General features: G+C 38.6%; 3 protein-coding genes and 2 pseudogenes across 4 annotated transcripts in view; 2 read left to right on the top strand and 3 right to left on the bottom strand.

Annotated features, from left to right (window-relative positions):
- The window catches only part of LOC140522589 (prorelaxin-like), a 12,229-nt gene extending 4,416 nt beyond the window's left edge, over positions 1-7,813 (bottom strand). Inside the window, exon 1 of the mRNA XM_072637969.1 lies at positions 7,328-7,813. Coding sequence (XP_072494070.1) covers positions 7,328-7,793 — 466 coding nt within the window. The 5' untranslated portion in view covers positions 7,794-7,813. The remainder of the gene's footprint in view (positions 1-7,327) is intronic.
- Positions 7,814-33,327: 25,514 nt separating this feature from the next.
- On the bottom strand, positions 33,328-46,205 carry LOC140496895 (prorelaxin-like). The gene is made up of 2 exons (XM_072597266.1): positions 45,798-46,205; positions 33,328-33,956 (listed from the first exon to the last, which is right to left on the bottom strand). Exons 1-2 carry the CDS (start codon positions 46,033-46,035, stop codon positions 33,616-33,618), a joined length of 579 nt encoding a protein of 192 aa, XP_072453367.1. The 5' UTR covers positions 46,036-46,205; the 3' UTR covers positions 33,328-33,615.
- On the top strand, positions 37,228-39,775 carry LOC140496897 (kinesin-like protein KIF2A; annotated as a pseudogene).
- An 11,563-nt stretch (positions 46,206-57,768) lies between the features above and the next one.
- On the top strand, positions 57,769-58,888 carry LOC140522578 (actin, cytoplasmic 1 pseudogene; annotated as a pseudogene).
- A 23,652-nt stretch (positions 58,889-82,540) lies between these two features.
- PLGRKT (plasminogen receptor with a C-terminal lysine) lies at positions 82,541-143,237 on the bottom strand. Of its 2 annotated transcripts, none has more exons than XM_072597250.1 (5): positions 143,101-143,237; positions 137,484-137,570; positions 87,516-87,646; positions 85,966-86,075; positions 82,541-83,643 (listed from the first exon to the last, which is right to left on the bottom strand). In XM_072597250.1, exons 2-5 carry the CDS (start codon positions 137,562-137,564, stop codon positions 83,522-83,524), a joined length of 444 nt encoding a protein of 147 aa, XP_072453351.1. In that variant the 5' UTR covers positions 137,565-137,570; positions 143,101-143,237; the 3' UTR covers positions 82,541-83,521. The 2 variants fall into 2 exon arrangements, with proteins under 2 accessions (XP_072453351.1, XP_072453342.1); XM_072597241.1 differs by lacking the exon at positions 143,101-143,237 and adding an exon at positions 138,207-138,776.
- Between the last annotated feature and the right edge of the window lie 942 nt (positions 143,238-144,179).

Here is a 144,179-nt window from a genome sequence, read left to right as displayed (position 1 = left end):
CCTCGCTTGCAAGCACTCTGGGTCTGAATAGCTTTGTGTAGTTACCTGAGTACCGCCTCAATCGTATGGATCCCATCCTCCTTACACCTCCAGGAAATCTGTATTTGCCTTAACTTTCTAATCTGCATCTCCCAGACTAGTGGCTAGCCCTCACTCACACTTGGGTATACTTTCTCCTTCTAATTTTTATTAAAACTCAATAACCGTTTTATCCCAGAAGATGCTGGCAGCTCTGCCCTGCCCCTCGGCCTCCTGCCTTAGCCCTGGAGGGTGTAGCCCGGGTCCGCCTTAGCATCCCCCGCTCCCCTTGCTCCCTCTGTCCTCCTCCTCCAGCACCCATTCCTTCCTCTCCCTCCCCAGCCTAGCTTTCGCCACCCCTGTCCTCATCATCCTCTCCGAAATTGGTGATGGCAGCTGCCAACTTGGGCAAGATTGAGGTCCAGATTTAGGTGGAGATCAAGTGCAGTGATGCAAAAAAAGCGGGAGTGGGTCAAGGGTGAGTCACAAAGAGACACAGAGACAGAAACACAGAGACAGAGACAGAAATGGAGACAGGGGAGACAAAGAGATACAGCACCTGGCAGAGAGAAGGAGAGGAGGAGGGAAGAGAGAGAGAGACAGACAGACAGACAGACAGAGAGACAGAGAGAGAAAGAGACAGAAACAGAGACAGAGAGAGAGGAGGAGGAGGAGGAGGAGGGTGAGGAGGAGGAGGAGGAGGACGAGGACGAGGACGAGGAGGACGAGGAGGACGAGGAGGAGGAGAAGGAGAAGAAGAAGAAGAAGAAGAAGAAGAAGAAGAAGAAGAAGAAGAAGAAGAAGAAGAAGAAGAAGAAGAAGAAGAAGAAACCAGCATCCACATCAATCCAAAGAGACCCTGAGTCCTTTGAAATGGGAACTTGCTGCTAAAGGATCCCTGGAACTCTATGGATTCTAGCATACGTTGCTTCAGCTACAAGGGCCATTTGAACATTAGAAAACTTTTAAAATGTCTGTGGAAGTGTCCTGTTCTTCATCTGAATTACCTTTCAATTTCTGTGAAGCACTCCTTTGTCTACAAAATGCTTTCTAGTCCTAGAAGCACAACCAAACAAGATAGGTATTTCTGAAGTATTGCTGTTTCATGTTTCATTTACTCAGATTGTTTTTTTTTATAGTGAAGTAAGACTGAACTTTTCTTTAAAGAAAAAAACCACACCATTTCATTTTAACTGTTCAATTTTTCTACAAAGACCAACTGAGCAGTTTTAAATTGTGTTTGCATGCATGCATACCTCAACAGTAATTGTACATTCCTTGTCCTAAAGACAGCTGTGCCCACTTCTTGCAGCTTTGTGCCTTAGGACTACCAACGCTAAATTTCCTCTTTATGATGCACAGTCTTAATACATAACATTCATTATTTGTCAGTGTAAATTATCTTTATGGTGTATATATTTTCAATGTGTTTGTGAATAGTTCACATTGGAGGATGTGCCATATCACTGAATGGAATTAAAATCTGTGGCAGTGGACAAAGTCACTGGACCAGTCCATCCTAAATGTGTAAAAAGAAAATAATCTGAAATTATGAATTTAAATAATGTATAGTGTGGTTTGAATTTTCTTAGCATTTTATTTGTAAATGGCAAATATATACGTGTGTGTATATATATATATATTAGCTGATGTAAAATAAGAGACAATGAAATACTGAAGAAAAAATAAATAACTACGTTAGCAAATAAAAGACAAGGGATAAAATCCTAACTAAAACCTTAAAATTCAAATTAGATCTTCTTCAGTTGAAAAAAATAAACTTCAATGAAATACCTTTTCTTTACCTCTCACTTTTCTTTCTGTGTACTTAGAAGCTTTTATAATCTCTTTTTTGGGGGGGGGGGAATTGTTTTTAAAATGATGACATGCTATAGGTCGCATCAAGCCTCAGAATGCTGCAAAGCCTTCTGGAAGAGATCCATAATCACTCAAAAGAATTTGACCTAACCATCCAAAGAAGGGAAAACAAATGGATAATGATCAAAGAATCTCTAAAATCTGAATCAGGACATGCAGTTACATGTGACTCACCTGTCAAGACGTATGCATTGGTGAGATGCTAAAAACAGACAAATTGGGCACAGAATTAAAGAAGTGGAAAGACAGCAGGTTGGATTGCCTTTGGAAGAAATTTAAAAATTCCTTCAATGGCCCCCAAATTAAGGCCCATCAGTTAACCAAACCTACTGATTCAATTTCTACAATACTTCTTGTGTCTTTCCCACTTCTCTTTTCAAAGTGCCCATCTTAATACAGGCTTCCATTACAATTTGCCTGAATATTTCAAAAGGTGCATAAAATATCTTCCTGTCGCCATTCTGTCTCATTTTCAAGCCATCTTTCATAAAACTACATGCCAAATATTATTTATACAAAAATCTACACGTGACACCTCTAGTAAAAAATTCTTGGGTTCCCTACTTGATCACGTTTAAACATCTGAGACCCTGAAGGAGAGGGCAATGCCTTACACCACTGATTTCTGTGCTGTTTACTTCTATGAGCTTTGGACTGGTGATGCCACTGCTTAGACTGCCCCCAGTGGCTTAATAGCTTGTATCTTTACCTGTAATGTATTCCCTATTCATCTAGCTTACACAGTTTCTACAATAATCTTTCTCCTACTCCATTTTCATCATGACATTCTGCTTCTTCAGAATTTACCACTTATAACTTATCAGTTCAAACCCTAACTCTGCAGTCCAGTGTTTAAGGGTTTTTAATAACGTTATCTACCTATTTCACACTCCTGCTAAGCAAATCTTTTTTTCTTTGCTTTTTTAAAATTTGTTTTCTGTGTTTTACAATCACTTCCATATGTCTTAGATTTTTCCCCTCCCCCCCTTCCCCATACATCCCCAAACCCTCCCTGAGATGGCATATAGTTTTATATAGATTCTACACATGCATTTCTATTAAATACATTTTCACTTTAGTCATGTTGCATAGAAGAATTAAAAGGAATAGGAGAAATCATAAAACAAATCAAAACATAACACAAAAGAAAATGATCTGCTTCACTCTATGGTCCAGTTCCATAGTTCTTTCCCTGGATGTGGAAGGCATTTTGCCTTAAGAGACCATTGGGAATTATTTAAGTCCTTGCATTGCAATGAAGTACTAAGTCTACCAGAAAAATTCTTCACACACTGTGGTTGTTGCTCTAAACAAAGTTCTCCTGATTCTACTCCTTTCACTCAGCATCAGTTCATATAAGTGTTTCCAGGCCTCTCTGAAGTCTTCCTGTTCATTTCTTATAGCACAACAGTATTCCATTACATTCATATACAACAATTTATTCAGTCATTGTCCAAATGATGGGCATCCCCTTAATTTCCAGTTTTTGGCCATCACAAAGAGAACTGCTATAAATATTTTTGTACATATGGGACCCTTTCCCATTTTTATGATCTCTTGGGTATACAGTTCTAGAAGCAGTATTGCTAGGTCAAAGGGTAAGCATATCTTTTTGCAAATTTGCTCACTTCAACCTCAATGCTTTTACTCATACCATCCCCATCTGCTTGAAAAGCTCTCTCCCACCCTTTCAGTTAATTCATGCATCTCACCCCCTTTCAAACTGGCAGATATCTCCAATTCCTTCCCCTTAGCCACCCAACATTTCTCATCAGTTGCCAAATCTTGTCAATTCTCCTTCCATCTTCATCTCACATACCTTCCCTCCTCACCATCCACACTGTCACCACTTTAGTTTAGGTGTTCATTCTTTCTCACCTAGACTAGAGCCATAGCCTCCTATTGGATCTTCCTAACCTCAGACCTCTCCTCAATCCAATATATCTTCCACAAAGCCACCAAAATGAATTTCTGACAGTACAGGTCTGACTTTATCACCACCCCTTCACTCAACAAACTTCACTGACTCCCTACGTACTTATAGAATCAAACAGAAACTCCTCTATTTAGTATTTAAATCTCTTCACACCCTGACCTTTTCCTACAGTTACAATCTTCTTAAAATATTACTTCCCTCTATACACTCTGTGACTCAGCCCTACTGGCTTACTTGCTTTTCTTTGTATATGATCTTCCATCTCCAATCTCCATGCCTTTGCATGGGCTATCCCTCTTTCCTGGAATCCATTTCTATTCCAGTTTGGCTTCTTGGCATCCCTGTTTTCCTTCAAAACTTAGCTTGAGCTTACTGTATACATATGTATACATGAAGACTTCCCTGGCTTTATCTATTTGGCTTTTTTTCACCTGCTTCTTCCCCCAGCTGTTAGTGCATGCACTTCCAAAATTACCTTAGATTATTTTCAGTATATATTTAATATAAGTGCATATGCAAGGACTGCTTCACTTTCACTTTTTTTTTTTTACTGCCCAGGGCTTAACATAGTGTACATAGCACATAGTAGGTATTTAAATGCTTGTTCCTCTCCCCTTGTTCCTTTGATGATTCATTAATTCAAAATCTCATTGTTTCAAAACCTGGCTCAAAATTCATCTTCTTAGGTAAATCTTCTAAAAATAAATTCTGTTTATCTACTCAGTACTTACATATTCAGTTCATACTATGTTAATTTGTATATATTAATATTAATCTGTAAAGATGTTTTTCCAAAGTTTTCTGCTGTGTGTAATGCTTCCTTCCAACTACAGTGTCTTCTAAGCATTAGAAAATTTATTTTTATGATTAATATCAATTGCATATGGAAATAAAGCTAAAAGGAGTTTCTTTCCAGGTTCCCTCTTTTCCCTGTTTTTTTATAACTACACAGACTTCTTCAAAATTTCAGGAATGATGACTATCTTTAAAAGCTGTTGGATTCTTTAAGTGTCTTAGAATAGGAATCACAAGAGAAACTAGGTGGTTCAATGCATGGAGTTCTGGACCTGTAGTCAGGAGGACCTGAGTTTCAATCTTGGTTCAATCACTGACTGTGGAAAGTCCTCCTCAGTTTTCTCATCTGCAAAATGTGGACTACTACTTATGTCACATTATTGTGAGGACCAAGGGAGATAATTTCAAAATGATGAAAGTGAGAGAACTTGTTGTTCCCTGTTTTAGTAATAACCAATGATTAAATTAGGATGAAGGCTTTTTCTATTTCCTCACTTATGAGACAGGCCCTGCAAGCCCATCAGCCTCTGAAGGACATTGTTGGTAGATGAGATTACCCAAATCCTATGGGAAGACTTTAGAGAGTAAATGATCTAACCTAGATACATTTCTGCCCAAAAGCAGTAAATCCATGCTCTTGTACAGCCCCCTCCAAGTTGGAGTTTAGGGTGACCCAACGCATGAAAGAGAAAACCAAACAGAGTGGTCTGGGTAGAGATAGATTCCTTTACCCAGATTGTGGAGGTGACTGAGCTTCACGATCTAGTCATATTCTCAGCAGGAGTTCTCTAAAAGCTGAGAACTTTTAGCCCACCTCCTCATTTGAAAGTCTACCCCCTCATTAATTGTTCCAATCAGAATTGATTTTTTTTACCTGTCTAGGCATCTCCTTTTCCAAAAGTATACTAAGGCATGCAGTATCTCCACTGGATGTCTTTGACTACTGAGAGAAACCACTGATCATTAATTTATTGATTATCAGCTAGCCTAATTAATGAACTGATTATTAATTACCCAGAAATTCAGTTTCTCAGACTTTTCATTCATCTCAAAATTTAAGCTTTAAGCTTTTTTGAGTTGCCTCCTCTCTCCTACACTGTGGACAGGGGGCTATAGTAATACTGGCAAATGGAGGCAGAAAAACTTTTTACCAGTTTATCTGATTTAGAAAGTCTCATCCCCTCCTCACAAGGCTCTCCCCACACAAAGACCTAGCCATTCCTCAAACTCCTGCCCTTATTGAGGGGCTTTTCCTGAGGTTAGAAAGGGCTAAGCACAGCTTTAAGGATCCCACTGTAGTGCATCTTGTCAGGTCTCTCCCTCCAGTTTCCAGACTGCTGACACACTGGGAGTGGGGGTGGGGAGAGAGACAGAGAAAGAGGCAAAGGGTAAGTGACAGAGACAGAAATGGCGACAGAGGGAGACAGAGAGACAAAGAGACAGAGCACAAGAGAGAGCAAGACAGAGAGACAGAATGTACAGCTATCCCTCCACACCAGTGACATCACAAGTCCAGTCCTGTCCCTATCCCTGTCTCTTGATAGTCAGAAAGGATGACTTCCCACCAAATTAGTTGCAAATGGAAAGTATCATTTCCCCAGTGATGCCCAGTTTTAAGTGAAACACATTGTAGACAAACCAAAATACACTTTCCCAGGCCTTCTAATGGATATGGAATCTTCTCGCCCCAAAGTTTTTTTGTTTTGCATCTTTCTGGTGCAGTTGTAATGTATTATTTTACATGAGTGTGCATATATATTCATATAATTATGTATGTATATAAATGTGTATTTATATAAATATAATGATTTCCTTTCCAATCCAGTGCATTAATAGTTAACAACATTAGTCTCAGAGGGGACCCATTAGTTTCCCCAGACAGACAAAGGTGCCCAAGACTCAAAAAAAGTTTAAGAATCAGAGTCCAGACTCATAGTTTAAGAAGTGCTGATAGAGGTCCCCAGTGGAAAAAATTTAGGAAGTCCTAGACTAGATGACCTTTACAATTGTTTTCAGCTCTAGGCTATGACTCCAGTTTGAGTCTAAAGTCCAACACAGGTGTCAATCAGACAGCTCTGAAGGAGCTGAGAAATTGAGAGAAGGAGAAGAGCCTCCATGGTGTGTCATCCTCCTGTGGGAGCTCTGCCGAATATCTGTGCATGGTCACATAAGCAGTTTGAGAACAATGAAATTAGGGAAGGTGGTTCCTTCCCACTCTGTGAATTAAAGAAAGGATTTAGCTGGAGGTCAGGTATCAATGATAACCATAGCCCTGCTAACACAGTATTTCTGAAGGGAAAGTAACGGGGCAGGCTGAAGGAGAAGTTATTTCAGCTTTCCCTTAAGAGCCCCTCAAGTCAAAAGACAGTGGTTGGAATCCCAGCTCTGCTGCATACCTTGTGAACTTGGATGATTCTCTTCCCAATATGGTACAGGGGATGAAGCACCGAATTTGAACTCAGAGGACCTGCCTTCAATTCCCACCTCTGAACACTTTCTACCTGTCACTTAAATCTTCTAGGTCTTAGTTTCCTCATCTGTAAAATGAGGGAGCTGGACTAAATGACCCCTGAAGTCAATTACAACTCTAGATCCAGGATCTCCCTAAAAGAGAGCGCGGTCGAGGGGCCAGTCTAGGAATCACTGTTCCTAAGATCCCTTCCTGCTCTAAGTTCCCAGAACCCAGGCCTGGGCACTCACCATTGACACGGGAGACAAGCATCTGCTCCGGCTCCTGCTCTGGCTGTAGGGATCTCTGTATCATGAAAACCCTCTTCCAGCGGGACCTTCCGCAGACGGAGATCACCGCCCTGACGAACTCGCGGCCGCACAGCTTCATCGGTTTGTCGTCGATACTCTGGGCTCCGAGCTCTCCCGGGAAGAAACTCAGCAGCAGCCAGGCCCCCAACAGGTGGACAAACATCAGACGCGCTAGCATCCTCGCTCCGGCCACTGGCACGCTCCCAGCTCTGTCCTGCCTCCTGGTCCGCTTGGCTGGACAGCTCTGCCTGTCAGTCCTCGCTCCTCCACCGGCCCCTGAGCTTCTGGCAGGGCTGCGCTCCGTCCGTTGGTCTGTCAGTCCGCTTTCTGGGGCTGCCTGGTCCTGCCCTCTCTCTGCCCTGGACTCTCTCCTGCCCCTTTTTATAGCCTGCCCGCTCCCACTCATCTCCACAATCCACAGGTCTCTCTCCCCCTCCCCCTTTCCCTTCGTCCTCTCCCCTCCCCTCCCCTCCCTCCTCCCTCAGCCCACACCCCTATTCCCCAGCCCTTCCCCCACCCCACTCCCAGCTCAGACCCATCTAATTTCCCTGTTCTTTACACATCTTTCTCTTGCTGGACCCTCGTGTCACAAAAGGATGGACACACACACACACACACACACACACACACACACACGCATACAAGATTATCCTATTTCCCCTCAATTTTACAGAGGAGGAAAATGAGGCCCCCAGAGGCATCCATTGAACCCAATTCTTGGACTCTAGAACCAGCGTTCTTGCGCTGTACGGAGATAACTTCAGTCCCCCTTGCAGTCCTCCCGCTGAGCGGCTTGGTTTGGGAGGCTCGGTGATTTTTCTTTGGAACAAAGGGAAGGCAAAGTGACTTTGGTGGAGTCCGGTGAGGAATGCCGGAAAATGATTGCTTCTTACTTCTTATTTTCCTTCCACTCTTCATCTTTTAATTCTTTTTTTTGGGGGGGGGGGGTGGAGGTGGAATGTTTAGCGTAGGAAACTTCTGTTGTCGATACTCCCTCATTACTTTCTCAGAAAAGCTACCTTGGGGCTCCTCTTGTCAACTGATTATTGTGGACACTTTTCAGGGGCGTACTAAGGGGGTTGTGTATTTGTGCAGCATTGCGGTTTCTATGCCTAACATTTTTTTACTTGCTGGAGACAGGTAGGGAGCCCTGAGAAGTGAGTGGGATCCTAGAATCCTGGGCAGAAGAGGATGTGAGGAGTTTTCTGTATTGAGTATCGTTCTTTCTTAATGTCTTCCAGACAAGATTTATTTGTCCGACATACTAAGTCCGGCTTGGCCTTTCTGCTTCTCTCTCTCTCTCTCTCCTAACCCTAACCTGTCTCCTCTGTGTCTCTTTCTCTCTCTCTCTGTCTTTGTCTCACACACGATGTTCCCAAAATCTTCGTGCACACACGTATGTACATGTATGTAAGTGTATATAGTAATACTATGTATATAATATGTACTGTCATAAATATAGTGTGCATGGGTCTACATATAGGGTGTCTACAGAGCATGTACTAATAGTATATGTGTACGTATGTAGATATGTAATATATAATGTATTTGTTTGTATGAGGGTTAGCTTGGTGTAGTGAGTACAGAACTGGAATTCCCTATACTAATGAAATCACAGGTGAAGTACCTGTCTCTATGTATTGAATGTCTAGGTGACTGCTAATTTTTAAAAGTGTCCATTACTCTTAAATGTGGAATATATTAATTTTTATCTAAATGTATACATAAGTTTCCAGAGGGTGAGATGAAGTATTTTTATAAAATAAACTTCACCTGTGAAATGGAATTCTCTTCAAGCTTAATTAGGATCTGCCCCACCACAACCTCCCAGGTAGCTAAACCATGTATATATATATATTACTGTTAGAACTCTTACTCAAGCATTTTCTCAGATTGATGAAGTGGAAAATCTCCAGAATTTGTAGTCTGAGGATGGGGGTTTTAAGTCCAGCACTAATTTTTCTTTAACTTTTCTGTGTGTAATCTTGGGAAAGTCATTTCTCCTCTATAATCCATAGATGAGGACATCTCTAAAGCAAGGAATCAGACAAGATGATCTAAGGTTCCTTTCAGCTATAAACTTTTAGCATCTCTGTGTGTGTGTGTGTGTGTGTGTGTGTGTGTGTGTGTGTGTGTGTGTGTGTGTGTGTGTGTGTGTGTAAGACACCCTGAGAAAATTAGGGTAGATCTAAAAGGATGGGCAAGTAAACCTGTGTGTGACTCAAAGTACTAATACTCTTCCGTTCCCTTATTCAGAACCTACCATGCTGGACATATGAGTGACCTCAGTCACTGCTCGCTAACTGCTGCTGGGCATTCAGTTTTCATTGCTTTCCTGTGCATTCTCCTTTTGACATCAGGGAGTACTGTGGGAAGCTTTTGAAAAATCTGAAATATGGAGAAAAAGAAATTGATTTTCCAAACCTTTTTTAAGGGTATACTCTGCTGTAAATATCGTGTAATGGCCTCTTGTTAATAAAAGACACAAATATACTAACGTCTTTTTGTCGTGTAGCTAAAGAAATCAATATTCCTTCTCCCATTTGAAGAAAATAACTGAGAGAATGAGTAAATCTGAATGGAGAAGATATAGTATTTATACATGAGAAAGGGTACTAAAGTGAATTAAATCATTATTGTAAAGAAAAAAACACATGGTTCCAAACATCCTGGGACCACTATGTGTTGCCCAAATATCACCTAAAACTGGTTTAGTGGCAACAGTCCCAAACAGCCTGTTGCCTTCGTTAATTGTCCAGTCAGGCAGGATAATATCTGAATTGTCCACTAGGAGTTGTTGTTGTGTTTGTCCTTGGTTTTGGAAGAGGAACAAGATGTCAGGGAAATGATGACATGGCTTGGTCTTTGATTTGAGTGAGGGAGGGATGTGCAAGGTCACTAGCCTCACTTTCTCCTCCTCAGCCATCTGGATCCAGTGATGACTGGAGATGGCCCAGGATGCAATGGGAGACCCAGGCCCTTTTAGGCCAAGGCCTTTCCAGGTACTCAGAGTGAGACAATGCCCATTCAGGGAATAGGCCTTGCCTCTTTAAGAGGTGAGCTAAGGGTTGACCCCTTTAATTAAGAAGAAAACAAAACAAAAAAAACAAGCTGGCAGGTGAAGACCCTCAGGGTTGCTGTTCCAAAGACAAACTAGGAGCTGTACTCTTTGAGAGACACATTATTCAGTCTGTCCAACTCTTCATGAACGCATGTATCATAGCAAGCCAGACCCTTCTATTCTCCATTATCTCTCAAAGTCTGTCCAAGCTCATGTACCTCGCTTCCACGATTCTATCTATTCATCTCACCCTCTGCTGTACGCTTTTAATTTTACCTTCAATCTTTCCCAGAGTCCAATGAGTCCTGCCTTCTCCTTATGTGGCCAATATACTTAAGCTTCAGTATCTGTCCTCCCAATGGATAGTAGAAATTAACTTCTTTAAGTATTCACTGATTTGACCTCCTTGCTGTCCAAAGGATTTTCAAAAGTCCCCTCCAGCACCACAATTTGAAAGCATTCATTCTGGGGTTAGTCCTCTCTAAGGAGATGACTTAAGTAGTGACTGCCTCCACCAAAGTCTTCATTGTCCTCTTTAGTCACAAGAGGGTGCTCAGTCTACAACCATCTACGCTATTCTCCTGCACTGCCTTGAGGCAGGACTTCAGGAGAGTTTAAGTCCAAACTTACTTCTTGACCCCCGCTCTGGCCCCTTCTTCTGCCCCAGAATCTTAATGCCTGTGCAGGCTGGTCTCCAACAGCTACTGAGTCTCTGGCTCTAACCACCCCACCCCCTCAAGTCCTGCTGCCCTCTTTTAACTCATGGAAGTCCCACACTCAAGCAATCTAACAAATGCAGCAACTGTGTCTTATGAGCAAGACCAGCTCTAATAGAGCCATTGGTTGCTTCAAAAAAGGATCCCAGCTCTGTATTCCAGTGTACAGAGTTCCATCTCAGAGTTTCCTTCCTGGGACCGTCACAGAGAGGGTGTGTCTAAATTCTTTGTTCTGCCTCAAGAACTCTTATCACTTTTGACCTAGAAGCAAATAAAAATTTAAAGATAAGAAGCCATGATCACCTTGACAACAAAGGTCATATAGGCAAAGCTATATTTTTCCAGTAGCAACATATAGCTATGAAAATTGACTATAGGAAAAGCTGAATACCATAGAACTGACACATTCAAACCATGGCACTAGAGAAGACTTTTGAGAGTCTCTTGGACAATAAGGAGATCAAATCTAGTGATACTTAAATTAATTCAGACTTTTTACTGGAAAGTCAAATACTGAAACTAAAACAAATACTTTGGCCACATAATGAGAAGACAGGACTCATTGGAAAAGATCCTGATGTTGGGAAAGATTGAAGGCAAAAGGAAAAGGGGACAGAAGAGAATGGGATGGATAGATAGTGTCATGGAAACAACACATATAAGCTTGGACAAACTTTAAGAGATAGTGGAGCTTGGAAGAGGCTCTAGTGCTATGGTCCATGGGTTTGAATCATTACAAAACAAACAAACAACCCATGAAGAACTAACCTGGAAAACGGATTAAAGGAAGATGATTTTAGAATCACTGGTCTATCTGATGAACCACTCTCTACCATCCCGAAAAGAGCCTGGATAGTTCAAGAAATTATGAGGAAAATTGTCCAGATCTATTAGAATCAGAGGGCAAAGTAAAAGATAAAAAGAATCTCCCGGGGACCTCCTGGAAGAAACCCCAAATACAAACACCCAGGAACTTCCTGACAAAACCCGAAGTTCCCAGCTCAAATGAAAAATATTCCAAGCAACCAGAAAAAAAATCTAAGATGGAACGCCATGGCATAGCCATGGGTTTCAATCTTGAGTGTAAGAAATTCCTTGCTGCATGTTTAACTTTTAATTGAACCATCTTTTCTTGCTTCTCAACTTCACAGAAAAAATGTGCAAGAATTAAATATATCTTATCTTACTTTTAAATGTCAGAATGATATTTAAAAATTCAACTCAAAGATAAAAGGAACCAATAATTTTATATATTGATGTATTTCATTTGTTTGTCCAACAGTTTGTAAATGTCTCCTTTGTGTAAACCATTAGTCTAAATAAGAAATAGCTTCTGGCCCCAGGGAGCTCATAATCTAGAAAAATATACACAGATAACTAAAGTTTAAATCATTACATAACAAGTGCATTAAAAATGCAACACAGTACTAACGGGTAATTAAGACCAACAATTAGGAGCATAAAGAAGTCAGGGAAAGTTCTTTATGCAATAACGCAAACTGCAAAAAAAGCAAAACCAGAGGATTAATCACTCTGACTACAAACAATGAATTAGAAAGGAAAATGAATGGGGAACAATGGATAAATAAGAATCCTGGTGGAGACATGGAGTAGATGGACAGAAGAGTTCTTAGACTATTTCACAATTAATCGATTTAAATATAAATAGCTGCTTAATAAGCTTAATTAATTGTATCATTCAGTATTAACTTTACATAAATGATTTTAAAGCAATTATAAGTATATTAGGGTATCAAGTAAAGTTCTATAAATGACACGAAGGAGAAACTCAAAACTGCTTGGGACAAGAAGGCTGAAGACCAGGGAAGGTTTCATGGAGAAGAAGGAGACAATACTTGAGTTGAGGTTTAAAATAAAGCGAAAAGAGGGAGAGATGACACTATATGTATGTGGAACCGTGGTCTGTTTTGGCCAAAGAGTTAACGAAATGTTTTAAATGCTCATTGATTTTCTTCTAGTGGGACATGACAACTTTGAAGATAAAAGTAAAGACTTTATTTGGAGTCTTGTGAAATATGTCTTTTACGCGAGGACTGGGATTTAATCTTATAGCATTTGTTTCTTTCCACAGAGGGCAACAGAGGTAATAAACTTTACTGTCTTCACTCTCTTCTATTATAGGAAACAATTGTATGGAAGAATTCATTTGGGGCATAATACATCTGCGGAGATGGAGGTTAGGTTCCACAATGGATAGAATGCTGGCCTGGAGTCAGAGGACCTGAGTTCACTTCTGGCCTCAGAAATTTACTAGCTCTGTGACCCTGGGCAAGTCACTTAACTCTGTTTGCCTTGATTTTCTCATCTGTAAAATGAGCTACAGAAGGAAATGGCAAACTGCTCCAGTATCTTTGCCAAAGAAAACCCAGATGGGGTCATGAAGAGTCAGATAGACTGAATAATGACTGAACAACAAAAAAAGGCACAATATTAACTGGATGGTGAGATTACTGAATGATTAGATTATGTGATTAGATACTCTCAAAGGCCCCCGATAGTTCTAACTCCTATGAACCTATCTATATTGAACTTTTTATTGTGTATAGATGTATGATGATGGGCTTGCTCTGAACTAGCCACAGTCTCTCATATCATGCAAAAGATCAATATGAGAGTAACCATTTGGAAGATGTCTGGGATTAGGGCTCTGGATTGTGATTGGTTGGTTATTGTCCTTCATCTTTGAAGAGGACCAAAATGACATCACCTTTGTAAAGTGAAATTTCAGTGTGTCCCACTGTGGCTGATCAGACCAATATGAGCTTGGAATGCTCTACCACACGTTGGGCACAGATAGTATGTGTGAATATTTGGGGTGGATATCCCAAATTTGCGCATCCTGTGCTTCCTTTGTGCTGTCTCAATTCTGCTTTGCTCAAAGAGCACAGCACTCTTTCTGATGTGAGCACACCATGCTGAGCTGTCCTGTGCCAGTGTCTCCCATGTTACACAGTCAAATCCAAAGTTCTTGAGAGAGACCTTGAGAGTGTCCTTGTATTTTTCTTCTGGCCACCATGTGATCGCCTGCCCCATGCAAGTTCTCCATAAAATAGTCTTTTTGGTAAATGTACATTTGGCATTTGAACAACGTGACCAGCCCATTAGAGTTGCACACTCTGAAGCATAGTTTGAATGCTTGGCAGTTCAGCTCAAGCAAGGCCTTCAGTGTCTGGTACCTTATCCTGCCAGGTGATTCTCAGAATCTTCCTAAGACAATTCAAATGGAAACGATTCAATTTCCTGGCATGAGCTGGTAGACTGTCCATGTTTCACAGGCATACAACAATGAGGTCAGCACAATGACTCTGTAGACCTTCAATTTGGTAGTCAGTCTAATACCTCTTCTCTCCCAAACTTTTCTTCAGAGTGATTATAGAACAAATAAAAGCCAACTAGCCAGTTTGTGCCTGCAGCCATGACGTTGACCCCTTTATCATTTATTCTCTGCTCATATATCCTTTACCATCTTTTTATTTCCCACGCGTGTGCCCTCCTTGGACTTCTCCATTATGCTCCTGCACACATTCCCTTCCCTATATCCTCCCAGTCCCATTTTTTAGCTTCCTTTTATGAACTGTCCTCTTCCATTAGAGTGTGAGCTCCTTGAGGGCAGGGATCAATCTTTATTTCATATCTGTATCCCTACTGCTTAGTACAATGCCTGGCACACAATCGCTTCTTAATAAAATGTTTATTGACTTTACTATGAGTACCTATATTAATTTACACTTCCAAAGCAGATATATTTGATTTTTTTGAGAAATACCACTTTCCTCCACTACACCTGTGTCTCCCCTGAGGCTGCCACTGTCTGGCTCTTACCACTATCAGTCTTCTTCTCTTACCGCTGCTGCTACCACTACACTTTTCTTTCTTTTTGCCTGATACTCTTTTAAGGCACTTGACTTGTTTTGACTCCAGCCCCAGTCCCATTCCTGTCTTGGAAGAATGGTATATGGCTTAGAACTAGAAATTAGAGATTATTTAGGCCAAACTCCCTTACAAATGAGCAAACTAATGCTCAGAAAGGAGGTCCTTTGCTAACTTTACATGGCTAATGTGGTAAAACCAAGATCCAAACCTACATTCTTTGATCACTTCTTTTCCCAGTCCCATAACACAATGCTGAGTATTGGCCAGAAGTTCTAAATCTGTGGTCCATGAACTTGTTTTGTTTTTTTTTAAAAGATCTTGATAATTATTTTTTTAATATAATGAGTTTCTTTTGTAGTTCTATGTATTTTAGGCATTTAAAAACATTATTCCGAGCAGTTCATAGGCTTTATTGTTGTTGGTCAGTTGTTTTAGTCAAAACCAACTCTTCATAACCCCATTGGGATTTTCTTGGCAAAGATACTGAATTGGTTTGCCATTTATTCTCCAGTACATTTTACAGAAAAGGAAACTGAGGCAAACAGGGTTAAATGATTTGTCCAGGGTCGTAGAATAGATTTCAAATCAGGGAGATGAGTCTTCCTGACTCCAGTTCTGGTGCTCTACCCAATGCATCACCTCGCTGCCCAAGGCTTTACCAGATTGCCCAAGGGATCCAAGATGTAAATAAAATTAAGAATGCCTCTTGTAGCCCTTTTGCCAACAAAAATAAAAGGAGTTGACATTTTTCCTTTGCAAGGACTATATAATTTTAATCTTTGCAACTGGACCATATATATTTTAGATTTCCAGAAAGTTCTTTAATGTGGAAAACTTAAGTTATCATTACTTGAATCTGTTTAAATTTGGGGGGGGGGGACATGGGGGGGAAGAGGGATGCAAAAAACGTTCAGTGACTTGCCCAAGGTCGTATAGCTGGTAAGTGTTGAGGCTAGTTTTGAAGAAATAACTCTTCTTGACTCTAGGCTGGTACTCTATCCACTGGGCCACCTAGTTACCCCAGAATCTGTTTATCTTTGAAGAATGTACTTTTCAAAAGCAAATGAGGATTTCTTTGGCATTGCAGAATTCTAGAAATCAGGCTGTTTATCCTTAAGTTATTGCAATAGGATATCCTAGAATCACTGTTCTTTTTAGTAGTCCAGGTCCTCAAACACATGTAACAAAATCTTTGTACCATTAATTTATAGATCTTGATTTATGAAGTATTATGAACATATGCCCCAGATACCATGCAGCATTATTGTACTCACTGTGTCCTTTAGACCCATAATGGAACCTTTTCCTCCAGCCTTTCTGGTCCCCTAACAGCATCCTCCCTCCCCCTACAGATTCAGCAACAAGCTTTGTAAAGTACCTACTATATGCCAGGCAAAGGCAGTAGGCAGTGATGATATAAAAGCAAAAATGGCAGCCTCCACATTCAAGACTTACATTCTGTTGAGAAAAAAATGTATATATAGAAAATTAAATATTAAAATAGATGTAAAACAATTTCCAGAGTGGCATTTGCAACTGGGGAGCAGAGGAGACTTCTTGTATGGGAAGTAGTGCTTGAGTTGAACTTTGAAGGAAGCTAGAAGGAGGGAGGGAGGGAGGGAGGGAAGGAGTACACTCGAGGCATGGGGCCAGTCTGTATAAAGGCAGGGAACCACGACCTTGAAAGTAAGCCAGTGTGATCACAACATTGACTTGGTAAAGGAGATTATTGTGGAAGAGACACATTGTGAAGAGGTTTAAAGGCCAGAGAGCAACATTTGGGTTTGTCCTAGGAGCAGTGTCCAGGAGGGGGAGAATCCGGTGCTTTAGGAATAACAACTTGGCCATTGGAGAAAGAGAGACAGTTGAGGCTGTAGATCAATAAGGAAGCTACTAAAATAAATCAGGTGAGAGGTGCTAATGTGGTTGGTGGAGAGATGATCCATGTGGAATGTACTGTGGAAGATGTCAAGTTCTGAAATATATCAGTTATGAGTTGATGAACAAAGCATCTTTAACTGAAATAACAAGGTACCAAACCTGTCACTCTGGGGGATGTCCCATGTGTACAGAGTACAATAGATTTCCCAACCGAGAAACCCATGAAGGGAGGAAGAGAGAGAAAGAGGGGTGGTATGAGGTAGCAAGTCATGAGGTCATGAGACCCCAGCAGCCTTTGGCAATCCAGGAAAGGAAAACCACTTCTTTCTGGCTATTTTGCCCTTCAAGTCATGAATTCCAATGTAAGGGGGCAAGGACATTAAAAGCTGAGATACAGCTTAAGCTAGTTTCATTTACAAGGTAAAATCTCTGGTTGGTAGGGGCCAGGGGGAGAGAATTTAGGGTATGCATCAGCTCAACCTAATCAAGAGTAAAATATCTCAAGAATAGGAATGTAAAGACATTACTGAAATTCTAAGATTACTAGGATCATTAAGGAAGATAAGGAAGAGGCAAGTAACATTTGGTATTAACAATTTTCTGTCATGTTAACAATTGTATTAACAATTTCCTTTCAGAGAACTGACAAGACTCAATAATTGAACAACCCTGGGAAAGTCACTTAACTCTGTTTACCTCGGTTTCCTCATCTGTAAAATGAGCTGGAGAAAGAAATGGCAAACTACTCCAGTATCTTTGCCAAAGAAACCCCAAATGTGGTCACAAAGAGTCAGACATGCCTGAACAGCAACACATCTGGAGATAGATCTCTAGGCTACTGTTCATTCCTTAGGGCCAGATTGTAAATGACAAGGAGACAAGTCTTATTACGGGAGGACAGTATTGGAAGATGGGAAGATTGGTGTGATGACAGGCACTGAAATGCATGGTACAGTCAGGGGAAGATAACTCACTTAACATACAAAAAGGGAATATGGGAGGAGGGGAAAATTATGGATCTAGAAGCAAAGATGAGGCTAAAAATCCAGGACCTCAAACCTCACAGAAGAGATAGTCTCAGTGCCCAAGGGCTCAAGCACAAATGGAGGGAAAAAGACTGAGAAGTGATCCATCTATGTGGCTGGTTCCTTTTCTCTAAGAATTGACTTAATGAATCTTTCCTGTGAAAAGTTCCCCACAGATAATTGGGGAAACTTCTTCCTTTTGGTCATTAGGTTGCCAGCATCTAGCATGGTACCTAGCACATAATATGCATTTAATAAATACATTATGATTTTAAAATGCACTGATATCCATAAAACATGAAAAAATACAAGGATAAATATATATGCTTATATATGTAATATATGAATTATGTGCATATATGTATATATTTTGTAATAAGAGAGCAAGATATAGATAAGTCACAAAGTCACATAAGATGAAGATACACTGAATGCAGATCTAAGCACACTACTTGTCTTTTTTTGTTTTTTCTTTCTCATGGTTTTTTCCTTTTGTTCTGATTCTTCTTTTACAACATGACTAATGTGGAAATATGTTTAATATGATTTTATATGTATAAGGCTATATCAGATTGCATGCAATCTTGGTGAAGGGGAAGAGGAGGGAGGTAGAAAAAATTTGTAACTCAAAATCTTATAAAAGAGAATTTTAAAAACTATCTTTACCTGCAATTGGAAAAAATAAAATACTGTTAAGTGAGGAAAAAGGGAAACATGAAAATATATAACTCAATTGCAATCTCACCCATGGAGATAGCATACATGTTGATGGTTGTCAGAGCCACTGAATTCAACACTCGGTTTTACACACTTTTATTAAGCGCACATGACAATGTATCAAGCAATTTGCTACATGCAAGGCTACAAAGAAAAAATAAAACCATCCTTGCCCTCAAGGAGCTAGATAGATGAAGCATTTATTAAGTGCTTACTTTGTGTCAGATAGGAATACCGGTAGAAAAGGCACTTGTTGCCCCCCAAGGAGCTTACATGCTAACGGAGGAAGGCAAAGCATAGAGTCCAGATGGTGAGGAATGGATATGAGTGAAGTGGACACGGCCAGGGAAGCGCATACAATAGAGGCCAGGGACTCACCAATTAGAAGAAAGGACCATAGGATGGAGACATCTCAAGGGTGAGAAGGCTACTAAATTCTAATCAAGGGGATAAAGCATATATGTTCATAAGCTGAATCTCCAAGTTAGAAGGGGATTGGCTGGTTATTGAGTCCAACTGAACAAGAGTTCTCACTACCACCTTTCCAGCAAGTGGTCACACAATGCTTTTTTGAAGATTTGTGTTATGGGGTAAAACCATCCCACCTCTCACTCCAAGCAACCTATTCTACCCTTGATTAGCAATAATTTTTTGGCATCAAGTCTAAATCTGACTTCTTGTAACTTCTAGCCACCATTCTTGGTGCTGCCTTTCAGGACCCCAAAAAATGAATAAGTATAATCTTTCTTCCACAGAGTAGCCATTTAAGTACTTGAATACAATGATCACATTTCCTCTAAATTAAACATCCTCAATTCCTTCAGTTCCTCATTCTGGTTGCCTTCCTCTGGTTACTCCCGAGATTATGAATGTCCTCCCTGAAATGTGGCTCCCAGATGCCACACTCTCCAGCTGACTTTTCCCAGTTTCCAAAGCTGTTAGTGCCTTCTTTGGAGGCAGTTAAGTGGTGCAGCACGTAGAGGCCTGGACCTGGATTCAAGAATTTAAATTTGACTGCAGGTACTTTAGCTATGTGACCCTAGGCAAGTCACTTAACCTCTGTCTGCCTCAGTTTCCTCAATTGTAAATAATAATAACATCTACCTCCAGAGGTTATTGAGAAGATCAAATGAGACAATATTTCTAAGACACTTGGCACGGTGCCTGGCATATTGTAGATGCATAATAAACTGTTCTTCCCTTCCCTTCTAAGATTATCTTTCATCTACTCTGTATGTCTCTTGTATAGATTTCTTGATGTTCATGTTGCCTCCTCCATTAGAAGACACTCAGTCAACTTAACCTACTTTAGTTCAGAACTTCTGAGCTCAAGAGATCCTTCAACCTTAGCCTCAAGCAACAAGGATTATAGGTGTGTCTCACCACGCCCAGCTATACCTACTTGAATTATGCTCAAACCACCATATTTAAATGGCAGCAGATTTTAACTCTTATGTGATATAAGTACCACTAACAGGAAAATTAAGCACTGTGACCTAGTAGATAGAGATCTGACCTTGAAACCAGGAGGAGCTGGGAGATCTTGGGCAAATCATCTAACTTCTTAGAAAGCTTGGCCAGTTGTGTCAAGCTCTAATGGAAAAAAGGACCACTAATCCTTATGTAAGGATCCCTGTGGTCATATATTAATAGTTGTAAGTATAATGTTATCTATGTTTTATTGTATTTTTTTACTTATTTTGTTAAAATTTCCAAATTACATTTTAATATGGTTTGGGCTGCATGCAAGAGTGACACCATTTTCTTATCTGGAAGTTCCATATACTAAAGAAATCACAGAGCCCTCCCTAGTCCTAATAGAAAAATTAGATTCTTCATGGTTGTAATGAATGCTCCATCAAAATATTATTTGAGACAGAGGATATTGGAATCATGAGATTAAGAGATGAGCAGAATTTTAGTTCAACTTCTTCATTTAACAGAAGCATTGAAGAGGAGGATGTTTGTGCTTAAAATGGCATTGTTTTTGCTCAGTAACATGGTTAACCAAGAGTGATTCCAGTGTCCTGTTACTTATGTAAACTTTTTTCCAAAATAAAGTAAATTTGCATTATTTGCTATTCATAACATCCATACATATCACAAAATCCTCTGTTAACTAACTATTAGAAATACAATAGTTTTGTTCTAAAAAAAGAAGCAGAATTGGCCAAAGGAGGTACGCAAATTCAATTAAAAAAATAATTCTTTAAAAATCAGAACTGGGCAAGCAGAAGCTAATGATTCCTTCAAACATCAAGAAATAATAAAACAAAATCAAAAAAATGAAAAATAGAAGAAAATATGAAATATCTCACTGAGAAAACAACTGATGTGGAAAATAGTTCAAGGAAAGATACTTTAAGAATTGTTGGACAACTTGAAGGACATAATCAAAAAAGAGTCCAGACACCATTTTCAAGAAATAATCAAGGAAGCCTGCCCTGGTATTCTTGATCCATATGGTAAAATAGAAATTGAAAGAATCCACTGATCACGTCCTGAAAGAGATCCCCAAATGAAAACTCCCAGGAACATTATAGCCAAATTCCCAGGTCAAGGAGAAAATATTGCAAGCATCCAGAAGGCAACAATTCAAATGTCACGGAGCCACAATCAGGATAACACAAGACGTAGCAGCTTCTACATTAAAGGAGGGAGGACTTAGAATATGATATTCCAGAAGGCAAAGGAACTGGGATTACAACTAAGAATGACTATCCAGCAAAACTGAGTATAATCCGTCAGAAGAAAAAAAATGGACATTGAATCAAATACAGGACTTTTAAGCATTCTTGATGAAAAGTCCAGGGTTGGGTAGAAAATATGACTCTCAAATATAAGACTCAAGAACAGAATTGAAAAAGCAAACAAAAAAGAGAAATCATAAGGGATTCAAATAAGATTAAACTATTTACATTCATCCTTGGGAAGATAAAACTTATAACTTCTAATAACGTTATCATCATTGAGATAGTTAGAAGAGGGCACGAGTGTGAGCTGAATATGATGGGATATCTAAAAAAAATCAAGGAGTAAAATGAATGATTAAATTATTGTTCTATTTATGGACCTAGTGCAATGTATACCTAATTTTGTCAATGGCAAATTTAAAATGAACAATTAATCCTTTCCCTGGAGGTGTAATTGACCTAAATGTAAAATCATGCATCTTCCTTTTGGATTGTCCAAAGATGATTGACTGATTATTCAGGGAAAGTATCTAGAAGCTCACAAAGTGAAAGACCTGGCTCAGAATCTAGACAGGGCTCCTTCCTCAGTGACCTGGGCAACTCTCTCCCCTTTTCTAGGACTCAGTTTCCTTGTCTGTATTAAGGGAGGCCTGGGGCACCTGGTCTCTAAGGATCCCTCTCTGGTTCTGCCTAGGTCCTCTTCTGGCCACTTTGGGGGCAGGATTGGGAGCCTGGTTGGGGCAAAGTAAGGCTTTTGGACACCAGACTTCTGCTGTCTCACCTATGTCACCTGGGGGTCCCAGCTGGCAGGAGACAGCATATGAGGCACTATTGCATTGATGCTTGCCTGCAAGCCTTGAGCTCCCTAACTGCTTCCACTAGAGGGAAAATAAGTCAGGCTTTTTTCGAATAATTGTCTTCTTGACTTTTCTTCCTTAACTTTCTCCATGCTTCCTTATTAAGCTTACTTGAAAGTCTAAGTTATCAAAAATGCCTACATTCTCCTTATTAGCTATAATTAAATAAATACAATAAATGCTTAAAATATTCCTCAAACTAGCCCATTAAAGTCCATTTAATTCATATTGTAGTCAAAATAACTGTATCACTTCAGGAATAAAATAATAGAAAATAATTAGTGCAATACTAATTAAATTTAAAAAAACTACATCAGGAATCAGTAAGACCTGAGTTCATATCCAGCTTCAGACACTTATTAACTGGGTGACTATGGGAAATTCTGTTTGCCTCGACCTTATCTGTAAAATGAGCTGGAGAAGGAAATGGCAAATCATTCCTATATCTTTGTCAAGAAAATCCCAAATGGGATCGTGAAAAGTTGGACACAACTAAACAATAATAATTTAATAAAACAAAAATGAAGCTTATCTTTTATTTATTTCTTAAACTGGAATTGAGGGGAACGTAGACTTAATTAGAGATGGATAAGGCAAATAGATACTTGGAAAGAAAGTTTGAAAAGGGCTTTTGAGACTGATAATACATTCACATGTCCTAAAGTCATGGCTGGTTTTTTTTTAAGCAATGTTTTGTATTTCCAGTGCTTAGCTCACTGACTGGCACTTAGCTGCTAGCATTTATAAAGTGCTTCAAGGTTTGTGAAATGTGTTACCAATATTTTCTCATTTTATTCTCACAACAGTCCTGAGAGATATGCAGTTATCCCCATTTTATAAATGAGGAAACTGAGACAGACAGAAGTTAAATGACCTACCCAGGGTCACACTGCTGGTGAGTATCTGAGGCTGGATTTGAACTCAGATCACCATTCTATTCCCTGAATCACTTAGATGTCCCTGGGACTGGTACTGGTTCTGGATTGAGTCATTGAACTTCCCTTGATTATGGCTGAATTTGATTTAGAAATGTGCGACACTGTTTCGTTTACATGGATATATCCTTAACACTATTCTTGTACTAATCAGTCATAGCTTGGGTTATTTTGTGGTTCATAAATGAAAGAGAAAGGGGCAAGGAAATAAGATCTTTTCCTTTCCAAAATGAGATAAGAGTTAACTGATAAAATGAAAAGAGGAATAAGGGTAGGAAGGATTTTTTTTTACATTTGTAAGAAAGAGGTTACTTGACATAACATGACTGGACTCATAGCTAAGAAGGAGGGAAAGATGCATGCAGGGAGAGGGGAGGTCAAACAGTATCTGCACAGTCCAACACAGGAGGGAACAGAAAAGGTTTGAGGGAAGAGTAATCAAAATGAACATTCGTGTAGTATTTAATGATACGCCATGGTTTTACATCCATTTTCACTTTGCCTTCCAAACTACACTATGGTGGTTGGGGTGGGGGTCCAGGTATTATTATCCCCATTTTTCAAATAAAGTTCAGAGATATAGAGCTAGCAAGTTTAAGAGGGTGGGATTTGATTCCAAATGTCTCATAATTGCTAATTTTTGCACTCTAACTTCACTGTCATTATGGGTTATATGACTGCACCTATTCTACTTAGAAAGCCTCTATCCTCAACCTCTCTTGCCTGGACCATTTAATTGGTTACACCACTCCAATTCATCCTCCACAAAACTGCCAAATTGGTTTCCCTAAAGCTCTAAACTTGTCACTCCCCTTCTCAATAAACTCCAAATGTCTCCCTTTTATCTGTAAGATCAGATATAAATTTCCCTGAAAATCTTTCACAATCTGGCCCCAAACTGCCTTTCCAGTGAGATGAATGAAAAGGCCAAGTGATGGAGATTCTGGGTAATTAATAATCCATCAATTAGGCTGGATGATAATGAACAAATTAATGGTCAATGGTTCAGTAACCAAAGGCAAAACCATGCAGATCCCTGAATGCTTAAATACCTTAGGAAAAGGAGGTGCCCCTGACAGGTGAAAATCAACCTTGCCTGGTGAACAATTAATGAGGGGGTGGATAGATTAATGAGGAAGATAGATTAATGAGGCTAGAAGTCTTCAGCTCCTCCAGCTGAGAATGGGACTTGATCATAAGACTTAGAAATCTCCAGAGATCTGATCAAAGGAATCCATCTCTACCCAGATCACTCTGGTTGGTTTTCTGCTTCATGAGCTGGGTTATCCTGGAGGGGCAAAATAACATGGGCTTATTTCCTAAGGGCAAGAATTCACCTTGATTCATTTCTGTTTGTAAGGTCTCCAAGTTGGGTAGGGTTTTGCCCAAGATTGCAGAGGATTTGGGGCAATTTCATCTATCAGCAATGTCCTTCAGAGTATGACTTGACTGGCTTATAGGAGCTGGTCCCTAAAGGAGAAAATAAAGGATAAAAGTCTTAATACTAATTTAATGATTGGTTATTAATATAGAAAAGTAATCACTTCTTTCACCAGTTTATTGCTCATCGATCCCCTTCATGTGCACTATACAACAATAGGTCCCTGCCCAAATGCTACTTAATGCCTCTTTTGGGGACCCTCCTGGCTTTGGAGTGATCATCAGTAATAATTGTTACTCTTTCCCACCCAAGTGAATTTACTTATTTTTTTCTTTCGCTCATTAAAGGGATCATTCCCTGTTACTTCTTAAAGAGACTATTCGCTGAATGGGCATTCCCTCATTCTAAGTGAGTACCTGAATAGTCCAAGGTCTCCCAGTGCATTCTGGGTCATCTCCAGTCATCCAGCTGAATATCTGGTCATTGGATCCAGATGGTTCAGGAGGGGAAGGTGAGGCTAGTGACCTTGCACAGTCCTCCCTCACTCAAAACAAAGTCAAGCACAAGTTATGTCCTCATTTCTCTGGTGTCATGGTCTTCTTTGAAAACAAAGGACAAGGGGGCTGAGCCAAGATGGCGGAGCAGAAAGACACACATACGCTAGCTCCGAACCCACAGCCCATAAAATATCTGCAAAAAAGAACTCCCAACAAATTCTGGAGTAGCAGAAGCCACAGAACAATGGAGCAGACTAGATTTCTGTTCCAGAAAGCCCTGAAAACCTCTCCCAAAAGGTACATCGAGCTCCAGACCTGGAGCCGAGCCCAGCCCTGCCTTGGCTGCACGGCACCAAGAGGAGCAGATCCAAGCGGGCTTCAGGGACAGAATCTCCAGCAGCTGCGCAGGTCCCTCCACCCATGGGCCCCAAAGGTTGGTGAAGGGGTCTTCTCGGCTTGCCGAGAGGGGAGTGGGGTGCCCCCATAACTCAGGCCCCCTTGGGAGGCAGCAGCAGAGATGGGAACAGACCAGGGCTCCCCAAGCAGGCAGAAGCCTGGATCCATTGTTGAAGGTCTCTGCATAAACCCCCTGAGGGAACTGAGCGTGTGAGGTGGCCCTGCCCCCACCTGAGCACCTGAATTTAATCTCACACTGAATAGCAGCCCTGCCCCCACACAAAGCCCTGAGGCTGGGAAGCAGCATTTGAATCTCAGACCCCAAGCTCTGGCTGGGAGGATCTGGAGGCCAAGTGGGTGTGAGGAGAATATTCAGAAGTCAAGTCACTGGCTGGGAAAATGCCCAGAAAAGGGAAAAAAAAATAAGACTATAGAAGGTTACTTTCTTGGTAAACAGGTATTTCCTCCCTTCCTTTCTGATGAGGAAGAACAATGCTTACCATCAGGGAAAGACACAGAAGTCAAGGCTTCTGTATCCCAGCCCACTCAATGGGCTCAGGTCATGGAAGAGCTCAAAAAGGATTTTGAAAATCAAGTTAGAGAGGTGGAGGAAAAACTGGGAAGAGAAATGAGAGACATGCAAGTAAAGCATGAAAAGCAAGTAAACACCCTGCTAAAGGAGACCCAAACAAATGCTGAAGAAAATAATACCTTGAAAAATAGGCTAACTCAATTGGCAAAAGAGGTTCAAAAAGCCAATGAAGAGAACAATGCTTTCAAAAGCAGAATTAGCCAAATGGAAAAGGAGGTTCAAAAGCTCACTGAAGAAAATAGTTCTTTCAAAATTAGAATGGAACAGATGGAGGCCAATGACTTTATGGGAAACCAAGAAATCACAAAATAAAACCAAAAGAATGAGAAAATGGAAGATAATGTGAAATATCTCATTGGAAAAACAACTGACCTGGAAAATAGATCCAGGAGAAATAACTTAACATTTATGGATCTACCTGAAAGCCATGATCAAAAAAAAGAGCCTAGACATCATCTTTCATGAAATTATCAAAGAAAACTGCCCTGAGGTTCTAGAACCAGAGGGCAAAATAAATATTCAAGGAATCCACCCATCACCACTGGAAAGAGATCCAAAAAGAGAAACTCCTAGGAACATTGTGGCCAAATTCCAGAGTTCCCAGGTCAAGGAGAAAATATTGCAAGCAGCTAGAAAGAAACAATTCAAGTATTGTGGAAATACAATCAGGATAACACAAGATCTAGCAGCTTCTACATTAAGGGATCGAAGGGCATGGAATATCATATTCCAGAAGTCAAAGGAACTACGACTAAAACCAAGAATCACCTACCCAGCCAAACTGGGGGAAAATTTTCAGGGGAAAAATTGGTCTTTCAATGAAATAGAGGACTTTCAAGCATTCTTGATGAAAAGACCAGAGCTGAAAAGAAAATCTGACTTTCAAACACAAGAATGAAGAGAAGCATGAAAAGGTAAACAGCAAAGAGAAGTCATAAGGGACTTACTAAAGTTGAACTGTTTACATTCCTACATGGAAAGACAATATTTGTAACTCTTGAAACTATTCAGTATCTGGGTACTGGGTGGGATTACACACACACACACATGCACACATGCACACATACATAGAGACAGAGTGCACAGAGTGAATTGAAGAGGATGGGATCATATCTTAAAAAAATGAAATCAAGCAGTGAGAGAGAAATATATTGAGAGGAGAAAGGGAGAAATGGAATGGGGCAAAATATCTCTCATAAAAGAAGCAAGCAAAAGACTTTTTAGCCGAGGGAAAAAGAGGAGAAGAGAGAGAAAAACATGAAGTTTACTCTCATCACATTCCACTAAAGGAAGGAATAAAATGCACACTCATTTTGGTATGAAAACCTATCTTACAATACAGGAAAGTGGGGGATAAGGAGATAAGCAGGGTAGGCGGGATGATGGAAGGGAGGGCATGGGGAGGAGGGAGCAATTTGAGGTCAACACTCCTGGGGAAGGACAGGGTCAAAAGAGAGAATAGAAGAAATGGGGGCAGGATAGGATGGAGGGAAATACAGTTAGTCTTACACAACACCACTATTATGGAAGTCATTTGCAAAACTACACAGATTTGGCCTATATTGAATTGCTTGCCTTCCAAAGGGAAGGGGTGGGGAGGGAAGAAGAGAAGTTGGAACTCAAAGTTTTAGGAACAGCTGTTGAGTACTGTTCTTGCTACTAGGAAACAAGAAATACAGGTAAAGGGGTATAGAAAGTTATTTGGCCCTATAGGACAAAAGAGAAGATGGAGACAAGGGCAGAGAAGGATGATAGAAGAGAGGGCAGATTGGTGATAGGGGCAATTAGAATGCTAGGTGTTTTGGGGTGGGGGGAGGGTATAAAAGGGGAGAAAATTTGGAACCCAAAATTTTGTGAACATGAATGTTAAAAGTTAAATAAAAATAAATAAATAAAAAATAACATGCAAAAAGAAAACAAAGGATAAAACACAGACAGACATGGCCAGACAGAGGGTTCTTACTGTTCCTCATATGTAATACCCATCTCCCATTGCCTCATCCTTTCTCAGGCCATCCCCCTTCCCTGTAGTGCACAGTCTTCTCATTTCTACCTCCTAGAATCCTTATTTTCCTTCAAAACTTAGCTCAGCTGCCAGCATCAACATGAAGCCTTTTGCTCCCGTTTAATTCAAATTGCTTTCCAGAATAGTTTTGTTTTACTTGATGATGCATGTCATATTACAAAGAATTTGTTTTTCTTTTCTGCTTTATTTCACTGGGGTAAGGAGTGGAAAAGAGATTCACACTCCTGTTAAACTCTAAAAAACAGAGAGATGGAGACTCCAGGGAGGGACTATTGCTAGGATTTTCAGATGAAGCCTCTGTATTCTTTGTTTTGCTTAATCGTTTTCCTTAATTAGAAGAGAGACCTCATGGGACAGTGGTAATCTGGAAATGCTTGTGATGAAGAAACAAATACATCAAGAGAACTTACAGGAAGAATAAAAAAAGTAGGCATTACAATCCATCTATGAAAAATAATTTTCTGAACTAAGATGCCAACAACCAGAGTGATCACTTGCTGAAAGACAGACTAAATAAAAAATGGGAGTGATACTAATAATGATAATAGCTAACATTTTAGATTTCACATACTAGATGCCAGACACTGCTAAATTCTTCATAATTATTATCTCATTTGATCCTCACAAAAATCCTGGGAGGCAGGTGTTAGTATCATCCTCGGTTTACAAAAAGGGCAACTGAGGCAAACAGAAGTTATGAAATTTGCCCAAGGTCACACATATCTGAAGGTAGATTTGAAATCAGGATTTCTTGACTCTAGGCTGGGTGCCCTAGCCACATTCCTCTAGCCTGGTCTCATGACTCTCCTTCAGGAGATGTGTAAAAATGTATTAGCTTTCAAACAGAGATAGTAAAGTATGTTGGAAAGTGAACTGGATATAGAGTCAGAGGCCCTGGGTCAGGTTCTGCTAATTACTCCCAGGGTCACCTTAAGCAAGTCCCTTAATAATTCTGAAATCATAATTCTCTGTTTCTTCATCAGTAAAGGGAGGCAATTCGTTCTCTAAACTATCATGATCCTACAAAGTGATGGATGGAGCAGCCCTCTATAGCATAGTGATAGCAGGTCAGGGACTAACAGTTCCATCTTTTTTTGTGGAGCAGAAATTGAGATAACACTGATGGGTGCTTTTCTCTCTGAAAAGGAAAAAATGATTATTTATTGGTATTATATATAAACTTGTGCCGTAATTGGAAAGTAGTGGATTAGGAATGGAAAGAGTGGTGGGAAGAGTTTCTATTCTCCTTTGAGACAAAGGAATAGCGAGGAGATAAATGATTTGGTTCTAATTTGGAGCTGGAATACATTTTAAGACAGAATTTAATTTTTTAAAAAATTAAATGGAAAACTTCTGGAAAGATAGGAGAGGGAGAGAAGATAGGAAAGTACCCAGGTCTTTCAATGTTCTTTTCAAAACTAGCAAGAAGCAAGTCCCAGAAAGTCTCAAAAGAAACTGGATTTTCAGGAAAGGAACATTGACCAAATCCAAGAAAGATTCCACTAAAAGAAACATGCATTGTGATCTTCCCTGCAGTATCTCAGGTCATCTGGACTTCTCTGTGGGTGCCTATCCTGCTGACTCTTGCTCATGTCCTTGCTAACATTCCCCACAGGTATCTGCTCAATGTGATAGCAGCCTTTTTTGAGTTCTTTTCATTCCTAATGGAGGATGAAGGCTGTTTTCCCATTAACCTTTACTCTTACCATGTGATTACCATTCTTCTTTTTTTAAAACATACATTCCCTTGGTGACAATACTTCATATAACTTTTCCTTTGGAATTCCTTGTTTATACTATAATATATTACATTCCTCCCACTAGACCTCACTGGCCTCTAGGTTGCAGCATTATCTCTTAGCCCCTTCTCTCCTCTCCCATGCTCGCTTACCCTCGTTCACATCTGCTCATCTCTACCTCTTCATTGTACTTTAAGAGTTTCTCAGTTCAGACAAAGTAATCAAAGCTAATTATAGCCATATTTTAAAATGCTCTAAATAGCTATTGATTAAAGAATTGCAAATTAAAATAATTCTGAGGTACTACCTCATACGTATCAGATTGGTTTATATGTCAGAGAAGAAAAATGACAAATGTTGGAGGGGATGTTGGAAAAGTGAGACACTAATGAGCTATTGGTGGAGTTGTGAACTGATTCAATAATTCTGGAGAGCAATTTAGAACTGTCCCCAAAGGGGTATAAAACCATGCATACCCTTTGACCCAACAATGTCACTACTAGGTCTGTATAATAAAGCGATAAAACACACACACACACACACACACACACACACACACACACACACAAAAGAACTTGTATGTATAAAAAAAACTCTGTTTTTTTTCCAAAGAATGTCATCTCCTCATTATGTGCCCAACGTATTTCAGCTTCAACTTTAGTATTTGAGCTTTCAGTGAACAGCTTGAATTAATTTCTTTAAGTATTGACCAATAAAACCTCCTTGCTGTCCAATAGCCAAGATTAAAACTCAGGTACTCACACTCCAAATTTAATGACTTCACCACTCCTCAATATATTATTTTTTAAGACAATTCAATTGACTTATACAATGCCTGGAATGTAGTAGGTGCTTAATAAATGTTTGCTGTTTATCTGGGAAGGAAAACCGGGAGGGATATGGAACAGGAACATTCAGAACTATCAGTAAATTTTTCAGATTATTAATGAAGCTGAACTAAATTATAAATGTCAGACTTTAAAATTTCCCCCCTTGATTTTACTTGGCCCCAGACAGCAGAACTAGAAAGAAGTGGTGAAAATTATAAAGATACAAAATTCAGCTAGGTTTAAGGAAAAGCCTCTTGCCAACTTCCCCAAAGGGAAATGAGCTGCTGCCTTGGAAAACTATGGATTGCTTGTGACTAGAGGTTCTCAAGCAAAAGTTGTGCGATGGAATGAATACTTGAGGATAATTCTTGCTCAGGCATGAGCTGGGCTAGCTGATCTCTGAAATCACTTCTGAGTCTACAGTTCTATGAAAGTTTTCTTATTTCATGGGATAGTTATAAGAATTAACTACAGTGAGATAGAGACCATGGATAGACATATGACCTTAGAGTCAGGAAGAGCAGGCAGTTGGAGGCTCATCTCAAAGCATTCTTGCTGTGTGACCTGTACAAGTTCTTTAACCTCTCTGTGCCCAATCAAATCCTTAAGATTCTAAGTTGGAGAGAAGGTACTGATCAAGGTAGAGGGAGTTCCTCATAGTGACCATCCTCCACACAACACTAAGCAAGAAAAATTTCACTTCACCAATGAATGCTTTCCTAAAAAGCTGGCTATAAATCAAGCTTAAATAAATCAAATAATCTTTCAGTACAAGTAGCTTTCTATTTAAATTAATTCTGCACTGTCAATTTGAAAAGCAAAGAACCATTTCTTAGCTATGCTTAATTACTAATTTTTTTTTGCTGGGTTTTCTTATAGAGGGACACAATTATATAATTCATGGAATCCCAGACTGGGAAGGTACCTCAGTGGCTGGCTGTCTAGTGTGACTCTTCCCTTGGCAACATATCTGACAAATGGTCATTCAGCCTTTATCTGTAAATCTCTGATGAAGGGGAGCACACCTCCCAAAGTCTCTCAGTTTACATTTGGACAGCTCAAATTGTTGGGGGTTTTCTCTTTCACCAAATAGAAATTTGCTTCTTTGAAACTACCAACCATTACTTCTAGGTCTGCCCTCCAAATATTTGAAGACGGCATCATACAACTATTCTGCAGACTAATTTCCCTCCTCTCCTTGACAAATATATCCAGTCCCTTCAACTGACTCTCATGTGACATAAGCCTAAGGCTCCTCACCATTTTCATTGTACTCCTCCTGATAAACAATAGATTACCAACATCCATCCTAATGTGTGTCACTCAGAATTTAACCCATTTTCCAGACAGAGTCAGACAACATCAGAGGATGTCATCTCCCAAGGGTGTTTCTCTTTTCCTACAACCAGTATATGCCAGGGTACCAGGTGGAGGAGAAAAAAGTGCACTCTAGGCATGGGGGCATAGCCTGGGGAAAGGTAGGAGAGGTCACACTGAGTTTGAAGAACACAGTGAATGAAGTAAAAATTAAAAAGTCCAGAAAGGAAAAGTGGAGCCAGATTGTGATTGCTTTGAAACACCAAGCTGAGCAGTTTCTATTTTTTCCTAGAGGTAATGAGGAACTCCTGAAAGTTCTGAAGCAGGGGAGTGGCAAAGTCAGACTTGTGGTTTAGGAGGATTTTGGGAGCTGTATGAAGAATGGATGAGAGAGGGAGTTCGATCTGGAGGCTATCACAATAATCCAAATGAAAGCTCATGAAAGCCTGAGCTAGGGTGGTGATCCAATGATTGGAGGGAGGGAAATGAACACAGACAAGGCATGGCTACTCATTGAACATGAACACAGGTAAGAGAAGGTTAGTGACTAGACATGGGCGGGGGCTTGAGGGTGTTGATGGAGAGACTGAAGCCTTGAGGTTGATTCTGAAATTGTGAGTCAGAAGAAATGGAAGGATGATGGTGCCCTATACAAAAATTAAGAAGTTTGTATAGATTTAGAGGGAAAGATAATGAGTTCTGGTTTGACTATATTAAATTCACCTGCTCACTCAGTTGTTACAGTACTAGTCACTGCTCATGCTTGGTCAAGTCTGTGTACGGATTTTTTGCCCATTTGTACATCCCTGATTTTATGAGATGAAGGAAACAGGTGTGAAAAATTGTTCAACTAACAATGAATTTGTGTCCCAATTATTCCACATCCTCTCCAACATCTGTTGCTTTAACCTTCAATCATTTTAGCCAATCAGGTACGTGTAAAATGACATCTCAAGATTGTTTTAATTTGCATTTTTCTAACTAATAATGATTTAGAGTATTTTTTCATATGACTATAAATTGCTTTGGCTGCATTGGAAAACTTCCTATTCACATCCTTGGACCATTTATCAATTGAAAAATGGCTCATATTCTTATCAGTTTGACAAAGTTCTTAATATATTTGAGATATGAGACCTTTATTTGAGAAACTGAACTTGTGTTTGAGGTTATTTAATGTTTAATCTCCATAACGGATGAGATGGACTGTCCAGAAATATTTAATAACAACAATCACAAATACTTAACTAACTGAAAATAATCTCAAGTTGACTTATTCTATCTGGATGTGACCTATGAGGATTATGACAATAAAAGCCATTTATTGTTTATTAGTACATAGCATGAGATTAGGTTCTATGTGGAATAAGTTAACAAACTTGGTTGAAATCATAAATACTTTATTTACTGCAACAAAATATTAGCAATAAAATAAAAATGCAATTCATGTAGCTGTACTAGTAGCAGAAGAGAGAGGATAGTTTACCTTGAGAGATGAAGAACTAACAATTTTTTTTAAAAAGCCTCAGGCACAGAAACTACCATATTCTTGCAGATCACAGGGGAAAAACGGCAAAGTGATTTTTCACGTTAATCCAATATGTTGTGCCTGCCTGGAGTACCAGTGAACTTGAGAATACATTTAAAGTAGAGATACTCAATTTCTTCCTCTCAGCACAGTTTAGCAATATCATTCTTGGTGCAAGACACATGACAACAATAATCGACTATTGGAGAGGACCTGTCTCTCTTTTTCCTAGGATGTGTCATCAACATGAAATCATATTGTTCCAAAGGACTGGTGGCTTTGATTTCCTTTTTATTGTTCTCAACAGCTTCCTTGGATTCATCAGAAGTTAGCATGAACTCTTCCTTTGTGGGAGTGGAGTCTTCAGTGTGACCATGTAGATTAAGTATATTCATTAGCAAATCCCAGCCTCGGTTCAACAGAGGAATTTGCCCCTCCTTCCAACCACGAATGACCTCTGGATCTAACTTGCCTTCTTCCACGTCTGTGTGAATAAAGAATAAGAAAGATTCTGTTAGGTTAGAGAGAAAAAAGTCATGGATTGGGAAACATTTTTATATCAACCTAAATCAGTCAAAGGGCAGCTACATGGTGCAGAGGATAACGCAGTGGGCTTGAAACCAGAGACTCATCTTCCTGAGTTCAAATCTGGACTCAGACACTTCCTAGCTGTGTGACCTTGGGCAAGTCACTTAACCCTATCTGCCTCAGTTGCTCATCTGTAAAATGAGCTAGAGAAAGAAATAGCAACCTACTCTAGTAGCTCTACCAAGAAAACCCCAAATGACAAAGAGTTCAATACAAATGAAAAACAACTTAACAACAAATCAATCAAATTTTTAAAAACCTACATGGGTTGGAGTGGTGGAGGGGGTAAGGAAGCATTTTTTAGCTGGAATAATGAAACAGTAAAACAAGATGAGCAACAGAAGGTGTTAAATTTGCTTGAGTCAGAGAGAAACTTCGAAGAAAAAGTAATATGGATGACAGCTGATCCACATGTTGAATAATGTCCCCAACAGGGAACTGAATTAGCAGCTCTGAGTTTTCCTTCTAAAACACAATTTGGATTCTGAATACTATCTTAGGTTACTGTGACCTCACACAAAGTTCATGCAGACAGGATACAGTCCTATTTCCCTTAAATCTCTCCTCATGTAATTGCTACTACCTGACAGTCACTTCAAATATGCCTAGATGTTTGCATGTTGCCTCTGCCATTAAATTGTAAGCTCCTTCAGGGCAGGGATTGGTTTTGCTTTTTTCTGTATTCCTGTGGCTTGGAGAGTAGTAAATGCTTGCTAGACACTTGTGGACTTACTTGGACCTAGAAGGCTGTCTGCTACACAGAGGAGAGACTGAAGCACTCCACGCAAATAGCATGGTGGCTGGCCTGATTTCCAAGATGTTTTATGGCTGGATGTCTGGTCTGTCCTCCGTGACCACCTTCTTCTCCAAACAAAATCCAAAGTGGTTGACAGTAAGGCATAGAAGGATGGGGTTTTTAGGGCTGAGAGAGAAATGCCTTAGTTTGCTGCCTCAGACACCAGATCTTAAGCCATCTCTGACAAAGGGAAATCTATCTTGGTTTTTATTAGACTTCTAAAGAAAGATTCCCCAGTTCTTCTTCTCAATGCCCCATTCTAATGTTCAACTTCCATTGTCATAAAATTCTTCCTTAAATCCAACCTAAATCAGTCATGCTGTAGCGTTAGCTCATTACCCCTGGTTCCCGCCTAACAAAAAAGAAACATAACCATCTTCCACCCTTCCTAATATACTTTAAACCAATTGGACAAGCTCCCATACAACTTTGCTCTAAGCCAAATGGTTTTAATTTCTGAAGCTTTTACTTGTAGGCTTTCTTTTCCCACTCTTTCATCATATCCACTGTTTTCTTCTGAGCTCACTCCAAGAACATTCCCACAGGAATTCTGGTTTCTACAAGAGAACAAAATATTCCAGTGGGGTCCTATCTAGTCATGAATTCAAAGGATCATTTTGTAAAAGTTTTTAAAAATGTTTTTACCATAATAAGACCTTATTACTTTGAGGTCTACTAATTTGGAATATATAAGACTCATAATTAGGCTAAAGTTTGTACTGCTTTGATCAGTCATGTCCAACTCTTCATCACCACATTTGGTGTTTTCTTGACAAAGTCCTGGGGTGGTTTTTCATTTCCTTCTCCAGCTCATTTTTACAGATGAGGAAACTAAGACAAACAGGGTTCAGTGACTTGTTCAAGGTCACACAGCCAGTAAGTGTCTGAGGCCAGACTTGAGCTTAGGAAGACTAGTCTTCCTGACTGCACACCCAGTACTCCACTGTGCCATCTAGCTGCTAATTTGTACCTTAGCTTTCTATTTTAAAAGTCCCCCAGCAAATTGACACTGTAAATGCATATAAACTACCTAAGAATTGCTGTTTTAAACATTTTAAAAGTTGGGTTAATTAGAAACATTTTTATCTAATCATTAAAGTTAGTCCCTTAGGGGACTTTTCTAGGCAACATTTTATTAGATGAGTTTCTCCTTTAACTTACTGAAACTATATTTTACTTGTAATGCTTCATAATGCAGATATTTTACTAATTTAGACTGAGCTTTTCTTCATTAGTTTGAATTAGAATCACTTTATTGTAACCAACTCTTCATGTTTTGAGTTTAAAATACTACTGAGACATCTAATTAAGGTAGCCTTTTATCTTCTCTTTCATTTTTAATTGAACAGCAAAGAGACATAAGGGCAGAGGTATCATGGTAGTGTAAAGAATACTGACTCAGGAGTCCAAAGATCTGGATTCAAATCCTAGTTCTGGCCCTTACTACGTATGTGACCTGGGGTGAGCCACTTAATCTCCCCAGCCCTCAGTTTCCTTCTCTGTAAAATGACAGACTTGAACTAGATAGTTTCTGAGGGCCTTCTATTTTTTGCGTCTTTTCAACTATAAATTGGCAAGAAGATTAGAATTCCAGTGAGACAGAAGCTGAGCACACATCAAAGAAGTTATAGATTACAGCTGGGATTGTGTCCATACTTTGGACTTCAGGTTTTGCTGGAGTTAAGTCCAGCTCATGCCCATGCAGAAGCTCAAGCTCCAAGTGCCATCTTGTGGCTTTGGCAGAGATTGCATCTTCAGTAGCTTTTCTAACTTGCCTCCCCTCTTAAAAGAAGCCAGTGTAGAGTTCACATACCTCCCCTGCATCCTGCCCCCATCCAGTGTATACTTATACTATATATTTATGCAGCCATATTCAATACACTTATTTCTCCCTTCCATATACAATCACACTGTCCTAAAGTCATTAATCTCTCTAATTAGAGTATATACTTCTTGAGCATACGGAACACAATTCTCTGTATCTCCAGTCCTTAGCATAGTGTCTAGACCAGGGATGGGGAACCTGCTGCTTTGGGGTAACATGTGGCTCTCTAAGGCCTCAAGTGCAGCCCTTTGACTGAATCCAAACTTCATAAAACAAATCCCCTTAATAAAAGGATTTGTTGTGTAAAACTTGAACTCCCTCAGAAGGCCGTACTCAATATGAATGACTGCTGATCCACGTATGGGTTGAGCATGCTTTCTCCTTCTAATTTTTATTAAAACTTAGTAACCGTTTTATCCCAGAAGATGCTAGCAGCTCCGCCCTGCCCCTGCTCCGCCTCTGCCTCCGTCTCCGCCTCCTGTCTCAGCCGTGGAGGGTGTAGCCCAGATCCACCCTAGCATCCCCCACTCGCCTTGCTCCCACTCTCTTCCTTCACCAGTGCCCCTTCTTTCCTCTCCCTCCCCAACCTAGCTGTAACCACCCCTGTCCTCGTCGTCCTCTCCTGAACTGGTGATGGCAGCTGCCAACTTGGGCAAGGTTGACGTCGGGATTTACGTGGAGTTCAAGCGCAGCGATGTAAAGGAAAGGGGAGGGGGAGAGAGAGACAGAGACACACAGAGAGAGACACAAAGAAACAGACAGAGAGACAAAGACAGAAATGGAGATGGGGGAGGTACAGAGAGGCAGAGTACGGGGTGGGGGGGGGAGCGGGAGAGAGAGAGAGATCGAAGAGGAAATAGAGAGAGAGAGGGAATCTTACAAGAAAGAACCTCCAAACAATCAGAATCACAACACAATTTGGTGCCTGTTGGCTTTGATGTGAAATCAACCAGAAGCATTTATTAAGCACCTTATGTATGCTAGGCCCTAAGGATGTAAAGATAAGAGCAAGGTTGAAGCTATCAAGCTACAGTAACATCATTAAATGAAAATAATGAAAGTGTAGTTGTTCAATGGATAGAAAATATAAAAGGTAAGAAATCAACTTGGAGAGCATCTTTTCAATTAACCCTGACCTTGCACCTAATGAACCTAGCCCAGAAACAACTCTGCCTCCTTCCCCTTCAACCAAAATAAACAAAATTGTGAGGAATCTCTGGACTGTGGCCTCTCTTAAGAAGAACAGGGTGGTTGGTTCTGCCCATTCACAGCCCAGACAATTTTCTGAACAGTCTTCCTCTACACAACAGAAGGCATGTAACAAAATCAGTGGTGTGAAGGAAGCAAAGAAACTGCAAGAAAAATGTGAGAAAAGGAGACTTAAGCAAGAAGAACTAAGATTAAAAAGAGCCCAGGATTTCTGATGCTACAAACCCAAATTAGGAAATCGTGTGTATGATCAGAGACTTCAGAAGAAGCTTGGATTATAGAACACTTACAACAGCAGATCCTATTCGTGAACATAGAATATGTGTTTGTGTAAGGCAACAAACATTCAATAAAAAAAGAAACAGTAATGAAAGACCTGGAGGTGATCACAATCCCAAGTAGAGATGTTGTGATGGTACATGAAGCAAAACACAAAGTGGACTTAATGAGGAACCTAGAAAACCAAACTTTTGTTCTGATTATGCCTTTGATGACTCAGTTCCTAATGAAACGGATTATCGATTTACGACTAGACCATGAGTAGAAATCATATTTGAAAGGGGAAGGGGCACATGTTTTACTTATGGTCAAACAGGCAGTGGAAAAACTCACAATTTGGGTGATGACTTTTCAGGAAAGGACCAAGATTGGTCTCATCTAAAGGGATAAATGTGCTAGCAGCTCTAGATGTCTTTTTAGTACTAAAGAAACCAAACTATAAGAAGTTAGAACTTCAAGTATAAGTAACCTTTTTTGAAATTTATAGTGGAAAGGTATTTGATTTGCTTAATAGGAAGACAAAATTGATAGTGTTAGAGAAGAGTAAGCAGCAAGTTCAACTTCTGGGATTACAGGAAGTGGAGGTTCGATGCCTGGAAGATGTTCTGAAGTTCAGTGAAATAGGCAATAGTTGCAGAACCTCTGGTCAAACATCTGGAAATGCACATTCATCTCAGTCATGCAGTTTTTCTAATTATCATCGGAGGGAAAGGAAAATTACATGGCAAATTTTCTCTCATTGAACTGGCTGGAAATGAAAGAGGAGTAGATACTTCTAGTGCAGATAGGCAAACTTGGTTTGAAGGTACTGAAATTAATAAAAGCACTCAAGGAATGCATAAGAATAAACCTCATAGATAGAAATAAACCTCATACCCCTAATTTACTCAGGTACTAAGAGATTCATTCCTAGGAGAAAACTCCCATACATGCATGACTGCTATCTTCTCCCCAGGGATGGCATCTTGTGAAAAAAAAAAAAAAACATAACCTCTTAATACATTAAGATACTCCAATAGGGTAAAAGAATTGACTGTAGATCTAGCCACTACTGGTGATATCCATGCAATTATGCATCATCCTCCAAATCAGATTGATGACTTAGAGACACTGTGGGGTCTAGGGAGTTCACCTCAGAGAGATGACCTAAAACTCCTTTGTGAACAAAATGAAGAGGATGTCTCTCCCCAGGGACTGACTTTTCATGAAGCTCTCTCTCATATGGAAGAAATGGAAGAACTAGTTACTGAAGATCACTGGGCAGTCTTCCAGGAATCTATTCAATGGTTAGAAGATGAAAAAGCTCTCCTAGAAATGACTGGAGAAGTGACTATGATGGAGATTCATATGCTATATGGTTTGAAGCTATTATTGAACAAAAGACAGACATTTTTACTGAACTTTGAGATGAAGTGAAATCTTTCCACATAGTTCTACAAGAATAAGAACTGGCCAGCAAGTACATCAATCCAAAGAACCCTTTAAAATGGGCACTTGTTGCTCAAGGAGCCCTGGAGCCCTATGGACTTTAACATTTCTAGCTTTAGCTACAAGGGACATTTGATCATTTGAAAACTTTTCTAAAGCGTCTGTGGAAGTGTCCTATTCTCCACCAGAATGGCATTTCAATTTGTAAGAAACACTCCTTGGTCCACAAAATGCTTCGTAGTCCAGGAGGCAGAACCAAACAAGACAGGGATTTCTGAAGCATTTCTGTTTGATGTTGCATTTACTCAAATTACATTTGGAGATGCTTGTCAATTTCTGTTTTTTATAATGAAGTAATACTGTGGACTTTTCTCTGAAGAAAAAACAAAGCCAGAGTATTTCATTTTAACTGTTCAGTTTTCTCACAAAGACCAGCTGAACAGTTTTAAATTGTGTTTGCATGCATTCATACCTCAACAGTCACTGAACATATCTTTTCCTAGAAACAGTTGCGCTCACCTCTTCCAACTTTGTGCCTTAAGACTATTGACCCTAAATTTCCTCTTAATGATTAATGTTACATTCTTTATTTGTCAGTGTAAATTATCATTATGGTGCATATATTTTTAATGTTCATGAGTAGTTCAGTTTGGAGGATGTCCCATCTCACTTAATGGAACTAAAATCTGTGACAGTAGACAAAGCCACTGGACCGGTCCATCTTAAATGTATAAAAAGAAAGTAAGGTAGAATTTTGACTTTAAATAATGTAAAGTGTGTTTTTAATTTCCTTAGCATTTTGTTTGTAAAAGACAAATACATAAATCACTTGATGTAAAATAAAAGATAATGAAATACAGAAGGAAAAACTCAATAACCGCCTCAACAAATGAAAAATGAAGAATAATATCCTAACTAAAACCTTAAACTTCAAATAATATTTTCTTCAGTTGAAAGAAGTAAATTTCAATGAAACAGATTTTCTTTCCCTATCACTTTTCTTTCTATGTACTTAAAAGCTTTTGTAATCCCTTTTGGGAAGGGGTGGGGTTTGCTGTTTTAAAATGATGATGTGGTACAGATCACGTTAAACCTCAGAATGCTGCAGTCTTCTGGAAGAGATCCATAATCATGCAAAAGAATTTGACCTAACTATCCAAAGAAGGGAAAACAAATGGGTAATGATCAAAGAATCTCCAAAATCTCAATTATGACATGCAGTTAGATAGAGTTCACCTGTCAAGATATATACCTTGGTGAGATGTTGCAAATAAACAAATTGGGCACAGAATTAAAGAAGTGGAAAAAGAGCCGGTTAGATTGCCTTTGGAGGAAATGTAAAAATTCTTTCAATGGCCCCCCAAATTAAGGCCGATCAGTTAACCAAGTCTACTGATTCAATCTCTACAACATCTCCTGCATCTTTCCCACTTCTTTTTTTCTAAGTGCCCATCCTAGTTCATGCCCCCATTACAATTTGCCTGGATATTGAAAGAAGCTCATAAAATATCTTCCTGCCAGTATTCTCTTTCTCTTTCAAGTCAGTTTCATAGAACTATGAGGGCAGCTAGGTGGTACTGTGGATAGAATACCAATGCAGGAGTCAGGAGGACCTGAGTTCAAATCTCACCTCAGACACTTGACACTCACTAGCTGTGTGACCTTGGGCAAGTCACTTAACCCCAATTGCCTCATCCTGGGTCGTCTTCAGTCATCCTGATGAATATCTGGTCACTGGTTTCAGATGGCTCTGAAGGAGAAGTAAGGCTGATGACCTGCACAGTCCTCCCTCACTCAAAACAAAGTCAAGTGCAAGTCATGTCATCATTTCTCTGATGGCATGGTCTTCTTCAGCAACGAAGGATAAACACACACATAGAACTATATTGCAAATATTACTTTCACAGAAGTCTACACATTACTCCTCTGGAATAAATCCTTTGGTTCCCTACTTGATCATGTTTAAATATTTGGGGCTCTGAGAGGGAGGGCAATGCCATACACCACTGGTCTCTCTACCAAGTATAGGTCTATGGACCTTGGACAAGTGATGCCACTGCCTAGATTGCCCCCAATGGCTTCCTGTCTTTTATCCTTGCCTGCTATATTCCAATATATTCCCTGCTAATCAAGCCTACACAGTTTCTCCTACTTCATTATCATCATGACAGTCCCCTTCTTCAGAAATTACCACTTATAACCTATCAATTCAACCCATAAATCTGCAGTCCAAAGTTTAAGGGTCTTTCCTAACTTACATCTACCTATCTCACCCTCCTGCTAAGCAAATCTCTTTGCAAATTTGCTTACTCCCACCTCAATTACTTTGCTGACACAATCCCCTCTCCTTGAAAAGTTCTCTCACATCCTTTCAGCTAATTCATAAATCTCACCCCCTTTCAAACTGGCAGATCATCTCCAATTCCTTCCCCTTACTCACCCAACAATTCTGATCAGTTGCCAAATCTTGTCAATTCTCCTTCCATCATCATCTCACATACCTTCCCTCCTCACCATCCACAGTCACCACTTTAGTTTAGGTGCTCATTCTTTCTCACCTAGACTAGAGCCATAGCCTCCTGTTGGATCTTCCTAACCTCAAGCCTCTCCCCAATCCAACATATCTTCCATAAAGTCATCAAAATGAATTTCTGATGGTACAGGTCTAACTTTATCACCACACCTCCCCTCACTCAATAAATGCCATTGGCTTCCAATGTACTTACAGGATCAAATAGATACTCCTCTATTTAACATTTAAATCTCTTCACAACCTGACCTCTTCCTACTATTTTAATCTTAGCATTGCTTCCCTCTATACACTGTTATTCAGCCCTACTGGCTTTCTTGCTGTTCTTTGTATATGATGTTCCATCTCCAATCTCCATGTCTTTGCATGGATTATCCCTCTTTCCTGCAATACATTTCTATTCCACTTTTGCTTCTTGGAATCCCTATTTTCCTTCAAGAGACAGACAGACAGATAGACAGACAGACAGACAGACAGACAAACAGATAGATAGATAGATAGATAGATAGATAGATAGATAGATAGATAGATAGATAGATAGATAGATGATAGATAGATGATAGAAAGATAGATAAAGAGTTACCTGGCTTTATCCACTTGGTTTTTTTCCCACCCCCTTACTGCCTCAGCTATTACTATATGCACTTTCAAAAGTACCTCAGATTATTTTAAGCATATGTTCAATATAAGTGTATACACAAGGACTGCTTCACATTTTTTCTACTGCCCAGTGCTTAACATAGTGTACATAGTACACAGTAGGCATTTAAATGCTTGTTCCCCTCCACTTGTTCCTTTGATGATTCATTGATTCAAAATCTCATTGTTTCAAAACCTGGATCAAAATTCATCTCCTTAGTATATCTTCTAAAAATGAATTCTTTTTATCTACTCAGTACTTACAAATTCAGTTCATATTATGTTAATTTGTGTATATTAATATTAATCTGTACAGATGCTCTTCCAAAGTTTTCTGCTGTACGCTGCTTTCTTTCAGCCACAGTGTCTTCTAAGCATTAGAAAATTTATCTTTATGATTAATATCAATTGCTTATAGAAATAAAGCTAATAGGACCTTCTTTCCAGGCTCCCTCTTTTTCTTGTCTTTATATAACTACATAGGCTTCTTCAAAATTTCAGGAATGATGACTATCTTTAAAAGCTGGTGAACTCTTTATGTGTTTTAGGATAAGTACCACAGGAGCAGCTAGGTGGCTCGATAGAGTGCTGGACCAGGAGTCAGGAAGATCTCAGTTCAAGTCTTGGTTCAAACACTGACTCTGGAAAGTCATTCTCTCAGTCTTTTCATGTGTAAAATGGGGAATACCATTTACATCACAGGATTATTGTAAGGATCAAGTGAGAAAATTTCAATATGATTAAAGTGAGAGAACATTATTTCTACTTCATTAATAATTAGTTATTAATTAATATTAAATAAGGATTAAGGATTGTTCTATTTCCTCATTTATGGAACAGGTCCTGTAAGCCCATCAGCCTCTAAAGGACATTGTTGATAGATGAGATTGCCCAAATCTTATGGGAAGACTTTAGAGGGTAAATGATCTAACCTACGTACATTTCTGCCCTAAAGTGGTAAATTCATGTCCTTGTACAGCCCGGTCCCTGTTGGAGTTTAGGGTGACCCAGATCATGAAAGGGAAAACCAAACAGCATTGTCTGGGTAGAAATGGATTCCTTTGTTCAGATTGCGGAGGTGACTGAGTCTCATGATCTAGTCACATTCTCAGTAGGAGTGGCTAAGAACTTTTAGCCCACCTCCTCATTTGAAAGTCTACCCCCTCATTAATTGTTCCACTCAGAATTGATTTTTCACCTATCTAGGCACCCCCTTTTCCAAAAGTATAGTAAGGCATGCAGTATCTCCCCTGGATGTCTTTGATTACTGAGAAAAACCATTGCCCATCAATTTATTGATTATCAGCTAACCTAATTAATAAATTGATTATTAATTACCTAGAAACTCATTCTCTCAGGCTTTTCATTCGTGTCAAAAGTTAAGTTTTTTTTGAGCTTCCTCCTCTCTTCTACTCTGTGGGTAGGGGGCTACAGTAATACTGGTAAATGGAGGCAGAAAAACTTTTTACAAGTTTATTTGAGTTGGAAAGTCTCATCCCCTCCTCACAAGCCCCACCTCCCCCACAAAGACCTAACCATTCCTCAAACTCCTGCCCTTATTGAGGGGCTTTTCCTCACATTAGAAAGGGATAAGCACAACTTTAAGGATCTCACTGTAGTGCATCTTGTCAGATCTCTCCTTCTAGTTTCCAGACTGATGACACACTGGGAGTGGGGGTGGGGAGAAAGAGAGAAAGAGGCAAAGGGAAAGTGGCAGAGACAGAAATAGAGACAGAGGGAGACACAGTGAGTCAAATAGAGTGCAAGAGAGAGCAAGACAGAGAGACAGAGACAGACAGAGAGACAGAATGTACAGCTATCCCTCCATACCAGTGACATCACAAGTCGAGTCCTGTCCCTCTCCCTGTCTCTTGTGTCAGAAAGGACGACTTCCAACCAAATTAGTTGCAAACGGAAAGTATCATTTCTCCAGTGATGCCCAGTTTTAAATGAAACGCATTGCAGAAAAACCAAAATACACTTTCCCAGGCCTTCTAATGGATATGGAATCTTCTCGCCTCCAAAGTTTTTTTTTGTTTGTTTTGCATGTCTCTGGTACAGTTATAATGTATTATTTGATATGAGTGTGTGTATATATTCATATAATTGCATATATAAATATATGTGGTTGTAGACATATAATGATTTCCTTTGTAATCCTGTGCATTAATGGTTAACACCATTAATCTGAGAAGGGGTTTAGTGGTTTCCCCAGACAGACAAAGCTGCCCAAGACTCAAAAAAAAGGTTAGGAATCAGAGTCCAGACTCATAGTCTGAGAAGTGCTGATAGAGGTTCCCAAGTGGAAAAAGTTTAAGAAGTCCTAGACTAGATGACCTCTACAATTGTTTTCAGCTCTAGGATATACTCCAGTTTGAGTCTAAAGTCCCACACAGGTGTCAGACAGCTTTGAAGGAGCTGAGAAATTGAGAGGAAAACAGCCTCTACCATGGTGTGTCTTATCCTCCAGTGGGAGCTCTGCCGAATATCTTTGCATGGTCAAAGCAGTTTGAGAACAATGAAATTAGGGAAGGTGGCTCCTTCCCACTCTGTGAATTAAAGACAGGACTTAGCTAGAGGTCAGGTATCAATGATAACCACAGCCCTGCTAACAGTATTTGTGAAGGAAAAGTAACGGGGCAGGCTGGGGGAGAAGTTATTTTAGCTTTCCCTTAAGAGCCCCTCAAGTCAAAAGACAGTGGTTGGAATCCCATCTCTGCTACATATCTTGTGAACTTGGATGATTCTCTTCCCAATATGGTACAGGGGATGAAGCACCGAATTTGAACTCAGAGGACCTGCCTTCAATTCCCATCTCTGAACACTTTCTACCTGTCCCTTAAATCTTCTAGGTCTTAGTTTCCTCATCTGTAAAATGAGGGAGCTGGACTAAATGACCCCTGAAGTCAATTACAACTCTAGATCCAGGATCTCCCTAAAAGAGAGCGCGGTCGAGGGGCCAGTCTAGGAATCACTGTTCCTAAGATCCCTTCCTGCTCTAAATCCCCAGAACCCAGGCCTGGGCACTTACCGTTGACACGGGAGACAAACATCTGCTCCGGCTCCTGCTCTGGCTGTAGGGATCTCTGTATCATGGAAATCCTCTTCCAGCGGGACCCTCCGCAGGTGAAGATCACCGCCCTGACGAACTCGCGGCCGCACAGCTTCATCGGTTTGTCGTCGATCCTCTGGGCTCCGAGCTCTCCCGGGAAGAAACTCAGCAGCAGCCAGGCCCCCAACAGGTGGGCAAACATCAGACGCGCTAGCATCCTCGCCCCGGCAGCTGGCACGCTCCCAGCTCTGTCCTGCCTCCTGGTCCGCTTGGCTGGACAGCTCTGCCTGTCAGTCCTCGCTCCTCTTCCGGCCCCTGAGCTTCTGGCAGGGCTGCGCTCCGTCCGTTGGTCTGCCAGTCCGCTTTCTGGGGCTGCCTGGTCCTGCCCTCTCTCTGCCCTGGACTCTCTCCTGCCCCTTTTTATAGCCTACCCGCTCCCACTCATCTCCACAATCAACAGGTCTCTTTCCCCCTCCCCCTTTCCCTTCGTCCTCTCCCCTCCCCTCCCCTCCCTCCTCCCTCAGCCCACACCCCTATTCCCCAGCCCTTCCCCCACCCCACTCCCAGCTCAGACCCATCTAATTTCCCTGTTCTTTACACATCTTTCTCTTGGTGGACGCTCGCGTCTCAAAAGGATGCACACACACACACACAGACACACACGGTTTAGAACTAGAAGACAACTTCAAGATTATCCTATTTCCCCTAAATTTTACAGAGGAGGAAAATGAGGCCCCCAGAGGCATCCTTTGAACCCAATTCTTGGACTCCAGAAGCAGCGTTCTTGCGCTGTACGGAGATAACTTCAGTCCCCCTTTCAATCCTCCGGCTAAATGGCTTGGTTTGGGAGGCTCGGTGATTTTTCTTTGGAACAAAGGGAAGGCAAAGTGACTTTGGTGAAGTCCGGTGAGGAATGCCGGAAAATGATTGCTTCTTACTTCTTATTTTCCTTCCACTCTTCATCTTTTAATTTATTTGGGGGGGGGGGAGGATGTTTACCATAGGAAACTTCTCATATGGATACTCACTCCATTACTGTCTTAGAAAAGCTACCTTGGGGCTCCTCATCTTGTCAAATGATTCGTGTGGACACTTTCTGGAGCATACTAAGGGAGTTGTGTATTTGTGCAGCATTGTGGTTTCTACGCCTGACATTTTTTACTTGCCAGAGATAGGTAGGGAGCCCTGAGAAGTGAGTGGGATCCTAGAATCCTGGGCAGAAGAGGATGTGAGGAGTTTTCTGTATTGAGTATCGTTCTTTCTTAACGTCTTCCTGACAAGATTTATTTGTCCGACATACTAAGTTACAGGTCCTGGTCTGACTGTCTGTCTGTCCCTCTGCCTTGTCTCTCTTTCACACATGGTGTTTCCAATGTTCTTCATGCACACACATATGTATATGTATGTGTGTATATAGTATGTATCATATAGGTTCATAAATATAATGTGTATATGTCTAGATATAGTATCTATACAATCTGTACTAATAGAATGTGTACATATGTGTATATGTAATATATAATGTATATGCATGTATGAGGGATAGTTTGGTGTAGTGGGTACAGAACTGACCCCAAAGTCAGAAAGATCTGGTTTTAAGGGGCACCTCTGTTGGGATGACCCTTAACAAGTCACTTCAAGCTCTAAGCATTATAAATTGTAGAGAGTCTTCTCATCTAGGATTCCCTATAATAATGAAATCACAGGTTAAGTATCTGTCTCTATGTACTGAATATCTAATTGATTGCCATTTTTTTAAAAGTGTCCATTACTAAATATGGAATGTATTAATTTTTATCTAAATGTATATGCAAGTTCTTGGAGGGTCAGATGCAGTATTTTCATAAAAAAAACTTCACATGAGAAATGGACTTCTCCTTAAGCTTAATTAGGATCTGCCCCACCACAACCTCCCAGGTATCTAAACTATATATATATATATGTATACACACACACACACACACACACACACACACACACACACACATATATAATTGTTGGAATTCTTACTGAAGCTGGTAAGGCAGAAAATACCCTGACTTCAGAGTCTGAGGGTATGGGTTTGAATTCCAGCACTGTTGTTTTTTTTTTTAACTTTTCAGTATGTAATCTTAGGAAAGTCATTTCTCCTCTATAATCCATAGATGAGGACATCTCTAAAACAAGAAATCAGACAAGATGATTTCTAAGGTTCCTTTCATCTATAAATTTTTAGCAGCTGTATAATATATATGTGTGTGTATGTAGATATATACATGTGTGTGGTATGAAGAGAAGTTTTCCTCATTGAGTATCTTTCTTTCTTAATGTCTTCCTGAAGAGATTTATTTTGTCCTACATACTTAGTTACATGTCTCTGTCTGTCTGTCTCCCTCTCTGCCTGTCTCTCTCTCTCACAAAGTTCCCAAAGTCTTCATGCACGCATGTATGTATATATGTATATATATTTATATATAAATTTTCTCGGTTCCCACAGGAAGAAACCCTGAAAAAATTAGGGTAGATCTGAAAGCATGGGCAAGGAAATATTGTGGTATATATAAAACTGTGACCCAGAGTACTAATATTCTTCTGTTCCATTGTTCAGCACCTCCAGTGCTGGACCTATGGGTGACACTCAGTAAATGCCAGCTGATTGCTGCTGGGCATTCATTTTCATTGCTTTCCCATGCATTCTCCCTTTGGCATCAGGAAGTACTAGGGGAAGCATTTAAAAATTCTGAAGTTTGGAGAATATTTGGGGAAAAGATAAGTGATTTTCAAAACCTGTTTTTAAGGGTGTGCTCTGCTGTAAATATAACAAATGGCCTCTCGTTAATAAAAGATACAAATACACTGATGACTTTTTGTTATATAACTAATCAGAACTGAATGAGTAAATCTGAGTGGGAAAGACACAGTATTTACATAAGAGAAAGGGTACTAAAGTGAATTAAATCCTTATTATAAAGAAAAAAAAACATGTGGTTCCAGACATCCTGTGATCACTATGTGTTTCACACATAACACCTTAAATTGGTGTTAGTGACAACAGTTCAAATCAGCCTCTTGCTTTCATTAATTATCCAGCCAAGCCATGTAATATCTGAATTGTCCACTAGGAGGTGTTCTCTTTGAGAGACATAGTCAGTCTGTCCAACTCTTCATGACCCCATGGGACATAGCAAGGCAGGCCTTTTTATCCTCCATGATGTCTCAAAGTCTGTCCAAGCTCATGTACCTTGCTTCCATGACACTATCTATCCATCTCACCCTCTGCTGTTCCCTATTAATTTTGCCTTCAATCTTTCCCAGAGTCCAATGATGTACTTAAGCTTCAGCATCTATCCTCCCAATTCTTTAAGTATTGACTGATTTGATCTCCTTGTTGTCCAAAGGACTTTCAAAAGTCTCCTCCAGCACCACAATTCGAAAGCATCCACTCTGGGGTTAGTTGTCTCTAAGGAGATGACTTAGGCAGGGACTGCCTCTACTAAAGTCTTCATTATCTTCTTTGGTCACCAGAGGGTGCTCAGTCTACAACCATCTAAGCTATTCTCCTTCTCTGCCTTGAGGCAGGACTTCAAGAGAGGTACTAAGCAGTTTAAATCCAAACTTACTTCTTGACCCCTTCTCTGGTCCTTTCCTCTGCCCCAGAATCTTAATGCCTATGCAGGCTGGTCTCCAGTAGCTATTGAATCCCTGGCTATAACCCTCATGTCCTGCTGCCCTGTTTTAACTCATGGAAGTCCCATACTCAAGCCATCTAACAAATACAACAACTGTATCTCAACAAGTCCAGCTCTAATACAGCCATTGGTTGCTTCAATTCTCCACACTGCAAGCAGAGTAATAGAAGGGAAAGTCTCCCAACTCTGTATTCCAGTGTACACAGAGTATCATCTCAGAGTTTCCTGCTCCCTTCCTAGGACCCTCACAGAGGAGGTGTGTCTAAATTCTCCACTCTCCTTCAGGAATTGCCATCACCTTTGGCCTAGAAGTAAATAAAAATTTAAAGATGGCATGATCACCTTGCCAACAAAGGTCATATAGTCAAAGCTATGGTTTTTCCAGTAGCAACATATAGCTATGAGAGTTGACTGTTGGGAAAGCTGAACACCACAGAACTGACACATCCAAATTGTGAAACTAGAGAAGACTTTTGAGAGTCTCTTGGACAATAAGGAGATCAAATCTAGTGATATTTAAATTAATTCGACTATTTACTGGAAAGTCAAATACTGGAGCTAAAGCTTAAATACTTTGGCCACATAATGAGCAGACAAGACTCATTGGAAAAGATCCTGATGTTGGGAAAGATTGAAGGCAAAAGGAAAAGGGAACAGCAGGGGAAGAGATGGATAGATAGTATCATGGAAACAACACGTATGAGCTTGGACAAACTTCAAGAGCTTAGAAGGCCTCTAATCTATGGTCCATGGGTTCAAATCATTACAAAATAAACAAACAACCCAACAACAAGAAGTAACTTGTAAATGGATTAAGGAAAGATAATTTTAGAATCACTGGTCTATCTGAAAGCCGTGAGCTATCCTCTACTATCCCAAAAAGAGTCTGGATATCATATTTCAAGAAATTATGAGGGAAAAATTGTCCAGATCTACTAGAATCAAAAGGAAAGTGAAAAAAAGAATGAATGCCCCAGGAACCTCATGGAAGAAACCAAAATGAAAACTCACAGGAAGTTCCTGACAAAACCCAAAGTTCCCAGGTCAAATGAAAAATGTTCCAAGCAAATAGAAAAAAAAAGCTAAGATGGCAAGGCATGGCCTGGCATGGCATGGGCACAGGTTTTGATCTTGAGAGTCAGAAATTCCTTTTTGCATTTTTACCTTTCAATTAAGAGAACCATTTTTCTTGCTTCTCATCCTAAGAAAAAAATATGCAAGAATTAAATATTTCTTGTCTTTTTTTTTTTAATGTCAGAATGACATTTAAAAATTTAACTAAAAGATAAAAGGAACCAATAACTTTATATATTAATGTATTTCATTCATTTATTCAACAATATGTAATGGCTACTTTGTGTAAAATATTGGTCTAAATAAGAAATAATTTCTGGCTCCAGAGACCTCACAACCTAGTGAAAATATATACAATTCACTGAAGTATAAAACATTGCGTGAGAAGTGCATTTAAAAATGCAACACAATACTAAAGGGTAAATAAGACCAACAACTAGGAACATAAAGAAATCAGGAAAAAAGAAAAATTGCATTTGAAATAATGCAAACTGAAATAAAGCAAAGCCTGAAGAATACGTACCCTGACTACAAACAATGAATAAAAAGGAAAATGAATGGGGAACAATGGATAAGAATCCTGGTGGAGACATGGAGTAGACGGACAGAAGAGTTCTTAGACTATTTTACACATCGAAATGAATTGATTTTAATATAAATAGTTATTTAGCAAGTTTAAGTAGTTGTATTGTTTAGTGTTAGTTTTTTATAAATAACTTTAAAAAATTATAAGTATATCAGGTAAGTAAAGTTCTATAAATGACATGAAGGAGAAGGTCAAAATCGCTTGGGACAAGACTAAAGATCAAGGAAGGTTTCATGGAAGAGTAGATAACATTTGAGTTGAGCTTCAAAGGAAGGTGAAAAGATGGAGAGGTGATACTATATATATATGGAACCATGGTCTATTTCAGCCAAAGAGCTAATGAAGTATTTTAAATACTCATTGATTTTCCTCTAGTGGGACACAACTATCTGAAAGATAAAAATCAAGACTTTATTTGGAGTCTTGTGAAAAATGCTTTTTACAAGAGCACTGGGGATTAATTTTATAGCAATTGTTTCTTTCAACCAAGGGCAAAAGATGTACTCAACTTTACTGTATTCACTCTCTTCTGTTATAGGAAACAATTGTACGGAAGAATTAATTTGAGTTCTTTGTGGTCTGTCCACTCAGTATGTCAAAAGACAAAGGGGTTCAGTGGATCATGCAACATTCCTTATCAAAAAAGGGGGGGGTGTGAAATAATGAAGTATAGTATGATAAGCCTGTGCACTGACTGTGCTGTGCTGTTTAATCAGAACAGTGCTAGCTGACAAGGTTCATAATATCCCTGATAAACTGACTCTGCAAAGGACATCAGTAGAAAGTATAGGGTATGATGCATAAGCAAAGATGATTTTTCTGTGCCTGGTAATAAGCTGAGTTTTCTGCGATGACTATGTGGGTCATTTGGATTCTGTGTGGTTGTCATCAGCAGCATTATCTGCGTAACTACTGAGAGAGATGTCCTCAGACAATAAAGGACTTACAAACAGAGTTTATCTAAATCATTATTTTATGTTTTATGGATCCCTTACAAAGTTGAACTCTCCCTAAAGAAAGATGACACCAGTTGCCCAGTAAGATCAATAGAGCATGTGCAAACAAGGTGGTCTGATGGAAGGCTTCCATGGGGCTGCCATCCCACCAAGGGAGAGCATTGTTTGCCAGAAGAATTCAATTCAATTCAATATGAAGTGCTTACTGTGCCCAAGGCATTGTTAGGTGTTGGTGCTGCCTTAATGTAGAAAATTAATAAATGTTAATTCTCTGAACTCATTTCTATATAGGAAACAAAAGGATCACAGTATGGGAGAATTAGATTTTGTCCCCTGTCCAATCTATTTATCTAAATGGGGTTAAAATTCTGTCTTTGCTGCTTATCATTTGTATGATTTTGGGCAAATTACTTACTCTTCCTGAGTCTCAGTTTCCCCATCTGAAAAATAATCATTATGATAACAGTGGAATTTATTTAAGTGTTTTAAGGTTTATGAAGAGGTCTATATATTATTTCATTTGTGGGTTGGCCAGCAATTCTCTGTAAATGTTTAACAACCAGTTCTCTGGGGGGAAATGTACACATGCACTTTTAAGTTTAATCTACATTATTAACATTTTATTTATCATTTTAAGTCTAGATCATCAATAAAACAGCAAATCAAGCTCCAATTCATAGCATTAGCCCATTTCCAATACTAATACTGAAAATTTAACCATAGTCTCTCTCAAGTTGAGCTGGCATGAATTGGCTCAAGCACAGATATACATTATCTAATGAAAAGACAGGGCTATAATTAGCTTTTGCCATAACTTGGTTAAATTCTGTTGACCAGTAGAGGTTATGTATGTGTGTAGGGGCAGCTAGGTGGTGCAGTGGATAGAGCACCAGTGCAGGAGTCAGGAAGACCTAAGTTCAAATCTCACCTCAGACACTTGACACTCACTAGCTGTGTGACCTTGGGCAAGTCACTTCACCCCAACTGCCTCATCCTGGGTCATCTTCAGTCATCCTGATGAATATCTGGTCACTGGATTCAGATGGCTCTGGAAGAGAAGTGAGGTTGGTGACCTGCACAGCCCTCCCTCACTCAAAAAAAGTCAAGTGCAAGTCATGTCATTATTTCTGATGGCATGGTCTTTTTTGGCAACAAAGGACGAATGCACATGTATGTGTGTATGGGAGAGAGGATGTGGGGTTTGGAAGCATCCTCTATAGTGCAGAGAATAGTTACACCTCAGGTGAAGTCATATTAGAAAGGTATGGTCCATCCCCTAGAAGGTGTGAACTTCACCCTTATTCAGATTGTAGGGAAGGTAGATTCCAAAGGAATTCCACATCATCATATTAGTTCTAGCTGTGTCACAGTGGATAGAGCCTTGAGCCTAAAGTCAGGAAGTCCTGAGTTCAAATTTGATCTTAGACACTAGCTATGTGAAGAAACAATTTAACCATATTTTCTTCAGTTTCCTTATAAGTAAAATGAGCTGGAGACAGAAATAGCTTACCATGCCAATATCATTGCCAAGAAAACCCCAACTGGGGTCACCTAGTAAAGTGGTAAGGGCCTGAAATGTGGCAGGTGGATGATGATACATATGGAATGCACTATGGAAGGAGATGTCAGGTTCTGAAATAAAACAAAGTCATAAGTAGAAGAATAAAGTATTGAGATAATACAGTAACAAACCTGCCACCCTGGAGGATGTCCCATGAGGACAGAGTACAGTGGATTTCCCAACCAAGACACCCATGAAAGGAGGAGGAGAGAGAAAGGGGGTGGTATGAGGTAGCAAGTCATGGAGTCATGAGACCCCAGCAGCCCTTGGCAATCCAGGCAAGAAAAACCACTTCATTCTGGTTCTTTTGCCCTTCAAGCCATGAATTCCAGTGGAAGGGGCAAAGACTTTAGAAGCTGAAATCCATCTTAAGCTAGGTTCCTTTACAAGGTAAAATCTCTGCTTGGTGGGGAGGCAGGGGGAAAGAATTTAGGGTATGGTTCAGCTCAACCTAACCAAAAGTAAAATATCTCAAGAGAAGGAACATTACTGAAATTCTGACATTACTAGGATCACTAAGGGAGAGGCAAGTAACATTTGGTATTAACAAGTTTCTGTCATATTAACAATTATATTAGCAATTTTCTGTCAAAGAATTGACAAGGCTTGGTAATTGATCAGATATAGGGAGTGAAGTGATTTGAGGATGCTTTGAAGTTTACAAACCTAGGCGACTAGAAGGGTTGTAGTGTTCTCCAGAGAAATCGGAAGCTAGGAAGAGGGTAGGAGTTTGGAGAATAATGAGACAGATTTTCTGGCCTTGTGTCCATCTGGGGAGATGGAAGTTAAGTGGCACAATGCTGATCTGGAGTCAGAGGACCTGAGTTTAGATCTGGCCTCAGAAACTTACTAGCTCTGTGTCCCTGGGCAAGTCACTTAACTCTGCTTGCCTTAGTTTCCTCATCTGTAAAATGAACTGGTGAAGGAAATGGCAAACTACTCCAGTATGTTTGCCCAGAAAAGCCCACATGTGTCATTGAAAATGACTGAACAATAAAAAAAGGGTGCAGTATTAACTAGATGGTTAGATTATTGGATGATTAAATTATGGGAGTAGATACTCTCAAAAGCCCCTTACAGTTCTAACCTCTATGAACCTATCTACATTGAGCTTTTTATTGTATATAGATGAATGATGATGGGCTTGTTCTGAACTAGCCACAATCTCTGGTATTATGCAAAAAATCAGTATAAGGGTAAACATTTGGAAGCTGTCTGGGATTAGAGCTCTGGTTTGTGATTATAGAACAGATGAAAGCCAACTGGCCAATTTGTGCCTTCAGCCATGACCTTGGCCCCTTTATCATTTGTTCTCTGCTCATACGTCCTTTACCATCTTTTTATTTCCCACCTGTGTGCCCTCCTTGGACTTCTCCATTATGCTCCTGCACACATTCCCTTCGCTATATCCTCCCAGTCTCACTTTTTAACTTCCTTTCATGAACTATCCTCTTCCATTAGAGTGTGAGCTCCTTGAGGACAGGGCTTAATCTTTATTTTTTTTTCATATCTGTATCCCTACTGCTTAGTACAGTGCCTGGCACACAGTCACTTCTTAATAAAATGTTTATTGACTTTACTTTGAGCATCTATATTAATTTACACTTCCAAAGCAGATATATTTGATTTTTTTGAGAAATACCACTTTCCTCCACCACACCTGTGCCTCCCTGAGGCTGCCACTGTCTGGCTCTTACCACCATCAGTCTTCTTCTCCTACTGCTGCTACCACTACACTTTTCTTTCTTTTTGCCTGATACACTTTTAAGGCACTTGACTTGTTTTGACTCCAGCCCTGGTCCCAGTCTTGCCTTGAAAGAATGGTATATGGCTTAGAACTGGAAATTAGAGATTATTTAGGCCAAACTCCCTTACAAATGAGGAAACTAAGGCTCAGAAAGGAGGTCATTTCTTAACTTTACATGGCTAATGTGCTAAAAACTAAGATCCAAACCTACATTCTTTGATCATCCAGTTATTTTCCCACTCACTATATTCTTCCATAAGGAACAGTGACACAGAATGCTGAGTGCTTTTTTCCAAAAAAAGATCTGGATAACTGTTTTTCAACATAAGTGGTCGTTTTGTAATTCTATGTATTTTAGGCATTTGTTTGACTATTGTTTTAGTCATGACTACTAATTTATAGATGTAGATTTATGAGCTATTATGAACGTATGCTCCAGATACTATGCAGTATTATTGTACTCACTGTGACCTTTAGACCCATAATGAGAAGGCACTTTTCCTCCACTAGGTCAACCTTTCTTGTCCCCTAACAACACCTTCTTCCCATTCCTCCCACAGCAACAAGCTTTGTGAAGCACCTACTATATGCCAAGCAAGGGCAGTGGACACTGACAATACAAAAGCAAAAATGGCAGCCTCCACATTCAAGGGACTTAAAGTTGATTGAGAAAAAACAACATGTGTATGATGGAGATGGGATCTGGGCCCCTCAAAGGAAAGGACCATATCTTTGGGACTTGGACCCCAAAGCCCCTGAACCCAGATCTCCGGCATTTCATTCATTCTAGTCAATAATCCTTTTAACTGCCATTTTACTGTGGCTCCCTCATTTGTCTGTTCCTGGCCCACCCCAGATGACTTGCCATTTCTTAATCCCATCCAGATCTTCTCACAATCTTTCTGTATAATATATCAATTTTGCCCTCATCAAATGGGCTGATTTCTTAAGAGTTTGATCCCCTTGTACTGCCATCACAAATAGTGCAGACTCACTAGAAATCTTGCCCACCTCAAATAGTGTCTTAATAAATTTACTGCTTGGACTGAAAGAAGACTTGAGTGGTCAAATTCTTTCAAGGTGCACCCTTGTGCTGTACCCATGGATTTCCAATAGCATAAGGAAAATTAAATATTAAAATATATACAAAATAATTTCCTGAGAGGCATTTGCAACTGGGGAGCAGAAGAGGCTTCTTGTTTAGGAAGTGGTGTTTGAGTTGAACTTTGAAGGAAGCTAGAGGGAGGGAGGGAGGGAGAGAGGGTGGGAAGGACTTGAGGTATGTGACCAATCTGTACAAAGTCATGGATATAGGAACTACAAAGCAAGTCAGTGTGATCAGAACATTGAGTCTGTAAAGGAAAATACTGTGGAAGACCAGGATAGAGGCATTGTGAAGAGATTTAAAGGTCAGAGAGGAGCACTTGGATTTGTCCTAGGAGCAGCGTCCAGGAGGGGAATCCTGTGCTTTAGGAATAACAGTTTGGCAGCTATAGAGAATGGATTGGAGAAGAGAGATATTTGAAGCTGTGCGATCAATAAGGAAGTTACTAAAATAAATCAGGTGAGAGGTGCTGATATGGTAGGTGGAGAGATGATCCATGTGGAATATACTGCGGAAGAAGATGTCAAGTCCTGAAATAAATCAAAGCCATGAGTTGAGGAATAAAGCATCTTTAATTGAGATAGCAAAGTAGCAAGCCTACCACCATGGGGGATGTCCCATGTGCACAGAGTACAGTGAATTCCCCGGTCAATAGATCCATGAAAGGAGGAGGAGAGAAGAAGAAGGTAGTGTGAGGTCATGAGACCTCCAGTGACCTTTGGCAATTCAGGTAAGGAAAGTCACTTCATTCTGGTTATTTTGTCCTTCAAGCCATGAATCCTAGTGGAAGGGGGTAAGGACATTAGAAGCTGAGATCCAGTTTAAGCTAGTTTCCTTTACAAGGTAAAATCTCTGGGTGGTTGGGGTGGGGGGCAGGATTTAGAGTATGGTTCAGCTCAACCTAATCAAGAGTAAAATATCTCAAGAGTAGGAAAGTAAAGACATTACTGAAATTCTGACATTACTATGATCATTAAGGGAGAGGCAAGTAACATTTGGTATTAACAATTTTCTCTCATATTAACAATTATTTTTTTGAAAGAATTTTTATTCTTTTTTTTGTTTTCTGTAAATCTGTTTTTGAAATTTATTTATACATATAGTTTTCAACATTCACTTCCATAAGTTTTAAATTTTCTCCCTGAGCTGTGAGCTCTTCCACTCAGCGTGCACTCACCTCCCCCTGCCTCCAGGGACAGCACCACCTCCTCTCTCTCTCTCAAGGGTTTAAGCTTGTCACTTCAAAGTTCACCATGGATGATGATATTGCCATTTTCATTGTTGACAATGGCTCTGGAATGCGCAAGACTGGCTTTGCAGGAGACGATGCCCCTGGGGCCATCTTCCCCTCCATTGTTGGGTGCCCTAGACATTGGGGTGTGATGGTGGGTATGGGCCAGAAAGACAGCTATGTGGGGGATGAGGCCCAGAGCAAGAGAGGTATTCTGACCCTGAAGTACCCCACTGAAGATGGTACTGTCAGCAACTGGGATGACATGGAGAAGATCTGGCACCATACTTTCTACAATGAGCTCCGTGTGGCCCCTGAAGAGCACCCTGTGCTGCTCACAGAAGCTCCCCTGAACCCCAAAACCAACAGAGAAAAGATAACTCAGATAGTGTTTGAGACCTTCAACACCCCAGTCATGTACGTTGGCATCCAGGCTGTGCTGTATGCCTCTGGTCATACCACTGGTATTGTGATGGACTCTGGTGATGGTGTGACCCACACTGTGCCCATCTATGAAGGTTATGCCCTTCCCCATGCTATCCTCCGCCTGGATCTGGCTGGTTATGATCTGACGAATTACCTCATGAAGATCCTGACTGAGAGAGGGTACAGCTTCTCTACCACAGCTGAGAGGGAAATCATGTGTGACATCAAAGAGAAACTGTATTATGTTGCCCTAGACTTTGAGCAGGAGATGGTTACTGGTGCATCTAGCTCCTCTCTGGAAATGAGCTATGAGCTTCCTGATGGTCAGGTTATCACCATTGGCAATGAGAGATTCTGGTGCCCAGAAGCTCTCTTCCAGCCATCTTTCTTTGGTATGGAATCCTTAAAATCCATGAAACTTCCTTCAGCTCAATCATGAACTGTGATGTTGACATCTGTAAGGATTTGTATGCCAATATCATTTTGTCTGGTGGTACCACCATGTACCTAGGCATTACCAACAGGATGCAGAAGGAGATTGTAGCCCTAGCTCCCAGCACAACGAAAATCAAGACCATTGCCCCACCTGAGTGTAAATACTCTATCTGGTTTGGAGGCTCCATCCTGGCATCTCTTTCCACCTTCCACAGACGTGGATCAGCAAGCAGGAGTTTGATGAATCTGGACCCTCCATTGTCTACCACAAATGTTTCTAAACGGACTGCTTGTGTTTTTTTATTTTTACTTTTTGTCAAAAGAGTGTGACATGATAATTGCCCCCAAAAGAGATGAGATTAGCATGCCTTTATTTGTTTTTGCTTTTGTTTTTTTTTGTTTTTTGGTTTTGTTTTGGTTTTTTTGGAGCTTGACGCAGGATTTAAAAACTGGAACTATGAAGGTGATGAGCAGTCTATGTATATTGGAGGCAAGCATCCCCAAAGTTCTCCAGGGTGTCTTCAGGACTCTGATTGGACATTCGTTTTTTTTTCAATAGTCATTCCAAATATTGCATGATGCCTTGTTACAGAGTTACGAGCCTCCATGAAAGCTGTTCTCTACTTGAGCAAAGGAGCTAAGTAACAAATCCAGATGGGGAGGGGGGAAGGGGGAAAGGTACTAGTATTGCTTTGCATGTAAATTAATGTAATCCTTTAAAAAAAATTTTTTTGTATTTTCCACCTTAAGACTTGTTCCTTTTTTTAATTGTCAGCCATATTGAATGACTCCCTAAATTCCCTTCCTGCCCCCAATATAGATGTGAATGAAGACTTTACAGTCTCCCTGCGAGCTTTATGAAATTGATGCCAGTAATTGGGGGAGGGACTGTACACTAACTTACGACCAGTTCAAATAAAAGTGCACACGTTAAAGAAAAATAAATAAATAAATAAATTTCCTTCCCCCTCTATCCCCAAGATGGTATGCAATCTGATATGGACTCTACACATACATTCCTAATTAAACACATTTTCAGATTAATCATGTTGCATAGAAGAATTATAACAGATGGGAGAAACCATGAGAAAAAATAACATAACAAAACAAAACAAAAAAGAAAATAGTCTGCTTCACTCTGCATTCTAACTCCACAGTTCTTTTTCTGGATGTGGATGGCATTTTCCATCATGAGTCCTTTGGAATTGCTTTAGGTACTTGCATTGCTGAGAAGGGCTGAGTCTATCAAAATCAGTCATTGTACACTGTGGTGATTGTTTGTGAGAACAATGTTCTCCTCATTCTGCTCACTTCACTCAACATCAGTTCATATAAGTCTTTCTAGGTTTTTCTGAAATCCTTCTGTTCACCATTTCTTATAGCACAATAACATTCCATTACATTCATATACAACAACTTGTTCAGGCATTCCCCAAATGATGGGCATGCTCTTAATTTTCAGTTCTTAGTCACCAAAAAAAGAGCTGCTATAAATATTTTTGTACATGTAGGTCCTTTTCCGATTTTTATGATCTCTTTGGGATACAGCCCTAGAAGTGGTATTGCTGGGTCAAAGGGTATGCACATTTTTATAGTCCTCATAGTTCATTGTTGTGAGCTAATCCAACCATTCTGGAGAGCATATTAAAAATTATATTAACAATTTTCTGTCAGAGAATTGGAAAGGCTTGATCATTGATCAGATATAAGGAATGAAGTGATTTGAGGATGCTTTGAAGTTTACAAACCTAGGCAACTTGAAGGATTATGGTGTCCTCCAGTGAAATAGGAAGCTAGGAAGAGGGTAGGAGTTTGGAGACTATATGATGACTCAGATTTCTGGCCTTGTGTACATCTGGGGAGACCAAGGTTATGTGGCACAATGGATAGAGTGCTGATCTGGAGTTAGAGGACCTGAGTTCAGATCTGGTCTCAGAAACTTACTACCTCTGCAGCCCTGGGTAAGTCACTTAACTCTGTTTGTCTCAGTTTCTTCATCTGTAAAATGAGCTGGAGAAGGAAATAGCAAACTACTCCATTATCTTTGCCAAAAAAAAAAACACCAAATAGGTTCACAAAAAGTCAGAAATGCCTGAACAACACAGGTGGGGAAACATCTCTAGTCTATTGTTCATTTGTTAGGGTTAGGTTGTGAAGGACAATGAGACAAGTCTTATTAAGGGAGGACAGGATTGGTAGATGGGAAGGTTTGTGGGTTATGACAGGCAGTGAAATGTATGGTACAGTTAGGGAAAGATAAGTCAGTTAAAATACAAAAAGGAAATATGGGGGGGGGGGAATAATTATGAATCTAGAGGAAAAGATGAGGCTAAAATCCAGGACCTCAGGCCTCCCAGAAGAGACAGGCTTGGTGCCCAAGGGCTCAAGCCCAGATGGAGGGAACAAGACTGAAAAAAGATCCATTTATGTGGTTGGTTCCTTTTCTTTAAGGGTTGACTTAATGAATATTTCCTGTGAAAATTTCCCCAACAGGATTGGTCTATACTTACCAAATTTTCATCAGATGGCCCATAATTCTTCGAAATTAATTGAAGTTCTAAAAGTATCTTGTGGGGGGAGGTGGTGGAGCAGAGCTAAGATGGTAGAGTAGAAGGACTGACCTGTAGAAGCTCCCCCCGCATAGCTCATAAAATACCTGTAAAAAAAATGACTCTAAACAAATTCTAGAACAACAGAAGCCACAAAATGACAGAGTGAAAGACATTTCCAGCCCAAGGAAGCCTGGAAGGCTGAGAGGAAAGATCTATCACCCTGGTTGCAGGGCAGAGTGCAACCCAGCCTTGACCAAGCAGCACACCTCAGAGAGTGACAAATCCCTGGCAGCCACTGCATTTCCCAGATCCATCAACCCACAAATGCCAAAAGCAGCTTCAAAGGTCAGTGAGAAAGTGCTTTCACCTGCATGAGAAGGGAATGCTGTCTGGCCCTGGCAGTCCCAGGGCAGCAACAGTTGCTGCAGCACAGCATCCATTTTAGGAACCCTCAGCCTAAAGTCCCTGAGGAAATTGCTCCTCTAATCGAGATCTCACCCTAAGTGATGGCCCTGGGGTGAGGAGGAGTGTTGGCTGGTACAGTGGCTCGACCACTGTAGAGCTGATGGAGGCTCTAGAGACGGAATTCTACTCACAGATCCTGGGCAGAAAAGAGTGCTTGTGGTTGCTTCCAGACCAGAGCACAGGCCAGGAGAGGAGTAAACTCCTCTCCTTTGATTGTACCACCTTGGAGGAACTGAGAACTTACAGGTCCCCAGAGTATACCCTCCTCTTGGAAAAAGGACTCAAAAGTCAAGTAAGTGGCTGGAAAAATGCCAAAAAAAAAAGTGGGGAGGGGGAATAAGACTATAGAAGGCTACTTTCTTGGTGAAGAGATATTTTTTCCATCCTTTCAGATGAGAAAAAACCATGCATAATATCAGAGGAAGACATAAAAGTCAAGGCTTCTGCATTCAAAACGTCCAGAACAAATATGCAATGGTCTCAGGTCATAGAAAAGCTCAAAAAGGATTTTGAAAATCAAGTAAGAGAGGTGGAGGAAAAAATGGGAAGAGAAATGAGAACAATGCAAGAACATCATGAAAAGCAAGCCAACAGCTTGCTAAAGGAGACCCAAAAAATGCTGAAGAAAATAACACCTTTAAAAATAAGCTAACTCAACTGGCAAAAGACGTCCAAAAAGTCAATGAGGAGAAGAACGCTTTAAAAAGCAGAATTAGCCAAATGGAAAAGGAGGTTCAAAAACTCACTGAAGAAAATAGTTCTTTAAAAATTAGAATGGAGCATATGGAAGCTAATGACTTTATGAGAAACCAAGAAATTACAAAACAAAACCAAAAGAATGAAAAAATAGAAGACAATGTGAAATATCCCATTGGAAAAACAACTGACCTAGAAAATAGATCCAGGAGAGATAACTTAACATTTATGGGTCTACCTGAAAGCCATGATCAAAAAAAAGAGCCTGAACATCTGAAATTATCAAGGAAAACTGCCCTGATATTCGAGAACCAGAAGGTAAAATAAATACTGAAAGAATCCACCAATCACCTCCTGAAAGAGATCCAAAAAGAGAAACTCCTAGGAATATTGCAGCCAAATTCCAGAGTTCCCTGGTCAAGGAGAAAATATTGCAAGCAGCTAGAAAGAAACAATTCAAGTATTGTGGAAATACAATCAGGATAACACAAGATCTAGCAGCTTCTACATTAAGGGATTGAAGGGTTTGAAATTAAAACCAAGAATCACCTATCCAGAAAAACTGAGTATAATATTTCAGGAGAATAAATGGTCATTCAATGAAATAGAGGACTTTCAAGCATTCTTGATGAAAAGACCAGAGCTGAAAAGAAAATTTGACTTTCAAACATAAGAATCAAGAGGAGCATGAAAAAGTAAACAGGAAAGAGAAATCATAAGGGACTTACTGAAGTTGAGCTCTTTGCATTCCATGAAAAGATTTTATTTGTAACTCTTGAAACTTTTCTCAGTATTTGGGTAGTTGGAGGGAATACACACACACACACACACACACAGAGCACAATGTGAGTTGAATAAAAAGGGATGATATCTAAAAAAATAAAATTCAGGACTGAGAGAGGAATATATTGGGAGGAGAAAGGTAGAAATGGAATGGGGCAAATTATGTCTCATAAAGGAGACAAGAAATGGAGGGGAAAGGAGGGGAGGTGAGAGGGAAAAAGTGAAGCTTACTCTCATCACATTTGGCTTAAGGAGGGAATGACATGCACACTCAATTTGGTATGAAAAGCTATTTTACACTACAGGAAAGTAGGGGAGAAGGGGACAAGTGGGGTGGGGGAATGACAGAAGGGAGGGCAAATGGGATAAGGGAGTAATTAAAAGTAAACACTTTTGGGGATGGATAAGGTCAAAAGAGAGAATAGAATAAATGGGGGGCAGGATGGGATGGAGGGAAATATAGCTAGTTTTACACGACATGACTATTATGGAAGTCTTTTGCAAAACTATATATATACATCCTATAATGAATTGTTTATCTTCTCAGAGGAGAGGGAGGAAGGGAGAGAAGTTGGAACTCAAAGTTTTAGGAATGGATGTTGAAAATTGCTTTTGCACACAACTGAGAAATAAGAAATATAGGTAATGCGGTATAGAAATCTATCCTGCCCCACAAGAAAAGAGAGCAGATGGGGATAAGGGAAGGGAGGGGTGTGGTAGAAGGGAGGGCAGGTTGGGGGAAGGAGTGATCAGAACGCACAGTGTTTTGGGGTGGGGAAAGGAGAGAGATGGGGAGAAAATTTGGAACTCAAAATTTTGTGGAAATGAATGTTGAAAACTAAAAATAAATAAATAAACATAAATAAACATTTTTGCTTATTTAATTTTTGGAATAAAACAAGGGTTTTTATAATAGCATAATGAAAAAGATGATTGCGCATGAAAAAAAAAAGATTTTTGTTATGGGGTAAAACCACCCCACCTCTCACTCCAAGCAACCAATTCTACTCTTAATTAGATCGAATTGTTTGGCGTCAAGTCTAAATCTGACTTTTTGTAACTTCTAGCCACTGTCCTTAGTGCTGCTTTCCAGGGCCAAAAAAATAAGTATAATCTCTCTTCCACAGAGTAGCCATTTAAATACTTGAATACAATGATCACATTTCCTCTAAACTAAACATCCTCAATTCCTTCAGTTCCTCATTCTGGTTGCCTTCCTCTGGTTACTCCTGAGATTATCAATGTCCTCCCTGAAATGTGGCTCCCAGATGCCACACTCTCCAGCTGACTTTTCCCAGTTTCCAAAGCTTTAGTGTCTTCTTTGGAGGCAGTTAGGTGGTGCAGCAGATAATAGGTCTGAGCCTGGATTCAAGAAGACTTGAATTCAAATTTGACCACGGACACTTTAGCTGTGTGACTCTAAGCAAGTCACTTAACCCCTGTCTTCCTCAATTTTCTCAACCATAAATAATAATAACATCTACCTCCAGGGGTTATTGGGAAGATCAAAAGAGAATATTTCTAAGACACTTAGTATAGTGACTGGTATATAGTAGATACCTAATAAGCGTTTCCTTCTTTCCCTTCTAAGATTATCCTTCATCTACTCTGTATGTCTCTTGTATAGATCTCTTGATGTTCGTATTGTCTCCTCCATTAGAGGACCCCCAATCAACCTAACCTGCTGTAGCTCAGAACTTCTGAGCTCAAGAGATCCTTTAACCTTAGTCTCTAGCAACAGCCGAGTGTCACCATGCCCAGCTACACCTACTTGAATTATGCTCAAACCACCACATTTAAATGGCAGTAGATTTTAACTCTTATGTGATATAAGGACCACTAACAGGAAAATTAGGTATTGTGACCTGGTGGATAGAGATCTGACCTTGAAACCAGGAGGAGCTGGGACACCTTGGGCAAATCATCTAACTCCTTAGAAAGCTCGACCAGTGGTGTCAAACTCCAATGGAACAAGGACCACTAATCCCTATGTAAGGATCCTTGTGGTCACATGCTAAAGTTTTAAATATTATGTTATCTGTTTTATTTTATTTTTTTTATTTTGTTAAATATTTCCCCATTACATTCTAATATGGTTTGGGCTGCACGCAAGCTTGTTGTGGATTTGATGCCATTTCCTTGTCTGGATGTTCCCTTTACTAAAGAAATCTTCCCTCCCTCGTCCTAATAGAAAAATTAGATTCTTCGTATTTGTAATGAATGCTCCACCAAAATATTATATGAGACAGAGGATATTAGAATCATAGGATTAAGAGATGGACAAAATATAGTTCAATCTCTTCAATTAACAGGGGAAGAAACTGGGGTTCAGAGAGTCATGTAGGAACAGTTAGACAATGAGCTATAAAGAACAGAAAAACAAGTGAATGAATTTTTTAATGACCTACAACTATAGTAGAATTATAATTTATAATTGGAAAAAACCTGACCCATGCAAAGCTGGACTGAAGAGGATATGTTCTTCAAATGCAAATATAAACATCTTCAAAGTATAAATATTTGCAAATATATTAAAACAAATGCAAATAAAATACATGAAAATATAAATATCCTAAAAGTCATTGAAGCAAAAATTTCTCAGAGTGGCTCTGAGTTCAGGGGTTTGCTTTTAGCCCCAAATTGCATAGTGTCACTAAGCTGTGATAAGGGACAGTAAACAAAGGAATTTTGAAATTAAACTATTTATATTGGGAAGAGCCGGCAACACTGTGAGGTTGACGGATTCACTTCCTCACTGGATTGTATTAAAAAAAATCCCAATACCTTTTTTTATTGCTTCTCTTCCTGTCACAATTTAATATCATTACTTTTGCATCATCTCCAAAGTGCGTGGAAACAGAAGCGTTGTGACTCTTTGAAGGCTGGATAATAAAGAAAATTGTTATATAAGTCGAATAACTTTTAAATCAACGTTTTATGTCCAACCCTGGCAGGTCATCTTTTAGTAATCCACCATTTATTTGGTCTGGGCTGAGAGTTAAGATGTTTCAAAAACAGCTGGGAGCTGTTTATTACAACCAGAAAGGGAAGGAAATTGGTCTTGAATAACGATAAAGAAAAGTTGAAGTAATTGAACTCCTACTTTCAATGACCAGATGAAAGTCACCGATTCATACTTTAGCCATACGATTACCCAGGAAACAATCAAATAAAATGAGGGTAGGTTTAAACTCAGGGAACATAGGATGTTACAGCTACATGTTATGTGATATACCTAAAAGATACTACTTTAAGGTTGACTTGTCAAAAATTTAAATTTCCAGTTAAATTTATCGCTTTTGGTTGTGTGTGGTTGGGATTTTTACGTAATCCAAACATTCCAAGAGGCAACGCATCACTCCCAAGCAGAATTTAGGCCCCTTCCAGCATCTTATTTGGTTGTTCAGTTTTTCAGTTGTGTCTAACTCTTTGCGAGCCCTTTGGGGACTTTCTTGGCAAAGATATTGAAGTGGTTTGCCATTTCCTTCTCCAGCTCATTTTACAAGTGAGAAAACTGAGGGAAACAGGGTTACGTGACTTACCCAGGGTCACAGAGCTAGTAAGTAGCTGAATCTAGATTTGAATTCAGGTGTCCCTGACTCAGGTGTCCAGGCCCAGCACTTTATCTGCTGTACCCCCATCTTCTCTATGGTCAGAGGTCTATTCATGCCATATATATGGACAGGTGTAGAGACATAACATGGTGTAGCAGATAGAAGTTTGCCTTTGGAGTCCAAAAGCCTTTGAAAAAGTCTGAGCCATGCCTCTGATATATACTGACTGTGATCTTCAGGAAGGGCCCTTTAAGTGCCTGGACCTATCTCTAAAATGGTAAATTCCAGCCTGGCTGCAGATCTCTTCTGTGGAGGAAGTTTTCCTGCTAGAAATTCTCCTACCCCAATAAAATGACAGGTCCAGACAAAATAAAATAAAATTAGTTCAGCTCTGGGTTCCATCTCCTTCAGGAAGCCTCTCTTGGTTTCCTCTAGTTGCTTGTACTCTCTTTCCTGAAATTACTTTGTATGTACTTTATAGCTTTTTATGTGCATATTCCCTCGGGGCAGGTATGTCATGCAGTGGTTAGAGCGCCAGGACGAGAGTCAGGAAGACTCACCTTCCTAAGTTCAAATCTGGCATCAGACATTTACCAGCTGTGTCACCCTAGGCAAGTCATTTAACCCTATTTACTTCAGTTTCCTTATCTGTAAAATGAGTTGGAGAAGGACATGGCAAAACGTTCCATTATCTTTGCCAAGAAAACCCTAAAAAGTGTCATGAAGAGTCAGACATGACTGAAAATGACTGGACAACAACAAATATTCCTCTCCAAATAGAATTTAAGCTTCTTGAGGTCAGAGGTTGTTTCCTCTTTGCCACTGCATTCCTGGTGCCTGGCAGACATTAGGTGCTTGATACGTGCATAGGGAATGATTGGATAAGAACTGGATTTGAGTCCTGATTCCATATACTTTTCCTCATCTATGAATGGGGATAATATTTGTCCTACCCACACTATATGGGATTTTAAGGGACAGAAGTGCTTTGTAAACCTTGAAGGACTATAAGAATGTGAACTATTGTTATGATTTGCATTGAGAGTGTCGCCAAGGGAAGACTACTTGTAGCTGGTTCTTTTTGTTCTTTGGATGCTTCAAGCCACGATTCCATTGCCCAATGGACAGTCCAGTGTCCAATAACAGACAAAGTCAACACAAGACAATTTGACAAGGGAAGGAACAGAGAGGGACTTAAGGAAGAAAGGTGCCATGGAGGAGGGATCCTCTGAACTGAGCCTTGGAGGAAGAGAAGAATTCTGAAAGGTGACCATATGGGAGAAGATGGGCATCCTAGGAATGGGAGCTGGCTTAAACCAGTGCACAGAAGCTGGAGAAAGCATTGTCTAGTTTTCTATCTAGGAACTAAAGGACCTTTGAAGGCTCTGATATCCTGTAGACCTATCTTGGTGGGTTTGATGGAGGGAGATCTTTCTCCAGAGCAGTGGAGGAGTTTAAACTTATCAGTAGTAGAAGTATGAATGTGCACATCCTACTGGAGCCTTGTGTACCCCATGGCTTTCTCATGCTCCCTCTTGGAATCCCCAAGTTCCTGGAAAGTTAGTGAAAGTGTCACCTTCTCCACAGGCCTTTTCTGATTGCTCCTAGTTGTATTTCACCCCTCCTATATTTATTTTGAACCTATATTGTATATAATTATTTGTGTACATGTTTGTCTATCCCAGGAGAAGGTAAGCTCTTAAAGGCAAGGACTATTTCGTTTTTGTCTCAGCACTTACAGTGTCCAGTACAGTGCCTGGCACGTTTTTAATTATTGTTCTTTTTGGATATCTTTCAGTTGTATCCAGATCTTCATGATCTCATTTGGGGTTTTCTTGGTAGCAGTTGTGAAGTGGTTTGCCATTTCCTTCTCTAGCTCATTTTACAGACAGGGAAACTAAGGCAAACAGGGTTAAGTGACTTGCCTGGGATCACACAACTAGTAAATGTCTGAGGCTGGATTTGAACTCAGGAAGATGAGTCTGCCTGACTCCAAGCCCCACACTCTAACCACTGCACTAATAGCTACTTCCTTTGGTCATCTTCAGCAAAGAAGGACGAACATACGCAGCTACTTCCTAGTTGCCTAGCTGGCATATAGCAGTTGCTTAATAAATGTTTGTCAAATTGATATTCTAGTGAAAGCAGGATGTTATTTACCTATATTTCCTGAGGGACTCCTAAAAATCTCCATTACATAAATTTAAGAAACCAAGCCCTAGAGGACTTACTGCTTTGATGGCAAGAGCTCATGCCTTGACCCATTCCCTTCCACGACCTCCCACTTGTGGTTGTCTCCAGCAGCACCCACTACATCTAGTCCTGGTTTTAGCTACTACCCCACCAGCCACTATGAGAAGAAGGTATAGATATACCCTTTCCAATTCTGGAACTAAATAAATTTTGTCATTGTTTCTGAAAATGGTGGTCAATGTATATGGGTTCCCTTTAACATCCATAAGGATTTTCAATCCAAACTATTCCTTCCTGGCTACCATTCCTCTATATGCATGGCCTCCTTCCATTAAAATGTCAGTCCCTGAAGGAACAGACTTTGCTTTTGTATTTGTGTCCCTGGAGCTTAACCCAGTGCTTGGCACTTAGTAAATGCTTAATAAACTCATTCATTCACTTGTTTATTCATTTATTCATTCTGATCTCCATGTTCTCTGACAGTTCTATTTCTTCACAGTGTTCTGAAGTCTTTACTAAATGACCACAATCCTCCACTGCCAATCCTTCCTAGACCATGGCTTCCTGATGATACACCCAGATCATCGTAACATCACACAAAATGATGAGACAGATTGTGAAGTTAGAGGTCAGATTATCTGCCTTGCCCCATGACTAAATTGAGTAAAACATGTTCTCAGGATACAGCAAACCACAAATGAAGGCCTCTGAGTAAAACACCAGAAGAAATACTGTAACATCTAGTCATTGAACACCATGAGCCTTGTGGCAGGAAACAACCTTGCTGATCAGTTTGTTTCCCAGTGGAAACATAGGTAGAGGCAGCATTGATAGAGTGTTGAGCTTGGAGTCCAGAATGCCTGGGTCCAAATTCCACCTGTCATGTTTCTTAGTCATGTGATCCTTAACATGGTCACTTAACCTTGTATCCTAATAATAGCTAGCATTTATACAGTGCTTTGAGATTCATGAAGTGCTTTACAAATATTATCCTCATAACAATCCTGGGAGGGAGGTGCTACCATTAGCCCCATTAGGAAACTGAGGCAGGCTGAGGTTAAGTGACTTGCTTCATGTCACTCAGCTAATCAGTGTCTGAGGCTGGATCTGAATTCAGGTCTTTCTGATTCCAGAACCAGCTTTCTGGGTATTGTGCCACCTGTCCTACCATATATGAAGCCACTGTAGCCTATGGTATGTACTCCTTATTGACTTTGAGCATGTGTAATGCCAAGCAAAATAGGGTCTTTTGCTGTTTTAGTATAAGCAATTTTGCCTCTATTTGAATGTGATTAAAGAGGATCTTTTTCACCCATGATGGGCCTGTTCATTGTGGGAAGCTTGATTTAGGGGAGCTGTTTTGTGGGAGGGTCCCAAGTACCTTTTGTTTTTTCTATTGTGGCACTGGGTCAGAGGGTCATGCCCTCTGGCTCTAAAAAGTGTATAAATATTCAAGGGTGAAGTTTTACTTTGGGGCTTAGTTTTTGGAAGAAGGTTTGTGTGCCAGATGAGAGTCTGGGAAGCTGCTAAGCAGCCCCCCACCCTCTTTGAAAACCCAGATGTTCCCTCTCTGATAAAGATGTATGTGTGTTAATGGTCAGACATTTTGGAGGCATGTCTGTTGACTTTTGATTTCTCTGTATTTTCTTTGAAGTTCAGGGTGATGACTTGCCTGAATTAGGTGTTTGGTTAAAGGAATGATACTTGTGCTTGGTTAAAGTGATTGTTAGCCCCTCAAAAGTTGCCTTTCCTTTTATGAATGCAGATCTAAGAACCTTTGGCAGAAGGCCCCACTCCTGTGCATGTTCGGGTGCTTACTGTTACAGAGAGTCACCTCATCTATAAATGGGGTTGAAGTAGATTACTTTGGTGGTCCTTCCAGCTCTATATATGACACTATGAGATCCCAAGTCACATAGGTTCCCACAAAGGGAGTTCCCCCATGCTGACAAAAATCACACATTTGTGTATGTTTTCTAATAATGGAATCATAAACATTGACACAAGATATAAAAAGAGATAGGTGAAATATCATGTGTTGTGCAGTGAAATCCTGTGTAATCTCAGTGGAAAGACCACTTCGTTTGAATTTGGAAGTCAAAAGTCATGGGTTCAAATACTGGCTGCTATTTATTATCTCTATAATCTTAGGTCACTTTCCTTTTATGAATTCCGTTCTATAAAATGAGATGGTTGGACTAAGTGATCTTTCAGATCTCTTTCCTCTCTAAATCCTGAGATTCTTCTACATATCCTCCAATAGAAACCCAGGAGACACACTCTACTCACAGTATCAAGGAGATGGAAGAGACCAAAAGGACCATCTTTTTCAATGTAACACACTAAACAAGTGGTTATCCAGTTTTTGTCAAAAGACCTCTGGTGAGAGGCAACTCACTTCTTGAGACAGACCATTTCCCTTTTGGATGACCCTAGTCATCAGGAGCCTAAATCTGCCTCTCTCTCCTGAGACTTCCACCTATTTTATGCAGTTATAACAAGTCTAGTCCTTCTTCCACAGATGAACTCCTCAAATACTCAAAGACAGTGTATTCCTCACCCTCATACCCTCACAACTCTTCTTCAGGCTAAACATTTTCTGTTTCTTGTTCAATTAATTCTCATACAACAAGTGTTTGAGACTCTTCCCCTTCTTACACACTTTCCTGAGGCTGTTCTCTTTATCAATGCCCTTGTGAAAGGCCATGCTAAGAACTGAACACAATCTCATAGACTTGGGTAGATCCCAGGAATCACTTTCCTAGTCTCATGTACAATGGCTCTCTTAATGCATTCAAAGATCCCATGGCTAACTAATATTGAACTTTAAAGTCTACTGAAACTCCCAGATATTTTTCAGATAGACCTTTGCCTAGCCATATCTACTTCATTCTTAAACTTGCAAAATTTATTTATAGAAAGTTAAGTGAATATTTATTCTGACTAAATAGTAAATGTCATCTTCTTGGATTTGGCCCAGTGAATCTAATCTCATTTAAATTTGAATTTAAAAAATCAAAATGCTAAGGTATTGAGGTTGACCAGTGTCAGCTACTGTAAATGTTCCTGTTCATAATTTCAGTCTTGGGAGAAAGTTCAGTACTTCAGGGGTATGTGATTTCCTCAGGGAAATTTCCTCCCTCCAGTCAAACAGGTTGCAAGCTCGCTGATTTAATAGTCACATTGCTGTGCACAAAAAATTCATCTCTTTGGATCTAGCCAGGCTGGTTCTTGGACAATGGGCAAATACCTAAAGCCTTTCTCTCCTGGAAGAACCTACCGGATCTTGGGCAAAAGTCATGAAAAATTTAGGCGCCTCACTTCCATGCCCTGACAATGTATTAGAGTTGAGTATTTAGTGGAGAACAAGTCATTGAGCTAAAAAAAATGATTAAAATTAAAAAGCAAACAAATAACTTTGGGATCATTATTGTACTTCTCCAACTATAACCTGAGTTGGATGTAAGTCTGTGAAATTTCATGCATTTCTTTTTTAAGTATTTTATTTGTATTGATGTCTTCTTTCCCTATTACTTTGATTTCCCAATATATTCCTCTTGCATTCTCTCTGCAGGAATAGGAAGTAACAAGGTGGTACAGTGTGGATACAGTGTTGGCTTTGAATCAGGAAGGTCTGAATTCAAATTTGACTTTAGACTTTTACTGTATAACTCTGGGCAAGTCACTTAATCTCAGTTTCCTCAATTGTAAAATGGAGAAGACAATAATACCTCCCCTGAAGGTTGTTGTGAGGATCAGATGAGATAATATATGTAAAGTGCTTAGCACACTGCCTGATACATAGTATGTACTTCATAAATTGTTTCCATCCATTCTCTTCCTTTTCCTTCCTTCCTTCCTTCCCAGTGAGTCATCTCTTATAAAAAAGATTTTAAAAGAATGAGAAAAAAAAATCTCTGTTCAACATAATTTGCCAATGCATAAACCATGTCCAACAGTATGTGCAGCCTTATATAACTAAAACATCCTTCTCTGTAAAGGGAGGATGAAGAAGGCATTGCTATTAGCATTGAGTTTACTATTGTGAACAGTAAATTCTTAGGATGTATGTATTGTGAGATTACTATGTAATGTTTGTATATGTATTAGGTTTCAGCTTGCTTTTCTTTCATCTCCACAGTACCACTTCAAGCATATGAGAACTATATACAACTATACTGAGAACTGTATTTACATGCAAGGTGTGTGTGTGTGTGTGTGTGTGTGTGTGTGTGTGTGTGTGTGTGCTCCCATTCAAGACAAATAATTCTCTCGGAGCAAGGCTGGCTATATCTTACCTGAGGATTCTAGCATCCAGGGGTTTCTTTTTCTAACATAACCTGCTCAAGCCCCTGTTCTGGGAACAACCAATGATTTGTACCACAGATCCATGTAACAGCAACCAAGGTGGAATTTTTGTCATTTTTCTTTTTTGGAATTCAATTTCCCAGTCTCTGGCTAAATGGTAAATGTCTGAAGGATTGATCTCCTTTGTTCCCTGGTCATCCACAGCTGTGATGCATCAGGTGTTGAGACACAGTTTTCATGTCTTTGGGCACTAAACCTGTCAGATGCCAAGTTTGGGTGCTGTGTACGTGGATTCATGCCTTTGCGCATGGCCTCTATATGCTAAGCCACACACACACACACACACACACACACACACACACTGTAGCCAATCAGGTGCCAAGTAGAACTGTATATAGAGAGCCGGCATCAAAAGGGCAAGCCATCAGATTCAGTGGTGGACACTGGCAGCAGCATCAGAAACTTGCTGAAGGAGCCTTGGGGCTGTGAAAGTGAATTGAGATGGCAGTGCAGATAAAGGGTGTGAATATTGTTATTGCCCTATTAAGCTTTGTTTTCCCAGGGATGGAAGCTGGGGGTAGGAGCCCCTGGAGCCTGCTGTCAGGTAAGAGCAGGGAGAGCTTGGAATGCAGCTGTCCCTTCCCTTGTGAGTTGAGACAAGGAGAAAATGACACTTGTTAGAAAGTTATAAAATTGTACATACCCTTTGACCCAACAATACCACTATTAGGTCAATTTCCCAAAGTAATCAAGGGGAAAAAAAGAAAAAAACCTATATGTTCTAAAATATTGATAACAGCAGCTCTCTTTGTGGTCGCAAAGAGCTGGAACCTGAGGTTTTGCCCACCAGTTGAAGAATGACTGAATAAATTGTGGCATGACTGTGATGGAATATTACTGTGCTGTAAGAAATGACAAGCAGGTTGATTTTAGAAACACATGGGAAAACTTGCATGAAATAATGAAGAGTGAAAAGCATAGAACCAAGAGAAGATTGTATACAGTAATAGTAATATTGTTCAAAGAATATCTGTGAATGACTAAGGAATTCTAATTAATATGAATATTCAAATCAATTGCAAAGAACTTAGAAAGACATTTTCTACTACCAGAGAAAGAACACACATATAGAAGTGTATATGGTGTGATTCCACATAGATATCTGTGTCAAATGTTAGCTTTCTCTAATGTGGGTTTGGGAGAAAGGGAGGGAGAGAGCTCATAACTCAAAATGCAAAATGAATAAATAAATTAGTGGATTGTAGTGCCAGTCATGGCAACACACTTAAGAGCTGCTGCTGTGAATAATTTTAAGGGTCTAATCACAAGGTATAATGAACACTATTTATTCAGAACTAAACCTTATTCAAGAAAGTATAGCATAATATATATATATGCATATGTATGTGAGCTCACTATATATTTGAGATATGAGGCCTTTTTCCAAGAAACCAGCTAAAAAACATTTTCCCCCTCAATTTTCTGCTTTTCTTCTAATCTTGGTTACACAGGTTTTATCTGCATAAACCTCTTTTAATTTAATGTAATCAATTTTATATCCCACAATGCTCTTTATCTCTTGTTTATTTATAAATCCTTCTCTTATCAATAAGTCTGATAGGTCAAATGTCCCATGATCCTTTAATTTACTTTATGTCTAGGTCACATATCCATTTTGATTTATTTTGGTAAACTATGTGAGATATTGGTCTATACCTAGTTTTTGCTGGACTGCTTTCAAGATTTCCCAGCACTTTTTGCTGGGAAATTGTGAGTTTTATACCAAATATGAGGTTATTATAGTCATTTGCTACTGTGTACTTTATAACTATTTTATTCTTATCCACCATTTTATTTCTTAGCAAGTACCAGAGAGTTTTGATAATTTCCAATTTCTAATACAATTTAAGATCTGGTAGTGGTAGAACTCCTTCTTTTATATTTTATTTCCATTCAGTTCCTTTGATATTCTTGAACTTTGTTCTTCCAAATGAATTTTTTTTTCTAGCTCAATGGAATAATTTTTTAGTGTTTTAATTGGGATGGCACTGAACAAGTAGCTTAGGTAGAATTGTCATTGTTATATTGGCTTGACCCACCAGTGAACATTATCCAATTATTTACTTACTCTCTATATAAAAACATTTCATAATTATGATTATGTTCATATAGTACCTGGGTTTGTCTTGGCAAGTATACTCCCAAGTATTTTATATTGTCTATGGCTAATTTACATGAAATATCTCTATCTCTTCTTGAAGGGATTTGTTGATGATATATAGAAATGCTGATGATTTATATGAGTTTATTTTATATCCTGTTACTTTGCTCAAATTATTGTTTCAACTAACTTTTTAGTTGAAACCTTAGAATTTTCCAAGTATACCATCATATTGTCTTTATTTCCTTGTTGCCCATTTAGAATCCTTCACTTTCTTTTTTCTTCCCTTATTGCTATCGTTAGCATTTCTAGTACAATATTGAATGATGCTGGTGATATTGGGCATCCTTGTTTCACTCCCAATCTTATCGGGAAGACTTCTAGCTTAACCCCGTCATAGATAATGCTCGCTGATTGTTTGAGGCAGATGCTTCTTCTCAGTGTGCAGATATTTCTGAATATAGTATGACCCTTTGTTTCAAATTCTGAATAGAAAAGAAACTGAAAAGCTATAGATAGTCAATGCTGAGAGAAAGAACATACAATTCATAATAAAGATAATGTGGATGCAAAGAGAATCAAAGCTGGAAGGGGTGTGTGTGTGTGTGTGTGTGTGTGTGTGTGTGTGTGTGTGTGTGTGTGTGTATTTAAATTTGTTTCTGCCTCTAACACCCAATCCTCTCTCTAAGGTCTCCCTTCATTCTCTAAGGTCGCTCCCCTTCTGGCCCTGGCTTCTTGAAAGCTGTCTCTACAACACTGTTGGCACTGCACAAATTGTCCTGTTTATGCCCACTTCACTCTGCATTTTTCATACAAGTCTTCCCAGATTTCTCTGGAACCATCTGCTTTATGATTTCTTATACCAACATAGTTTCCCGTCACATTTAAAATGTCATAATTTGTTCAACTATTCCTCCATTGATATGTATGCCCTTAGTTTCCAATTCTTTGCCACTGTAACACAAATATTTTTGTACATCTTTAGAGTTTGCTTTGCTTAAATCAAATCCTTCCTTTAATCAAATCTCCATTCTCTTCTTTCTCTCCTACTTCCCTGTTGAGCAAAATGCACTTCTATACCCAACTGTATGTTTGTTCATAATCCTCCTTCTTTTGATCAATTTAGATGAGGGAGGTTCATGTTACTCACTCCCCTCACCCTTAACTCCTTGTTTGTGTAGACTTCTATGGATTTCCCTGTATTTTTCTCTTACCTCTTCTAGTGTATTCCTCTTTTCTCCCTTTCTATTCTTCTTTTAAGATCATTAAGACATAACAGAATCACTCTCAGGTCTTCTGTCTAATTAGGCTCCACTTAAGACCTCTCTTGATGATAAAGTTGTAAGGTGATACATGGATCATCTCTCAGTATTGGATTGGAAAGAATTTGTCCTCATTTAGTCCCTTATGACTGTTTCCTCATGTTTACCTTTTTATATTTCTCTTGATTCCTGTGTTTACAGTCACAGTTTCTATGCAATACTGATCTTTTCATAAGAAATGCTTGGAATTCCTCTATGTAATCTAAGATATATTTTTTTCTCTTGTAGGATTATACTTCTTCTAGGTAAATTATTCTGGATTGTAAGTCTATATCCTTTGCCTTCTGAAATATTGTATTCCAAGCTCTCAGCTTCTTTGTGGTAGTGGCTGCTAAATCCTGTGTGATCTGACTATGGTACACTGTATTTGAGTTCTTTCTTCCTGGATGCATTGGTAGAGGGATTTTCCTTATTTGGGAGATCTGTATAACAGTGAAATGACAGGGTCAACACCTACCCAGGAACAGGTAGGAGGAGCAAGAGCACTGGACCTGGATTTAGGAAAAACTAAGTTCAAATCCAGACTTATGCAAGTCTAACTGTGTAACCCTGGGCAAGTCACTTGACCCTTATCTGCCTCAATTCTGCCAACTGTAAAATGGAAATAATAATAGTATCTACCTTCTAGGCTTGCTGTAAGAACCAAATAAGATAATATTTGCAAAGCGATTAGCACAGTGCCTGGCACATCGTAAGTAAGCACTGGGTAATAACAGAGCTGCTAGTTTGCTTCTGTTCCTGCACCCTAGACACATTTAGGCTGTATATGCAAGACGCAATCTTAGCCTGGCACACAGCCTTTCCCTGTGCTGAATGGCTGGCCATTTCTGGCTGGATCTCATTCCTAGTGTCTGCAGACCTTTCTCTTTGTCTCCCTATGATTTTTAATTTATAATCTTACTAATAAATCTTCATTATGAGATTTATAATTTCACTATGATTTTTTCTTTGGGTTATCTAATCAAGATTCATTCTATTGTGTTTTCTAAATCTAATTGAAGAAGAAGTTGTGGGGGGTATGGGGAAGAAAGCTCTATCATCCTGATCTTGCCCTAGAATCTCAATTTCATTTAACTAATTAACATCCATTATCTTTAACAAAGAGATATTTCCTGAGATGAAGCAGGAACAGAAGTTACAAACATTTCCCATAATACTTGGAGGTACACTCTCCCATATACTACCTCAATCCCTGGGGAGAGTGGGTTCAGATAAAACACACTTCTACACAGTAGTTGCACCCCATTTTCCCTCTCCCCACAAAAGTTCACTTTTCAGGGTAGTACAGCTTTTCTCTGCTACTCTTGGGTTGGGTCAAGTTGGTGTCTCTTTGATCCTCACTATCCAACAAATCTTGGCATGAATCCTACTCCCAAAGTTCCTGTGCCTTGCCATTCTGCTCTAAGTTTCTTAGGATGTAGTTATTTTCAATGCTAAAAGTAGGAAAGAAAAAAAAATTTTTTAAAAGGGCAAAGAAGAAAGGCCCTTATCCATGGACCATCACAGATGAGGAGAGGCTGAGGCAACTCCCCACTCAGAAGCTTACAGAATCACATCTCTCATCCAAACAGCAGTTGGGCAGGCAGGAGGAAGAATAAGAATCTTGCTTTGGTTGGTTATTGCCTCTTAAATGTACCCCATTTCTAGCTAAGCAGTCAATCAACAGTCCATCTCTTCGACCCATGGCTAAAAGAGCAGAAGTAGTAACTGAATGTCTGTACAAGCTCTACATGGGGGGGGGGGGGGGGGGGCACTTCCATTAAATTTTAGTATATTTTTGTGGAACCGGTCTCCCTACCTTCTTTCATATGGGCTGGCATTAGGCAGAGCACACTATCTATGCTCTGAGAATTGAGTTTACATATGGAAAGAGTTACATATGGAAAGAGTAGCCCCATAACCCAGAGATGCACCTACTGTGAAATTGTGAATTCCTGCTTCCTCGATCTAGCCAAGACTTAGCTACATTAATCTCAAATCAGGAACTACAGTTTTGTGATGAAAAAGTACCATAAGTCACTTTCCCACAAAATCCAATAAATGTGAGCAAATGGGTGAATGTTTGACCAAGATAATCTGATTCAGGTTATCAGGCATTATAAAGGATGAGTAGGTTTCTAAGAAGTCATCTGTGAAATGGGGATTGTGCCCGCTTCCCTCCCAGGGTCATTGCGAAAGAACTGCTTTGTATAATTCAGAATTCCTTGTAAATGGGAATCCGTAGGTAAGTAAAACAAGGTTTCTTTCTGAGCAGCATGGCTGGAAGTCCCTTAGAGCTGCAGCCCCAGACAAAATCCTCTCAGTATCCTGCCAGATCCCAGCAGGAGCAACAAGCACCAGAAACTGTCTGGAAACCACCTCCCCCCCTCCAAGGACAGGGTAGTACCATAGTTCATCTATGGTACATTATGGATTAAAGAGGTTTCTGAGGGCTTTGGGGATTTATGTCACTTGTAAACATAGTTCCTGCTAAAATGCATCTCACTCTATGGAGTACTGTAGCCTATAAATTACATGAATTTAAAAGTCCTGGATCATCTTAGCAGGAACTATGATCACCAGTGACATAAACTCCCAAAGTCCACAAAAGCCTCTTTAATCCATGTTAAGACTGCTCTATAGGCAGAGGAATCTAAATCAGTCTTCTCTTGGCAAAACTTTGAAGTTGGTCATTTGTCTTTGTTGTGTAAAGGCACCCCCATTCCCCTTCAGTTTTATCACTTCCCCCACCTAGTACCATTCGACTTGCTCAGCTCTACCAACCAAAATGGAAGAGGACCAGGCTTAGCTCACATTTTAGCTAACATTCAGGGGTTCTCAACCTAGGATCTGTGAGGTTGCTTTTTTTAAATATGTTGTCAACTGCATTTCAATAGATTCGATTTCCTTTGTAATGCTTTGAATTTTATTTTATTTATTTAAAAAGTTATTTGGAAGACTTTACATGCTTTACCAGACCACCAAAGGTATCTATAACACAAAATGGTTAAGAACACAAGACTGGGACCAATGTTTACTCTCTCCTGGGTATTTGTATTTTTAAGGTTTTTTTTTTTTCTAATCATAAAATCAAAGAATTTATTTCCAGTTTTAGGAATCCTAGACAACAACAGAGCAAGCAGTGAAGATACTTATTTGAGGGGAATGGGTGAGTTTCTCTGGTCACAACCAAAAAAAAAAGAGGTTACTTTGCTTACAAATGAACTTTTTTGGTAGACAAACTCTTTTATAAATTAAGAGAGATACATTTTTTTTAATCTAATGGTTGCCTGCAGTTTAGTACCATTTGCTAGATTTTGCATAGCTAAATATTTGCTAATAATTCACATTTATATGAATTTAGTGTTCACATAATTTTCCTCATCACAACCCTGTAATATAGGTAGTAGTATAGGTATCATATCCATTTTACAGATAAGGAAACTGAGGCTTGGAGAGATGGCATAATTTACTCAGGGTCACACAACTAATAAGAGTATAGCCTAGACTCAAAATCAGGACTCTGTGTCCAGTACTCTTTAAATTGTACCATGCTGTTAAATTTTGAATCTCCACATTTGCCTAGTTACTCTGTCAAGCACAAAAAACCAAAATTGAAATTGGACAGCAGCTAACAAATTACATGAATTTAAAAGTGCCCCAACAGTTAGCACTTCTTCCACTGATGTAGTTCAGAATTCATTTATACCTTGATAGCCTTGGTAATGCTTGTCTATATCTCACCATAAGTCCTTCAAAGAGACCCAACTTTGATTCTTTTAATATTTTGTTTAACAACGTACCCTTGGTGGAGTTGTCTTCTTTGCCTCATTCTCATTACATGATCAATATTTCTCTTTTTCCAGTTGTACATATCCTTGATCATACCATTTACAGGATTTTTCTTATTCAGTCTACTTAGGCCTACCATCAACCTTTGTCCTACGGGTCATTGCACCAGCAGTGATTCTTGATTTCTTCTGAGTGTTCCATGTTGTCCTATATACACTGAAGATTGCAAAGGTCTTTTTTAAAACAGTAATCATTTAAATACTGGGCTACTCTGAATTGGTCTATATGCAGGGCTGGGGAACCTGTGGCCTTGAGGCCACATGTGGACTTCTAGGTCCTCAACTGCACATTTTGGATTCAGAGTGACACTTGAGGATCTAGAGGGTCACATGTGACCTCGAGGCTGCAAGCTCCCCACTGCTGGTAAAATTTGGATAGAAGCAATTACCAGGATTGCAGTTATATGTGCAATTTCATTTTCATGAGTTAGACCAGAACTATCCAGTCATGGTAGTAAAGCAGAAAAATATCTCTGTATCCATTCAGTGTGGTTGAGTGTTTCCCCATGGTTTGCATCCTACTAATAAATCTTATGGATAGATTCGGTGGAGGGCGGGGAGCAGGGAAGGAGCGGAATTACTGTTGCTCAAGATTCAGGACTGTCCTAACACATTCAAATTGCTTTTGGAATGAGTAAATGGAAGTATGGGCTGCACTGACACTTTCAGGGTTTAGTTTATAGTTTTTAGTGGATGAGAACAATGACACGAGAAGAAATGACATAATTTCTACTGTAATTTTGCTGGGAGACATGTGTAGGAACTAATTATCCATATTTCCACTTGTTTAAATTTTTGGACAGTGGAGAAATTCTAATGAGAATTACCACTCTTCCACAATTTTAGATTGTTTTCATTCTTCAGAAGTAGAAGGGGCACTGCTATTTTTAGACTCTGAGTGGTGATTAGTCAATATCCATTTATGAACACCTACTATGTCCTATTGGCCAACAAGTATTATCCATTAAGCATCTGCAGTGTGCCAGGTCCTGTGGTGAAAGCTGGAGATATAAGGAAAATGCTTTTAAAACCGTCTCTCTCCTCAAGAAGCTTACACTTTACTTATGAAGACAACAGGTAAATAATCATACATAAAAGGTATGTTCCTCAGCAAGTGGAGATCAAGCTATCCCAACTGGCAGACAACATGATGATTTACTTAAAATAGTGGTCTCGATCCATTACACTTCAGGAAAAAGAAATTAGACTTTCTATTTCTAATTCTTTTTTAAAAAGAAATTAAGCTTAGTTAATATTGAACACATAAAGATTTTACAAAATAATCCACGTTTGTTTCTTATGTCAGACAGTTAGATATTATATATGGTTCCCAAGGTATTCTGGGAAAAGAGGAGGTGCTTTCAATACAGGGGAATATTATCCTTACATATTCATTCATTTTCACTGTACTGCAACCTGTTGTAGGTACATGGGTTCAGCACAACAGATTTCTAGATCACTTATTTTATTGACTTTTAACGAAGTGAATAAATGACTTGAAAATATTCCTGCAAAGAAACTGCAGATTGAAAGTTATCCTTACATTGAAAAGAGTGGTGGAAAAATGACAGTGCTGAGCCTTATGCTTGGAGTGGGAGTTCTCTGTTGACCACATTCTGAGGTAAAAACAGAGAGAATCTAACTAGATAGGACAAAAATAGTTGGTCCAAAAAAGGGAATTATTAAGATTATCTTAAAAATATTTTTATATGCACTTTGGTTATGAACCTCAAACTTAAGAATATATTGTGCCTTGAGATATTATGACATTATGATTAGTAAGACATTTAAAAACTAAATTTTTGTATCTGAAAATGATGTGTGTCACCTATAAAACTCTCAGAGTACAGAATGCTGAACCCTATCAGTCAGGAAGACCTGAATTCAAATCCTGCCTCTGATTTTTACTAGCTGTGTGACCCTGGGCATGTCACTTAACCTCTGCCTGCCTCAGTTTCCTCATCTGTAAAATGAGGATAATAATAGCACCTACTACAAAGGTTTTGTGAGGATCAAGTGAGATAATATCTGTAAAGAAATTTGCAAACCTTAAAGCACTACACCGATGGTAGATGTCATCATCACCTTTATTATATATTATTATTATCTTTGCACACTTAGAAAAACTAACAGCTTGGGAACAGAATTTTCTAACCAGTTTAAGAATGAGTTTCAATGGGTTTTGAAGCCTGTGTTAAAAATATCTGCAACATCTTTCAAATAATTTGCAAAAACCATACACTGACATCGGAGAAGACAAACATGTGCTAGCTAACAAAATGAGCATCTTGATTTAATAAGATAATATACTATGTCGTACTTCCTCCATTTGGATCTATGCATCATTACAAAGTATCTTTTTCAGCCATGGCAGCCATTCATCAAAACCAACTGTCAAAAGAGCTTAGAACCAGACTTTCATATGACCCTATCACAAAGTGTTCAACCAAATTTTAAAAAATAATAAAGTATATTCAGTCATATAGATGTCCCTAAAATATTATTGATAGTAATTCCCCTGAATAATAGTAGGAACAAAAAGTTTTGGCAGGGTTAATAAATAAAATAAACATTATTTTAAAAATATTTATTCTACCTTTTTCACATTTCTACTTTAGATATGTTTTACAATGTATATAACATATTGGTACAGGAGTACATGTATAAGCTTTATAAATATATAAGTATGTGTATACATACATATATATGCATATTGAGAGTGCATGTTCAAATCTTTTTAATGACAAGTACACAATTAAAACAGTTTTGAAGTCACCAATTTATTAAGACCCAGCTGGCAACTGGGATAGTTGTGAACCATATTAAATATTACCATACGTGTCAGCACACATATCTGAAAAATGTGAAAAACAGAACTGTTGTCCTTGAAGTAAAAGGTAGGATACATTTTAGACATGATAAGTTTTAACTTTTTTTTACAAATCACATTATATCCAAAATATTGGTATCATTAAAAACAATTAAATAAAAAACGCTATGATTCAACCAAGTTATTTTTGTGCTTTAAATACAGCCTAGTGAAGTTGCCTTCATTTTTCTACAAAGAATTTGCTCTGAGCTTTTCTGGACTTTTCCACTGTTTCAAAAGTGATCATTCCTCTTGGCAGCTGCAGCTTGCTGCTTTCTGTATCCAGTATGTTCTCTGCTTCACCTAAAATAAAGCATGGGAAAGATCTCAAAGAAATTCTGGGAAAACTTGATGGCCAGAGCTTCTGGTTTGAATCGCGGAAACAAAACATCATCTCAACGTTCTGAGTCTCAATGAAGGGAGTAGATATAATACTATATACATATAGTATTATATATATATATAGAAATATAACGAGATAATCTCAAAGGTGAAACCAGCTCCAAAGCCAGCTGGGAGATAAACTTCTTCAAGCTTAGATGGGAGGTCCTTAGACTAAGTTCTGAAGTCTGACTCCTAGCTAGACTCGGCCATCACTTTGAAAACCTATCCTCCAGAAGACAAGGAGGTTCTGGTACAGGCCTTTGGCATATTGCCTCAAAACAAAATGAAATGTTCCATGACATATACTATCCAATAAAAGGAATAACTTTGGACAACTGCCTTTTTGCTCCCATGAGCCTTGCACTAAAGGTCAAGATAGTCAGAAATTCCTTATTTTCATTCTTTCTCTTCTAAAATCACCTTGAGGAGAAAAGAACTGTGCTCCAGTAGAAGGACCACTAGATGAGAAGGAAGGTTAACAGGTCTGGATTTTGTCTCCCTAGTGTGACCTTCAGTCACTTAGCCTAATTAAGATTCAGAACTGGAAAGGCACTTAAAGTCATTGAGTCACTCCTTAATCTTTCTCTTGTTTTGCTTTTCTTGAGTTATTTCAATCAAGTCTAAATCTTCATGATCCCATTTGGGGTTTTCTTACAAAGACCCTGGAGAGGTTTGCCATTTTCATCTCCAGTTTGTTTACAGATGAGGAAACTGAGGCAAACAGGGTTAAGCGACTTGCCCCCATGTCACACAGCTAGTAAGTGTCTGGGGCCAGATTTGAAGATGAACCTTCCTAACTTCAGATGTGGTACCACATAGCTGCCTAGACCTTCATTTTACAGGTGAGTAAACAGGCATCCAGGAGGATTACAGTGATATGTAATGACACAGGGATAACCAATCAGCAGAGCTGGGATGTGAGTCCAGGTTTTCTGACTGTAGGCCTACTGCACTACTACTGCACTTCTGTCCTCCACTCTGCCTCTCTGGCTCCTAGTTGCCTCACAGTAGAATGAAGGGGTGGGACTAGAATGATTTCTATAGTTCCTTCCAGCTCTAAGATGCTATGTTGCTTCTCAAGAAAGCACTGTGCTATCTTCCATTAAAAACTCTACAGGGCAATGCTATCAATTCCTAATAATAAGACTGATGATAGGGCATTTCATAAATGCTCTATCCAATTTTTTTTTTACTGATTTCAGTTCAATTACTAAATTAAATAGGATAGTTCAAAAAAAAAATTACACAGGTAGTCATGACCACTAAAGGCCATGCTTCAATGTAACATTATAATATACATACATACATACATATACATATATACTCATATACATACTTATATACATCCTAGTATGTCCTAAATTTCCCAGAAAACTAGTTTTCCTGATGGATATTAATTAGGTAAAGGCAAAAATTGTATTTAATTTACTGTTAATTGCCAAGATTTTATTTTTTCAAGGTTAAAAACTTTTATTCTTTAAAATACATAGCTATAATAAATTACTTTTAAAATATCCATCTCCAACCTTGTTCCTAGAAAATAAACTCCTCCTTCATTACTCACAAAATTCAATTAATGTGGTAAAATTAATTTGACATGTTTTTAGATAATGCATTATTTTTATGAGACAGTGTGGGTTCAAAGCTACATATAAATGAGACAGTTTAATCTTAGACTCATGAGATCTCAAGTTGATGAGCAAGATGAAACTGAGTCCGTGATGTAAATGGGATTTAATATGAGTACAGTCATTTTAAAATCTACACTCCATTGCTCATACACATAGTGCCCAAATTATGAACAGGCTGTGTTTCAAAAGTATGAAAATCTGTTGTCTGGAACTTGGCCATTTTCCCAAAGGCTCAGTGTCATAAAGGCTGGTTAGCTTGCCAGGTCAGCACACCAAAGCCTAATTAATGAATTACCTCTAGCCTCTAACCATCCCCAGCTAAGGGAGCGATAAGGGGATCAGATTGAGGCAGCAGCCATTGCCTGCCAAGGGGCTGGGGTAGGGGGTGTACAGTCAAGGTCGTTATCATTTTGGGTAGCAGCTCCAACTCCTGAAGTAGAAGCAGCAATAGAGCTTCCTTAAGAGGAGGGTAGCAGCACTCTTGATGGGAGGAGGACAGTCTGGCCTTCTTACAAACAGGTTGTTCCCAATCATGAGTTAAGAAGAGGGCTGCCTGTACTAAAAAGGAAATGAGGCTCTAGAAGCATTCATTTATCAGGGATGTACATACCTTTCATCCTCTGCAGCAGGGTTCCATAACCCATGTCATATTGATAAGCAAGGACAAAGCTTAATGGAACAACAGGAAGGAAGAGGGCTGGTTTCTTATTTTTAATTGCTCTGTTCAAAGAAAAACAAATATTAAAAACCATTCTTTTAATAGGAACAAATATCTCTATCCTCTCCTAAAAGATTCATCTGGTTGCTAGAAGAAACACTCTGTCTCAAATGAGACCATAGATTTTTGAAGGATAAGTAATTATTGCAATAATAACAAGGACTTTCACATTCAGCCTTAATTTTTAACTAAACAATTCCATTTATCTCTAGCATCAACATAATTAAGGAAACTTACACATTTAATATTTTAGAGACAAGTCTGATCTCTTACGTACACTACCTTTGTGATCTACATGTGTGTCTTCTAAAGAGAAAAAAAGTGTCTTCCATGACCCATCACGTAAGGAAAAAAGCCCATTTCTGTCTAAAAACCAACATCATTTCTGCTTCACTTTTGAAGAGAACAGTACAAAAGAGTGATGCAGTGAATTCTGGGATGACTCAATTGTCATGGCTGTAGAGGGCTACTGGGTGTATGTGTGGTTCCTCTTATACAACTTGCAGCAATAATGAAGATGTGTAATAAGGACTCTTCTATTTCTGAACAGGAATAAGACATAGTTTTCTCCCATTCCTAGCATGTCTTTGAAGACTTTTCCTTCTTGACTGTAAGTCACCCCTGTCTCTAACTTACGAGTTGGAGAATAATGAAAGCTAACCCAAATGACGTGACTATCCTGGTTCTAGAGTGTTGTTAATAAACTAACACCAATAAAGGAAAAGGAAAGGACAGGCAGAACCATAGATTTAGAGTTAGAAAGATGCTGGGGGTCCTTCTCGTTCAATCTTCTCATTTTCCAGATGAGGAAACTGAGGCCCAGGGAGGTTACATGATTGATCAAGGTTGCACAGGTGTTAAGTATCACAAGCACTCTTTGTGCCCAGTTCCTCTGACTTAACAATGTTCTTTTCACTTGACTACACACTCCTCCATAAAGATCACATACAAAGAAATATCCTGTAAGGGACTACTTTGATTCCATATTCACTCTTTGCAATTATATTCTACTTTAGCCAATTTTGTGATAATGTGATAGTATGCTCCCATCTTTTTTTTTTATCACTATCTCATCATTGTGTAGAGGTAAACCTGAGCTCTTGAAAGTAAGCCCTCCTAAGCTAAAAATGCTTCTAATACTGTCCTTATAATAGACAATGTTTCTATCATCCAAGAACCAGCCTAGCTGAGTGTGTATCACTCAAATGTTGGCCATCAAATGATTAATTTTTTGGTCACAGACACTCACAAACCTGTATACCAAGTCATGGAGGTATTGCAATATGTATTGTGGAGGGTGTATCTACAATGCTAAAACTGGAGTTCTTCTGAATATCTGAAGTATAGTAATAACAAAGGGAGAGGGAGAAGAAAATATTGGATATTGGATGACTTTTTCTGATCATAATATAAACATTCTAGGTAAACAGCAAACAACACACCCAGCTGTGAGACCAATAGTAGCAATGCCAAAAAATGTTCCAAAATATTTGAGGAATTCTCTTGTCCCAGCGATCTGCATGGCCATCTGCCTTTCTCTCATTTCATTTTGCAACGTTAACTGCCTTTCCATCTGAGGAGAGAAGCAAAGGTAATGTGGTTATTTAGCTTTTAAAATGAGGGCAACTGTTAATGCTACTAATTTGAAAAGGATATTTTGGGTCTCAATTCCCTTTTTGTCATATAATTCCTTTATTTCAGCATACTTCACTGCAAACTCCCTTAAGTAATCCTATATTGAAATGCATTAAATCTAATTATAGTTAATTACATAATGCCTTAGGCTAGGAAGCTAGGTGGTATAGTAGATGGAGTGCATAATAGTGCCTACCTCACAATGTTATTGATAATATTTGTAAAGTACTTAGCACAGTGCCTGACATATAGGATAAATACTTATTCCCTTCCCTTTCACTCTTAATCTTGGAAGTGATATCTGCCTTGATCATGTAGACAAAGGAATACTGAGATTTTGCTACCATGCTCTTAGGTTACAGCCATAGAGTACTGGGCTCCAATTAGAGGCTAAAATAACAACTGTACAAAATCTGGTGGGTATAGAGAGTTTAATAGTTACAGTTATGTAGTCTATTGCTAGCTCATCTTGGAAGTGCTCTTTCAGATCCACCCAGAGTTTAAATCAATATCCATTTCCCCAAATGTCCCAAAGTCCACGGTATATCTCTGAAATCTAGAATCATCATGATTTACAGTGGAAACTTTCTGAATGGTTCATCATATTAAAATGATGTATATAAAGTATTTTAAGAGGTTATGTAATATAAAGTGTACATGGGGCAGTAAGTATATTCAATCCTTATTAAGAATTAAAGATTCGGGGGTGGAGCCAAGATGGCGGAGTAGAAAGACCAAAAAATGCAGCCCATAAAATACCTGTAGAGAGGGACTCTCAACAAATTTTGGAGCAGCAGAAGTGGAGAACAACAGAGTGGAGGAGATTTCCAGCCCAGGGTGACCTGAAAGGCTGACAGGAAAGGTTGGTTGCACCAGACAGAGAATGGAGCACAAAGCCCAGCCCAGCCTTGGCCAAGCCACACGGTGCAACGAGACCCTGGGAGGAGGACACCTCAGGGGCAGAATCTCCAGTCCCAGTAACAGCGGGTCTGAAGATCCCTCAACCCACAGGCGCCAGGTTTTTTCAGCTGGCCAGGAAGGCCCATAGCTCCAGCCTCAGGCAGCAGCCCACAGAGGCCACATCAGGCAGGCAGCAGCAGATCTCAAGGCAGCCCCTACAGCAGGCCGAGACCATTGCTGGATCGTAAAAACCCCTGGGGGCACTGAGGGAGGTGGTCTTTGTCTCGCACTGAATGGTGGCCCTGCCTCCACGGTTTGACTGAATCCCACCCCCACACCCCCAGTGCTAGCTTGGTGGAACTGGAGGTCAGGTGCCTGTGGAGAGAAAACTCTGCTAAGATTTTGGGCACAAAAATCCTTCCCTGCACCCAGACCAGTACACGCTTGATTATGCCACCTTAGAGGAAATGAGATCTTACAGATTCCCAGAGTATACCCTACTCTTGACAAAGGACCCAAAAGACAAGCAATTGGTTGGGAAAATGCCCAAAAAAGGGGAAAAAATAAGACCATAGAAGGTTACTTTCTTGGTGAACAGATATCTCCTCCCATCCTTTCCGATGAGGAAGAACAATGCTTACCATCAGGAAAAGACATAAAAGTCAAGGCTTCTGTATCCCAAACATCCAGAATAAATATTCAATGGTCTCAGACCATGGAAGAGCTCAAAAAGGATTTTGAAAATCAAGTAAGAGAGGTGGAGGAAAAATTGGGAAGAGAAATGAGAGAGATGCAAGAAAAGCATGAAAAGTGTGTCAACACCTTGCTAAAGGAGACCCAAAAAAATGCTGAAGAAAATAACAGCTTTAAAAATAGGCTAACTCAATTGGCAAAAGAGGTTCAACAAGTCAATGAGGAGAAGAATGCTTTAAAAAGCAGAATTAGCCAAATGGAAAAGGAGGTTCAAAAGCTCACTGAAGAAAATAGTTCTTTCAAAATTAGAATGGAACAGATGGAGGCTAATAACTTTATGAGAAACCAAGAAATCACAAAACAAAACCAAAAGAATGAAAAAATGTAAGATAATGTGAAATATCTCATTGGAAAAACAACTGACCTGGAAAAGAGATCCAGGAGAGACAATTTTAAAATTATGGGACTACCTGAAAGCCATGATCAAAAAAAGAGCCTAGACATCATCTTTCATGAAATTATCAAGGAAAACTGCCCTCAGATTCTAAAACCAGGGGGCAAAATAAATATTGAAGGAATCCACCAATCACCTCCTGAAAGAGATCCAAAAAGAGAAACTCCTAGAAACATTGTGGCCAAATTCCAGAGTTCCCAGGTCAAGGAGAAAATATTGCAAGCAGCTAGAAAGAAACAATTCAAGTATTGTGGAAATACAATCAGGACAACACAAGATCTAGCAGCTTCTACATTAAGGGATCACAGAGCTTAGAATATGATATTCCAGAGGTCAAAGGAACTAGGACTAAAACCAAGAATCACCTACCCAGTAAAACTGAGTATAATACTTCAGGGGAAAAAAGTGGTCTTTCAATGCAATAGAGGACTTTCAAGCATTCTTGATGAAAAGACCAGAGCTGAAAAGAAAATTTGATCTTCAAACACAAGAATCAAGAGAAGCATGAAAAGGTAAACAGCAAAGAGAAATCATAAGGGACTTACTAAAGTTGAACTATTTACATTCCTACATGGAAAGAAAATATTTGTAACTCTTGAAACTTTTTTCAGTATCTGGGTAGTTGGTGGGATTACACACACACACACACACACACACACACACACACACACACACACATACACACACACAGAGCACAGGGTGAATTGAATATGATGGGATCATATCTTAAAAAAATGAAATTAAGGGGTGAGAGAGAAATACATTGGGAAGAGAAAGGGAGAAATGGAATGGGGCAAATAATCTCTCAAAAAAGAGGCAAGTAAAAGACTTTTCAGTGGAGGGAAAAAGAGGGGAGGTGAGAGAAAAAAACATGAAGCTTACTTTCATCACATTTGACTAAAGGAAGGAATAAAATGCACACTCATTTTGGTATGCAAACCTGTCTTACAATACAGGAAAGTAGGGGAGAAGGGGATAAGCAGGGTGGGGGGGGATGATGGAAGGGAGGGCAGTAGGAGGAGGGAGCAATTTGAAGTCAACTCTCTTGGGGAGGGACAGGATCAAAAGAGAGAATAGAAGCAATGTGGGGCAGGAGAGGATGGAGGGAATTATAGTTAGTCTTACACAACACAACTATTATGGAAGTGATTTGCAAAACTACACAAATATGGCCTATATGGAATTGCCTGCCTTCCCAAAGGGAATGGGTGGGGAGGGAGGGATGGGGAGAAGTTGGAACTCAAAGTTTTAGGAACAACTGTTGAGTATTGTTCTTGCAACTAGGAAGTAGAAACACATGTAATGGGGTATAGAAAGTTTTCTTACCCTACAGGACAAAAGAGAAGATGGGGATAAGGGAAGGGAGGGATGTTAGAAGAGAGGGCAGATTGGTGATAGGGGCAATTAGAATGATCGGCATTTTGGGGTGGGGGGAGGGGAGAAATGGGGAGAAAATTTGGAACCCAAAATTTTGTGGAAATGAATGTTGAAAAGTTAAATAAGTAAATTAAAAAAAAATAAAAAATAAAATAAAATACATTAAGTAAAACATAAAAAAAAAAAAAAGAATTAAAGATTTAAAACTTTGGATTTTAACTCAGCCATTGATCTAACATATGATCTTGGTAAATAAATCCTTTTTGTGTATTAATTTAATAATATGCAAAAAAAATATGTGGAACTTTGCACAAATCATATTTTCTGTTCCACTATTTCCCTATTAATAAGAGGGAGATTGTTAAGCTGCTGCCTAATTTCCACACAAAGTTTAGACATTTAATATATCTGTGATGATCTCTGAGAGCCTGTAGTCAAAAAAAATTAAAATACAAATGCAGAGTTTTCCATAAATAATGAACTTTAAGAAAACTTTTCTTAAAGGTATAATGTAAATTTAATCAATATGAAACTTTGTTAGCTTTCTCACCCCTTGGTAAATTTTATTTAATTATAGAAAAAAATATAGTCACCTATCATTATCAAAGAAAACTAACTCACAAACTCTATGTTAACACAATTTTGTAATGATTAAAACCAATGGAAAAAACAGATTAAGTTATTAGCCCACCAATTTTAATCCTGTATGTCAGTAGAACCTAAATTTTCATGCCTTATTATTGAAACATTGCCAATAACAACAAAAAGATGAAAAGAGAATGTCTACCATAAATTCCCTTAAGAACATTTAACCCAAATAATGAAGTAGCTAACTCTTTTATCCCATTGTGACCTTATTTTACATAAGCACAATGAATGTTTTATATAGTAATAATTTTCCCACTTCTATTGCCCAGAGGATTAGTGTTGATTTACCCTGGGAACAATTTGAAACTAAATTGTTCCTTATTGTCTTTCAACTATGATGATCTTTCTGTCTTATTTGATGCTAGATAATAAAAATAATTGCAGTTATGTGATAGCTTGAGAACAAAGTAAGAGGGATAGACTTAATTAAAGATAATTGCATACAGTAGGAGAAACTATGTTCTCTCCACCTTCACAAAGCTATTACGTAGGATTCTTTCTGCACTGAACTTTTGCTCTTCAATTGGCCCAATTGAATTGATTATGAACAGCCACTGCTGCTTGACTGCCATCAGTAATTGACCAGTCTCTTGAGTTTCCAAAGTGGCAATTATGCAAAGGCCCACAGACCACTTATTGGAGCATCCAAATAATGAGGTTTCATTTTGGTACATATAGCACAAGTGTGATATTGCATACAAATCTTCATTGCAGTTTGTTAACTGGAGCCCATGTAACTACTGAGAACCAGCATGGCCCAAACAAAGAGGAATCAATTCCTCTCAATTTTTTCATCACATTAATCTTCTTATTTATGTCAAAAACATTTAGATGTGATGATGAGCCATTCCTCTATTTACCCAATAGAGCAAAAACAAAAGGAAAATGTGTATCTTTAGCTATAAATAAATTTTTAACTTTTTATTTAGAAAAACGAATAGTTCACATTAACCTTTATTTGCTCCCCTTCTTCAAGTACATAAAAAGTACTAGGAGAATAGGCAGAATCCAAATAGAAGCAAAAATTCAAGTTTTGGGTGGAAAGAAAGATAGCAGTTGGCGTGTGACATTTTGAATCGTACTTCCTACTTTCAAATTGTTCTATAACCCCTTAAGTAGCTTGGAAAGAGTCTGGGGAAAGAATCAAGTAGCAAATTAGAGCTTTTAAAAAGGAATGTAGCATCCTTCAACATCATACTACAAAACAATTACATACAAGCAAAATAATAATAATGATGATAAAAGGATCTTGTGCAGGCTTAAAAAGTAAGAAGTCTACATCTTCCTATATATTGGGCATTTCAGATTACACCATCAAATCTAACAATATTTTCATAAGTCAAGAAATTATTTTATAATAAAAAGGTCTTCAAAAGGGCTGTGATTTCACTGGTATAGATAGTCCCTCCATCAATAGAGATTCAACTCATCTATGTTTCTGTGGTCTAAAAAATTAAAGAAACCATGATCAGCTGACCAAATATCTTGTATTAAGTTTCTCTAGAAGTCTTCAGGAGAAAAAGTGCCACCAAGTCTTTCCTTCTTGGTCAAACCTGCCAAAACTTATACTCCATTAATTTAACCTTTAGGAACTCTGCCTAGGTTATCCCCATGCTACGATAACTCATTGAAGGATGGCAGCAGTGAAAAGTAAAGTGTCACCCTAAGAAAATGAATAAGGATTTCCTATGAACAAGGATTTCCTATGGATGGGAAAAACAAACTATTCATCTTAACTTAAGAACTCAGTACTTAAAAAGATACTGTGGCCAGGGCAGAGCCATGATAGCAAAGAAAAGGCAGGGGTTTGCCTGAGCTCTCCAAAATTCCCCTCCAAATAACTTTAATTCATGTCTCAAAATGAATCTAGAATGGCAGAACTCACATAAGGATAGGGTAAAACAATTTTCCAGCCTAAGACTACTTGGAAGGTCAGCAGGAAAGGTCTGTTGCACTGAGGTGAGAGTAGAGCACTGTCCAGTGCAGGCCATGCCCCAGCAAGCCAGCAGCAGGCCTTGAGGGTGATTGAATCATCAGCTGTGTTGTGGCTTTCGGAGCTCACAGCTCATAGATGGTAAAGGGGCAGACGACTAGTCTAAGACTACAAGGGCCCCCTTGTTGGCACTGGGTGCAGGACTCTGTTGCGTTACCCATACATGGATCTAGGTCAGAGTTCTGGGTCACAGATCCAAGGTGAGGAGAGGCACTAGATCACTAGCATGCCAGAACTTGGAGAGTGGGGTACCTGGTCACAGTACTGGGGTAGAAAAGAGTACTTGTGGTCATTCATGGACAAGAATACAGGCCAGAAGAGTAGTAAATGCAGCTCTCTTTAGATCACACACCACCTTGAAAGAACTGAAAAACTTACAGACCTCCTCAGAACTAGTTTTTAAAACAGCAGAACAAAAACCTAAAGTTTGGGACAATGTCCCCTCTACCATAGGAGCAGAGTCCAACTTTAACATCAAGTTAAAAGTCAAGAAAAAGTTAAGAAAATGAGCAAACAACAACAAAAAACCTTGACCACAGAAAGCTGTTATGTTGACAGGAAGATCAAAACACAAACTCGGAGGATAACAAAGTCAAAAGTACTACATCCAAAGTCTTAAAGGAAAATATGAAAAAAGCTCCTGGAAGAGCTCAAAAAGCATTTTAAAAATCAATTAAGAGAAGCAGATGAAAAATGGGAAAAGAAATGAGAGTGATGCAAGAAAATAATGAAAAAAGAGTCAACAGCTTGATAAAGGAGACATACAAAAATATTGAAGAAAATAATGCCTTAAAAAAGAAGCTAAACAGTAAAACAAGCACAAAAATCCATGAAAGAGAAGAATTCCTTCTAAAGCAGAATTAGCCACATGGCAAAAGATGTACAAAAATTCAGTAAAGAACTCCTTAAAAAGTAGAATTGGCAAAGGAGGCACAAAAGCTCACTAAAGAAAATAATTCCTTAAAAATCAGAATTAGGCAAGCAGAAGTTAATGATTCCTGCAGACATCAAGAAATAATAAAACAAAATCAAAAGAATTAAAAACAGAAGAAAATGTGAAATATTTCATTGGAAAAACAACTGACATGGAAAATGGTTCAAGGAAAGATACTTTAAGAATTATTGAACAATTCAAAGGACAGAATCAAAAAAGGAACCCAGATATCATCTTTCAAGAAATTATCAAGGAGGACTGCCCTGGTATTTCAGAACCAGAAGGTAAAATAGAAATTGAAAGAATTCACCGATCATCTCCTAAAAGAGATCCCAAAATGAAAACTCCTAGGAATATCGTAGCTAATTCCAAAATTCCCAAATCAAGGAGAAAATATTGCAAGCATCTAGAATGAAACAATTCAAATGTCATGGAGCCACAATCATGATGACACAAGACATACCAGCTTCTATATTGAAGGATTGAGGGCTTAGAATATGATATTCTAATTACAGCTAAGAATCACCTATCCAACAAAACTGTCAGAAGAAAAAAAATGAACATTCAATGAAATAAAGGATGATGAAAAGTCCAGAGCTCAATAGAAAATCTGACTTTCAAATATAAGACTCAAGAAAAGCATAAAAAAGGTAAACAGGAAAAAGAAATCATAAGGGATACAAAAAAAATTAAACTATTTACATTTATACTTGGGAAGATGATACTTGTAACTCTTAAAAATGTTATCATCATTGGAGTAGTTAGAAGTATATATACATAGACAGAGGGCACTGGTGTGAGTTCAATATGATGGGATGATATCTAAAAAATAAAATAAAATAAAATCAAGGTGTGAGAAAAAAGAATGAACTAGGAGAGGGGAAAAGAGAGAGTCAGAATGGAGTAAATTATCTCACATAAAAGAAGCATAAAAGAACTTTAATGGTGGAGGGCTAACTGGAGAAGCTGGAGGGAAGAATGTTTAAACCTTACTTTCACTGGAATTGCTGCAAAGAGGGAATAATATACACATTCAGTTGGGTATAGAAATCTGTCTTAACCTACATGAAAGGAGGGCATGGATATAAGAGAAGGGGTGAGGCTGACAGAAGACAAAATACTTTTTGAAAATATACAGGGTGAAAGGAGAAAGAGAGTTGAATAAATGGGATGTGGGGGAACAGAATGGAGAGAAATACACAGTAATCATAACTATGAAAAAAATTTACACCAAATTTCTTTAGGCCTCATTTCTCATTATATAGAGAACTGATTCAAATTTATAAAAGTAAGAACCATTCTCCAATTGCCAAAAGCTCAAAGGACATGGGACAGGCAGTTTTTAGATGAAGTAGTCAAAGCTCTCTATGGTCACATGAAAAAAAATCCTCTAAATCACTATTGATTAGAGAAATGCAAATTAAAATAACTCTGAGGTACCACCCCACATCTATCAGATTGGCTAATACGATGGAAAAGAAAGATAAAAAATGTTTAGGGGATGCAGAAAAACTGAAATATTAATGTACTGAAGATAGAGTTGTGAACTAATTCAACCATTCTGGAGAGCAATTTAGAACTATTTCCAAAGGTCTATAAAATTATGTATACCTTTTGACTCAGAAATACCACTTGTAGGTCTGTATACCAAAGAGATTTTTAAAAAAGTATAAGACATGATGAACAGGATGCTCTCAGAAAAACCTAGAAAGTGAAATGAGAAGATCCAGGAGAACACTGGACATAGTAACAGAAATATTGTACAATGATCAACTGTGAATGACTTAGCTATTCTCAGCTATACAATGATCCAAGACAATTCTAAAGAACTTATGATAAAGGATACTATCTCCAGAGAAAGAACTGATAGAGTCTGAATGCAGACCAAAACATATGGTTTAAAACTTTCTTTATTTTTCTTGTTGTGTTTTTTTTGGGGGGGGGGGTCTATATTTTCTTTCATAACATTACTTATATGGAAATATGTTTTGCATGACTGCACATGTATAACATATCAAATTGCTTGCCTTCTTAATTAGGGGGAGGGGAAGGGAAAGAGAGAGAATTTTTAACTCAAAAAAATTTTTTAAATGTTAAATTTAGTCTTTATATGTAATTGGGGAAAATTTAAATACTGAATATATTATTAAAACATTTAAAAATATTGTGAAAGTAGAACTTCTAAGATTAAGAGATGAAAAAAAGTCAAAGAAAGACCTATTTCTTCAACCATTGTTTCAGTCAGTCAACAAACATTTATTAAGAACCCTTACGTTCTGGGCATTTTACTAAACAGTCTGGTATTACAAATAGAAGCAGAAAGACATTTCCTGTCCTCAAGGAGCTACCATGCTAATGGGGAAGATGATGTATAAAAGAGAACTGAAAAGCGTGGAGAGGCATAAGGACCTCTTTGGTCTGGGCTTTCTCCTAAAACTAGAGGTTCTTAAAGAAACCAACCAATCAGAAAGTGAGGCTACAGAGGTGGAGGATACTTCTAATTTGAGAAGTTGTGTTGTTTATCCTTCTTTTAAAGAAGACCAATGACCTCAGGAACAAGTGATGTCTTGACTTGTCCCTGAATTGGATTTAATTGAGGCAGAGTTGCAAAATCATCAGCCTCATTCTCTCTTCCAGAGTCATCTAAATCCAGTGGCAGGACAAAAGTCAGGATGATTGGTGACAGCCCAGGATGCAGTGGATGATCTAACATCTTCCATGTCTGACCAAGCTTTAACGGTGGAGTTTTAATAGCATTCCACAGTACCTGCTTTAGCTACTTTCATGGTCATTGGAACAAATTGTTCTTGTTCACCTATTCCACTGGCAGAAGTCTTCATATGCTTGAGGTAAGCATCTCCCTAACTCACCAACAGGTCTAAAGCCTGTAGGCTTGTCTCAACCTGGTTTAGCCCATATGCTGAGATGGTTTTACCAAGGTGTGGCCACTGTGCATGCTATAGCTTCCTGGAGCCACAGGTGAGAGTTGGGTGATAGGAAGACCTCAGAGGTGGGTGAGCAGTCCTGAAAAGGGCTCAGCAAACCCTCTCACCAGAGGTGCGAGTCATCCCTGAACACCCCAGTGTGATAAGTAGTCCTGAGCTGGAGTAAACCTCCAAGGTAAGGTTTCCATGGTATGGTATAGAAAGTCCTGTGGAAATGAGTAGTAACGTGTCCTGGAGAGTGATGAAGATGACTTATAATGATTTACCCTTAAAAACAACCACAATAATAAAAAACATCTGCTTTTCAAATACAAATTTTCCTCTACTCAAGATTTCAGCAAGCAAAAGAACAAAAGGTGCTTACTTCTAACCCCAATTCCTTGGTTTCCTACTAAGTCTGAGTGGTTTCCTTCATTTCTTCAGTCCTAGAAGCACGTGGGCGCAGGCCTCCCAGTGGGGTCTAACTTGTAGGTAGTAGCAAGAATGTTAGACTAAGAATCAAGAAGATTGATTGTGACCAGGGCTCTCAACTTCAGTATTCTCATCTGTAAAACGAGGGGGTTTTATAACTATGTCTCAAACCCCTGATTCACTAAATTTTTGCTATCCAAAGTTCTTACTTTTTAAAACTTATAAACTTAACAAAATGATTCCCTCCTTCCTGCTCCTTATATCTTTAGCTTCTTTCTTTTCCACAGTATGAGCACCCTATGTCTTGAGCTCCTGAAGGGCAAAGCCTTGGCCTCTGGAAGAGCAGTTGGAGGTAGTGAAATTTAGGTATTTTGTCAGTCTGCAGTACAGTCTGAGACAGGATAAAATGGACATCTCCACCACAAAAATTCACCAATCCATTGTTCATGCGGCTTCTCTGAGCTGAGATGCCCCTCTATTTAAACAAATACTACCTACCCTTTAAAGTCCAGCATAAGATCTTACTTCTTCCATGAAGCATTCCCTTGTTAGTGCAGCCCTCATTGTCTTTCCTTCCTCTAGACTTCTTATACTCTGTATCACACTATTGGCACACAATTGTCCAGTATCTACAACTATTTATCATAGTCTTGTTTCAAGAACTGGTCTGTAAACTCCTTCTGGCCAAGAGCTTCATTCAATATTCCTTTCACTGCCCCAGTACCTAATACAATAGGGATCATGTTACTGACTCAAAAAGTACTTCTTGGTTAATGATCAGTTTTGTTATTCAAAATGCATATCCCATGTAGAAATTAAGCAAAGTAAAAGATGAATGGGAACCACTACCTGGGACCTAAGATCATAGGATTTAGAACTATGCTCGGATTTAGAGAATGAGGAACAGAGTTGAAATTCAAATCTAGGTCTTTTGACTCAGCTTCCAGGGCTTTGCCAGTTTCACCTCTTTTTAGCTGCTTATTAATAATAACAACAATAATAGTATCTATATTGTGCTTTACATACTTAATCAAGCACCAACTGCTTTACACCTATTATCTCATTTGATCCTTAAAACCCTGGGAAGTCAGTGCTATTATCATCTTCATTTTACCGATGAGGAAACTAAGGCAGACAGGATTAAGTGATTTGCCCAGGGTAACACAGCTAGTAAGTAAGTATGCATGCCTGGATCTGAACTTAGGTCTTCATGATTCAAAGTTCAACACTTCATCCACTATGCTTAGCTACTTCTCTTAATGATGTGGAATCTGCCACCATACCAGTTTTCTGGTTATTACAAACTTCCTTGGTAAAGTCTTAGCTTGGATGGGTATACTTTGAAACACAGTTTCTACAGATGCAAATGTATTTTGAAAATAATAGGTAAGATTATTAGATCACTGTTGGATCAGAAAAATCCATACAGCCATGGCTACTGTATAGATAGACAGTTTTTAGCATAATTTAGATCAAGCTAATTCAAACCTTTAAATCAATGATTTCTCATCTAAACCCTTTTCCAATTTTTTTAAACCTCTATCTTGGGAAGAACTTACTACATTGTAGAATTAATCACTAAGGCATTTCTGAGAAAGGAAGTTTTTCCATATTCATGCTACCAAGCAGATGTCAGTGGTGGAATATTACCTCACTACTATTAAAAAGGCAACAAACTCAATTTCTTGAAAGTGAAACATAATAATTTTCATACATTGCTGTGTTTTCATTTTCAGAGATATAATGTTTCTACAGAAAGGTGAATCTAAACAAGCACTGGACAACATACTTTCCTTTTTTTTTTTTACTGTTTAATCTTTGTAAGAAGAAATTAATCTTCAATGTTCAATTAAAAATAAGCCTGAACAACCACCAAGAAGGAGGGAGATATGACCATAAGAGATAATAAAACTTAAGTTATGGTAGCTTTACCCAAGAAATATTTTTGTTCTAAACTACTTGGAATATTGTTCTTATAAGAGTCGCAATTCTATTTATACTATGGGTTATTCATACACACTGAGTTCTTATTGGGACTGAAATAATAATTTGTTATTTAATAACCAAGTTGGAATGAGAAACTTTAGTTCCTGATAACAATAGTACTTATGCTCATAAATCATAAGATATGGGGAAGAAAAAAAAAAGGAAGGAAACAAGGAAGGAGTTACTACTTACTGCATTTATTAAACACCTGTTGTGTTCTAGACACTGTCCTAGTGTCTATATTATAATTATTATCTCATTTAATTCTCATAACAACCATAGGAAGAGATACTGTTATTACTGAAATTTTACAACTGAGGAAAATGAGGCAGACAGACATTAAGTGACTTGCCTAGGGTCATACAACTTGTAAATGTCTAGGGCTGGATTTGAACTTAGTTTTTCCTGATTCCAGATCCAATATTCTATCCTTTGCCCCCCACAGTTGCCTCTAGGTTACAAAGGTTATGCATGGACTCTCTGCATAAGCATCTGATCTTTGGCAACAAAACAGTTTTAAGTAAAAGGTCTGTTATACTGAATCAGCAAATATTTATTAAGTACCTACCATATACAGAGAACTAAGTGAGGTACTATGAGGAATATTCTACCAAGAAGCATAATAGTATCCTCTTCCTTAAGAAACACGATCTCTTTGAGGAGACACTCTCTACGGCTCCCTGAGGATTGGTGGCCCTTATGGGAGCCTGAAGCTGCCTTTCCTCTGTCAGTTTTGTTTGTTCTCCGAGTACCTCTCTGCTCTGCTACCATTAGACACTGCCCCTCTGATGGATATTACATAGGAGCCACAGATCTTCCAACCTTTCTCAAGTTCACACCTGATCAAAAAAAGCACAAAGGAAAAAGAAGATGCTCTCCCTTCTGCTTCACCCCATCCTCTCTAAGAAGTCCTTCATTACTGAATTTTACAACCAGTTGACTGACAGAATCGAAACTAGCTTGTTGTTTTTATGTATAGTCCCACGGGGATACTAAGGAACAGGAGCATTCAATTACGTCAATTATTGATGCAAGTATTTTAAAAATATGTTTACTACAGTTCACTATAATTTCTCCTATCAGTGAAAATGTGCTTTAAGTATAAATAATTATAAGCAAAGATCATAATTTTACTTTGAAATAAAAACCTTATAATCTCTAGTATGTGTAAATTGTAGGGCAGCTAGAAGGCACAGTGCCAGTCCTGGAGTCAGGAATCCTCCCTTTCCCTGAGTTCAAATTTGGCCTCAGATACTTAGTTGCCATGTGACCCTAGGCAAGTCACTTAATCCTGTTTGCTGCCTTAGTTTCCTCATTGGTAAAATGAACTGAAAAAGGAAATGGCAAACCATGCCAGTATCTTTGCCAAGAAAACCCCAAATGGGGTCCTGAAGAATTGGACATAACTGAAAACAACTAAACAACAACAACATGTGTAAGTGTATTCTATAAAAGTGACAGCTTAGGTCTTTGAGGCATTCTTAAATTTCAGTCCTTTGAAAGTTAATAAACACAAGGTATTTCCTGTGCGGCAAAGCTGCTTTTATCCAATGAGTCAAAGTGCTTATTATCCTATCAAATGAATTAAGCATTTATTCACATCTGGTCTATTTTTGACTGATTGATACAATTTAGATGTTCTGATCATCTGGGGTAGAAATGGTTCCCTTTAAAGAGGAAAGTTACTAGGTTTCCTATTGGATATGAGATATTGGATACCAGGTAATATAGCTCTAATTTTCAGGAAGCTTTTCCTTACATCAAAACTAAATTTGCTTCTTTATAGCTTCTCCCCATTGTTCCCAGTTCTGCTTTCTAGGTCCACAAAGAACCATGGTTCTTCCATCTGATGGCCCTTTTAATCTTTGAGGACTGCTATCATGTTCCTTCTCAAGTATTTTCTTATCCAAGTTAAACAATCCTAGTCTCTTCTAATCCTTCTATGGCATGACTTTGAGAACCATCACCCTCTGGTCCGCTTCCTCCAGCTTATTTATAAGATTCTAAAAATGTAGTGCCTTGAACTAAACACAATACAGTTTTCACTTAATGTAAGTAGACTATTCTTCAGACCTCTCCCCATACTCTAAATGGTGCGTACAGCACAGGACAGCGGAACTACCAACTCCTTATTTCTGGACACTATGCTTCTCTCATTACAGCCAAAGATCACCTTATCTTTCTTGGGTGCCATTTTACACTGTTGACTAGATTGCTAAGAAACAAAACAAAACAAAATCCTAATCTCTTTCCTTGCAAACTTCTATCTAGCCATACCTCCTCCATCTTTCACTTATGAAGTTGAGATCTGAAGTTCCATTTTATTAGATTATTCAATTATTAGATTACGTCCAATGTTGCCACTTGTCAACATCTTTTTTAAATTTTAATTACAACATGACATTTATCCTCTAACTTTTTGTCTATAGCACATCTGATAAGCCTGCTAGGTGTGTCCTTATTCATTTCAGTGATTAAAACGTTAAACAAGAAAAAGTCAAATACAGAAATTGGGGGATATTCCAGTAACAACTTACTTTCAAGTTTGTAACAAACCACTATTCTTCTGGTTAAGTCATTTAACGAGTTTCAAACCTACAACTTCATGATGATCTAGTCAACATCTTACCATCTTTTCCAAAAGAAAACTGTGAGAGAATTTATCAAATACTTTGTGAAACTTAAATGAAACAACTTTGACTGCATTCCCTGATCTACCAAACCAGTAACCCTATCAATAGGAAATACAGTGAGTCTGGCAATGATCTATACTTGTGACGTCACACCACCTCTTTGTTATGACCATTTCCTTTTCTATCTGTTCAGTAAGCAGTCCTTTAAGACTGTAAAATGCAAACAAAAATTTTCCCAGAAATCAACATCAAATTCTTTGGTTTGGAGTTTATAAGATTCAAAAAAAGTTTGAATTTCCCCTTTTCTTCCTCTAATAACTCCTCCCAAGTCTGAGAACTAAAAGCCAAAAAGAAACTCTACAAATGTGTTAGTATATTTTCCCTAAAGAATAATTCCAAAATCAAGGCTATGGTCAGAATCAGCTTCTGATGCCAGTGAGAAAATCCTTAAAGTGTTCTTACAAATATATCCAGAATCAAAGTAACATTTATGGTATAGAACAAGTTACACAAAGTTCCTGTCCCTTGCTTACAACTATTACCACAAAGAGATTATTTCCTAAAAACACAGAACAGACTTTACAAGTTGAACTTGTATTCCCAAACAACAAATGAGATATGAGGGAGAGGCAGGAAATGAGAAGTAAGAAACCTACCAGCTTAACTCTCACTAAACAAATCATTATTAATTCACATAAGTGATATGAATATCAACTAACCTACATCTGCTTATGTTACTGGGGGTGAGGGGCGGAAGTAAGAAAGAAACCTATTAAGTACATGACATAATAACATAGACTTGACACTTGCCTGACTCCTAATCACCAATGCTCACACTTGTACAAAGCTGGAGAAAATTCTAACTTAAATGAACATAGTTGTTGATGAAAAATCCTCAGGTATAAACAGGTAGGTCCAAAGTTTTAATTGCCTTAAGTAATGCTTTGGTCTTTGAAGTGACAGACATTATGTCATGATACAAACCTGCCAACTACACAGTGTACTCCTAGACAGTATACTCCTTTGACTCAATCAAAAAGAAGCACAAAGCTAATCTAAGTGCAAATACCTAAAACTCCACTTCTAAAGATGTGTGTTAAATGTTCCCTTGAAGGCAGCACAGTAGAGGTAGAAAAAGCTTTGGTTATGTGAGTCCAAATATCTAATTTAAATTCCGGGCTCTCCCACCTACTAGCCAGTTAGCTTGGATAATTCAATTTTCCTTGCTCAGTTTTATCATCTATAAAACAAGAATTTAAAAAAATATTCTGTAAATAGGAAGTCACTGAGGAATTATTCTTTTCAATGAAATTCAGACATTTTCCTAAGACACCTGACAATGATAAGCATAGACCTGGATATTTCGGCTTACCCTAAGAAATTAGTATTTGGACAACTGTCCCCTTCAAAATAGTTTAAGAGTAAACAAGGACACAAAAACATCAAGACTGGTTGCCAAACCATCTACCTTATCTAATAGCAGAGTCTACCGATGATTGTTATTAAAATGCCCCCATAAGAAACTCTCTTAATTTAAAAATATGATGAAAATAAGTTTAGGAAATGAACTTGACAAATAGGTCTTTGGTTACCTCAAGAACTAACCTTTTATAGCCTTGGTTTCCCCATCTGTAAAATGAAAATGATGAACTAGGTGATTTTTAATGTCCTATTGAGCTCTAAATCTATGATCCTAGGATATCTGACTTATAAGACAGACCGTACTTATAAAAAGGATGGGCTTTTTATGGGCATGAATCGGTATGAATAAACTAGTTTCCAAGTATAAAGCAGTCATCTAATGTGTACCCTGATTCAGAATCAGACCAAATCATTCCCACTCCTATGTATAATTGTGTCATGGAAATCAGTGACAGTATCATATTAGCTTGCCAAATGCACTTCCTTGTCCTTAAAGGCAGAGAGATTTATAGGAATCTATCATTAGCAATATCTTTATTATCTTTATTAATTAGTGGGAAATAAGCTTCTCTTTTCAGTGACAGGGCACAGTAGGAAGAGCACTGAATTTGTAATCAGATGACCTGGATCTGAATCCAAATTCTATTATTACTTACTCTGTAAGTTTGGGTAAATCTCCTTCCTGGACAAGCCTTAGAGGAGAAATTCCCTATGATCCCCTCCAGCTCTAAACCCAGTGATTCTATAACTACTAAGATACTTCTGTGAAGCATTTCTCTCTATCAAATGACTAAAAGGAAGAGGCATATGGGCATACATCTATAATATTTCTTAATATTTCGCTAATGGAAAGGCAGAATAGGATAGTGCATGGAGAGCTGGCCTGAAATAAAAAAAAAAAAACTAGATTCAAGTCCCATCTCTGTCACATGCTGGCTGTACTATCCTCAATAAGTCACTCTCAGGGCTTTAGACTTTTAGCTCTAGAGACTTTTAGTTCAAGAATTCAAGCTCCATAGAAGGTGCCAATCTGCTTTGGTAGAAGGAATTTCCTCATCTGCAAGTCTCCTCTACCAATAAAATCACAGGATCAATACCTAGCCATATTCCACTAAAATAAATATCTAGTGATAGGTTGCCCCCCCATAACAGTTATTACGTACTTACTTTAACATTTGGGTCTTTTTTTAATTTAAGTTACAAATTCTCTCCATCCCTTCTACCCTTTCCTATCCATTTAGAGAGTGTATAATATGACGGGAATTATACATGAAGTCATGCAAAATATTTTACATATTAACCATGTTGCAAAAAATAATAAAAAACAAAAAACATAAAGAAAAGTAAAAGTGTATGCTTCAATCTGCACTCAGAGTTCATCAGTTCTCTCTCTGGAGATGGATACCATTTTTCATCATTGGTCCTTCGGATCACTGGCTTGATCAGAGTACCTAAGTCTTTCATAGTTGATCATCATTACACCATTGCTATTACTGTGCAGTGTTCTACAGGATCTGCTCACTTCACTTTGCATCAGTTCATAAAATTCTTCCCAGATTTTTCTGAAAACATCCATTTCATTATTTCTTATAACACAATAGTATTCCATCACAATCATATCCCACAATTTGTTCAATCATTCCTTAATCAATAGGCATCTGCACAATTTCCAGTTCTTTACCATCACAACAAGAACTGCTCTTTTCTCTCTCTCTCTCCTCTCTCTCTCTCTCTCTCTCTCTCTCTCTCTCTATATATATATATATATATATATATATGTATATATATATGTGTGTGTGTGTGTGTGTGTGTGTGTACACACACACACACACACACACACACACAGAGTATTTATAGCCCTTTTGGGAATAGAACCAAATTGTTCTACAGGTTAGTTCCAAATCTTTCACAATTCCACCAACAGTGCATTAGCGTACCTATTTTTCCACATGCCCACCAGCATTTATCATTTTTCTTTTCTGCTACCTTAGCCAGCCAATCTGATAGGTGTGAGGTGGTAGCTCAGAGTTGTTTTACTTTGTATTTCTCTAATCAATAGTGATTTAGAGCAATTTTTTAATGTGACTACTGACAGCTTTGCTTTCTTCTTCTGAAAATTGCCTGTTTATATCCTTTGACAATTTATCTAGTAGAGAATGGTTCTTATGCAGTTTGAGATCTGGTAAAGCTAACCTACTTTCCTTCACATTTTTTTTCATTGCTTCTCTTAACATTCTTGACCTTTTCTTTTTCCAGACGAATTTCATTATTTTTTCTAGCTCTCTAAAATAATTTTTTGGTAATTTGATTGGTGTGGCACTGAATAAGTAGATTAATTTAGGTTATTTTTATTATATTGAGTCAGTCTATCCATAAGCAATTAATATTTCTCTAATCATTTGGATCTGTCTTTATTGATGTGAGAAGTGTTCTGTAATTGTGTTCATAAAGGCCCTGGGCTTGTCTTGACAGACAAATTTCCAAGTATTTTATAAATATTTTCAGTTATTTTATATTTATTTATTCCTTCCACAAAATTTTGAGTTTCAAATTTTTTCCCCATTTCTCCCCTCCCCCCACCCCAAAACGCAAGCATTCTAATTACCCCTATCACCAATCTGCCCTCCCTTCTAACATCCCTCCCTTCCCTTATCCCCATCTTCTCTTTTGTCCTGTAGGGCAAGATAAATTTCTATTCCCCATTACCTGTATTTCTTATTTCCTAGTTGTATGCAAGAACAATACTCAACAGTTGTTCCTAAAATTTTGAGTTCCAACTTTTCTTCCTCTCTCCCTCCCCACCCATCCCCATTGGGAAGGCAAGCAATGCAATACAGGTCATATCTGTGTAGTTTTGCAAATGACTTCCATAAGAGTCGTGTTGTGTAAGACTAACTACATTTCCCTCCATCCTATGCTGCCCTTCATTTCTTCTATTCTCTCTTTTGACCCTGTCCTTCCCCAGGAGTGTTGACTTCTAATTGCTCCCTTCTCCCACTGCCCTTCCTTTCATCATCCTCCCCACCCTGCTTATCCCCTTCTCCCCCACTTTCCTGTATTTAAGATAGGTTTTCATACCAATATGAGTGTGCATTTTATTCCTTCCTTTAGTTGAATGTGATGAGAGTAAGCTTCACGTTTTTTCTCTCACCTCCCCTTTTTTTCCCCCACTGAAAAGTCTTTAACTTGCCTCTTTTATGAGAGATAATTTGCCCCATTCCATTTCTCCCTTTCTCCTCCCAATATATTTTTCTCTCATCCCTTAATTTCTTTTTTTAAAGATATCCCACCAATTCACCCTGTGCTCTCTGTCTCTGTGTGTGTGTGTGTATCTCTGACTGTGTCTGTGTGTGTAATCCCACTAACTACCCAGATACTGAAAAAAGTTTCAAGAGTTACAAATATTGTCTTTCCATGTAGGAATGTAAACAGTTCAATTTTAGTAAGTTCCTTATGATTTCTCTTTGCTGTTTACCTTTTCATGCTTCTCTTGATTCTTGTGTTTGAAAGTCAAATTTTCTTTTCAGCTCTGGTCTTTTCATCAAGAATGCTTGAAAGTCCTCTATTGCATTGAAAGACCATTTTTTCCCCTGAAGTATTATACTCAGTTTTGCTGGGTAGGTGATTCTTGGTTTTAGTCCTAGTTCCTTTGACCTCTGGAATATCATATTCTAAGCCCTGTGATCCCTTAATGTAGAAGCTGCTAGATCTTGTGTTATCCTGATTGTATTTCCACAATACTTGAGTTGTTTCTTTCTAGCTGCTTGCAATATTTTCTCCTTGACCTGGGAACTCTGGAATTTGGCCACAATGTTCCTAGGAGTTTCTTTTTTTGGATCTCTTTCAGGAGGTGATTGGTGGATTCTTTCAATATGTATTTCGCCCCCTGATTCTAGAATCTGAGGGCAGTTTTCCTTGATAATTTCATGAAAGATGATGTCTAGGCTCTTTTTTTGATCATGGCTTTCAGGTAGTCCCATAATTTTTAAATTGTCTCTCCTGGATCTATTTTCCAGGTCAGTTGTTTTTCCAGTGAGATATTTCACATTATCTTCCATTTTTTCATTCTTTTGGTTTCGTTTTGTGATTTCTTGGTTTCTCATAAAGTCATTAGCCTCCACCTGTTCCATTCTAATTTTGAAAGAATTATTTTCTTCAGTGAGCTTTTGAACCTCGTTTTCCATTTGGCTAATACTGCTTTTGAAAGCATTCTTCTCTTCATTGGCTTTTTGAACCTCTTTTGCCAATTGAGTTAGCCTATTTTTAAAGCTGTTATTTTCTTCAGCATTTTTTTGGGTCTCCTTTAGCAAGGTGTTGACACACTTTTCATGCTTTTCTTGCATCTCTCTCATTTCTCTTCCCAATTTTTCCTCTACCTCTCTTACTTGATTTTCAAAATCCTTTTTGAGCTCTTCCATGGTCTGAGACCATTGAATATTTATTCTGGATGTTTGGGATACAGAAGCCTTGACTTTTATGTCTTTCCCTGATGGTAAGCATTGTTCTTCCTCATCCAAAAAGATGGGAGAAGATATCTGTTCATCAAGAAAGTAACCTTCTATAGTCTTATTTTTTTTCCCTTTTGGGGGCATCTTCCCAACCAGTTACTTGGCTTTTGGGTCCTTTGTCAAGAGTAGGGTATACTCTAGGAATCTGTAAGATCTCAGTTCCTCCAAGGTGCCACAATCAAGCATATACACTAATGTGGGAGCAGATAGAGATTTTTGTGCCCAGAATCTTAGCAGTTTCCTCTCCACAGCCACCTGGCCTCCAGTTCCACCAAGCCAGCACTGGGGGCTGAGATTCAGATAAGCTGCATGGGCAGGGCTGCCATTCAGTGTGGGATAAAGATCAGCTCCCTCAGGGCCTCTACACAGGGCTGAGGTAAGAATTAGCTGCTCAGTGAGCCCAGGGGTTTACTATCCAACACTGGATGCAGGCTGCTGTAGGGGCTGCTGTGGGAACTGTTGCTGCCTGCCCAATGTGGCCTCTGCAGCCGCTGCCTGAGGCTAAAGCTTTGGGAAGGCCCTTCTCCCTGCCTGGCCAGCTGAAAAAACCCTGTCACTGTCCTTTGGAGCCTGTGGGTTGAGGGATCTGTGAACCACTGCTACTGCAACTGGGGATTCGCTGCTACTGCAATTGGAGATTCCACCCCTGAGGTGTCCTCCTCCCAGAGCCATGCCACGCGGCCAAGGCTGGGTTGGGTTCTGCTCCGCATCTGGTGCAACAGACATTTCCCATGGGCCTTTCAGCTCACCCTGGGCTGGAAATCTCCTCCACTCTGTTGTTCTTCACTTCTGCTGCTCCAGAATTTGTTGAGAGTCCCTCTCTACAGGTATTTTATGGGCTGTGTGGGGAGAGCCCACATATATATGTCTTTCTACTCTGCCATCTTGGCTCTGTCCTCCAAGAATGTTTTCAGTTATTTTAAATAGAATTTCTCTTTTCCTGCTAGATTCTATTGGTAATATAGAGAAACATTAATGGTTTAGGTAAATTGTATTTCCTACAACTATGCTAAAGTTGTAAATTATTTCAACTAGTTTTTCAGTTGGTTCTCTGGGGATTCCCTCTAAGTAGGCCATTGTACTATCTACAAAAAGTAATAGTTTTGTTTCCTCATTGTCAATTTTTATGCCTTCAATTTCTTTTTCTTCTTTTATTGCTATTACTAGCATTTCTAATACAATATTGAATAATTATGGTGATAATGGACATCCTTGCTTTATCCTTGATCTTACTGGGAAGGCTCCTAGCATATCTCCATTACAAATAATACTTGTGGCTGGACTTTAACTTAAATCTTACTGACTCCAAGCCCAGAATTCTATCCAATGTACCACACAGCTGCATTAAAAGCACCAAGATATTGAGAGGAAAGTTCTATCTGATCAACATCTTATGAAGCATATTTTTTAAAGGGTTTTCTTTATTCTTTATAACTTTGTTGCAGGTATCTTATCCTCAGAATATGGATATAGCATAGACTGCACATTGAGCAAATATCAGGAATCTAAAACATATAAACAACCAATCTGCCCAAATGTCAAATGATGACCCTAGGTGGGGCTAAGGAAGGAGAGTAGTGCAAAGGAAAATGATAGTATTAATTAGGCCGAAATAGATATCTTTCTCATTTTAAGTAACTATTAAGAGGGTTTTTAGAGAAAACACAAAATATAATATGAAACTATTTTTGTATTACCACTTTCTACTGGTATCTTGTGGGGGAACCATATAACAGTACAATCAGTCTAATCCTTAAGGCTCAATACAATATGGTTCTCATCCAAGGGAAGTGTTTTGAAGTAGAGGAAGCACTTCTATAGATTTAGACTTAAAAGATCTGGGTTCAAATCCTGACCCTGATACTTACTACCTGTATGACGTAGGTTGAGTTCCTCAGCCTTCCTAAAGCTCAGTTCCTTTATCTATAAAATAAAAAAGATGGACTAGGAAGTGATTGCTAAGGTCTCTTCTAACTACAAAGGCTTTGATCCTTTACAGATATCTAGAAACCACCTCTACGTGAATTTAGACAAAGACAGAAATGAGCTCTAATTAGAATCTTTATCTCCCCAAATATCAACAACATAAACTCCCAGCTAGGGCTTTAGAACTTTCAGTTGCAGACTTATCAAAGATATATCTGATCTCTTTATGTCTCCCTATGGGTTAAATAAAAACGAATAGGGAGGCAAATGTTAGAGTACTCTATAAATGTGAGTTATGATCTATGCTCATATATTTTGTCAACTACGATTCTGTAGCAGTAATGTCATCAAAGGAAGGTACAAACAAACAACGAGATGGACCGGTCAGTAGGTGAGAATGAATGACTGATGGAGAACCCATACACTCTGTTATGAGTCACAGCATTCTTATAATATCAAAAGAATGTGAGAAAGGCCCCAAACACAGAGGTTTGATGTTCTGTGGCAAATTTATGAGAGGATATTGACAAAAATGCATAATTTGGGCAGGAATAGGTGGATTGTGATTGGCAGATGTGGAAGGAATACTACAAGACTGATAATAGGTGTACTTGAGAACATGGATACATTCACTTTTTTAGAAAACTGAAAATGTATAATTAAACATTTACCCTTCAGAAACAGAACACAAGAATACAAACATTTACTAAGCAGCTTCTTTGAACAGGGCAATGTGTTAGGCACTAGAGAATAACACAGCAGCTGCCCTCAAAGTGCCTATCAGCCAGTATGAAAACAGGACACTGATAGTTAACTATAATACACAAGATTACATGATGAGTGTATTAGGGAGGTACCAAAAAAAAAGAGAAGCATGTAGGATCTGAGGAGGAAGGTCATTACCAAACTCAGTTATCAAGGATATCCAATGATGTGTTTTCAAGTTTGATTTATAATGGGGATGTAAGGATTGAAATGATTCAGTTCCTCCTATGGGATGTTCACGAATCTGTCATTGAATAAAAAATACCTCATATCTGGGGTACCACCAATTACGTTGATGTTTATAGGCTGTTGAAAAACTGTAACTCTTAGCATTTTTTTCAAACACAGCTAAAAATTCTGTCCAGTGTATTCTTTACCAATGGAGTAGGAACAGAGATCAAAGAGCAAAGTTTTCAGTTAGGAGGAAATGCGTATGGTGCTCTATACACAGTAAGGTATTTAGTAAATGTCAAATTCAGCTAAGGCCTCAGGCTCCTTTATGTGGTTTTATCCCTTCAAAAATCTCTCCTCTTCCATCTTTCAAGGCTCTTCTCCCGAGAATTCCCTGCTACAACTAATACCTCCAAATTAACTGATAAATCTCAATAAATGCTAAACCCCTTGATGATAGATATTAAGGTTTCGTTCTTTGGATCTCCCAGAACAATGTCTTATACACACTAAACAATAAATAAACATCTCAAACTGATAATGAATGTGTCTCAGTCCATAGGCTCCATTCAGACACTTACCTCTTCAGGCCTTTAACCCTTCAAGAAATTATCTACCGTCAGACTTCTCCATAATCTTCCATCACTCTTAACTTACTCAGGGCTTCCCTATTGTTTACAAACATGTCAATGTCTTCCCCCACAATCCAAAACCCTTATTTGATTCATCTATCTCCCCTATCATCCTATATCTTTCCTCCCTTTTGTGGCTAAAATCCTTGAAAAGGTGCCTCCACTTCTTTTCCTCTCACTCTCTTAATTCTTTACAGGCTGGCTCTCCACCTCATCATTCAACTGTAATCACTCTCCAAAATTACTAATGATCTCTTAGTTGCCAAACTAACAGCCTTTTCTCAATCCTAATTCTTCTTGACTTCTCTGCAGATCATCTTCTTCTCCCTGAAACTCATTTCTTTCTCCTGTTTTTTTCTTCTACTTCTCTGACTGATCTTCCTCTCTCTTTTGTTAAATTAACATGCAGGTTATACCTGCTGATTATGGGGTCTCCCTAGGTTCTGTCCTAGGCCCTTTTCTTTTCTCTGCCTGTACTACTTCACTTGGTAATCTCCTTGGCTTCCATGGATTCTGTTATCATTTCTGCAGATGACATTCATATTTACATATTCAGCTCTAATGTCTCTCCCAACCTCCAATCTCACATCTCCAACTGGCTATTAGATATCTGGAACTGGATTTCTTGACATTTTAAACTCAACATGTCCATAACTGAAGTATTACCTCCCCCTGCCAACTTTACCCTCTTCCTAACTTCCCTATTACTGTTGAGGGTGCCATCATCCTCCCAGTCACCTAGGCTTATAAGTCAGGTGTCATCCTCAACTCCTTATTCTCTCACTTCCCCATCCCCACCATATCCAATCAGTTGTCATGTCCTGTCACTTTTCCCTTCATAACATCTCTGGGAAATACCACCTTCTCTTCTCTGACACAGCTACTACTCTGGTGCAGGCTCTTATCACCATACACCTGAAGTACTGCACCTGGAATATAGCCTGCTACTTAGTCTCCCTGCATAAAAACTCTCCATTCCAAATCCATTCTTCAGTCAGTTGTCAAATTGATGTTCCTAAAATTTAGGCCTACAATACCGCCCCTCCTCAAATCCCATTGAACAAACTCCAGTAGCTCCCACACACCTCCAAGATCAAATATAAAAGCTTCTCTTTGCTTCTTAAGATCCTTAATAACCTGGTCCCTTCCTATTTTTCCAGTGTTATAAATCTTTCTGCCTTTTACACATGTTAAAATCTAGTTACATAGGACTAATGACTGCTCCTTGCACTAGACCTTCCATCTCTTGAATCTGAGTGTTTTTCGCTGGCTGCCCCTTATGCCTGGAACTCTCCTTTCTCATCTCTACCTCCTAGATTCCCTGGCTTCTTTCAAGCCTCAGTTAAAGTACCCCCTCTTCAGCAAAAAAGTCTTTCTGAGACCTCTTAAATCTTAATATCTTCCTTCTGAGGCTACCCTAAATTTATCCTATACATAACTTTTTCTATATAGTTGTTTTCACATTAGTTCTCTAGTAGACTGTAAATTCCTTGAAAGCAGGAACTGGTTTTTACTTTTCTTTGTATTCCCAGCTTTAGTACAGTTCCTAGCATGGAGAAGGCCCTTAATAAAAAGAATTTGGAACCTTGCTTCATATTCTGGCTCTATTACTTACTACCTGTGTCGCTTGTATTGTTGTTTTCATCCAGTAGTGTCCCAATTCTTCAAGATCCCATTTGAGGTTTTCTTGGCAAAGATAATGAAGGAGTTTGCCATTTCCTTCTCCAGCTCAATTTTACACATAACAAATTGAGGCAAAGAAGGTTAAGTGACTTGCCACTGGTCACAAAGTCACTAAGTGTCTGAGGCCAGATTTGAACTCAGAAAGATGCATCTTCAGAGAGAGAGAGACAGAGAGAGAGACAGAGAGAGAGAGACAGAGAGACAACTGCTGCCCCATCAACATCACTTTGAATAAATGAAATGATGATGGAAGAAAGGAAAAACATAAAAAAACATAGAGTCAGAAGACCTAGGCTGAAATCCTGACTTTGATCCTTATTCTTTGTGAGATCTCAGAGAATACACATTCCAGCTCTCTGAGCATCAGTTACCTACTTTGTAAAATAGACTAGATGATTTCTGAGGTCCCTTCTAGTTCTGCAACCTAAGGATCTGGAACTTCTGATAACATCCAGTTATGCACCAAGTTCTTTTAGCACCCAAGGAAGCCTGGGGACAAAGAGAAGAGGATGGCAAACGTGCTCATACATCTACTTACAATGACGAAGATGGTCAAGCTCATCTGATATCATTAGCATGCCCTGTCAACATGACATTCCTGCATCACATCCTTTGGTTCCTCCCCGGGCTACATACAGTTATGGAACTGTCCACCTTGTACTCCTCTCACCCCTTCCTCATTTAGGCCTCTGCTAGTAGTCCCTAGGTTTGTACTTAGAGGCTCTGAAACTGTTTTGGACTTCCTTGGGTAAACCCAACTCATTCCTAAACTATTACTTCCTTCACCTTGTCAAAAAGGAAAAATGGTACAGTAGAAAAAGCAATGACTTTAAAGTCAAAGGACCTAGGGTTTGAATTCTACCTTTACTATTTACTAGCTAGGTGACCCTGAACAAGCAATTTCTTCATCTGTAAAATTAGGGGCTTAGATTAGTATATTTTAAGGTCCCTTCTACTTTTAAGTCCCATGAATGAGTGAACCTTACCTAATATAGGGCATATTTATTTCTCCTCTGATGTGAGGTTACTGCTGGTAAAAATACCATCATTTGGGAGCATCTGTCCCTCATTCATACTGATATGACCATGAAACTTACTCCATTTTACTCAATGAAGCAAATAAAAGTGAAATCAAATTTTTACCTTGTAGGCCAAACTTGGCTTTATTTTATTTATTTTTATTTCTTTTCAAAGAAAGAATACTCCATTTTCCTTTGTTTTTCTTCATGAAATATGAATCATTCCAACACTTACAACTTTAAGAACTCTGTCTAATCTAAGATCCTCCAACTTGCTGTATGACAAGTTGCCTTATTCCAGTGAGATATATTGTTTCAATTTTTGCGGTCATTGTGGAACCATCCATGGCAAGGTTTCATTTAGTATACTTAGACTGATAATGATATAAAATTGTGACAAAGTAATACTTTATTTCTATCCTTCGAGCACAGCTCACCCAAAGGGCAAAACCATTTTTCTTCTTGTTTTATTATTTTTTCAAAGAATTCTGTCTTTAAAAAATCCACTGGAAAGAAAAAATGTTCATATATGTGTAAATGGTATTTGAGTGGGATCATATGATCATAGATCTTCAACTTGAAGAAATCTCACAGGTCATCAAGTCCAATCTCTTTTTACAGATGTAGAAACTGAGGTTCAGGGAAATTAAGTGATTTGGCCAAGATCACAGAGATACTAAGTGTCAGATATAGTCATTAAATCTGGCTCTTTTGGGTCCAGAGCCAGTCCACTGTATATGCTGCCTCCCATTAGCACAAATATTTTAATGTTTTATTTACATACAGATAAAGTAATTAAGGTACATGGCAAAGTACTGACTACTTCACAGGACAGTGATGTGTTTGCTCAGAAATTAAGGCAGAGAAAGTACCCCTCTTTTTATTACTAAGTATTGATAAAAAAAATTTTTTTTTGGCAAAACCCAGATGAAAATCCCCTATTCAGTCACAGAATTACAACAAATTGTGCTAAGAGACACTATTCGCTTCTAGTTCATTTCTCTGTCCCAGCAGAAAAGCACTGGAACAATCTAATCAAGTCCTTGAGATGATTATTGTGACGTGCTCTCAGAACCCTTCTGAGACTGAATGTCATTGCCTTCCCAGGTAGTTTATGGCTACATCTTTTAAGTGGTGGTCAAATATTAATTTAATCAATAAATATTCTGAAGTTAGAAAATATCATTTCCCCCATACTAATGAGGAATTTTATATATTTATCTTTCTAGCTTAAAAATTGAAATTCTTTCAAAATCCACTAGAAGGTGTGGCCTAGTCCACGTAATAATAATTTTGAGTAATTTACTTAAGAATCTTGGGTAATAATTAAAATTGTTGTCATATTCTTAGAACAGGCTTCTATATTAATGCAAGCTAATAAAAAAAGCTACCTGACAGACAACAGATATTGGACTAATCCAACATTTGTAGACTCTGACAAATGATAACAATAAATGGCTCTATAAAATAATTCAAAAGCTTCTTTTCCAAAGTCATTAAGACTGTATATATGTCTTATTCATATCCAGGAACATGCAAGTTTATCACTGATTTATTTTTGTTACTTCCATCTTTGTAACTCTTTAAAATAGATATTTAGCTTACTGTAAACGCTGCCAAAAAGGAACTAGAGTTTTACCTCAATTCAGCAAATCATTAATGAGACAGGAAACTGTCTCACTTCTTGTACTTACTGCTCCTTATAATTAGTCTGTTAAGAGAACCAAAAAAAAGGTACCGAAAATACAAATCATTTTCATGAAACCACAAGAAAACAAGAGATAATAAAATAAAATAAAAACATTTTAAAAATATCTAATAATCATATTCATCTAGATTTCTCCTTGAGACCTTGAACTTTACAACAGAAACATGCCTAAAGTGTAATGCATCTAACAGCAAATAAGTCTGATTAATGTTGGGTAACATTATTCAAATTACAGAAGAAACTGCAGTGTTACATATGGTTTTTCAGAAAGTAATGCTAAAATTATTTACACACTCCTGTTTTAAGATTCTGAAGAAATTTTATTTAATACAAACTATATATAAAAACGACCCAAAAATTAATAAGCACACACACACACACACACACACACACACACACACACATACACACACACCATTCCTCTCCCTCTTTAGTCACTTGTATAACTCCTTCAGTTGAAACTAGTTGGAGATGATAGAATGTAAGAATAGAAAGAGACATTAGAGAAGGTCAAATACAACCTCCCTCACTCTACAAATGGAGAAACTAGAGGTCCAGAGAGGAGAAATAAGTAATACAGCTAATAAGTGGCATATATGGAACAAGAACTCAGGTGTCCCCTAAGTCCAGTATTCTATCGATTGTACCTCATTATTATTGGGCAGAAAACGTGTTGGGAAAGGTATCTGCTTCTATCACTCCCCCCTGCCCTATTGGGGAAAATCTAAAATGAAATACAAATATCAGTATTCTCATTTTGCAAAGGAAGCTCAGAAATGTCAAATAATTTGCCCATGGTCACAAATAGTGTCAGAATTAGAATTCAAACTCAAATGTAGTTTCCTAGCCATTTCCAAACCATGTTGCCCCCATTGTAGGCATCCTCCTTGCCCTCCTTTCACCATAGATTGGACTGTGACCTTGGGACTCTGAGACCCTGGACTCAGATAGCCCTTTGCCTTATCTTTCCTGGGATCCAGGCCATCCCACACTTCTAAAGGAGGATTTCTAAACCATGATGCCTTTCAGGTACCTTTGCATCCTTGCCTACTTCCAGTTCCAATTCTATGGCTGTCTTCCCCTATTACTTGTACTAGTATCACCAGTTCTTAGCACGGTTTCTGGCATAGAGTAAACACTAAAGGAATGTTTATTCCCATTTTTTCTTTCCCTCTTTCCTTTCCTTTTCTTATTTCTTCCCCTCCCTTGTTTTCCTTTTTTCCTTCCTTTATCTTTCCACCTCCTTTCTTCCCTTCTTTCCCTCATTTTCTTTTTTCTTTACAGATGTGAAAATTTCCTTCCTCTTTCCTTCCTTCCTTCTATTCCTTCTTTCTTTTCTCACTTCCTTTCCTTTTTCCTTCCCTTTTCTTTCTTCTTCCCTTTTTCCTTCTTCCTTCATTTTCTTTCTTTTTTATTTATAAACATAAAATTTCTTCCTTCTCCTCTCTTTCTTTACTTCTTTTTTCTTTCTTCTCTTTTTCCTTTTCTTTTTCCCTTCTTTCTCTCCCTCTCTCCCTTCCTTCCTCTCTCTTTCTTCCTTCCTTCCTTCCTTCCTTTATTTTCTCTCCTGGAGGCAATGTACCACAGTGGGAAAAGAAGTAGATATACAATCAGAAGACCTGGGTTCAAATCCTAGTCTTTCTACTTATTACTTGAAGATCTTGGGTAAGTCACTCCTCAACTCTGGACCTTAGTTTCCCTTTTGCAAAATGTGGAGGCTGAACTAGAAGACCTTGATGACTAGATGAATTAGATAACCTTCAAACTATAATTCCCAAACTATCTCCAATGCTCTTTCCACTTCACAACTTTATTTCTAACATTAAGTCTGCTCTGCTTCAAATACTTACCAATAAAGCACATATAAAATCTCAAACATTAAATACTGTGTAGTCTTCAAAGACAACTTGTTTCTACTTATGAATATCTGTTTTTCAAATGTACATTACATGGTAAAACAAACTGTGCAATATGAAATGGCACTGCCATAAGAAAATGACAGCTATGAAGAATTCAGAGAAGTAAGGGAAGACATATCAACAAATACACAGCAAAGTGAGTAAAACCTGGGAAACTATTAACATGATGACTGCAGTGGTATATGTGGAGAGAACAGCAATGACAAAAAAACAACAAACCTTGAATACTGTGCTTATAATAACTGACCCTGGCTTCAGAACAGTTAAGAAAATGTACATCTCTTCTTTGCAGAGGTGGAGGTGTGTGGTACTGCATATGACACTATTACACACCAGTAACCAGGTAGTTTGTTTTGCTGAAATGCTCTTTTTCTCTCTTTTAAAAATGTTTAGCTACAAAGAATGGCTCACTGGGTAGGAGTGGGAGAGCGACAGATTTGGAAATGAAGGCAATGTAAAAACATAGGTATTAATATGATTTCTTCTTTACAATGTACATTATACTTTTATAATAATGATAGAGTGCATAAATCACTAAAAAGAACAGGAACTTTACACCAATTTACATTTGAAATTAAATTTGGAAGTATCTTATGGATTTTTAACATGCTTTCTGAAATAAGAGTATTTCTTTGTGTGCCTGGTTACGGGTTAAACTTCATTTAAAACTGTATCAACCCAGCAACTATTAATCATAATTTGTTAATACAACACATCTCTTTTGAAGTGTTCTAAGATAGTTCATATTCTTTTCTATTACGTCCTTTATAATCATCCTTAATGAGTTTTCTATGTTAATTATTCTTCCAATTTCCCTCAGAATTCCTCAAATCCCCAGCTCCATTCCCACTCACTTCAACAACCCATCATGAGAGGATTCTAGAAAGATGACAGAGTAGATCAGAAAACTCAGCTTTCCAAATTTTCTCCACAAAAAAAGGCAGAACATCACCTCAGAGGGAACATAGAGCAATGGAAATAAACAAAGTCAAGGTAAAGCAGTTGTTCCAAGACAGCTTGGAAAGACCCCAGGAAATACCTGACCTACAGGGCCAAAGGTTCAACCTGAGTGAAGTGCCAACACCTTCAAGCCAACTCTGCCAAATCAACAAACAACAAGCCCGGGGTACAAGTGAGGTTGGGAGGCCACCTCAGTCTTAGAAACTTTCAGCTCACTGACGGGGTCAGGGTCTGACTGCTGATGTCAAGGGATGCCAAGCATAGCTGTGCTGACCAGAGGCTTCCTGAGCTGGTCTGCCTTCAAGTTGGGGGGAAAGGGCTAGTACAGGCCTGGGGAGTGCAATAGCAGAGAGGCAGGGACCCTGCTGGCTGTGGGCACTTGCAAGATTTCAGAGTCCCTGGTTTCAGTTCCAAGGCAGAGAGGGCATTGGTGGTTTGCAGCCATCTGATGGACTTTGCAGGGCAACATGACTGGGGACCCTAGTCATGGCTTAGGAGTGAAGAGGAGAGCCCAAGTTTGAGCTCCAGGGACAGACCTCAGAAAATAACAGTAAGAAAGACCTAACACTTGGGGAATTATTCCCCATACCTCAGAACTTGATTATACTAATAGCTGCTAAGAAAACAAAATAAAACAAAAATAATAATAAAAATGGATAAGCAAAGGAGAAAAAACCCAACCATAGAAAACTACTATGGGGACAGAGAAAATCTGGATTCGTATTCAGAGGAAGACAATTGTGCTAAAAAAAAAAAAAAAGCCACACCTTTCTCAATGAGAAATATCAAATGGTCCCAAGCACAAAAAGAGTTCTTGGAAAAATTTGAAAAGGAATTTGAAAATCATATAAGAGAGATTGAGGAAATATTAGGAAAAAAAGAGCAATTCAAGAAAATCAAGAAAATTATGAAAAGTCAACCCCTGTGAAACAGAGAATCAAAAACTGAGGGAAAATTTCTTGAAAATTAGAATTGAGCAAAGGGAAACTAAGGAAGTTCTAAAACATCAAGAAATAATAAAATCAAAACCATGAAAAAATAGAAGAGAATATGACAGAAAAACAAATGATCTGGAAAACAGCAAGGAGAAATAATATAAGAATATTCAGAATACTTGAAAATTATGATAAAAAAATCTTGATAGAGTATTACAAGAAATTATTAAGGAAAACTGCCCTGAAGTTCTAGACCAAGAAGGCAAAGTAAAAACAGAAAAAAATCCACCAATCACCACCTGAAAGAGATCCCAGGAGGAAAACAAACAGGAATATCACAGCCAAGTTTCAAGGCTCCCAGGTTAAGGAGAAAATATTGGAAGCAAAAAGAAAAAAACAATTTTGATATCACAGAGCTTCAATAAGGATTACACAAGACCTAGCAGCTACTATACTGAAGGAGTAACTGACTCAGCAAGGCTCATATAATCCTGGATGAAAAAAAATAGACATTTAATGAACTTTAAGACTTTCAGGTATTTGTGAAAAATACAGCAGAACTTAAAGGAACATTTGACATATACTATCCAGGAGAAATATAAGATAAACAAACATTAAAGACCAATTGTAAATGACTCAATAAGGGCAAATTGTTTACTTCTCATATGTGAAAATATTTTCAGTACTTTAATGACTGTCATCATTATTTGGGTAATTTGAAAAACAAGCCTAGGCTAAGCTGAGTATGATGGGGTGATTCTAAAAAAATAAAACCGTATGGGGAGAGATAAAAAAGAGTAATTATCTCATACAAATGAGGCACAGAAGGAAACACTGATACAGAAGAAGCTAGTTGGGGGGAGGATGGGTAGTGCTGAACCCTCACTCTCATCAAGAATGGGTTAGAGGGAGCAACATACATATCTAGAAGGGTAAAAAGTCTTCTAAGTTCAGAAAAAAAATAAGAGGGCAATAGGATAGAACAGGGGAAAGGATAAGGGAGGAACTCTTAGAGGAGTGGGTAGAAATAAAACAGAAGAGTGAGGAGGAGTAAGAATAGAGTGAGAAAGGAAGAAAATACATAAGTAATTATAGTTTAGAATGTAAACAAGATGAATTTACCCATAAAATGGAAACTTACAGCAGGTTAAAAATGTGAACTCAACAATATGTTGCTTTCAAGAAATTCTATAAAAATGAGAGACACACACAATGATAAAATAAAGGTCAGGAGTAGAATTTATGTAAAAAAAGCAGGGGTAGTAGTCATGACCTCATACAAAGTTAAAGTTAAAACAAGATTTAATCAAAAGAGAAAAAGAGGGAAACTTAACACTATGTGTCAACAATATTATTCAGTATTGTTTTAGACCATTTAAAATAACCAGACAGTATAAAATACTTGAGAGTATACCTGCCAAAACAAACACAGAAACTATGAACGTAAACATAAAAATTTTTTATACAAATAAATTCACATCTAAATAACTGAATATTTATTGTTCATGAGCAGGTAAAGCCAATATAATTTTAAAAATACAATTTTATCTAACTTATTTATTTAATGCTATCCCAATTAAATTACTAAAAAGTTATCTTATTGAGTTAGAAAAAATAATAACAAAGTTCATTTGAAAGAACAAAAGATCAAAAACTTCAAAGAAACTAAGGGGGAAAAATGTAAAGGAAGCAGATTCAGTGGTATCAGACAAACCACATTATAAGGTGGGAGAATTGTTGAATTATAAAATGGATAATTTTGATTACTTTAAATTAAAATTTTCTTGTATAAATAAAACCTATGCAACCAAGAATAGAAGGAATGTAGAAAATTAGGGGGGAAACTTTCATAGACAACCTCTCAGATAGGATATGACTCAGTTGGAATATTGCTTTGGTGCAGGAAATGATGAGGTAGTTGATTTAGAAAAAAACATGGAAAGACTTAGACTTATGAAGGAAGATGCTATCCACCTTTAGAGAAACACATGACAAATGGAAATAAACATAGTATGATCTTACATATATGTGTGTATGTGTGTATATGTGTGTGTGTGTATGAGTGGATATATGTATATGCTTATCTGCTCTTAATTGTAGCCTTCTTTAAAGAATGATGGGGGGAGGAAGGGGAAAAGTAAAGTAAAAAGTGAACAATAAATAACAAAAGAAAACCTATAAAGATGCAAAGAAAAGTTGGGCACCTTTGAAAATAATGTATAGTGTTTATTATGTAGGCTTTCTTGAAATGAAATTTATTGTTTTATATGGAATCATCTTTTAAGGTCTGCTGCATACATGGCAATGTTTTTATTGTAATTTTATATTTGTTTAAACTAAATTTTAAAAATTTAATTTTAAAAATTAAAAAAATTTAAAAAAAACACATCCACATGGACACTCCTTAAACGTCATCATCACTTGGGACACTTTGATTTCCAGAACTGCCAAAATTCTTTCCCAGACCACAGTCTCACTACCTTCTGTCTCTCCCTTGGTAGAATCTGTACATCATCATCATCAGGTTTTCATACCACCTTATTCTCCAAGTCTTCAAGCCTTTGTGCCATTGGTCCTATGGGGGCCAAGAAAGAAACTATAGATGGATCCTTACAAATTTACTATGAACCTAAGGTTGGTGTCCTACAACTGGTGGGCCAACGCTATCATTTTTGTCCGCAAAAGGACAGCACATTTTTAAAAAGCACTGTGGGATTTTTCTGACTTGAGAACAAGATACGTTCCACTTTCAACACTCATGATAATGACAGAATTTAGGCCTACAGGATTTTTTAATGTTCCTCAAATGGCTCAGTTTTTATCTTCCAGGCAATGGCATTCTGATAACTTTCTGTTTTGTTGAACAACAAATGATTACATTTCATATACTGCTGTTAATTTTCAAAGATAAATGATCTTACTCAATTTGTAATATGTTATATCAAATACCAATAGAAATTGCATCACCCAAAACATGTCAGGAATCAAGGATTCCAGATAAATCTCATGCATAAACACTTGAAAACAATCTATGACAGTCACATTTCAAAAGTCTTTTTGGCCACCATTAAATTCATCAATGTACTTTCTAACAACTGCGACATGCTACATTTTTATATGCTTTTTAAAAAAAAAATTTGCTGCCTAGCTACTTAAGGTAGAGAGAGAGAATATTATCAAATCATAAACTAAAAAAAATTTGACATCCCAACAGCCCAAGTGAAATTTCCATTCTTTTACAATTGTCAATTTTCTGAGATTTTCTTGACAAACAGGAAAAACTTCACACATTTAGTAATTTTATAAATTTAGGAATTTTAAAGGATTTTCCCCCTTGTGAGTTGCTATGAGATTAAAGTGGAGAGTTGCATGAAATGTTGATTTGAATATGAAATAATGAAGAGAAAAAATAAACATGATTTGGTTAGCTACAGAATCACAGACCAGGTCATAACATGTAAAAGACAAAGAAAGTAATTGAGCAAGTCTCCTCTTGTCATAAGCTGCACTTTGTGTCCTTTCAAATACCCTGAACTCCTGAGGAGAGCACAGATATCATAGGATTTAGAGCTGAAAGGGATATTATAGATCATAGGATTATAACTCCAAGGGTCATCCTAGTTGAACTCCTTTATTTTATAGATGAGTAAACTGAGGCCCACGGAGATTGTTACTTGTGCAAGGTCATATATGTAGTAAGCTGCAGAGCAGAGATTTGAATCTATGTTTTTCATTCCAAACTGAGCGCTCTTTATATTTCCATGTACTACCACGGTGCAAGGTTAGTACACGTGATCCTGAGCTAACCCTGAAGTCATCTCCTTTCCCCCTCCTGTCCTGAGGACTGAATTCCTCCCTTTGTTATTAATCTATTTCCTTCTGACTAGTTTATTTTGCTATAAGCACATTCATTAATGAGTAGTTAAGTCTATTTTCACTCTTTGTTAAATGTTAACTTATTGTTCTAAACTAACATCACATCACAGCTTAGTCTGAAGGCTGAGGCAAACTCTTGAGGGACATAATGAACTGTACCTCCCCCCCAACACATATACACACATATAACATGTTTTTTCTAAAAGGTAGAGATGAGTAGGAAATACATTTAAGGTACTGGGACAAAGTAGGTGCTTAATAAATGCTTGTGGATTGATTGATTGATACAAGTATCAAGAGGCAGGAGACAGAAATGTCAAGTTTGTATGTATAAGAATGAACAATCTATTTGGATTAGAATGTGGTATGTAGGAAGGTGAGTAGTGAGAAAATAAATCTGGGAAGGCAGAAAGCCAGATTGTGGAGCCCTAATATCACCTGGCTGAGGAATCTGTATTTTATTTGAGAGGCAAATGGGAACCACTCATGATTTTTTGAGCAGAAGAGTAAAATAGTTAGTCCCATGTCCTAAGAGGATCATTTTGGCATTGGTATAGAGGACAAATCAACTATAGGAGAGAATGAAAGCAATTCATAGGTGAGAGGTAATGAAGGCCTGAACCTGGGAGGCAGGCAAGAAGGGGAGAAGATATGCAATGGAGGGAGAGTCAACAATACTTGATAATTAATTGGATATGGCAAGGATAAAAAGGAGGAAAGAATCAAGAATAATTCCAAAATTATGAACCAGTAGGATATATGCCTTTGATAAAAAAAAATAAAATAAGAAAGTCTATAGGAGGTGTAGATTTAAAGGGGAAAATGGTGAGTTACATTATAGACATAGGTCTACACAAAGTCATTCAGTCAATGTGAGGGTATCAAGGGAAAATTAGGCCAACACAACATCCATATCACCATCCCAGTCCAGCGACTAAGATATATTTTTTACCCTGCACACAAGAGTGGTAGTCTAGGTGGGAGAGGAAAAGAAACAAACAAACAAACCAGGAGACTTAGAGTCTAGTTCTGGGTCTTCCACTAATTTGTGTGCCTTGGACAAGTGGAACACCAGTCTGGGTCCCAGGTTTCTTATTTGCAAAAGCAAGTTTGCACTAGATGATTCTAAGGTCACTTCTAGTTCTAAATACACACACACACACACACACACACACACACACATATATTCATATATGTATTTGTGTATTTATTCATATACATTTATATAGAGATATTTCTATGAGAACTTTCAAAAACAATAGTGGCAGAAGTCATTAAGTAGAAATAGTCACCTTTCCCATATTACTCCAAGTACCAGAATCATATCATCCACATTTATATATATATATACACAGAGAGAGAGAGAGAGAGAGAGAGAGAGAGATCGATCTGTATACAGGTGGAGTTCCTTTGTGTGTTTCTGCCTGCTTCTGCTTATGGAAAGCCATAATAAGTAAGAGGTGCAGAAGGAGGGTCATAAATGGGAACACTAGCCTTTTCTTCTCAGTGGGAATAATAATAATGATGACGAGTATGTCATAGTGCTTTAATATGTGCAAAGTGCTTTACAAATCTTATTTGATCCTCACAAAAGCCCTGGAAGGTAGATGTTATTATTATCCCCATTTTATAAATAGGCAAAGTGAGGTTAAGTGACTTGTCTGGAGTCACACAATTAGTAAGTGTCTGAGGCAGTATTTGAACTCAGGTCTTCCTGGCTCCTGCTCGATTCACAGTGCCCCTTAGCTGCCTAAGAATCAGCAAAATGGCTTTCATAGCCATGTCCTCTCCCTACTGCCCATCACTTCCTCCAGTTCCTATTCATTGCTTTCTTCCTATTGCCTTTACCTTTCCAATTTGAGAAGTCATCATGTAAAGGTTACACTCTCTGCTTTTGAAGAAATAGCAGTATATTTCAAACAAAAAATTCTTTTAGACAGAATCTGTTATCAATGCTTCTTATGTAATGGTTCTTATTTATTAATTTTAATGCTTCTTCAAAAACTTTTCACATTAATGGACAAAAAGCAGCCTGAGGAAGAGATGACTTTCAGAGTTTTGCTGTACAGAATTTTCTTTTCACCACTGTAGTAAAAAGTGAATTGAGATGCAGAGTGTAGAAAAGAGCATTCATGAAACTCAGTGGCTATAACAGTTTTGGGGACCCATTGTCTTCTTTAGTTTTCTAAACTGTTACAAGGGGCAGCTAGGTGGTGCAGTGGATAGAGCATCAGTGCAGGAGTCAGGAGGATCAGAGTTCAAATCTCACCTCAGACACTTGACATTCACTAGCTGTGTGACCTTGGGCAAGTCACTTAACCCCAATTGCCTCATCCTGGGTCATCTCCAGTCATCCTGATGAATATCAGATCACTGGATTCAGATGGCTCTGGTGGAGAAGTGAGGCTGGTGACCTACACAGCCCTCCCTCACTCGAACAAAGTCGAGTGCAAGTCATGTCATTATTTCTTTGATAGCATGGTCTTCTTCGGCAACAAAGGACACACACACACCCAGACCTGCCCATCCAGAGCCAAACTGTTACAGAGAAATGTAGTGGAAAGAACATTGGATTTGGAATCAAAAGAACTGGGACTGAATTCCAACTTTACTATTTGCCACCTATAACTTTGAATAAGCTTTTAACCTTTACGTCTCAATTTTCTCAGCTAAAAAAATAAAGTTTATTGGACAAATTATCTCTAGAGTCTCTCTTCTAGCTCTAAATTTATGATCCCTATGAGCTTCTGCCAACCTAAGGTTAGAGTTGCAAATGGATAAAGCATTTATTAAGTGCCTACTATGGGCCAGGTATGGTACTAAGCAAAAGGAAAACAAATATTAAGTAAGATAATTCCTATCTTCAAGGAGATCATATTATAATGGGAGAAGACAACATATACAGGGGACCTAAAAAAGATGGGGAGAGAATCACCAATGGGGAGAGAATGGAGTTTTTTCAGGTATAAATTTGGCAGGTAAAGACAAAAAAGGAAGATCCCAGAGAGAATCCAGGTAAAAGTAAGACAAAGTATGATTGGGGTTGTTCTATAAAATGGTGGTTCTGGGGAAGAGTCGCCAATTTGTTCCCAAACTCTACTTTTCTATCTTGTGTGGCCTTCTAACTAGGACATCCAGCATTTTAATTAGTGTAATGAAAATTATTCAGTTAAAACAAAAAATTTCTTTAAAGGACATGGCATTAATGAAATTGTATGGTATCAATATTACAAATTAAGATAGATATCAATAGTTGGAAAGTCATAATTAGAAACTAATGTGAATTATAAAAAACATAAATTGCATGTACTTATTAAGTTTGAAGCATTGACATTAACTATGACAAAGAATATTAAGATTTGTAACATGTTGACAGAAAATAAGATAACCAAATAAAATTTAAAAATAAAAACAAAGCCAGCTCAGTCATCTCTTACGTGGTTCTCTGGTGCTCAGATGCATAGGTACTCATGCTTCTTGGTTACAATGACCTTTTAGAGCATGACTCATTTAAAACAACCAGATCTCTACATATACTATGTTATAAAGGATGGTTCTCAGAGACAGGGAAATATATCAGCAAATGAAGATGGTATAAAAATTAGACAGCAACATTTTTAATAGCCATTCTTATTCCATAAATATTCTTGGTATTTACTATGCTAGATAGGTTGATAGATCAAGAATTTATTAAACACATATTATGTGCCAGAAACTGGAAATATGAGAATAAGTAAGATAATGTCTTCCCTTAAGGAATATACATACATACATATGTATGTAGTATGTGGTATATCTATCTTCATCTAAATCTAGATAGCATGAAATAGAGATGGCTGGAAAGTGATACCAGACAAGAGAAGATGAGTTTTTCCTTACAAAGGACAAAGATTCTAGTAGGAGGAGGAGGATGGACGACATTATGGAATAACCTTATATGATGAACAGCAGTTAAACTACATCACACAGTTCACAAGGTTAAGGGTTGGATTGGGACATTTAGTTCAACTTCTCATTTTATTAGTTCAACTTCTCATTATATTAATGAGCAAACCAGAAAGATTAAGTAACTTGTCTAAATTCATACAAGTAATTAAGTGGCAGAACCAGGAAATGAAACGTTTCATTCCAAACACAGTTCTCTTTCTACTTATACAATGTTGCCTTAGGAGGAAAAAAAATCTGTCATAGTGGGCAAAGCATTATATTGAAGTCAGAAGAGATGGGTAAAAATCCCACTTTTACTGCCTGTGTGTCTTTAAGCAAGTCACTTAAATTCTGTGCGCTTCTTTCTGCATCTATAAAATAAGAGATTAGACTAGAGGTTTTCTAGGGTTCTATCAGATTTTAAATCAGTAATCCTATATTCTTAGGTGTCCCACAAGATTCTGTTCTGGCCCTCCTCTCCCTCTATACTACTTTCCTTGGTGATCTCATCAGCTCCCATGGATTTAATTACCATCTCCATGCTAACAATTATCAAATCTACCTATCCTGCCCCCACTTCTCTGTTGACCTCTAATTCCACATTTTCAACTGCCTTCCAAGATACCTAAAAATGGATGTGCTGTAGACATCTTAAATTCAACATGTCCCAAACTGAACTCATTATCTTTTCCCCTAAACACTTTCCTTTCCCTTCGCCAATCCCTGAAATGTTCTCTATTATTGTAAAGGCATTACCATCCTCCTGTCCTCCAGTTCACAACCTAGGAGTCATACTCAACCCATGCCCCCAATATCTCATCTGTTGTTGAAGCTCGTTGATTTCACCTCTCATATCTCTTGCATACATCCCCTTCAGTCCTCTGACCCTGCCACTATTCTAGAGCATACCCTTATCTTCTCACCACAACAGCCTACTGGATTGGTCTGGCTGCCTCAAGTTTCTCACCACTCCAATTCATCCTCCTATCAGTCACTAAAATGATTTCTCTATCGTTATGGTCTGACTACATTACACACACCCCACCCCCAACCCCACTCAATAAACTCTGGTAGCTCCTGGATTAAATACAAAATCTTTAGTTTTGCATTCAAAGTCCTTAATTAACCTAGCCCCATCCCATTTTCCTAAGCTTTCTTACACCTAACTCCCCATCAGTCATCTTCAGTCCAATAACACTGGCTTCCTTGCTATTCCACAAACAAGACCCTCTATTTCTCAACTTCGGGCATTTTCTCTGGTTGTCTCCCTTACTTAGAATGGTCTCCCTCCTCACCTCTGCCTACCAGCTCCCCTGGATTCCTTTCAGTCCCAACTAAAACCATGTCTTCAGCAGGAAGCCTTTCTCAATCTTTCTTAATTCTAGTACTTTTCCTCTATTAACTATTTTCTATTTATCCTGCATATAGCTTGCTTGTACTTTATCTGTTTACTTCTTGTCTCCCCCATTAGACTGTGAGTTCCTTGAGGGCAAGTATTATCTTTTGTTGTTTGTCTTTTGCTTAAAAAGAGGACCAGAGACACCATGATGTCAAGGTACGGTGATGTCTTGCCTTTTCAGTGAATTGGATTTAAGTGAAGCACAGTTGCAGAGTCACAGCCTCATTCTCTCTTACAGAGTCATCAAAGTTCAGTAGTAAGACAAAAGTCAAGAAAACTGGCGATGGCCCGGGATGCAGTAGATGACCTTGGATTGTCTTTTTCCTTTTCTTATATCACCAGGAGTTAACACAGTGTTTGGTACTCAGTAGGCACTTAATAAATATTGATTGATTGATCGCCTTTACAGCAGAATATTTTCAACAAACTCTCACACTGTTTATAGTGCCAAGCTCAATGCTATAAACTTTTTTAATAATAAAGATTATTTTGTGTATTTGAAAACATTCTCCAAAATTTTATATATATATATATATATATATATATATATATATATATATATATATATATATATATATATATATATATATATATATATATATATATATATATAAAACTTCAGCTCTGTTTTCATGAGGGGGATCTTATTCGATTTATTGAACAAACTGGCAATGCACTAGAATTACCATATTACATGTAATTCTTGACTTCAAATAATTTATGATCCCTACAATCACATATATTCTGCCACATTAAGTGATATTTGTCTTCTGTTACTAGAAAATTTAATACTGCTAGAACCATACAAATCACAGAATTTAAAATGCTTCAATAATGTGGTTTTTGAGATAACTATTTCCAGCATCTATTAACCCAAGTATTTTAGTACAATAACTAGAGTACATAAAAAAGTGATTCCTTCAGATTTTATATGGGACCTTTGCATAGGATTACATAGGAACATGAATAAATCTGTTATGTGTAATTGTAATATTACCTAAGTTTCATAGGGTTTTTTCAACAAGAAAAACTATCAATACCTAGAGTTTTCTTGGTAAGAGTTTAATTTATTATATAACTAAATATTTTCTACAAAATACCTCCTCATGGCCTAGAGATGGCTATTGGTTCTCAAAGGCTATGCCAGAAAAATATAGGCTCACTTCCTTGTCTTAACTGCATTGATTTTGTTCATTCAAAAACTTCTAAATTTTCTGTTGTCAAAATAATTGATTTTATTTTCCTTTCTTTCCTTTGTTTGGTTATTAAGAAATCATCCACAGCTATACCTGTGAAAGTTACATGATATCATTCCCTTTTAATTTTTTTCTCATGTGATCTTTTATAGTCATGTCACTTTAAAAAATCTTATTGAGATAAGCAGTATAAAATGTTGGTCTACATTTTTTTTTGCAAAGTTGTTTTTCAGTTTTCCTAGTAGTTCTTGTCAAAAATACTTCACTGAGTATTTTACACTCTTAAGTTTATCAAACATTGCGCTATTAAATGTTTCTGATGCTTGCTTACCTACTCTGTTCCAGAGGTAGACTTTTCTTCTTTTTTACCAGCACTAAATAGTTTTGATGATTACTGCTTTATAATACGTGATGTACGTATGTGCTTGCTATTCATTTTCATTCCTACTTTTAAAAATATCATCACTTCTTTTAAAAATTTTGACCTTTTGTTCCTTCTAATAAATTTTATTATTATTCTGTCTAGTTCTATCAAGTACCCCTATCAGTAGAAGAGCATTAAATCTGTAAATTAATTTAGGTAATATCATCAGGAACAATTAATGTCCCTCCAATTACTGAAGTCATTATTTCTTTAAAGAATATTTTGTCATTGTATTTATGTAAATGCTAAGTATATCTTGGAAGATTAACTACCCGATACTTCCTGCATGTTGTAGTTATCTTGAATGGATATCCCTATGATTTTCCCCTTGATTTTGTCGTTGCTATTTAGATATACTAATTATTTTGTGGATTGATTTTCTACGTGCTAGTTTACCAAAACTATTGTCTCAGTTTCTTTGCTGATTCTTTGTAGTTTTCTAAATAAGCAAATACGTCATCTGCAAACAAGGATAATTTCTTTCTTCTTTTTCCACTATTTATGTTTCTAATTTTTCTCTTCTTTTAAAAAAATAAATTTAGATTTTTTACATCACCTAAATTTTCCTATATCTCTTCCCTCCTATTCTAGTCATCCTATAGGAAAAAACATTTTTTAAAAGAAAAAGAAGAAAAAGAGAAAAGAAAATTTGGCATAGCCAATGAATACAATGAAAAATTCTGACAATGAATTCAATGTTCCACACCCACAGGCCTTCCTAAATGTCTTCAAAAGAGTGAGAAGGTTCTTCTCCTATCTCTTCTTTGTGCTTGTTCTTTGTCATTTTGCAACATTAATTCTGATCATTTTGTGGTGATTGTTCTTTCAATTTACATGTAGTCGCTGGATTTAGGGCAGCTAGGAGGTGCAGTGGATAGAGCACCAGTGCAGGAGTGAGGAGGACCTGAGTTCAAATCTCCCCTCAGACACTTGACACTCACTAGCTGTGTGACCTTGGGCAAGTCACTTCACCCCAACTGCCTCATCTTGGGTCATCTCCAGTCATCCTGATGAATATCTGGTCACTGGATTCAGATGGCTCTGGAGAAGAAGTGAGGCTGGTGACCTGCACAGCCCTCCCTCACTCAAAACAAAGTCGAGTGCAAGTCATGTCATCATTTCTCTGATGGCACGGTCTTCTTCGGCAACAAAGGCCGAACACACACAGTCGCTGGATTTAATATTTTTGGGCTCTGTTTACAGCCCAGTAACATTATTTGATATGTATGTATCATAATTTGTTTATCCATTCATCCATCCATCAAGTAGTATCTACTTTTCCCCCAATTCTTTGACACCACAAAAAACAATGCTGCTATAAATATTCTGGTGATTATGGGGCCTTCCTTTTCACTGATGACCTCTCTTTCTCCACTAGCACTTCTAAAACCATATCAAAAAAGTAGTGCATTCTTGCTTTTTAAAAAAATAATTGCATTTACTAGAAAGGTTTATACAATTTCTACACTGGGAATAATGCCAGCCCGTAGAAACTGAAAAACAAAACAGACATCATTTTCAGTGAATAATTTTTTTTAATCTTGATAAATTTCTTACATCTCTTTGTAACTCATTCAATTTTTCCTCTTTCCCTACCATCACACAGGAAAAGATCTTCCTCTTATTTTCCTGGGCTGAATCTGACTCTAATTATAAGCATAATTCCATCATGTGTTTTATTAATTATCCTGTATTTTCCTTTCTTTCTGTAACCACATTGGAGTCGGACTCCCTCAAACCAATAAATAAAATCCATCCCCTAATACTTCTACTTTCACCAGCTATCATCCTAGTTTTCTCCTCTCCTTAACAACCAAACTTTTATTTTTTTTTTTTTATTTTTTTTTTTATTAATTTTTTTATTTTTTTAATGTTTAACAATCACTGCCATACAATTGCGATTTTATCCCTCCCCACCCACCCCCCACTACCTCCCTCCCTCCCCACGACTGCATACAATTCTGTATAGATTCTACATATACTTTCCTATTGAGTATATTTTCACTATAGTCATGCTGTGTAGTCAGACTAAGATAAATGAAAGAATCCGTATAACAAATCAGAACATGATACACAAACAGATACACATACACAAACATGATCTGCTACATTATGTGAGTGACTTCCATATTTCTCTCTCTGAGTGTGGAAGGCATTTTGCCTTGAGGTCCACCATTGGGATTTAACAACCAAACTTTTAAACAGGCTAGTTTATATACCTTGCCTCCATTTCTTTACCACCAATTCATTCCAAATTCCTTACATTATGATTTCTGCCCCTGCAATAATACTGAAACTTCTCTCTCCCCATTCACCTCCTGATCAATTTTTTTCCCTCAGTGCTCATTTTTCTTAACCTCAGAAAGAAAGAAAGAGTAGTGGTGCCATCTAGTGGCCCTGGAAGAAATACTAATTTTTAACAGTGAAATCAAGCTTGATGTACATCCAGAGGTTCCCAATGGGGGCCATACCACCCCCAGAGGGGCAGTGAAACAATGGAGGGGTGGGGGGATGTTGAATAAAAATAAGGCGGTGGGGGAAGCATAAAGAAAGAAGAGAAGAAAATTTTGAAAAACCATTCATACCTGTTTCATCTACTGTGTAACACAGTCAAAGTCGTAGTGATTACATTATTTTCCAAATTCCAAATAAACTCACAAAATATGTTATAATCAATCAGTGGCCAAATCTGCTAACAGGTCTTAATAAGCAAGTGTTGGCAGGCCAGCATGTTGTACATTGTCAGGAAGTCCAGCATGCACTGGCAGGCATATTTGCATGTAATAATCTGTTTACAATACAATACTATATAGTTACATGGCACAATGTGTGTCATCAAAATTTCAGTGTAGGAGAGAAATCCACAAATTTACAGTAAATTATTAAATTTAAAGTGAGTGTTTAAAAATATTTTGTATTTTTATGATGTAAATTTTTTAAAAGTTAAAGAGTTAATGGAAGTAGATTTCCAGGGAGATGAGGGATGGAGGAGGGGCGCTGAGTAATTTTTTTTTGAAAAGGGCGCAATAGGTCAAATAAGTTTGGGAACCTCTGCTTACAGCCAATTAGTTATCCATAGGTAGCAGGGAGGTAGACAACAGGAGAAATTGACACTTCTAGATAATCCAATATTTTGTTTTAGCAAAGTAATATGAATCTCCTCTCTCTTAAAATCTTTTACCAAAGATGTTTTTTTTAAAAAATGTAAGTTCATAGCACCAAAGAATTATAAAGTTGGTAGAGGTCTCAGAGACTAGCTAGTCCAACTCCTACCTGAAAGGGAATATGATATCACTGACAAGTATTCATCTATTCATCCAGGCTCTATTTGAAAACTTCTAGTGAGGTAGAGCTTAACATTGGGGAAGTTCTTTGCATTTCTGATAATTCTAATTATTGGGAAAGTATTTTTTGTTGTTGATATTGTTGTTATGAGGAACTCAAATCTGCTTTCCTATGACTTCCACCCATTGATCCTAGTTTGAATAGCTTCAGATTTATTTTCTTTTATTAACAGTCATAATTAATCAGAATGTTTACATTAATTTATTTTTTGTTGCTAAGTAAGGGTTAATTGAAAATTCTTCCGGTTTCAAACTTTACTGAGAATTGTTGTAAAAAGCCTGGTAAAGTATCTTGAATATAATTGAATCTTTCTTTGATTCAGGATCTTTGAATATCCCAAAGTCATGATAATATAACAATAATTATAATTGGGAAGAATTGTAAATAAAGGTTTAGGAGATTGGGCTGAAGTCATTCATCCAATACCTATTTATATAAGCACCTATTCTTTGTTTAGCACATGGTACAATTACTCAAGGCCATTCCTGGAAGTTATTGATGTCTTAAAAGAAAATTTTTAGCATGAGAGTATTATGTTGAGATTTGCCTAAAATTGGAGCTCAGAAAAAAAAAGGTCTAGATGATTCACATTAGTTAGTCAATTCCAATTATTCAAAGTTTTACTATTGCATTTATTCTGCTTAACTTTCTTATGGAAATGCTACCGAAGAATAAAACAGTGACAATTTACTGTCACATTCACAAGTCAAAAATGTGTAACCAAGTTGTTATAGCTTCGCCAATACTTTAAAAATCTGTTATGTCATTGTTGGGATTGGAAGCTCAATTCCGTGTGGACAGTCTCGGGCGGGTAAAGGTGGGAGCTTCTAAATCTTAGAGCTCTCACGAGACCCCCCCAGGAAACGGCAGGGAATCGAGGTGAACCGAGCTATCTCGAGTAATTCCGCCTCTTCCCGTGAGAAACGTGATGGGAGAGAGATCTCCCCGCCCTTGACATGGTCCCGGATCTGGGCACACTATTGTTATCTAACAGCACGGTATTCAGATGCAAACTATGCGGCTGAAGGTTAAGTAGGATTGAGGAAGCCTGAAAGCTCTCTTAGCACGTGAGGAGCCAAGAGGACAGTAGGCTCCGCTTCTCTTCTCTCTCCCCTCCCCCTCTCTCCCCGCTTGTACTTCTACTTCCAATCCCTTAAGATCTTAGCCTCCTTAGGAAATCTCCCCCTCTTCCTCCTAAGGAAGACCTCCCCCTGCACTTGTAACCGAGACCCTGAAATAAAGCTCAACCCTTGTTCGACTCTGGAACGTCCTTTCTCTCATATGAGCATCCGGTTTTGGCCAACCGAAGACCTCGGAGGTGAGGTAAGAAGACTCGGGTAGCCCACACAGGCCTCTAGGCCTGGCATGTCATTATGGTAGATATTGCCCCCCTGACTGATAAAAAATGAAACATCTAGGAAGGTAGCAGGAGATGCTGGAAAAAGCATTAGTTCTTGAATCAGAGGATATAGATTTAAATCTGATCTCTGATGCTTACTACCTGTATGACCTTGGGTAAGTTACTGACCCTCCCTATGCCTTGATTTCCTTATCTATAAAATGAGGGGGTTGGACAGCCTTACTATTAGGCCCCTTCCGGCTCTAGGTCTACGATCCTAATATGATCTCTACAACTTAATAGATAGTTTTCTGGTTCAAATTTAGGCAAGGTCGAATCTAATCACCATCTATATGGTGGTATGTAATCTATCAACAGGCCTGTACACAAAGTCTTGGTAGCTCTTCTGGGTAGTTTCTAACTGGGATAACACTTGGCTGATATTGCCTTTACATGCCCAGAGCTACATCCATGGTTTAAAAAAGTAGTATTTAAGTGGATGTCTTACTCTCCTTACTGTACTCAAACCAGAAAGTCTAATATTAGAACGGAATACGGAAAAGGGCAATTCATTCTTTAAATAAACGTCCCTAAGGTTAATTATCTTCTGACTATGATTCCCAGTAGGAATGGTCTCTAGCTGATAGGATCGGTTCCCATCCAACTACAGAAGCTTAAATTTATTGTCAAATGGGATACGACCCATCAAAACCTGGACAAAAATGAATTCATGCGACAAAAGCATATCTGATCCCCAGAAAGGCCTAGAAATTTACCAGATCTTAAGAGTATCCTTAAAACAGAATGATGTAAAATTGGTCAAGAATTCAACAGACTGTTGCAGATAAAAATGTATTCCTTGGATTGGCTTCAGTCCTGATCTACATTAAAATCAAAACCAAACCAGTTCTGTGGTTTTATTATAGGCACAAGTTTGTTCATGTCATTCTTCATTGAATAAAGGTTGTCAGGTTGACTAATATTGGTTGACTATAGTAAGATTATAAATTTAGATGAATAGCTCCTCAAATTTCCCCACCAAATGGAATGCTTTTCATTTTTCATCGTCAGTTTTAAATCCTTAATTTATTCTGCTTTCTTGGTAAAATTGATCTATTTTTCTAATACATCAACAACTTTCTTTTTTGTTCAAAAGTAAGTATCTATCTATCCCCTCACCTCCTGTGCTTCTTCACTTTCAACAGTCTTCTTTTTTAAGGGTCCACCTATTAATATCAGAGGACTAACAGAGGTTACCAGGCTGGATTTAAGAAGCTATGGTTTTGATCTTATTTTTAAACACTTGATTTTATTCTCCAATTTTTTTCCTCTACATCTTGACAATTTTTTATTTATGGTTGCTTTGTTTTAATATTTTAGATGTGGCCATGGCAGAAACATGATATAAATTCATGAAATTCTGAGAAACAGATATATGTTTAGCATATTTCTATCAAGAACATTTTTGTTTATTTATCTAGAAAATCTCACAGTCACCAGATAACTATCCATCTCACTTCAGTTGCATAGATTGGCCTCATATTTTAATTTTTTTCTAAGCAGAACAGAATATAAAGCAATGCAGCCATTTCTGTAGAAAGATTTTAAATTGTAATGATTTAATGAAGTTGAAACAAGAAATCATACCTGAAGTCGAGCATTCATGAGCATAAATTCTTGTTGCTGTTTCATGTTTTCATTCATATGTTTTGAAAAAAGAAATCCCATTTTGATCTAAAATGTACAAAAGATACTTATTAAATATTCAATTATTCTAGCATTATATATTCTTATATCTAACCATAAACTTGATTTCTAGTTTTTCCCCCATGTACATTAAGGAACTGAAGAATTTAAAAAATCTTTTGGTTTTCTTTCCTTCAACGTAATTGGGCCTGGAGGCGGGGAGATTCCAGTTAAAATCCAACCTCAGACACTTACTCGTCATGTGATTCTAGACATGTCATTTAAATTCTGTCTGCTTCACTTTCCTTACTGTAAAATGGAGATGATAATAACAACCCCTACCTCACAGGGTTGTGGTGAGGAACAAATGAAATATTTGTAAAAAACACTTTGCCTAGTGGCTGGCACATAGTAGATACTTGACAAAGGACTGTTCCTTTCCCTCTCTCCCTATACCATAGTTCAGATTTGAAATAATCAGAGGTGGGGAGTGGGGAGGAAAGATGAGAATCCTTAGCAAAATAACTAATGGATCTATGAATTCACTGATTTGCATACGTCTTCCAATGGTACAGCGCCAACTCACCTTATCTTTTCATCCTGTTGTACATAATGAACATTGTGTAAATACCAATGAAGCATAAAGTCTACCCATTTATTTCTTGCTCTCCCTTCATGACTCACCTTCATTTCAGGTCAGGTATCTCTTCTATGACTTCCTTTTTGGTAGGGGGTGGGGGTGGTAGGGGCACTTCTCCCGGGCTATTCTTCATTAGGAAATATTGCAGTCTGCTCATGCCTACCATATGTTTCCTCTTTGTCCTCTGGGTAACTTGCAGTTGTATTTCTTTGGATACTCTGGTATTACAGGACTATCAGCCAAACAGCATCATTGTATGATATTAAATATCAGAAAGACTGGTTGTTTGGTTGTTTTGCAGGGGGAGGTTTGGGATCCCTGGAAGCATTACTTGATTTCCCATAGGCAACTCAGCATATTTCTACATCATGTTCGGTTTTGGGCTTAGTTCACTGTCTATCTGTAGTGTCTATTCAAACCAGTGGGCAATCTGTTCAATGTAAATTGTCATCTGAACAATAAGACATTCTTCATTCACCATAATATTGCCCAAGGGGAATAAGATAGCAATAACTATGAACTCCGAAGCCTCCTTTCACCACTTCTACATCATCTACAAATACATCTTGTTGAAGGACTGAAAAGGGAACTTGAAGTCTTTTCAAAATGATATTCTGCCAAAGACCAAATTGTTACAGTCACAAAACTGCTCCAAAGTTATAAAGAATATAAAATCCCTATGTCCTTGTTTATTGATTTTCTTTTAAAGCATGAGATTCCAAAGAGCAAAACATACCTTAAAGATCCAATAAAGAATCTCCTATACACATGACAAAAATCAAACTAGGTTCCTTGAATGATGGAACAAATAGGCTAATTTTTGTTCGGAAACCGTATGATTACTACTATCAATTAAAGCATAAGCCAAGGAGATGTATGCTTGCCAAAGATGTTTGTCATTATAGTAGGATATTTCCAACAAGCATTCCAAAAGGAGGAGAGATGGTAAGTTTGGCTAGATTATTCTGTTTGTGGATGACATTATGCTGATTGTTCTAAATCCTGGAACAGTGGAGACTTTCCCAAATGATGTCTTATATGAGACTACTCACAGAGCAAAAAAAAAAAAACAGAAAAGCTTAAAAGAGACCTTTTTCTTAATTTTTCTAGAAATATGCTTGTCTTATTTTCTTACCCATGAGACTTGGGCAATGTCAAAAGATTTGATTTCTAGCTCTGCCACTAACGCTGCAAGGCCATGGGCACAAATCTTAACCACTAGGGGCCTTGAGGCTCTTCATCTGTAATACCAAGGGTTTAGATCAGATAATCTAAGGTTCCTTCCAGCTCTAACATTCTAGGATTCTTTATACTGTATCACACTAGCAGGTTAAAGAAGAGATGGGAATGATCTATAATAAGCATTGAGGTCATGAAGCTCACACTCCACTCCACGGGAATCAAGCTTCCAAAGGTATCATGGACCTTAGCCAGTAAATGTGAAAACATAATCATAGATATAACTAAGGAGCAAACTTTCAGTTGTTTTTCAGTCAGGTCCTACTCTCCATGACCCCAGTTGGAGTTTTCTTGGCAAAGATACAGAAGTGTTTTGTCATTTCTTTCTCCAGTTCAGTTTACAGATGAGGAAATTGAGGCAAACAGGGTTAAGTGACTTGCCCAGGGTCACACAGCTAGAAGCCACATTTGAACTCAGTAAGATCAGTCTTCCTAACTGCAATCCCAGTGCTTTATCTATTGTACCATCTAGCAGTTACAAGAAGCAAGCTACTTTGGGGGAAAAAGAAACTAAACTGACGGATGCTGCCTTTTTTTATTGGTGGTTTCTAGTGACTTTAAAAGTACAAAGAAGTTAAAAAAAATAATTGTTTCATTGTCCTTAGGCTTTTGTGAGTTTTAAAAAATGAAACAACGGAGATGAAATTGTTTGTTTTTTTGAAGGATACAACTAAATTGTATAAAACTGAAACTGTTCCTTTTTCTCTTCTGAAAGCATCAATGTGATAGGAAAGAGTTATGAAAGGCCTGATGGGTGACACAGACTATTATGGTTGTCCTATGATGGCAATAGTGCCTCCCTGCTAGGGTTGGAAGCTCAATTCCATGTGGACAGTCTCGGGCGGGTAAAGGTGGGAACTTCTAAATCTTAGAGTTCTCACGAGAACCCCCAGGAAACGGCTGGGAATCGAGGTGAACCGAGCTATCTCATGTATTTCCGCCTCTTCCCGTGAGCAACGTGATGGGAGAGAGCTCTCCCCGCCCTCGAGGCTGTCCCGGATTGGAGCACACCTGTTGTTACCTAATAGCACGGTATTCAGATGCAAACTATGCTGCTGAAGAGTCTAAGTAGGATCTGGAAATCCTGAAAGCTCTCTTGGGCGGAGGGGCACGGAGCGGTGAGGACAACAAGGCTCCGCTTTTCCTCTCTCCTCTCTCCCCTCCCCCTCTCTCCCCGCTTATACTTCTACTTCCAATCTCTTATTGTAAGATCTTTGCCTCCTTGGGAGATTCTTCGCTCCCTCCTAAGGAAGAATTCCCCTGCACTTGTAACTAGACCCTGAAATAAAGCTCAACCCTTGTTTGACTCTGGAACGTCCTTTCTCTCATACGAGCATCCTGTTTGGCCAACCGAAGACCTCCGATAGAGGTAAGGGAAGACTCGGGTAGCCCTCAGGCCTCTAGGCCTGGCACCTCCCTACCTAAAGTTTGAGCAGGTGTTACAAACTGACCTCCTGAGAGGGTAGAAGGGGGTTGTGGACAGTGAGAATTGTATGTATCTAGGTGCCCCTACTTAGCTACAAGTGAGAATGGCATTGATTATTTAGATAAATATAGGCAGAAAATGCCTCTGAATATGGAATGCTCAAGTCACCTCTACAGTTTAATATGTGAGTTAGAACAGCCTCCTTCCATGGAAACTGGGAAATCTTGACCTGCAAATCTATGCCTTTCAATGTGGATGCTTAGTGATTAGTTTTGAGAGCAAGAGTAGGGGCTACCTGGAGGATTCTGTACCCTTGAATAGGGCACTTCAGTCTTGACTGGCTATTATTGGATCAAGGAATGAAAGTGAAAAGTCACAGTATGGATCATTGGTTGTGTGCCTACAGAGGGAGTGGGTAGAAAGGGTGATCTACACCATCATCCATGGATTCCTCACAGCGAGGTGGCACAGTGGACAGAACAATGAACCTAGAGACAGGAAGAGTTGAGTTTAAAACAGGCTTCAGGAACTTAATAGTTGTGTGACTCTTAGCCAGTCACTTAACCACTGTTCAGTTCTAAAATAAGAATGAGAACAGAATCTACTTCCCAAAGTTGTAGTGAGGATCATTTAATATCTGTAAGGTACTGCACGCAGTGCGTGGCACAAAGGCATTCCATCCCCTTTTCCGTTTGGATGTAGATGGAGCAGTCTTTTGTACCATAAAGTTCATTTTGAAGGAATAAGAAATGGGTTCTACTACAGTTGGAAGCAGGTACTCTGGCCTACCATCTGCCAGACACAGTAACAGCCCCGAGTCCTACTGCCAATCCCTACAGGATAATCCCAGTAAATTGCCTATACGCAGTAAGACTAGCCAATTGTCTTGATCCAGCATGAGAATGCTCAAGATTAGTCTGCACTGTCTAGGTGAAAGACAGCAGAACAGAAGAGTGAGTGCCAGCTCTGCATTTGGAGTGAGAAGACTTGAGTATCTTCTCCTTTCTTCCTCCTTTAATTACTGCTTCCATCTAGGGGCAGCTAGGTGGTGCAGTGGAGAGAGCACCAGTGCAGGAGTCAGGAGGACCTGAGTTCAAATCTCCCCTCAGCCACTAGACACTCACTAGCTGTGTGACCTTGGGCAAGTCACTTAACCCCAATTGCCTCATCCTGGGTCATCTCCAGTCATTCTGATGAATATCTGGGCACTAGATTCAGATGGCTCTGGAGGAGAAGTGAGGCTGGTGACCTGCACAGCCCTCCCTCACTCAAAACAAAGTCAAGCGCAAGTCAGGTCATTATTTCTCTGACGGCATGGTCTTCTTTGGCAATGAAGGATGTAACACACACTGTTTCCAACTAATCCCAGTCCATCCATGCAGGAAACCATTCATTCATCAAATAGCTTTTACTTAAATGGTATTTTGGAAGGTACAAAACTATATAAATGAAAGTTACTGTTATTCTGTTAATAAAAACAGCAGGAAATAACTGAAATAACCAACGATTTGGAGTCAAAAGACCTAGGGTTGAATATCAACTAAGTCACTTGCTAATTCTGTGAACTTAAGTGACTCCTCTCCCTGTTTGCTCCCCAGTAAAACAATTAGCAACGTACTTTAAGGGATTCTTAAGATAAAACAGGAGGTCATGTACATAAAGTGCTTTTTAAAGCCACAAAGTGGCTTTATAAATGTTAACTAGTGTTTCTTTTCCTTTTCTAAAAGAGCTGTAGGAGCCAGCCCCAGTCAGAAGCCGAGTCAGGAGTCCCGGTTTTGCCACATAACCTTGAATCCGATCCGAACTCTCGGGGTCCAAAGCGCTCTAGCGGAGCCTGCCCGATCTCAGGGCAGTGACTGCAGCCCTGAAACCAGCTAGCCCAGAGTCCCACGTCATCGACACACGATTCCGCATTCAGACTTGACAGGACCCTGAGCGGTCACCCAGCCCGGTGCCCTGGCACCCCCTCTACTTGCGTAAGGAGGAGTGAAGCCGGGCCGGGTGACTACACCCATCCTCCAATGTCACTTAGCCGAGCCCAGCCAGCCCCTGGCAGGCGTGGCCAGGTTCGGCAGGACCTGCACGAGCATGCGTACCCCGCCCCACACCAGTCCGAGCTCCCGCACCCCCACCCGCCCGCCAGGAAGGCCACGTGCCCCGGCGCTGGCCGCTGGAGATGCTGGGGGGAGCCCCCCGGGAGCGCCAGGACCCGCTCGCTCCTCCCCACCCCCGCCCTGCCCCGGAGCCCTCCCAGGACTGCGGGGCCCGCTTACAGAGGACGGGAGGCTCCCAGGCGCTGCGCTCCTGGCTCCGGGAAGGTGGCTAGGTGGCAGAGGGGGTACGGGCGACTGTCCCAGGCGGCCTTAGGTCGGGCGGGCCCCTCCTGGGCAGGGTCCAGTGGGTGCTAAGGCTTTCTGTGAGCCCGTGGCCAATCAGCGCGCAGTCTGCGCTTCCTTAAAGGAACAGGCGCCCTCTTGGACCCAGTTCTGCTGCTGCTACAACCTGTATTGCCCTGGCGTCTATCACTGCTCCCTCCACCTGAGCACACCTGGGGTCGGGTGGGGTGGGGTGAGGAGCTCACTGGCTCCCGAGCACCTAAAGTTCAAGAGAGGCAGGGCCAGAGTGTTGGCTTTTAGATTCCAGGGACGTGGGGTCTGTGAACGTGGATGGGCAGAAAAATACATTTCTATTTTCACTAACTTTTTGTTTCCTTTGTAGTCCTTTTTTGTTTACTTTATTTTTTTAAATTTTTTTAATTTTATTTGTTTTCACTGTTCTACAATCACTTCCATATATCTTAGATTTTTTTCCCCTCCCTCCCTTTCCCCCTACCTCCCCACTCCCTCCTTGAGAGGGCATACAGTTTTATATAGATTCTACACATATATTCCTATTAAATACATTTTCACCTTAGTCATGTTGCATAGAAGAATTAAAATGAATGGGAGAAACCATAAAGCTAAACAAAACATAATACAAGAGAAAATGATCTGCTTCATTCTGCAAAGGAATTCCATAGTTCTTTCCCTAGATGTGGAAGGCATTTTGCCTTAAGTGACCATTGGGAATTACTTAAGTCCTTGAATTGCAATGAAGTTCCAAGTCTACCAGAAAAATTCCTAGCACACGGTAGTTCTTGCTGTGTACAAAGTTCTCCAGGTTGTGCTCCTTTCACTCAGCATCAGGTCATATAAGTCTTTCCAGGCCTCTCTGAAGTCTTTCTGTTCATCATTTCTTATAGCACAATAGTATTCCATTACATTCATATACCACAACTTATTCAGCCATTCCCCAACTGATGGGCATCCTCTTGATTTCCAGTTTTTGGCCACCACAAAGAGAGCTGCTATAA

This window comes from Notamacropus eugenii, chromosome 1 (assembly GCF_028372415.1).
Source record: "Notamacropus eugenii isolate mMacEug1 chromosome 1, mMacEug1.pri_v2, whole genome shotgun sequence".
Taxonomy (NCBI): Eukaryota; Metazoa; Chordata; class Mammalia; order Diprotodontia; family Macropodidae; genus Notamacropus; species Notamacropus eugenii.
The sequence above is the reverse complement of the archived record's forward strand: the minus strand, read 5'-3'. Positions and strand labels throughout refer to the sequence as shown.

What these genes read in the sequence shown, in the direction of transcription:
- LOC140496895 (XM_072597266.1), bottom strand. Translation starts at nt 46,035, where the DNA reads ATGCTAGCGCGTCTGATGTTTGCCCACCTGTTGGGGGCCTGGCTGCTG. An exon ending in GTTTGTCTCCCGTGTCAACG is followed by an intron (nt 33,957 to 45,797) that starts GTAAGTGCCCAG and finishes TTATTCACACAG; the next exon opens with ACGTGGAAGAAGGCAAGTTA.
- PLGRKT (XM_072597241.1), bottom strand. An exon ending in ACTATTGGTCTCACAGCTGG is followed by an intron (nt 86,076 to 87,515) that starts GTGTGTTGTTTG and finishes TTCTTTGAACAG; the next exon opens with AGCAATTAAAAATAAGAAAC. An exon ending in CCTGCTGCAGAGGATGAAAG is followed by an intron (nt 83,644 to 85,965) that starts GTATGTACATCC and finishes GCTTTATTTTAG; the next exon opens with GTGAAGCAGAGAACATACTG.